The following is a 140,304-nucleotide window of genomic DNA, read 5'->3' on the forward strand; positions in this document are numbered from 1 at the left end:
TTTTCTTGGATTTGTTCCCTTTTTCCCTTGCAGCAGTTGTCTTGTTTTATCAAGAATGCTTGCCTTAGCCTCAGATCTACCCATTCTGCTGCAAGCCAGAGACTGAGCTAGTCTTTTCCCTCGTTTGCATGGCTGAGCAGAGGCAGACAAGACACAAGCACTCAGTGAACCCACGCTCAGGTGGATGAGTGAAAGGATGGATACCCTGGAGGGTTCTGCAGGCACCGAGTGTTGCTGGAGTTAGGAGAATGTTGGCAACGTGCACCCACCTCACTGCCCCACTCTTACCCATAGCTCTGTAAATCTTCAAGGGAGGTTCTGTATCAGGGTTCTCTCCTCTTCCCCAGCACTCAGCATACAGTAGGCACGTAATAAATAATTGTTTGTTGAATGGACTTTGAAGGGATTGGCTATTATTGTAGGGGATGTGGGGAAGAGAAAGGGGGAAAAGGTTGATTGACCAAAGGCAAAATATATTGGAAATGCCATACAGGTGCCCCTCTAGACAGTGAATTTGGCCCCTCTTGTGGCTGGGTCCCAGTGGCTGCTGCCTAGTGGGGAGCCCAGAGCTCACCCCATCCTCAGCCTGACACTTAGCTCAGTTTCCCGGGGATGTCAGGCAAATAGAGTGAGTGGTAAGTGTGAATTCGTGATAGGGGAGAGGAGGGATCAGATTACGTTCATGGGAAGAAAAGTTGTCTCTAGAACCATAGTTCTCCATCTTGGCTGCACACTGGAATCACCGAGAAAGTTTCAGAAACATCTGATGTCCTCGACGCATCCCCTCCTCTGAGCTTGCCCACCTCTGTCTCCTGTTCACATGACCTTCTTCATGGGGTGGTGGTAGGGTTCCTGAGAGCATGGCAATGCTCCGTGCACGTTGCCGGTTTTCACGGCTACTCACTTTGGGCTACAGTCAGTGCCCAAAGTGAGTTGGGGGAGGCAGGGGAGATGGCTCCTCAACCTGGCATCCAGGGCTTCCTGATCTTTGTCAGCCCCGCTCCTTCCACCTGGGCTGTATTTGCTCACGGGCCATCCCAACCTGCTTTGGCTGAGTACCTTGGTCCTGAAAGTGTGAGAAGTAGGGGAGGGAAGTATGGAGTGTGTAGATGGTGAGGGCAGGAGGAATGTGAAGGGGCTAGGCTGGACTGAAGTTGGTTATTCTGCAGGCTCTGACCAGAGAGAGGAGGGGTCTTCTTCCAAGGTGTTCTGATCCACCCTAAGGATGGCTTTGCCACAGGGACAGCTAAGGATGCAGCATAATGGAGGAGGACTTGTCTTGGAATCCCTGATCTTCCAAGGACGCCAGACCCCAGCCCTTCCACCTGGGATGGTGTGGTACTTTAGGTTCTGGGTAAAACAGCAAGCTGTGTAACACTCTGAAAGAAATGAGTAAGAGATGCATCCCTGGGAAATATGGGGATAGTCTTGGCAAATGGGAGGAGAAAAAGGTGAGGGAGCAGAACAGATAAAACCCAGCAGACCTAAGTTACATACAACAAGTGAACAAAGATCTGTCAGTGCCTGAGAAGATAAACATCAAAGAGATCTGTGTACAAGAGAAGAGGAGCCAGCAGCGGTGCCAATTTTCTCCTATCAGTCATCAAACTGATTCATTCAATCACCAACATGTATGTATTGGGCACTTACTATGTGCCAGATGTTTCACTGGGTACTTGAAATAAAATGATAAACAAGACAGACAAGGAGCTCACATTCTAACATTGTTCTGCCCCCCCCAAAAAAAAGACTTCTCCCAGTATTCCCAGGAGCCTGGGTCCAGAGCTCAGGCACTCCCCTGCCTGCCAGGTGACCCTGTTCCTGGGAAGATCACTTTTGTGTAAGCCCAGTAGACTGAAGACCCTTGGGTGAGAGTCAGGAAATGTGGGTTCCGGTTTCAATTCTGTGGTTCACCGTGTGACCTCAGATGAAACCCTGCTGCCCTTGGTGCCTCCGTTTGTCCCCTCTCAGTGAATCAGATGGTGTCACGGGGCTTTGGTGAGGATCCTGAGATCATGGCAATGCTCTGTGCTCTCCAGGGGGCAAATGATGGTACCTCTGCTCCAGCAGCATTTATGCCCCATCTCACTGCCTCTCTGCCCGCCTTTGTGCTCTGACCGTTTCTACGGCACCCAGTTGCACACAGGGGTAGCCTGTTGGCACCTCAGCTCTCTCATATCTCTCAGTTTTCTGCCCTAGGACGTCCCTGCAGCTGCCATGTGGGACACCCGGAGGGGTCTGCACAGCCATGCCAGCACAGGTGCACACACCTGGTTGGACCAGACAGTTGACACCTCTGAGGCAACATTTGACTGTCAGCGAAGGGGAATTTCCCCCCCTACCCATCTTGAGTTCTTGTGGCTAGACTAATAATAAAATTGATGCAAGACAGTTTAACAAGAGAAAAAGAAACAAATATGATCCGTGGGTGCATACAGAGGTCTCATAGAAATAGGGCCTGAGAAGTGGCCAAAGCAAGCCAAAGATTTTATGCTTTTTAGACAAAGAGACAGTGAATTTGAGAGGAATTGACAGGACAAAGAAACTTAGGTTTGGGTGCTCTATTAGCAAAGGATTTAAGCCAGGTTTGGGCTTGGGTAGCAAATCAGTAAAGAGGTGAACTCTCAGCCCTGAATTCCCTATCTCTGGGGAAAAGGGCATCCTTCTACCTCCTCGTACAGGGAGGGCAAGTTTCACATGGGAGATTTATTTCCCGCTCTCAGGGAGACAGAGAGGAGAGACAAAGTGTCCCCCTTACGTACGGACTGTTTCTTAAATAACTTCAATTCAAAATAATCAGTATGCCACTGAGGCATGTTCTGGGGTGGGCTGCCCTGGACCCCAACATGATCAATGAAGAAAAGGAGCTATTGGATAAACAAACACCCTCCCCTCCCATGCCCCAGGCAAGCATACTGTGGTGTAAAGAGTCCCTCAGCGGTCCAGTCCCGCAGGGCTGAGCCCTTTGCCCCCAGGGGTAACCAGCTCCGATTGGCTTTGCCTCCTCCCCTGGTCACTCTTCCCAGCCACCCACCACTCCTATTTTCTGGGGTGAGTCATCTGCTCTGCATTCTGGGGAGACCCAAGCTAAGACCTAGGGCTCTGCGCCTCCTGGTTATGTAACTGAGTGCGTGGGCAGGGCTGAGATGACACGGGTCAGAAGGCAGGGGGTAGGGCCTACATGTTAATTCTACATCCCTGGTGGCGCAGTGGTTAAGAATCCGCCTGCCGGAGAGTGGTGGGGGCGTTCGTAGCCCTCCCTCCTCCACCTCCGCCAACCCCCGCCCCACAGAGAGAGTCGAGCTCACGCCATCTTGTCCCCCCGGACGCGCCCAGCCACCCTTTCCCTTTAGACACGCTCAGCACCTCCCCCCGCCCCCCGCGCCCCTTTCCAAGCGTGTCCCCGGCCGCCGCCACCGCCGCCAAAACCGAACCATCTCTAACCCCACATTCTCCACGCGCGACGTGCAGCCGGGTCTACAAGCGTTCCTAGAACAGAGATGAGCTATCTGGAATAAGGCCAGCAAGTGACCTGTCCATTTAAGCCACAGACGAATAATACTGCAGCCAGCCCAATGTCTACTGCCACTTCAAGTAGTGGAAGAACAGGGAAGTCTATAAGCTTTGCAGCAGAATTGCAGAGTATGTTGTGAGACAGAGGCTGTCCATTGCCACTGCATTTGGATGCATCTAGCGGTGGTTGGAGAAAGTGCATCTTGCCAAAATATATGGGTTTTCTTTAGGTGATTCTAGGAGGCCTCTCCGTGAAACAGCAGTTTTGGTAGAAGATGTAGTACACACTCAGTTAATTAACCTGTTACAGCAAGCTGCTGGTTTATCAACTTCAGGGAGCAAGGGTAATCTCTGCTGAAGATCTTCTGTTTTTGATGCACAAAGATAAGAAAAAACTTAGAAGACTGCTAAAGTACGTGTTTTTCCGAGACTACAAATCAAAGATTGTCAAAGGCATCAACAAGGATGACCTTCTGGAAGACAAATTGAGTGGCAGTAATAATGTGAACAAAAGACAAAAAATCGCTCAAGACTTTCTCAACTCTATTGACCAAACAGGAGAATTCTTGGCAATGTTTGAAGATGATGAAATTGATGAAGTTAAACAAGAAAGAATGGAGAGAGCAGAAAGACAAACTCGAAGTATGGATTCAGCTCAATATGCAGAATTCTGCGAAAGTAGACAATTAAGTTTCTCCAGAAAATCCTCCAAATTTCGAGACTGGTTGGACTGCAGCAGGATGGAGATAAAGCCCAATGTTGTCGCTATGGAAATTTTAGCATATTTAGGTACGAAGCTGTGGCACAGTTAGTGGACCTGGCTCTTCTCATGAGGCAGGACGTGGTAACCAAGGCAGGAGACCCCTTCAGCCATGCCATTTCTGCCACCTTCATTCAGTATCACAGCTCTGCTGAGGGATCTTGCCTGAGGTCCTACCCAGACTCTCCTGAGAACACACCTCCTCCTACACCAAGCGCTCCATCATCTGGATCACAGCTCTCAGGGAGAACCACATCTGGATCCCTAGGGAATGGGAGTGCTAGACAAGACTCAGCTAAAACCAAATGAAGGAAAAGAAAAAAGAGCACCGCGGCCTGTGGTGTTGAGGCTCACAGCAATGCCATCCAGCCCTGTCACATCAGAGAGGCCGTTCGACACTACGGCCACAAGACTGGCCCCCTTTCCGCACTCACAAGTGCCTACCGCAGGAATGGGATGGCTTTTCTGGCCTGCTGATGTGACTGTGACTGCGACAACAGGAAAGGCAATGTTATATTAAGGTGATTTCTGTTCCCCTCCTTGGGCAAAATAAAATACAAGTTTACCTTCTCCGCAAAACAAACAAACAAAAGTAGAATCTGCCTGCCAATGCAGGAGACACGGGTTCAAGCCCTGGTCAGGGAAGATCCCACATGCCGTGGAGCAACTAAGCCCGTGCACCACAAGTACTGAGCCTGTGCTCTAGGGCCTGCGAGCCACAACTACTGAAGCCCGTGTGCCATAGCTACTGAGGCCCACGTGCCTAGAGCCCATGCTCCACAGCAAGAGAAGCCACTGCAAGGAGAAGCCCATGCACAGCAAGGAAGAGTAGCCCCTGCTCGCTGCAACTAGAGAAAGCCCACGCACAGCAACGGAGACCCAACACAGCCAATAAATAAATAAATAAATAATAAATGTATGTGCTACTCCCGTTTTATTGCCCTGATTAGATCAGTGGACCCTGAGTCAATGGTCAGCTCTACCAGCCTGGTCCTGGAGAGTCAGAAAAATTGGGAACCCTGTGTAAATACCTAGTTTCCCAGGTACCAAGAAAAGAGATATGAGTATTTCTCAATTGCTTTAGAACACATAGTGGGGAGGGGTGTGTTTGGCACATCAGAGAAAACTCCATCTGACATTCCAAAAAGACCAATTTACTTGTCTCTCACCCTCTCTCCTTCCTCTCTTCTTTCCTACTTTTCCCTTCCCTCTCCTACTAGGGATAAATGACTCAGCGCTTTCCCTCAGCTAGACCCAATGGCAGTGTGACCTCAGGTAAACAGGGCTTCTGTTCCCCTCTGGAGGAACCCAGGTAGGAGGGCATGTTTCCGCATGAGGGTGGACTCTTATAGCCCTCCCCTCAGACCCTGTCCAGCTCCACCCCTCTTGGCATTTTCCAGATGTAAGTTCCCAATACTTTCTGCCCTCAGGGGTCTGGCTGAGAAGGGCAAGCCCTCACCTGGTGTTCAAGCCACACACTGACCAAGCCTTGCCTGGCCCCCACTACCTCCTCATCAGACATACTAGCTGCCTGGGGCAGCCAAAAACTCCAATTAAGAGCATCATCTTGGGGCTTCCCTGGTGGCGCAGTGGTTGAGAGTCCGCCTGCTGATGCAGGGGACACGGGTTCGTGCCCCGGTCTGGGAAGATCCCACATGCCGCGGAGCGGCTAGGCCCGTGAGCCATGGCCAATGAGCCTGCGCGTCCGGAGCCTGTGCTCCGCAACAGGAGAGGCCACAACAGTGAGAGGCCCGCGTACCGCAAAAAAAAATCAGCATAGATGGATTGAAAAGTGAATCCCTCCACAAATAGTAAAGCAAATCAGAACTCATGTAATGCAAACATGTCTGTGAGTGGGAGAGGACAAGACAAGGGCAGAAAATGTGAATCAGGTTCTGCTAAAAAGCAGGCACCTGCTGGCTCTAGGTGCCTCTGAGGACCTTCCCTCAGGGAAGATGTCGGGGTTCCTGATATTAAATCATTCATCCCCTTCCCTGCAAAAAGTGCCAAAGAGGAGGAGTTACTTCTCCTTGCCCCTTCACCGAGAAGATGGAAGCCCTAGAACATCAAGGTATGACTCACCCTCTCCACCTCCACTCTCTCCTATCTCCAACCCCACCTGCTCCCTCACCCTCTCTCCTGACCATTGACAACAGAAGGTGAGTAAAGCCAGGAGGCAACAGGGGATGCCAGGAGCTGCACATTTTATAGACTCTTGGCAGACTTTCGGAGAGGGAAGTGGTTGGGAGAGAAGGAAGGAGGGAATGTGCCTCAAGGCTTATGCCAAGGCAGAACTCCAAGGCAGGATCTCCCTGTGGCCATGGTGGGATAAGGTGGGGGATGCTTACTCAATGTGGAAGGGTGTCCAGAGGAAGGGGGAGCCTGACCAGCAGGGACGTTGAAGCTCTTTCTTCATACAACTTTGCCCAGTTTCCCCATAACTTCAGAGGAGATTGCAGCAGCTGGAGCCTGAAGCCGCAGGCCTGAGCAGTAAAGCCATCATGCTTTCAACAGACACCCACTAAGCTACTACTATGTGCTGGGCCCCGTACTGAGTGCTGGGGACACAGAACTATCTCAGACATGGAGGAACTCACAGAGGAGTGGGAGAGAAAAACACAGAACGAATTAGGGCAGGGAAGTGCTTCCCATTACTGGAACCACAGGGAAGGGAGTGGAGGAGGAATTTGTTCCAGCTGGGGTGGAAAGAGAGGTCATGGAAGCATGCCCAGAAGAGAGTCACTAGAATTGAGTCTGGAACGATAAGCAAGCCTTCCCTAGCAGAGAAAATAATGTGGATGGCCAAGGCCACAGAGGTAGGGGACAGCCAGCCAGTTGTTGAGTAATGCCGGGGCACTGGGCATGAGGATGGGGCAGACTGAAGGAAGAGGCTGGAGAGGCAGGCCAGACCCAGATCACACCAAGCCTTGCAGGCCAGGCTGAGGAGCTGGGGCTTTACCCTAGAGGCCATGGGGAGGGCTGAAAGATTTGAAGGGAACTGAGGCATTAGCCACTCTGGCTAATGTGGGGATTAATGTGGAGAGGTGGAAAGGCCTAGAGGGTAGGAGAGCAGTGAGGAGGGCTGACAAGAAAGGGTGGAGGCTTATACTAGGGCAGTGGCCACTGAGGATCACCTGGGTGTAAGACTAGCAGCAGCAAGACCAGAGGTCAGAGGTCAGCAGTCCAGTCCAGTCCAGTGTCCCAGACTCTAGCCCCAAGCTCCTGTTTCCTGTCCCAGCTTTGGATGGAAAAGAAGCATTGGAGGCAGCTTCAGAAAGAAAGAAGAAAAAGACGTTATGGGAGACTTTGGGCAGTGACAGAATCAGGAGGTAGAAGGCAGGGAGCAGGGTGATTTCCTCCTCAAGCTGGAGATCTGCACTCAGCTCTGTGTGGTGTCAAGCCCAAGAAGTAGGATGGCTTGGAGGAGTAGTGTGTCTGGGAGGGAGGAGGACCCTGCCTTGACTCCATTCAACAAGTTTGTTCAACAGACATTTGTCCTGAACTTGCTAAGGGAGACACACCAATCCTTTGGAACCAGCAGACCTGGTTCACATCCCAGGTATACCATTTACCAGTTCCACGGCCACAGGAAAGTGACTTAATTTCTGAGCCAGTTTCCCCATCCGGAAAATGAAGACTGTCCTCCCTTCCACGTGCAGTTGTTTTAAAGATTAAAAATAATATATATGATAATAATTGTGGCACATAGTAGGCGTTCAGTAAACGGCAGTCATTATTACTTGCCTAGAACTCTGCCGAGGCTCTGACTGTGGAAAGGGAGGAAAGGGAGGGTGAACCCAAAGCAGTCCTGGACTTTAGAAAGTTCTGTGTTTCAGTGCTTCCCTCTGCTGGCCAAAAGGAACAGACACCACCGGGGAAAGAATCACAGGAGGCTGAAACCAGACAGAGCTCCCTATCTCCCCAACCACAGTAGGAGTCTCCCTACATTGAGCATTCCCCAGTGGGAGGACACCAGCCTCCCTCCAGATGTGGATCCCTCCAGAGGCAGCAGATGTGAAGCAGCATATAGACTGCCAGCCACTTACCAGCAGTGTGAAACTGGATGTATCGCTCACCTCTCTGCACCTCTGTTGCCTTGGCTATAAAATGGGTGATGATCCCTACCATGTTTCAAAGAATTGTCGTGACTTTTGGAAAAAGAGATTATGCCTGGATAATGTCTGTGGACAGACATGATCTGAGCTACCCCACAAATGTTAGTGATCAAGCATTTTCTGATGTCCCTTCCCCAACGTGCTGGGTGCTAGGGACCACAGGAAGATATAAGAAGTTGGCCCTGCCCTTGAGGAGCGCCACTCTGGTGGGAGAGGCAGCCATGCTTCAGGCAGGTATTGATGGGGTGGGATGAGGACTGTGCATGACTGGAGGAGTCAAGGAAAGACCTGCTGTTGTGCCAGCCTGTCCCAAGGACCCAGTTGTTCAGCCCTAAAACAACAGAGGATAGAGCCAAGCCCAGGATGACCTACAGGTCTCCAATCACAGCATCTCTTGGCATAATCCTTTCTGCTCCTCAATCCCCTCTCCCCCAAAGCAGTGAACAGGGAAAAGTGGTAGGAGGTCAACAGAGTCAACCAGCCAAAGCCACAGCTCTCTCTGAACATAAGCCCACCCTGTATTCAGGTAAGACTCTCAAGACCTTGCCACACATTGTAATACCTTCTCACTGGAATTCCTGGACCAACTCCTGAAGAAGTTGCCCTCACCTTCAAAGCTTTGTTTTAACTTCACCCCACTAATCTTGTTAGACTCCACAGGTGGGTTTCCACCAGAGAAATTTATCCTGGTTCCCACAACCTATAGAAATTTCTTAGGACATGGATATTGACAAAGACTCACAGGAACAGAAAGAAGTTAAGACAAAGACAGGGACCAACTGGCAGGGAAACACACATATTTGGTCCTTCCTTAGAATTTAAGTTCAGAAGAGAAAATTTTTTGCATGACAGGGAAGCACTGGGGCTGAGAGAGCACAAAGGAGAAACTTCAACCCTAATAAATGAAAAAGACATTCAGGCATAAATGACTGGAAAGGGAGAAATAAAGCTGTCATTAAACACAGATAATATGATTGTCCACATAAAATGAAACAAAACAAAAAAATCCACAAATTATTAGAATTATTAGGAGAGCAAGGCAATTGGACATAAAGGCAATATACAAAGGTCATTGCATTTCTATACACCAGCAACCAACAATTGCCATAGAAAACAATATTTAAAAGATTCTAACTATAATAGCAACAAAATTATAAAGTACTTAGGCATAATAGTAACTAAAAGTTGTGTAAGATCTACATGCAAATAATTATAATAAATTACTGAGAGATACTTCCTCAGCCAAATGATCAAATCTAACTTCACCAATAATTACACAGATGACACTGTACCCTCAAATGTGATACACTGAGATGGACATCTCAGTGTTATAGTATTCCTGCCACAAATGTTTGTTTAACCTGAATCTAACCTTGAGGAATTCCTATCATACAACACTTCCTGGTGGGAGTGTATATTTGACAACCATTTGGAATCTAAATTAAAGGACATTTTTGCAAAACAACTGGCCTGTACTTTCAAAAATATCACAAAAGACAAAAATTCACACAGGTTAATGACAGGTGGGGAACTGCTCTCGATTAAAGGAGAAAAAAGAAAAAGCAATTAAATATGGTGTGAGATCTTTGATTTGATCCTGATGCTTTTTAAATCAGCTATGAAGGACATTAAAGGAGCAATTGAAGACTTTTTATTAAGAACTTTATATTAGAAAATAATAATGCATCAGTGTCAAATTTCCTGAATATGATCATTACACTGTGCTCATGCAGAAGAACATCTATGTACTTGGGAGTTATATGCAGAAATATTTGGGAGTATAATTTCATAACTTGAGAGCAAGTTACCCTCAAATTGTTCAGAACAAAAGAATACATTAATACTTATATAAATATAGAGAGCTAAAGCAAACATTTCAAGGGTGCGCAGGTATTGATTTACTACTCTTGTGGATATATAGAGTCCTGATTATTGTTCCCAAATTAAAAGCTGGGGGGAAAACCTTACTGAAAGGTATGAAAGATTTAAATAAATAGAGACATATCTATCCCATGTCTCCAAATAGAAATATTTAATACAGTTAATTTTAGATTCAATTCAACCTCAATCAAAATCTCCATAGAGCTTTTTTAAAATTCAACCTAACAAACTGATTGTAAACTAATATGGAAGAGGAAAGGGCCAAGAATATCCTAGATATTTCTGAAGAAGAAAAGGGAGGAAAGACTTGCCCTACCAGTTATCAGAATATATTATGAAATCATGGTAATTAAGACAGTATGATGATAGAAACTGGCCAATATGAATTAGAATAGACAATCCCCAAGCAGACCTATCATTCAATATGACAGAAATGAAAAATGTGAAACTTGATCCATATTTTGCCCTATACACAAAAAATCCGTTCAAGATGAACTAAGGACCAAAATGGAAAATATAAGACTTTGAAGCATTTAGTACAAAATACAGGTTAATATCTTTATAACTTTGATGTGGGAAGTAATTTCTTAAACAATTTACAATAAAAGAGCTAATCATAAAACAAAAAGAATAATGAGCTATATTAAAATAATTACTTCTGTCCATTAAAAGACATTTTAAAGAAAGATAAGCAATAATTTACAAACTGGAAAAAATACAATTGTAACAGAAAACCAACAAAGGACATATAAAGAATGTATAAAATGCCTCAAGTCATTCATAGAAGGAAAAACAATAGAAAAATGAACTAAAGTCACAATTAGGCATTTCACAGAAAAGGAAACCAAATCTTTAATAAACATTTGCTGAACCTCATTAGTAATCAGGTAAAGGAAAACAAAGGCTACAATGAAATCCCAATGACCCCATTCAATTTACAAAGATTAAGAAGTCTGAGAGCATAGCACAGGGAACTATATTCAATATCCTGTAATAACCTATAATGGAAAAGAATCTGAAAAAGAATATATTTATGTATATATGGAGAGAAATATAGATATATATAGATATAACTGAATCACTTTGCTGTACACCTGAAACTAACACAACATTGTAAATTAACTATACTTCAATTAAAATGGTTAAAAATAAAAAATAAATAAAGAAGCCTGACAATAGCAAATGTTAGAAAGAATGTTGGTCAACTATTCTACTATACACTGTGCGTGGGAGTGTAAATTTACACAACCATTTTGATTAAAAATTTAGTATTATCTTATAAGTTTAAATTTTCAGATACTCTACAACCCAGAAATTCCACTTCAAGATATGTATGTGTGTGTATGTAAGTGTGGGTGTGTATGAGGAGAGATGCACCAGGATACATGTACAATAATATTTTTAGCAGTACTGTTTGTAATAGCAAAATAATAGAGACAACTCCATTACTATCCATTGACAGGAAATCGGTAAATTGTGATATATTTTCAGAAAAGGATATTTTATATGCAGCAGCAAAATTGAATGAACTATAGCCCATATTACAATTTGGTTGGAAATTGGTAATATTTATATTAAAAGAAAAAAGCAAGTCTCAGAAGATTGTATACAGCATGATATTCTTTTGTAAATTTCAAAAAAAGCTAGAACTACAAAAAGTGTGTATGTGTGTTTGTTTTGAAAATCAAAGAAATGACAAATAGAAATTTCAGGATGGTGTTTACATGGGACGGGGAAAGGGGATGGACACTTAAGTGTAATTATTGTTTTCGTTTTTGTTTTTTGCTATTCTTTTGTGAATTTTATTTTATTATTTTTTATACAGCATGTTCTTATCAGTTATCCATTTTATACATATTAGTGTATACATATCAATCCCAATCACCCAATTCATCCCACCACCACCACCACCACCCCCGCTTTCCCCACTTGGTGTCCGTACGTTTGTTATCTATGTCTGTGTCTCTATTTCTGCCTTGCAAACCGGTTCATCTGTACCATTTTCTAGATTCCACATATATGTGTTAAAATACGATATTTATTTTTCTCTTTCTGACTTACTTCATTCTGTATGACAGTCTCTAGGTCCATCCACATCTCTACAAATGACCCAATTTCATTCTTTTTTATGGCTGAGTAATATTCCATTTTATATATGTACCACATCTTCTTTATCCATTGGTCTATCAGTGGGCATTTAGGTTGATTCCATGACCTGGCTATTGTAAACAGCGCTGCAATGAACATTGGGGTGCATGTGTCTTTTTGAATTATGTTTTTCTCTGAGTATACACCCAATAGTGGGATTGCTGGGTCATATGGTAATTCCATTCTTAGTTTTTTAAGGAATCCCCATACTGTTCTCCATAGTGGCTGTATCAATTTACATTCCCACCAACAGTGCAAGAGGGTTCCCTTTTCTCCACACCCTCTCCAGCATTTGTTGTTTATCGATTTTCTGATGATGCCCATTCTAACCAGTGTGAGTTGTAGTTTTGATTTGCATTTCTCTAATAATTAGTGATGTTGAGCAGCTTTTCATGTGCTTCTTGTACATCTGTATATCTTCTTTGGAGAAATGTCTATTTAGGTCTTCTGCCCATTTTTGGATTGGGTTGTTTGTTTTTTTAATATTGAGCTACATGAGCTGTTTATATATTTTGGAGATTAATCCGTTGATTCGTTTGCAAATATTTTCTCCCATTCTGAGTGTTCTCTTTTATCTTTTTTATAGTTTGCTTGGCTGTGCAAAAGCTTTTAAGTTTCATTAGGTCCCATTTGTTTACTTTTGTTTTTATTTCTATTACTCTAGGAGGTGAGTCAAAAAATCTTGCTGTGATTTATGTCAAAGAGTGTTCTTCCTATGTTTTCCTCTAAGAGTTTTAGAGTGTCCAGTCTTACATTTAAGTCCTTAATCCATTTTGAGTTTATGTTCGTGTATGGTGTTAGGGAGTGTTCTAATTTCATTCTTTTGCATGGAGCTGTCCAGTTTTCCCAGCACAACTTATTGAAGAGGCTGTCTTTTCTCCATTTTATATCCTTGCCTCCTTTGTCATAGATTAGGTGACCATAGGTACATGGGTTTGTCTCTGGGCTTTTTATCCTGTTCCATTGATCTATATTTCTGTTTTTGCATCAGTACCATATTATCTTGATTACTGTAGCTTTGTAGTATAGTCTGAAGTCAGGGAGTCTGATTCCTCCAGCTCTGTTTTTTTCCCTCAAGATTGCTTTTGCTATTCAGGGTCTTTTGTGTCTCCATACAGATTTTAAATTTTGTTCTAGTTCTGTAAAAAATGCCATTGGTAATTTGATAGGGATTGCATTGAATCTGTAGATTGCTTTGGGTAGTATAGTCATTTTCACAATATTGATTCTTCCAATCCAAGAACATGGTATATCTCTCCATTTGTTTGTGTCATCTTTGATTTCTTTCTTCAGTGTCATGGTTTTCTTAGTACAGGTCTTTTGCCTCCTTAGGTCGGTTTATTCCTAGGTATTTTATTCTTTTTGTTGCAATGGTGAATGAGATTATTTCCTTAATTTCTCCTTCTGATCTTTCACTGTTAGTGTATACGAATGCAAGAGATTTCTGTTCATTAATTTTGTATCCTGCTACTTTACCAAATTCATTGATTAGCTCTAGTAGTTTTCTGCTGGCATCTTTAGGATTATCTATGTATAGTATCATGTCATCTGCAAACAGTGACAATTTTACTTCTTCTTTTCCAATTTGTATTCATTTTATTTCTTTTTCTTCTCTGATTGCTGTGGTTGAGACTTCCAGAATTATGTTGAAAAATAGTGACAAGAGTGGACATCCTTGTCTTGTTTCTGATCTTAGAGGAAATGCTTTCAGTTTTTCACCACTGAGAATGATGTTTGCTGTGGGTTTGTCATATATGGCCTTTATTATGTTGAGGTAGGCTTCCTCTATGCCCACTTTCTGGAGAATTTTTATCATAAATGGGTGTTGCATTTTGTCAAAGCTTTTTCTGCATCTATTAAGAGGCTCATATGGTTTTTACTCTTCAATTTGTTAATATGGTGTATCACATTGATTGATTTGTGTATACTGAAGAATCCTTGCATCCCTGATAAATCCCACTTGATCATGGTGTATGATCCTTTTAATGTGTTGTTGGCTTCTGTTTGCTAGTATTTTGTTGAGGATTTTTGCATCTACATTCATCAGTGATATTGATCTGTAATTTTCTTTTTTTGTAGTATCTTTATCTGGTTTTGGTATCAGGGTGATGGTGGCCTCGTAGAATGAATTTGGGAGTGTTCCTTCCTCTGCAATTTTTTGGGAGAGTTTGAGGAGGATGGGTGTTAGCTCTTTTCTAAATGTTTGATAGAATTCATCTGTGAAGCCATCTGGTCCTGGACTTTGGTTTGTTGGAAGATTTTTAATCACAGTTTCAATTTCATTACTTGTGATTGTTCCGTTCATATTTTCTATTTCTTCCTGGTTCAGTCTTGGAAGGTTATACCTTTCTAAGACTTTGTCCATTTCTTCCAGGTTGTCCATTTTATTGGCATAGAGTTGCTTCTAGTAGTCTCATATGATGCTTTGTATTTCTACAGTGTCCATTGTAACTTCTCCTTTTTCATTTCTGATTTTATTGATTTGAGTCCTCACCCTCTTTTTCTTGATGAGTCTGGCTAAAGGTTTATCAATTTTGTTTATCTTCTCAAAGAATCAGCTTTTAGTTTTATTGATCTTTGCTATTGTTTTCTTTGTTTCTATTTCATTTATTTCTGCTCTGATCTTTATGATTTCTTTCCTTCTACTAACTTTGGGTTTGTTTGTTCTTCTTTCTCTAGTTCCTTTAGGTGTAAGGTTAGATTGTTTATTTGAGATTTTTCTTGTTTCTTGAGGTAGGATTGTGCTGCTATAAACTTCCTTCTTAGAACTGCTTTTGCTGCATCCCACAGTTTTTGCTGCATCCCACATCCCAGGTTTTGCTGCATCCCACATCCCAGGTTTTGGATCATCGTGTTTTCATTGTCACTTGTCTCTAGGTATTTTTTTGATTTCTTCTTTGATTTCTTCAGTGATATCTTGGTTATTTAGTAATGTATTGTTTAGCCTCCATGTTTTTGTGTTTTTTATGTTTTTTTCCCTGTAATTTATTTCTAATCTCATAGCGTTGTGGTCAGAAAAGATACTTGATATGATTTCAATCTTCTGAAATTTACCGAGGCTCGATTTGTGATCCAAGATGTGATCTATCCTGGAGAATGTTCCATGTGCACTTGCAAGAAAGTGTAATCTGCTGTTTACAGATGGAATGTCCTATAAATATCAGTTAAGTCTGTCTGGTCTATTGTGTCATTTAAAGCTTGTGTTTCCTTATTAATTTTCTGTCTGGATGATCTGTCCATTGGTGTAAGTGAGGTGTTAAAGTCCCCCATTATTATTGTGTTACTGTCGATTTCCTCTTTTAGAGCTGTTGACATTTGCCTTACTTATTGAGGTGCTCCTATGTTGGGTGTATATACATTTATAATTGTTATATCTTCTTCTTGGATTGATCCCTTGATCATTATGTAGTGTCCTTCCTTGTTTCTTGTAACATTCCTTATTTTCAAGTCTATTTTATCTGATATAAGTATTGCTACTCCAGCTTTCTTTTGATTTCCATTTGCATGGAATATCTTTTTCCATACCTGCAGTTTCAGTCTGTATGTGTCCCTAGGTCTGAAGTGGGTCTCTTGTAGACAACATATATGTGGGTCTTGTTTTTCCATTCAGCGAGCCTGTGTCTTTTGGTTGGAGCATTTAATCCATTCACATTTAAGGTAATTATCGATATGTATGTTCCTATTACCATTTTCATAATTGTTTTGGGTTTGTTTTTGTAGGTCCTTTTCTCTTGTGTTTCCCACTTAGAGAAGTTCCTTTAACATTTGTTGTAGAGCTGGTTTGGTGGTGCTGAATTCTCTTAGCTTTTGATTGTCTGTAACACTTTTGATTTCTCTGCTGAATCTAAATGAGATCCTTGCCGGCTAGGGTAATTTTGGTTCTAGGTTCTTCCCTTTCATCACTTTAAATATATCGTGCCACTCCCTTCTGGCTTGTAGAGTTTCTGCTGAGAAATCGCCTGTTAACCTTATGGACGTTCAGTTGTATGTTATTGGTCGTTTTTCCCTCGTTGCTTTTAATAATTTTTCTTTGTCTTAAATTTTTGTCAGTTTGATTACTCTGTGTCTCGGTGTGTTTCTTCTTGGGTTTATCTTGCCTGGGACTCGCTGCACTTCCTTGACTTGGGTGGCTATTTCCTTTCCCATGTTAGGGAAGTTTTCGACTCTTATCTCTTCAAATATTTTCTCATGTCCTTTCTCTCTCTCTACTCCTTCTGGGACCCCTATAATGTGAATGTTGGTGTGTTTAATGTTGCCCCAGAGGTCTCTTAGGCTGTCTTCATTTCTTTTCATTCTTTTTTCTTTTTTCTGTTCCACAGCCGTGAATTCCACCATTCTGTCTTCCAGGTCACTTATCCGTTCTTCTGCCTCAGTTATTCTGCTATTGATTCCTTCTAGTGTATTTTTCATTTCAGTTATTGTATTGTTCATCTCTGTTTGTTTGCTCTTTAATTCTTCTAGGTGTTTGTTCTTTAATTCTTCTAGGTCTTTGTTAAACATTTCTTGCATCTTCTTGATCTTTGCCTCCATTCTTTTTCTGAGGTCCTGAAACATCTTCACTATCATCATTCTGAATTCTTTTTCTGGAAAGTTGCCCATCTCCACTTCATTTAGTTGTTTCTCTGGGGTTTTATCTTGTTCTTCATCTGGTACATAGTCCTCTGCCTTTTCGTTTTGCCTGTTTTTCTGTGAATGTATTTTTCGTTCCACAAGCTGCAAGACTGTAGTTCTTCTCACTTCTGCTGTCTGCCCTCTAGTGGATGAGGCTATCTAAGAGACTTGTGCAAGCTTCCTGTTGGGAGGGACTGGTGGTAGATAGAGCTGGGTGTTACTCTGGTGGGCAGGGCTCAGTAAAACTTTAATCCGCTTGTCTGCTGATGGGTGGGGCTGAATTCCCTCCCTGTTGGTTGTTTGGCTTGAGGTGACCCAACACTGGAGCCTAGAGGCTCTTTGGTGGAGCTAATGATGGACTCCAGGAGGGCTCTGACCAAGGAGTACTTCCCAGAACTCCTGCTGCCAGTGTCTTTGTCCCCTTGGTGAGCCATAGCCACTCTTCTGCTTCTGCAGGAGACCTTCCAACACTAGCAGTTAGGTCTAGTTCAGTCTCCTGTGGGGTCACTGCTCCTTCCCCCTGTGTCCTAATGCACACACTACTTTATATGTGCCCTCCAAGTGTGGAGTCTCTGTTTCCCCCAGTCCTGTCAAAGTCCTGCAATCAAATCCCACTAGCCTTAAAAGTCTGATTCTCTGGGAATTCCTCCTCCCATTGCCAGACCCCCAGGTTGGGAAGCCTGACGTTGGGCTCAGAACCTTCACTCCAATAGGTGGACTTCTGTGGTATAATTGTTCTCCAGTTTGTGTCACCCACCCTTCTACTCTGCCATCTTGAACCAATCTCTGTAATTATTGCTGATGTTACTTGCTGTGTTGGGTTGTGAGCTTCTGTATCTCTGTGTGTGTGTGTGTATGTGTGTGTGTGTGAGAGAGAGAGAGAGAGAGAGAGAGAGAGGGAGGAATGGAGGGAGGAGGGAGATGGAGAAAGAAAGGAAAAGGGAGAAAGGGAGAAAGGAAGGAAGGAGGGAAGAGGAGGGAAGGAGGGAGGAAAATAGGTCTATGCAAAGACTAATAATGGCAGTGTCATGAGCCAAGATTATAGACAAGCCAATTTTGTGCAACTGGTGTCACTTAAGAAGAAGAGGAGGAGTAGGAGAAGAAAGAGACACCTAAGCAACCTGGATATCAGAGAAGGCTTTCTGGAATAAGGTACCCCTAATCTGAGCATTGAAGAGCACCTAGGATTGATTCCGATGAAGAAGGCATAAAAAGGCTTTTCAGGAAAAGTCAACATGCAAATATAAAAGGCCAGAAAATTTGGGCTTGGATTGTTAAGGATAATTGCTGAGCAGAATGGGAAATAGGCTAAGGAACTGTCCGTATAAGAAAAAAGTCTAAAGAACTATGCAGGTCCAACAACCTCAAACACAGGAGTGGGGTGGGGTCTAGAAAAGTGACTGGGTCAGTGCCCTCCATTCCCTAGGTATGAGGCCTTTCTCAATCTGTCTGGCCAGCAAGACTCTATCAAAGCAACAATGCCCTGGGAGATCTGAAAAGAGGTGGAGCCAGGCACACAACGCAAAAACATCTTTTATCACATCCCAAGACTCTGAGCCTCTGGCTATATGCAGAGTGATGCTGGACTGGTTGATTCTGTGCCAGTCCTGAAAGCTGAGGTAGGAACACAGAAGTGCCTTCAAAAGGTGGCGAGAGGACCTTTCAAATCAGCACCACGGACAGAGGCCTCGATTATTCATTTCTTCTCAGGGTTCAGGTCAAGCCAGGAACACCCAGCTGGAATCTTTGGCAGACAAATCCCTGGGCTTCAGGAGCTCAAGGACAGGGAAATCCCAGATCAGGAGATCATCAGTCCTGATTTGGCCTGATTGGATGACCTCATGATTGCTTTTGCCTCTTCCCTGGTCTTCCTGCCTACAGCCTCACACCTTCCTAACCTCCATTCCAGCCCCACAGTGCTACCAGAACAATCTTTCTATGTCTTGAATCTGATCATGACTCTGTCTTTTTAGAAACCCTTCAATGATATCCCTATCCTGGCATTCAAGGCCCTTCATGACTTCCACAGCCCATATGTCTATTATCAGTCTCTTCTCTTCCTAACACCTTTGCTCCTAGCAAAGCTTTCCCTCCTACTTCTCTGATGAACTCCTCTAACCCCCCAAGTGCTAAATATTGGAGGATCCACAAGGCTTAGTCTTTGGAACTTTTCTTCTATTTCCACTCATCCCATTTGTCATCTTATCCAATCCCATGGCTTTAAATACATCTCTAACCTAGACTTCTACCCTAGACTTCAGATTCATATATCTATCTACTTGATAGCCCCACTTGGGTAACAAATAAATATCTCAGATTTACGTCTCTAACAAAATTGTTGGGAGGAGGGATATGGAATAATATCCTCTGAATTGAGAAGGAACTTTAAGATTGAAAAACACAGCAGGCAACTCCATAAAGTGCAATAATGAAGTTTACTGTGGGTAACTTACATACAGGCAGGACTGGGCAGACTATGATCCAGAGGCATTTGTAGCAGTGCTGCACACTGGACTGTGGAAGGGGTACAGGAGGATTTAAAGGGGCCAAAGCTAAATGTAGAACCCGACTACCAAGTGAGAAGCACATCAGCACCATATGGAACTGGGCGTTTTTCCTCTCCCCCAGGGGTCTCATGACCATTAACCATCTGCGTCAGCAAAAAGCATTCTTCCAGTTTTCATATGAAGTGAGGCAAGGTTAAAAGTTGATAGAGAATTTATCTGGCTTGGGCGCATTCCTTGTGAGTAGATTAAAGCTCAGTCATGCAGAAAGGGGAGGGGGTAGGACTTCAGGTGTAAGATGAGGCTGACAAGATGGAGTCAGTGTAGTTCAGCCACACAAAACCCTTGGTCTCATCCTCCTACCAGCTTCCCCATCTCAGTAATCAGCAGTTCTGTTGTCCAGTTGCCCAGGCCTTAACTTCTCTTTTTCTTTCTTTCATACCCTATATCCATTTCATCAGGAAATTCAGTCAGCTCTGCCTTCAAAAATGTGTCCATAAACCAACCACTTCTTACCACTTGGTCTAAATCACCATCACCTCTGTGTTATTGCCGTAGCCTCTAAACTGATTTTCTGCTTCTGCTCTTTTGCCTTTCATTCTGTTCTGAACATGGCAGCCAAAGTGATCCTATGAAAACTTTAAGTGGGATCATATAATCCCTCTTATCAAAATCCTCTAATAGCTCCCTAACTCACTTAGAATGAAATCCATTATCTCTTTGCATCAACCATTCTGCTACAGCCGTACCGGTATCCTCACTGTTCCTCAAACGTGCAAACATGCTCCCACCTTGGGGCTAGTCTTAGAATCAAATATTGTAAATCTTCCAACTTTGTTCTTCTTTCTCAAATTTTTTTTACTATTATAGGTTTTGGGCATTTTTATAGATATTTTAGTATCAGCGTGTCAATTTTTATCCAAAAAAAAAGGCTGCTGGTTTTTGCTTAAGGCTGCATTGAATCTATAGATCAATTTAGGAATAACTGACATCATAACAATATTGTCTTCCAATCCATGAACATTGTACATGTCTTCATTTATTTAGGTCTTACTTTAGTCTCTCAGCAATATTTTGTAGTTTTAGTGTACTGATTTTACACATAATTTGCTAAACGTATCCATAAACATTTCATGTTTTTAAGTCATTGTAAATGGTACTTTAAAATTTTTATTTTCCAGTTGTTCATTTCTAGTGTATAAAAACACAATTAACTTTTGTACATTGACCTTTTATCTTGTGACTTTGCTAAACTAATATATTAGTTCTAATAGCTCTTTTGTAGATTCCTTAGGATTTTTTATTTACATTATATGATCATATCATCTGTTCTGTAAATAAAGACAGTTTACTTCTTCATATCTAACTAGTTGTTTTTTGATTTTGGGGGGGTTTTTGGCTATGGCAATGAATAGGACCTCAGTACAATGTTGAACAGAAATAGTGAGAGCAGACATCCTTGTTTTGTTCCTAATCTAAGTGTAAAAGTATTCTCTTTCAGCATTACATATGATATTAGCTGTAGGATTTTCATAGATGCTTTTTATCACATTCTACTCTTAATTTTCTTAGAGCTTTTCTTATAAATAGTTGGTGAATGTTATCAATGCTCTTTTTTTGCATGTATTGTGATAAATTTTGTTTTTCTCCTTTATTTTATAACATGGTGATTTTCAAATGTTAAACTAATCCTGCATTTCTACGATGAACCCAACTTAGTCATGATATATGCTTTTTATTTGTAGTTGGTTACAGTTTGGTAACAATTGTTAAATGTTTTTGTACCTATTTTCATAAAAGAAAATTATTAATTTTCTTTGTAATATCTTTGTTTGGTTTTAATATCAGGATAATATTCATCTCAAAAAATAAATTGGAGAAATTTCCCTCTTCCCATGTTTTTTAATGAGTTTGTGTTGAATTAGTATTATTTCTTCCTCAACTGTTTAATAAAACTTACCAGAGAAGCTATTTAGTCCTGGATTTTCTTCTCCTTTATTATTTTTGGGGGGAAGTGGGGAGAGATTTTAATTACAAATTTAATTTCTTTAATAGATATAGGGCTATTCAATACAGAATTTTTTTTTTCTCTAGTAAGTTTTGGCAGTTTGTACTTTTCAAGGGATTTGTCCATTTCATCTAAGTTGTCAGATTTATTGGCATAAAGTTTTTCAAAATATTACCTTATCATCCTTTTCACATCTAAAGGATATGTAGTTATGTTCTCTTTTCTATTTCTGTTATTGATAATTCACAGCTTCTCTCTTTTCTCTTAAACAGTCTGACTAGAGATATACCAGTTTTATTGATATTTTCAAAGAACCCAGCTTTGGTTTAATTTTTTTCTATTGTTTGTTTTCTACTTAATTGATTTCCCCTCATATCTTCATTATTTCCTTCCTTCTGCAGTTGGCCCTTGAACAACGTTAGTTTGAAATGCATGGACCCACTTACAAGCGGATATTTTTTAATAGTAAATATCACAGATCTACGTGGTTGGTTGAATCTGTGGATGCAGAGAAACCATGGGTCCAGAGGGCCACTCTAAGTTATACACAGATTAACCCTCACATTGTTCAAGGGTCAACCATATTTGTTTTTAACTAAATTTGCTCATTTTTTTTCCTATTACGTTTTTAAAAATTATTTCTTATGCTTTTTTTTTTTTAAGGAAAGCCTTTTTTATTTATTTATTTTTGGCTGCGTTGGGTCTTCATTGCTATGCTCAAGCTTTCTCTAGTTGCAGAGAGCGGGGACTGCTCTTTGTTGTGGTGCGCGGGCTTCTCACTGTGGTGGCTTCTCTTGTTGCGGAGCACAGGCTCTAGGCACAGGGACTTCAGTAGTTGTGGCATGCGGGCTCAGTAGTTGTGGCTAGCGGGCTCCAGAGCGCAGGCTCAGTAGTTGTGGTGCAGGGGCTTAGTTGCTCCACAGTATGTGAGATCTTCCTGGACCAGGGCTCGAACCCATGTCCCCTGCATTGGCAGGCAGATTCTTAGTCACTGCGCCATCAGGGAAGTCCCTCTTAGCCACTGCGCCATCAGGGAAGTCCCTCTTACTATGTTAAGGTAAACTTTTATATAATTACTTTTCAACCTTTGTTTCTTTCTAATGCAAGAATTTAAAATTACAGATTTCATTTTAAGTAATTTTAGTCACTACCCTCAAATTTTGATGTCCTTTTTTATTTTCCTGCCTTCTTTTAGATAGAGGGGTTTATGTTTGTTTATTTGTTTGTTTTACTATTTTGTTTACACCATTGGCTTATCAGTCATGCATCTTTTATTTTCTCTAAGGTTTAAAATATGCATCTGTAACTTATCACACTCTACCTTCAAACAATATTATACCACTTCACACATATTGAAGGAAAGAATAATATGCTTCCATTTCTCCTTCCTATCCTTTTTTGTCATACATTTTACTTCTACACATGTGATAAACACCACAGTACCTTGTTATTATTTTGCATTAAATAGTTAACTTAATTTTTTTTAAACTGAGATGAAAGGACTCTGTATTTAACATTCCCTGTGCTTGTCATTTCTTTGTATAGATCCAAATTTTCATCTGGTATCACCTTACTTCAGCTTGTAGAATTTCCTTTAGCATTTCTTTTAGTGCAAAGTAGTTTCTGTAAATTCTCTCAGCTTTTGTTTGTCTAAAAATGTCTTTATTTTCATTTGATTTTGAAGAGCATTTTAACTGGTGTATAATTCTAGTTTGATCTCTCTCTTCTCTCTCCCTCTCTCTCTCTCCCCCTCTCTCTCTCTCTCATCTCTTTAAAGAGGTTATTCCATTGTGTTTTGCCTTGCATTGTTCCTAGTGAGAAATCAGTGATGCTTCTTTTTTTATTTCCCTGTATATAATACATATCTTCTTTTCAGTCTGCCTCTAATATTTCCTATTTATCACTAGTTTTTTAGTAAATTGGTTATGATGTGCTTTGTTTTTTGTTTTTTTTTTGGTACGCGGGCCTCTCACTGTTGTGGCCTCTCCCGTTGCGGAGCACAGGCTCCAGATGCGCAGGCTCAGCGGCCATGGCTCACAGGCCTAGCCGCTCCGTGGCATGTGGGATCTTCCCGGACCAGGGCACGAACCTGTGTCCCCTGCATCGGCAGGAGGGCTCTCAACTACTGCGCCACCAGGGAAGCCCGGTATGTTTTTTTTTATGTGTTTATCCTTTTAGGGTTTGTTGAGTTTCTTGGGTCTGTTGTTTATAGTCTTCAAGTTTGGGAAAATGGGGCTATTATTTCTTCAAATGTTTTTCACCCCTACCCTTCCTGGGACCCCAGTTACAAATATGTTAGATTACTTGTAGTGCTCATAGGTACTGAGGCTCTCTTCATTTTTTTAAGTCTTTTTTCTTTCTGTGCTACAGTTTGGATATTTTCTATTGCTGTGTTTTCAAATTCACTGATATTTTCTTCTTTAGTATCTAATCTGCTATAAAGACATACAATGTATTCTTTAGTTCAGATATCATACTTTTAAACTCTTGAGGTTCCATTTGGTAACTTCAACTTCTTTCCTCATTATGTTCATGTTTCCATTCAAATCTCTTAATGTATATTTAGAATTGTTGCTTCAAAGTCTATGTCTGCTAATTCCATCATCTGTCATTTCTGGATCTATTTCTATGAATTAAGATTTCTTCTGGTTATGGATCATATTTTCCTGCTTCTGTTCATGTCTAATCATTTATTGGATGTTGGACATTGTAAATGTTTCATTGTTGAGAGTCTGAATTTTGTTTCCTTTCTTTAAAGAATGTTGAAGTGTGTTTTGTTTGGACAGGCAATTAAGGTACTTGTGGATCAGTTCCATCCTTTTTCAAGCTTTATTAAGGTATCTCTAGAGTAGTTTTTTTTTTTTTTTTTTTTTTTTTAGAGTAGTTTTTAAGGCTACTTTAGCCCTACTATTATGATTCTTTTGAGGTCTCTACTGAATGTCCCTGGTTCAACAAGTTCTCTCCACTCTATACAGATGGAACGTGAATGTCTCCCAGCCCAGTCTGGATTCTGGAAAGTGTGCCCAGTCTCAATTCTGGAAAGTATAACTCCCCAGTAGTTTTTTACCCACACTCATGGAATCTCATCCTGTGCATGCACAACTTAGCATTTAGACAAAAACTCAAGTGAGACCCCCTATATATATATCTTGAGCTCATTTCTGAGTAGCTGCTTCCTCTCTGGTACTCTTACCCTGCAAATTCTAATGTGTCAGCCTTTCCAAACTCCAATATCCCTCTCATCAACACAAAAATACCCCTGTGGCCTACTTGGGTTTTCTCTCCTTGCTCTGCCAGAAAGTGCCTCAGGCATAACGCTAGGGTGATCATCAGAATCATCTTACTTGTTTTCCTTCTCTCAAGGATCATAGTTCTGTGCTAACAGGTGTCCAGTGACTGAAAAGTTGTTTCAAATATTTGTCCAGCTTTCTAGTTATTTACGCAGGACAGAAAGTCCAGTACAACTTAATCATGTTCAGAAGGTAAAATCCCTCTCCCTTGGGTCTTTTTATTCAAATTTCACTTCAAAAGTTGTAATCACTTCAACGATACTCTCTGTCCTCCTTTCTTGCTTCATTTTTCTCCTTAGTACACATCATACAACACTGTATATATTTACCATCTTATTTATGAATTCTTTCCCTTCATTAGAATGTAGGTTCCATGCAGGCAAGGATATCTGTATATTTTGTTCTCTGTTATAGCTCTAGCACAAAGATTAGGGCTTAGAATACATTAAGTGCTCAATAAATATATGATGGATAGATGGATGGATGGATGAAAGCTTACCTCCTTTCAAAATCTTTCCCTAATGCCATCTCTACCCATTCTGCATCTTGTATCATGGTGCTGATCACATCTTTATTGTTCATGTGTCTGTTTCTCTGTTTCTGTCTCTGTCCCTGTCTCTCTCTCTCTCACACACACACACACACACACACACACCCCAGAAGTTCTTACACAACAGGAGTGTGATCATGTCTATCTGTGTGTCCCCGTCTCCCTACACAGGGCTGGACACAGGAGAGTTATCATTTGTGTTAAATGGAAATTGTCCCCATCCAAGAGGTGCAGTTGTGCAGGAAACCAGCAGAGGGCAGCACGAGGTCATGCATGTTTATTGTCTTCTAGTGCCAGTCATCTCAGGTAAGTAGGGACTGGTCTCAGATGGAGCTGGACTGTAGTCTCAGGCTGACTTAGACACACACAGCCAGTGCTATTCCCTCAGTAAAGGACTCAGGAGGGCCCAGGTAGCCTCTCCTGGTTACCCCCACCCCTTGGCTGATTCAGCATCTCCTGCCATTTACTCCTTCATCCACACCCAGCATTGATGGAGGGAGCGCGCGCACACACACACACACACACACACACACAGCCCTTCCTCAATTAGAAGAGCCTTCCCTTCACAATCCCACCACCTTCTCTCCCAGCCTGTGCTGTTTAAGTTCCCTGCTCCGAATAGGATTTCTCAGAGGTCTGTTTCCTGGCCTCCCTGTCCACTCAATGCCCTTAGCAATTCCCTTGAAGTCCTTTAATGCCCACCATTTAAATCTAATCCTACCACAGGCACTGCCAGGAGGTGCACATTGTTAGTTCCAATTTGCAGATGAGAAAACAGACTCAGAGAGGAAAAGGAACTCACCTAAGATCACACAGTTTAGTGGGTGAAGAGGCTGAGACTCAACACCAGACTGTACTGGTCCAGGGCTCCTTCTGGTCCAGAGGCAACCCCCTCTCCAGCCCAAGCCCCCAGGGAAGAGGGCAGGAGCAGGTGGTCTGGAGGCCATAGTGTATGTACTTTCCTCCCAGGATTATTGTTCTCATCCTAAAATAAACCCAGTCACTCCAGACTTTCTTTTTTTTCCTCCCAGTATAAACCCTGGGGACCACTGCCTGCTTCCTGGGAACTCTTACAGAACAGAGCCTGGATATTACTGGTGTATTCCAGGGCCAAACACAGGGCTTCGCACATGGTAGGGGCTTCCTTAAGGCAGGATTGTCAGTTGGATGGATGGATGGATTCACCAAGATGAAGGACAATGCCTGGAAACTCTTTAGAGTCTCCTCTGCTCTTCCAATAATTTAATTCAGCAAACAGTCCCTGAGGTCCCTCCAACACTGGACCCTGTTCTGGGTGCTAAGACACAGTCAGTATATGGGGAAACTGAGGCTTGCAGCAACAAAAGCTTGCAGCAACTCGAAGGAGACTGTGCCTGGAATAGAAGAAGAAACCCGGCGGGGGCAACCCTCACCCCTGCCCACAATAATACTGGGAACCAGTGCTGCTTCCTGCTGCCTGGGACCCACCGGGAGAAAAACCATTGTTTAGCTTGGAGCTTGGCCCCTTTCCTACCACCCAATCCTTCCCCTTCCCATTGTCTTTAGCCCTCTCATCAGGGTACAGGAAGCAGCTGCCGACACAGCAGCAAAAAGAATGGGGAAGGGGCTGGGGGGAGCAGATAAGGCCATCCCAGGAGAGGTAGGACGCTTCAGCTGGTTGTCCCTTCCTAGATGAGCTGCAGACAAAGGCCCAGGCAGCGGACTCCGCCAGTATAGAGCTGGGCACCAGGTGCAGGACTCAGGCTTCAGAGGCTCAGATCCAGATTCAAGCCCCAGTATCTGCCACTGATGTGCTGTGTGTCCCTGGGCAAGCCTCTTACAATCTCTGAGCATCTACTTTCTTCTCAGTTAGAGCAAGGATAAGATGCTTGTCTAGTGAGGATTAGCTTATTGCAGTCACAATTAACACGAAAATGCCTAATGCCTGAGTATTTTTAAATCTTCATTTCTTTTCCTTCCCCCCACTTTAACCATAGAAAAACACCAAGAAAGATGATGGCAAAGAGGGTTCTTGTAGCAGATGGAAGCAGCGTTTTCTATTAGGTAAATGAAGATGTATTACCACAGCTGGGTCATCATCAAAATCACACTTAATAAATCTGTAGTAAATCACATTTAATAATTAATAATCACATTAATGGAAGAGGTACATTTATTGAGCATTTACTATGAGTCAGGCACATTACTTCTGCACAGCTATTCTGTGAGTTAGGTATTGTCAGGGCCAGCTTCACGGGTATGTGACCAGTGCAGTTGCACAGAACCCGTAACTCAGAAGTTTGCCCCACAATTGGGGTTTAATGCTCTGTGGTCGCCATCTTGAAATTCTTAATCATTTTATTTTTGAATTTGTTTTGAAAGTGAAGTCTGATGGAACATGAAGCATACACTGGGGACTTGGAAGCTTCACTCATACATAGTCCTGCCTCTCCTAACCTCCCTCTCCCCCTCCCCAGGATGGGTTCTAAGCTGCCTGTCCCCCTGCCCCGCCTCATCCTAGACAGGGGCCTGGGTGCAGGCACAAAGAGGGCTGGGTTGGCGGTGCATGCCAAGTCATAAGGAAGGGCCCCCACCCCGCCCCGTGAGGGTCCCCATACCCAAGGGAACATGACGTTAACTAGTGAGCAATAAACAGCATGATGTGCTGAGCAAGAAATCATGAGAGAACGGAAAAAAGCTTTTTTCCTGATTTTTGAACAAGGGGCCTTGCATTTTCCTTTGCACTGGGCCCCACAAATTATATGGCTGGTCCTGGCTACCCTTATTACCACCATTTCTCAAAAGTGGAGGCTCAGAGAGGCTCAGCCATTTGCCCAAGGTCACACAGCTGCCAAGTGGCAGAGTTCAGATGTGGACTTCAACCCCAGAGAAGAGAGGATTCTGAGATCTTAAAGAGCTTCAGCCCAGGAATCAGAAGTCCTGGATCCCATTTCTGATCATGGCCCTAGGCAAGTTTGCCCCCACTCTCTGCCTCAGTTTTCCCAAGTGAAAGTGTTCTGTGGAGTCTTCTAAGATAGCACAGCATCTCAAGAGGCTTTGCCACTCACACAGGATGGAATTTTGAGCACAGGGAAGTCATCCTTGCTCACTCTCCCCACAGAGCTGTTAGGAGGATTCAGCAGGCATCACCCACCCTACATGACACTTCACAGCATATAAACACTTTCATGCTGCTCCCTCCCCCAAAAAGCACAGAGCAGAAGGCTGGGCAGGGAATATTCTTATTCTCATTTTACAGACAGGAAAATTGGAGTACCAGAGCTGCAAAGCGACTTACCCAAGATCACATTGTGCTTCAGGCAAGTTTTGAATGGGTAACAAGCCTCCCTAGACACAAGATCATAACATGAACCTCCCCAAATGAAAAGATGGGTTACAAGCTTGAGGAGTCCTGGTGTAGGAGGGCAGTGCTGGAGCCCTCGCTCTGAGACGGTGGATTAATCTAATCGTTGGCCTTGAAGGTCCCAGGTGTGAGGGAGGAGGCTAGGGAGGTACCAAGAGCTCCTGAGATAAAAAAAAACATCTGGCCCTCAGTTTTCAAAGGATAACTCAGTATCTCATGGGATGTTTACCAAACACAGAAGGGTGTGTTATCTATAGACCAATAGACAAACAGTCAGACAGAGGGACTGAATGGTAGATCCAGCAGAAGCATCCCATTAGCTCTCAACTACCCTCCTCCAGCCTCCCCACCCATGACCAGTCCATCGCGTGAAACGGCAGGGCCTGGCTGACCAGATGTCACTGTAACTAGGTGACACATCCCTGGGCCTTACTCCCTTGGGTTCCTCAGCCCCTGGTTCCCTTGGTGAACATGCAAGATCTACAGCACAGGAAGGCCATGGGAAGGGCCATCCTGGGCCAGTCACCCCTTTTGCCTGTGTCTTCTTATGAACATAGGGTTTGTTTGTGAAATGGTTCTTGAAGTCAAGACCTTTTCTTGTCCATCCCCAGACCTTCAGGGAAGTGCTACTGCAGAGTTGTCCAATAAAACTTTCTATAATGATGGAAATGTGCTGCCCTGTGCTGCCCAATAGCCACTAGCCACATATGGTTGTGGAGCACAGCGGCCAGTGAGGCTGGGGAACTAATTTAAACTTTTAATTTAATTTTAATTAAGCTAAATGTAAACTTAAATTACCATATGTGGCTAATGACTACTTCCTGTATTGGGCAGTGCAGCTCTAGAAACAAAAGGAGACCAAAAAAAACCCCAAAGTAACTGCCCATGTTTGGGGGCTTCAAAAGCACTTTCAGAAGCATCTTCTCATTTGTCTGTCCTGTGAAATAGATATTAATCCTCATTTTGCAGAGAGGAAAACTGAAGCTCAGAATTTATATGGCTTCCATGCTGACAGAGTTAGCAAATATTCAAAGCATGATTTCACTGCAGATCTCTTGATTCCAAAACTCCGCTCATACCTCTGTATAACTCTGCCCACTCATGTAGGCATCACATATATATTGGATCATCTACCTCTGGTCTAGACGCATAAAAATAAATAAGAGACAGACCCAGACTTTGGGTGGGTATCCCTAGACAAAGACAGTGTGATTGCCACAATAAGAGTGTGGGTATAAAAATTACTTTAAGTGACTTTTTTCCAAGTAGTTCAAAGCACTTTGCTTTAAATACCATCTACATTTGATGACTTTCAGATTTACATTTCAGGCCCCAACCTCTACCCAGAGCTCCAAATAGATATACCAAACAGTCCATCTGAATACTGAATTGACTTCTCAAGTTTGCCCCAAATCTGTTCTTTCCCATCTCAGTAAACAGCAATTCCTTTCTTCCAGCTGTTCCACCCTAAGACCCTGGAGTCATCTATTACTCCTCTTTTTTTGCTCACCTTCTCTGTAAACCATCAGCAAATATTGTTAGCTCTGTGGTCAAGAAGCATTTAGAATGCTCACCATCTCCACAACTGCCATCATCTTTATTTGTCCCTCACTGGTCCCTGATTCTCTTTTCCACACAGTGGCTTAGATCTTTTAAAAATCTAAGCCAGGGCTTAAAGCACCAAGGGTTTTCCAAAGTCCTCACAGTGGTCCATAAGGCCCTACAAGATCTGCCCCTGGGGCTTCCCTGGTGGCGCAGTGGTTGAGAATCTGCCTACCAATGCAGGGGACACGGGTTCGAACCCTGGTCTGGGAAAATCCCACATGCCGTGGAGCAACTGGGCCCGTGAGCCACAGTTACTGAGCCTGCGCATCTGGAGCCTGTGCTCCGCAACAAGAGAGGCCGCAATAGTGAGAGGCCCGCGCACAGCGATGAAGAGTGGCCCCCACTTGCCACAACTAGAGAAAGCCCTCGCACAGAAACGAAGACCCAACACAACCATAAATAAATAAAATTTAAAAAAAAAAAAAATCTGCCCCTGATGCTTGTCTGACCTCATTTTCTACCACTCTCCTCTTGCTCTTCAGGTCCAGCCACAGCAGGTCTTCCAGGTCACTCCTTCCGCTTGGCCACTTGCACAGCTCACTCCCTCACTGCCTCCCAATCTCTAACCAAAGGTCCCCTTATCACAGAGGCACTCCCTGTCCCCTTATCATGTTTCAGTTTTCCTCATAATATTTATCATCTCCTGACATTTTATATGTTATTGCTGTCCTCCCGCTCGAGTATAAGCTGCAGGAAAACAGTTGGCAGATAAAACACAGGACACCCAGTTAAAAGTAATTTCAGGTAAAATAGAATTAACTTTTAAAAGTATGAAGATGTCCCAGACGTTGCATGGGATATACTTATACCAAAAAAATATTCGTTGTTTACCTGAAATTCAAACGTTACTGAGTGTCCTGTATTTTTATTTGCTAAATTGGGCAACCCTATGCAGGAAGGCAGGGATAGTGGTTATCTTGTTTATTGCTCAATCCTCAGTAGTAGAACTGCTCCTGACATATGGTAATTCCTCAGTAAATATTTACGGAATGAATGAATGAACGTGTTCAACCGGGTCATTAATCTGTAACAGGCCTAAACCTTTAATAAACAGCATGAGAGTCAGAGGGTTGGAGCCTCTAGGCTGGGTTAGTCACAACTGGGGGGGCCCGGGCGGCTGATGAACTTCCCAAGCAGGTCGAGCAGCTGGATGCTTTGCCTGGCCCATCCCTGCTCCTCAAGGAACGAAACTCGCCCTTGTCAGGTGAGCTACAGGTCCCAGACCCTCCTGGGGGAGGGGCCTCCTCGACTGGCAGGCGGGACCTGCCCTCGCTTGAGCCTGCATCCTTTAACACCCCGCCTCCCCATCGCCCCCTCGCATGACGTCACCAGATGGGAGGCCAATGGGAGCGCGCCTTACTGGCAGGCGGTGTCGGCGGTCGCTGCCAAAGGGAAGTGAGTTGGGGCTGGAGCGATGGCCCGGGTCTGGAGCCCGCGGCCGCCGCCGCCGCCGCCGCCGCCACCAGCGAGTCGGGAGCAGGGGCGGCCGCAGCCGGAGCGGGGGCCGGAGTCGCGGCTGGAGTGGAGGCGGCGCGTTTGAGTTGCCGAGGGTCGCCCGTGCCGGAACACCTCGAACTCTGGGTGGGAGCTCTTCAGGTGGGCTGAGCCGCCGTCGCTCCTCCTCACCGCGCCCCGAGGCCCAGACAGCGGGGCTGGGGTCTCCCCAGGCGCGGGACTGGCTCCTCTCAGGCCAAGCCCTCCAGGCCGGGCTCTGGGTCTTCCTCGGCCTCTGGCTTCCTTCAAACTCAGGCCGGAGGCCGGAGGCCGGTGATCATCTCAGACTCGGGCATTTTCTCTGTCGGGGTTGTAGCGGCTGGGAGCCCCCTCCAGCTGCCAGCTAGGGAGGGAACAGCGCCTTCCCATCGTCTCGCTCTGCATCTCCCCCTCTCCTTCCATTGAAGAACAAGTTTCTTTTTTTCTCTGCATTGGAAATTCTACCCCGGAAGTCCAAAACACCCATCTGTGTCCTTCCCCAGCTCCTGGAGCACCTTTAGAAATACTATATACTGACCAGGTCTGAGAGTCTCTTGACTTGACTTTTTATTCTCTTTGGGAGACAAAGGTTCCCCCCTCCTCCACGTCCAGCACCCGCTTCGGTAACTGACAGTGCTTGCCTAGGGCTTTATCCATTTGGATCACCAGCTCCCTGGCCTTTATGTGACTTCCCCTACCCATCTGAGTTACAGTTTCCTCTGGGCTCCAATCTCCAGCCCCCGCGGATCTGGTCAGTCCCACTCCTGGGTGGGACTGACCAGAGGGGCTCTGGCCCAGGATTCCTCACCCTGGAAGGCGGCTCCAAGGCCTCGAGAGAACTGGGCGTCGGGTACGAACCTGGCAGCTCAGGAGTGGGTGCTCCACTTACCCCACACAAGAAGATGAAAAAGCGCAAAGAGCTCAATGCACTGATCGGCTTGGCTGGGGACAGCCGGAGAAAAAAGCCCAAGAAAGGCTCAGGCCACCGCCTGCTTCGCACCGAGCCTCCTGACTCAGACTCTGAGTCCAGCTCAGAGGAGGAAGAGGAATTTGGTGTAGCTGGAAATCGCTCTCGCTTTGTCAAGTGAGTAATGCAGTACTCAGGGGTGGGATGGGGAAAAGGCATCTCCTTGCACTACCAAGGAGGCAAATTAAAGGGAAGGAGAAGGGAGTTCTTAGGAAGAAAAAAGTGTGTAGACCTTGGAAGGCACAGAGGGAGGAAGAATGTTAGGGAGAAGATGAGTTCAGTTTCTGAATGAAGGATAAATTAGAGATCTATCTCTGAGTATACAAAGAAGAGCTCTGAATCTAGGGTGGAAGGGTGGACTTGGGGAATGTGCTAAGAGCCCAGAGAGACCAAGGCGGGAGTAGCAAAGAAGCTAAAAATAGGGAACTAAGAACAGAGAAATTTGGGGGACTAGACCTTTTGTTAAGTATAGGAGAGACAGGGACCTTAGGACTGCAGGTTTTTTTGTTAGGTTGGTTGGATTTTTTTGGTTGTTGTTTTCGGAGGGGGTGTTGTTGTTGAGGGTTTTTTTGTTTCTGTTTTTTTTTTTGCACTCATGATGGGTCTGAATCTTGGTGATGGGGGAATATGGTGAGGGACATTCTGTAAAACGCAAGAGCCTTGAGAGAAATGACAGGTGGGAAACAAAAAGAAGAAGCAGGTTTTCTCAAACCACTTTTAGATGGTGCAGCCACTAGACAAATCCAGTAGTGAGCACAAAGACATTGCGAATTGGGGGTTACGGTAGGAAAGGGCTGAAGGGAACCTTGAAGGTGCCCTTGGACTCTCTTAAGAAGCACGTTAAAAGAAGAGTATGCTGCTGAGGTTGTGGAAGCAAGAGCTAGGCAAAAGGTTGGGATGCTAAAAGAAAAGAGATTGAATCCTTTGAGGTTTGTTTAGAATGTCTGTGTCCTTTTATGTTAAAGGAAGAGATCGGTTTCTTTGCCAGGTGAGGTAGTTCAGGGTAATCCTAGGTTTGGGCTGTGAAGATCTGATGAAGTGGAATAGTTAACTGGAATAGTTATCCTGTTGGGTTAGTTTAGACCTTGAGTGCTGGTTGAAGTTTGGTGTGAAATCTGACCCCTTTCTATGTTTCCCTTCTTTCTGAGCCAATAAGCTGGAGTGTACCAGGTGTCCACTTAAACCTACTGTCTACTTTTTTTCATTCCATTTGGAGTAAAACGCACTCAAAAGTTTATAAAGCTTCAGTAAACTGAAACGAGGTCCTCTGGAGTGAGTATGTATTTAAGAGAGAGAAGTAGATAAGTGAATTACAGGACAGTGACGGAATGGCAGAGAAGCTCTGGTCTTTACACTTCCCTAACCTGAGGCAGTTGCCAAAGAAACTGATGATGAACTGATGGCAGTGAACCGCAGTGCCCACAGGTGCTTCCTGTAGCTCACAGGAACTCCCTCTGTTTCATGTGAAGTTTGAAACCTTTGTCCCCTATAGATGAACTCTTTATAGGTCATATTATTTAGACATATTCAACCTGCTGTTCAGATTTAAGTGTGTTACCCCCGTGTTCCCTGGTGAATTAACTGGTATTCATTAGAGTTGATAATTGCCTGGCGAAAGGTGCTATTTTGAATAAAGCTGTATTCCAATCTCTTCTGTACTCCTGGTTGAATTTGTTCTTACGATCAGGGGAGACTATTTGCGATGCTGCAGGATCTGTTACCCCCTCTGTGCTTTCGTCATCCTTGCCGCCTGCGTCGTGGCCTGCGTTGGCTTGGTGTGGATGCAAGTTGCTCTGAAGGAGGATCTGGATGCCCTCAAGGAAAAATTTAGAACAAGTAAGTGGTCACCCTTTTCAGAGTATAATTTTGGACTCTTTTTCCAGGTTCTAGGACAAAGTGAACCACACTGAATTAAGATTTTTGCTCGCTCTGATGAAGCAATTATATGTTCCCGTCAGCATTTTTTTTTGCGGTACGCGGGCCTCTCACTGTTGTGGCCTCTCCCGTTGCAGAGCACAGGCTCCGGACGCGCAGGCTCAGCGGCCATGGCGCACGGGCCCAGCTGCTCCGCGGCATGTGGGATCCTCCCGGACCGGGGCACGAACCCGTGTCTCCTGCATCGGCAGGCGGACTCTCAACCACTGCGCCACCAGGGAAGACCCTGTCAGCATTTTTAAACTCTGTCTTAGCTGTCAGCTTGAAGGCAATAACAGTTACTCATTTTTAAATCCACAAACAAAAAACAGTGCTTATGCACCACTAGGACAAATAGCATCTGAAATAATGGTATTGAAGTCAACACTTACAGTGCAGAAGGCAAGGGCTAAGATCCAGAAGTCTAGAATCTTGGTTAATCTCCACCTGTTGCCACTTCATATTCCCCAACTATAAAGTGGCAATAGCAACACTAGGCTGTTTCCTTCCTCCTCACAGGGACATTTGAGAAAGCATGTGGGAGTGTCTGTCAGACAGTTTCCTCCTTAATAAAAACCTATAGAAACATAGGACTGAGCAGTAATAATGATAGCCAGCATGTATGGAGTGCTTACTGTATGACAACTCAGAAATAAATATTTGTCTCATGAGTGTTTTAAAGTTTAAGAAACTTGAAGAGTTTTATGTATTCAAAATTGTCAAGTTGTATTTTGCACATCCAAAGTACTTTTTCTGAAAGGTGTGTTTGCATGGTAGCTTCAACCTGTTTTAACCTAAAGATCTTCCTTTAGCAACACTGAGATGTTTAGTTCTAGGTTTCAAGGGTTAATTTTCTAAAGCTAGTAAAAATTTTTTAAAAACAATGTACAAAAAAAAAGAAAGTAAAGTTATACCCAAAAGATGCTTTACTCAGTCTTTGTTTTAACTAACAATTAGTGCATAGCTACAATTACAATCTGAATTTTATTATAAATAATAAAATTAATTTTTAAAAAAAGTTTCTAAGCTAAGGAAGCAGTTTCAGGTTAATCAAAAATACCCTAACTTTAGCAGCTTTAACACACCAGGAAACTGACCACCAGGCTTTCTCAAAGCCATAAAGAAATCTGGCCCCAGAACTAGAATTAGAGTTGTTTCCTTACTTCCTCTCTTAAGCCATAGGAGATCACAACATCCTAGCTTTCCTTCACCCCAGCTTCTCTTTGCTGCCTGCAGTTAGTTAAGTTCCAAACCTGACCTAGGGACAGCTAATCCTTAGTGAGTATGTTAATGACGTTCCTAGTGATGTTGCTTGAAAAAAATATATTGAAATACTAACTTTGGTTTTCTTCTGAGCTTCTGATTCAGGGAATGGGATTGGGTAGGCCACAGTTCTCTACCAGGATCATCCTGACCTATATGTTTTATCAATTGGTGGGATCAGAGTACAGTGTAAGAATGAGGTTTGTGTTTGTATTCTCCTGAATGTTGTCCTTAGCAGTATTTACAAGGTGTTTTTAAGGCCAGTGTTTTCTTGGTAAGTAGTAATCATAACTTGGAAATGAGGTTCTGAGAAGCAGTGTTTTAACTATAAATAACCACTGACGACACCTGTCTGTGCCATCATCTCTCCGTAACTAGTTGGGCCTCCTCCGTTTGTACAACAGCTTGTTTTGGTTACATATAGCAATTGTTTATTTATACATTTCAAAACATTGCTCAGTTCTGCCTTCCAGGGATTCATTTCTCTGATTGCTCTGTGCCTGTGTTTTTAGAACACCAGTGTAATTTGTACCTTAGCTGAGCTTTTCATTTTCAGGAAATTTCTTTGTTTAGAAATGCATATTTGGGCTTCCCTGGTGGCGCAGTGGTTGAGAGTCCGCCTGCCGATGCAGGGGACACGGGGTTTGTGCCGCGGAGCAGCTGGGCCCGTGGGCCATGGCCGCTGGGCCTGCGCGTCTGGAGCCTGTGCTCCACAACGGGAGAGGCCGCGGCGGTGAGAGACCCGCGTACCGAAAAAAAAAAAAAAAAGCATATTTGAAGTGTATACATGTAATAGACCTGACAATCGATCAGGCAACAGATATTTATTGAGCACATGTTAATACAAATATTTATTGAGCACATGTTAATACCTGGAAATACTCTATTCAGGAGATGCCAGGAGTTGTACCCTGGACTGTGAGACCTACTTTCTATCACTGAGCAGCCTTCCCCTGGGACCCTGACTGCATTTGTCAGCCAGTTGAATGAAGCAGATTTGGAATTGTCAGTCCAGCTGCTCTGTGGGCTTTGGTTTGCTGCAATAGATACACCAGCACCTATACAGTCTAAAGCAGGACTTCCTGAAGGAGGATGGGGTAGGGCCTGGGGCATAAATCAATCCGCAGGCTGAACCATTGTGGACTACTTGGCAAGAGTTTTTTTTGTGAAAACCATTTTCTTGGCTAAATGAGGTTAATCTTGTTAAACTTAAATAGTCTTCCTTTGAATTATGCTTCTACTTTCAATATATTTCAATAAGTTTATTTTTATTTCTTGTTTTTCAAGAGGACAATGGAAATAAGACCACCCGCTGACCTGGTTTAAATACCTTTTTGAAAAATTCAGAGCCCCTAGTCCTTTATCTCATTATCTTCCAAGACTCTTGTGAGGAAAAGAGGCAGGATTGCTGAAATATCTGGAACAGAAAGCAAAGCAGATAGGCTTGGTATTTTTCCCTTGAGGCCAAGGAGTAACTTGATCCTTAAGCTTGAAGTGCTGGCTGGCCTGAAACTCTCAGCTCAGTATTCTTCTTCTAGAAGCAGGTACTCCAGAAGACCTCCACAGTTATTAAAAAGATGAGTCTATTCCCAAGCAATCTTCCCTATCGCTCAAGGCTAAAGTGAGGGGAAAGAATTTGGAAGAAAAGGACAGTATTGATAAATCAGACATCTTCATTGCTGGTCATACAGGGAGAGTAGCAGTTTGGTCATTCAGTGCAGAACTTAAAAATGGTCTTGTTAGGCTATAAGCACCTGTGACAGCTAAAGTATACTAGGAAGAGTATTGGTCTTAGAAGCACAAGGTTTGACTGTCGAATCCTGACTTGCTCATTACTAGCTATGAAACATAGGCAAGTCACTTATTCTTTCTGAGCCTCATTTTCCCATCCATAATATGTAAAGATGTATTTGTGCTACGAAAGCACTTTGGGCATTCCTCTGTCATAACATCTGTCACACTGTATAGTAATTCTGGGGCGACGCCTTGCTCCGCACTAGACTGAGAGCTTCAGGGTCTTTTGTATGCACTAGTGCCAAGTACAGGGCCGGGCACATAGTAGGGGCTTGATCACAAGATGAGTAATTACATAAAAGTTTATTGCAGATTATAAAGATGTATAATTATAAAGTATTGTCGTTGGCATTATATGTTGTATCTAAAGGGTGTAGGCAAAAATCTCCATTTCCTGATCAGGAAAAGAGCTAAGTCAGTTCTTTTGAGTATTACTATACTAAATTTTAAATAAGTTGCTTTCCATGTTGAAAGAACATGAATTAGTAATCATAAGTTGTTTGTTTACTATACCTCATTCCATTTACGTAATCAGAGTGCCTTTACTTGTCTTATCTCTCCTAAAAAACCCCAAATCAGATCATGAATATAATCCCCTCTTAGCTCATACACTCCTCAGGATCCAGAGTGTTTTCAGGGCTTGTCAGACTCACATGTGTATTAGTTAATAATTTTAATCCAAGTTATTTATGTGTTTGTCCTACTTCCTCCTCTACTTAATTCATATAGACTGCAGGAAAAAAAGAGACTCTCCCCCAGCCTTAGGATGTTTTACCACCAGAGAATGGCAGACGTGTGTGGGATAAGTTTTTCTTTATAACCTAACTGGATATGTATACGAAATTCAGTTGGGTGCTATAAGTGCTACATTAATTTCGACTGGTAAAATATTCCTACCATATGAGATGAATGTATTCCTGCAAACTGTGTGTAAATCAAATGTTACATTAAAAGCACTTAGCCAAGTCTACTACTTTTAAAGAAATCCTTCACATATTTTTGAAAAGTGAATAAAAATATCTAATTTCTTTTAATAGTTCTGAATTTTCAGGTAGTGGGTTTGCTTACGGTGAGGATACCACCGCCACCCCCTGATTTTTGGGGGGATTTTTTTGTTGTCGAATTTATTTATTGAGTTTTCTTTGTTTAACTTAATAGGATAACATTAACTCCATTTCATACCATACAGTCATTTCACTGGATAGGCATTTGCATGCTTCTGTGTACCTGGGACTGTGCTGGGCCCTGGGAATACAGGACCCAATAAGACCTGTCCTCAGGCAGCTCTCTGTCAGTCTGATGGAGGGGACAGACAAGTAAATAAGTATAGCACAGTGTGTTCAGTGCTCAGCAGAGTTTGGAGTGGTAAAGAGGTAACGGTGGTCCAAGGTGGGGGCCAGCTCTTTGTGCTGAATCTCGAAAGGAATTAACTAGGCTAAGGTGGCAGGAATGAAGAAGGGGCAAGCCAAGGGCATCTAGGCAGAGAGAGCAGTGTGTGCAGCCACTGAGGCTTAAAGAGGTTGGTGTGTCAGGAAAATCAGCTTGGCTAGAGAGTAGATTGAAGTGGTAGCTAAAGTGATGAGAAATATGGTTGGGAGGTAAGCAAAGGCCAGATTTATTTAGTCTCTAATACTTACTGAGTGTCTGAAGTGTGCCAAGTATATTCTAAATGCCAACTATACAGAAATGAACAAAAGAAGCCTGGGAACTTACATTTTAGTAAATTATTCTTTATCTGTCCATTATGCCAATTTTTGGTTTTAAAGAAAGCATATGACAACTAATCAGGCAGTCTGTGGCTTTAAAAGAAGGACATAGGTTTTATTCTAGAGGACCAACCACTATCAATCAGTATTTTATTTTCCATGAAAAGGAAAGGATACTCTAAAGAAAGAAGAGAAAGCAGTCTTTCAGGCCACTACCTGCAGGCTGGCAAATCTCTAAACCATCCATGAGATGTTGTTTCCCAAAAGAAGGGCCAGATAATACCCTATACTTCACCTAACATTTTCCTTTATCTTCTGTTTCACTTTGAGCTTTTGGGTTGATTTAAGAAAACACTATTTGCTGTTTACGAAAAAGACTTAAAATCTTCGCTCTCATAACAGTACTTGAAAGGTGGTAAGAATCTATCTTGCGTTTGACCAATTTGAGATAGAAAAGAAATAGATTTAAACATTTAGAGATATAACTTAGGATGTCACCTTGAGCATTAATGGAGTAAGGTTTATAAATCTTCATTGACCAGTCAGAAAGCTTCTTAATTGAGAAGGTCAGTACTTAACATTTATTTATCACGTATTGTATGCCTGGCCAGCTGTGTGTAGTGCTTTACAGCCATTCTTTCACTTAAAATATACTTCACAGGATGGTTAGAATTATCACTGTATTACAGATGAAGAAACTAAGCTCAAAAAATTTGAGTAGTTTGCTCAAAATCCCAGTAAGTTACAGAGTTGAAATTCAAATCTAACTCTTTCTGCTGATGTTGTTTGTTACCATTTTTAGCCACCTGACTTTAAAAAGTTGTATTGACAGTAGTGAAATAGCCCCAGTTAAATGGAGCTTTAGTGTTAAAGATATACATTTACGTAAATAAAGGAATAGTAGAGTTGATAGATATGAATTGTCATTATCCTCCCAGAATTAACTTTCATTAATCTATCTTCTTTCCTGCTGTAGGATCATTTTTTCATCTTGGAGCCATGAGGGAACTTTATGGCTATTTATTATTGTTCTTATTTTTGCTTTCAGTGGAATCTAATCAGAAAAGCTCATTCCAGGAAATTCCCAAACTTAACGAAGAACTACTCAGCAAACAAAAACAACTTGAGAAGATTGAATCTGGAGAGCTGGGATTGAACAAAGTCTGGATAAACATCACAGAAATGAATAAGCAGGTAGCAAAAGTGTGATTCTATTTCTGTGTAAGCTATGAATATTTCATTTTGTCTGTTTAGTATGTATCTGTAAGTATAGGGAACTCACTTCAGATTGTTTTACTTTTTGAAATGGTGCTTTGCATACTGTGATCCCAACACATTAAAGTCAGGTAAGATAGGTAATAGTTATGCATTTACCCAATATTTAAAATGTTAACCCTTTCTGCAAAGGAACAGAGTTTTACCAAGTAGAACAGTTTAGAGGAAGTTAGAAATTCTTGAATCAACTTTTCCTAAGGAACAGTGCAGGTATTAAATTTAAGAACAGTGTCGTTGGGCTTCCCTGGTGGCGCAGTGGTTGAGAGTCCGCCTGCCGATGCAGGGGACACGGGTTCGTGCCCCGGTCCGGGAGGATCCCACATGCTGCGGAGCGGCTGGGCCCGTGAGCCATGGCTGCTGAGCCTGCATGTCCGGAGCCTGTGCTCCGCAACGGGAGAGGCCACAACAGTGAGAGGCCCGCGTACCGCAAAAAAAAAAAAAACAGTGTTGTCTAACGCCCAAGAAAATTGTTTTTATTAGATAATGAGAGCTTATTTTGTTTAATATAGTTTACAAACTTACAGCCTTGGGGTGTAGTGCTATATGCTGTACTAAAAGCTTATCAGCAGCTAATGGTAAGTATTATTCTAGAATAGCATTGGAGGAAATGGCAGAGTTGGTTAAATACCTTGACCAGGCAAGAAGGACAAGAGCCAAAACTTTTCCAGTCCCTAAATTGGCCAGATCTCACATTCATTCCGAAAGAGAGACTCTGCCAGAGGAAAAGAGCATATTCAGAAGATGTTGATGCAGCATTGTCAGGATTCAACAGTCAAACCTTGTGCTTATATGAATAAGGTGCTGCAGTTGCCACTTGGTAACTATAGCCCCTGTTCTCAGTTTCTGTGGCTTAGTTAAGAAAGACGTGTGGATCGAGAAGAAAACTCAAGTGCCAAGTGAATGGTACACCCACAAAGTGCTTAAAAATAGTTTTGTCATCCCTGTCGTGGCTAAGAGGATATTCTATTCTCAGAGTGGAGTCACAAAGTTCAGAATCAGCCAGGGCAGAGAGCACCGTGCTAGAATAAAGTGCTTGCCATTGTTTTTGAAGCTACCCCCTCCTTTCAGCAGTAGTTTGGGAGTGGGGCGGTTCAGCACTTGCGACCAGAGATCAGTGGCCTGGGGCAGAAGCTTTCAAACTTTTTCCTGGAACCCACAGTAAGAAATATTTTCCATCATTACCCGGTAAACACATGCATACATGTATGTAACTGAAATAAAAGTTTCTGAAAACAGTCACTTGTCCTTAATATTATGCTGCCTTATGATATTTTATTATTTTTTATTCAGTTCTCTTTCATTTTTCAAAAGTATTCGTGAAATAATTGATGGGTTGCAGCACCTAGTATTTACTAGTTATCATTTAGCCTTGGACTCTGAGTTATAAGGGCAAAGCAGGTATGCACTCCGTTTTTACAAGAAAAATAGGATAAACTGTGGTCTTGCTTGTATTCACAGAGCAAATGAGCAGTTTGTCCAGAGAGTACATCAGGTGAAAGTAAACCATCGTGAAGCACTGAGAGACAATTAGCATCTCTCTCTGGGGCAAACTGTGGGCTCTTTATAGTAGCCAGTCGTGGAGTTTACCGCGCTGAGGTGCCTGATCACACCAGAAGGTTGTATATTGTGTTCTGAGCTTTGCGCACAGTACTGATGATGATGGTAACTGCCACTCATTAAATGCCTTCTTTATGCAGGCCCCTATTAGATGTACTACATCTGAGATCTCCTTTCTCCTTTTTCGCTTCTACAACTCGGTGAAGTAGGAGGTGCTATCTCCATTTTATAGATTAAAAAACTGAGGCTCAATGAGGTTAAGTAGTTTGCCCAAGGTCAACAGCTGTGTAGCAGTTCTAACAAAATATTCAAGTTGTAGGAACCTGTTTTCTTTCCAGTTTTCTACTCTGCCTTCCATCTTTATAACCTCTAAAGGACACAGTAGGTGCTTAGTAGATAAAGCTGAAAGGATGTGAAGTCGAGTCCCTGTCAGGGCTCATAATCATTCATCATTGATGATTGTCTGTTTTAGTAACTTTTTTACTTACTATTTAAAGAGCACTGAATTTTAACCCCAAAGCAGCATTTCAGGCTTTATAGTGTAAAATGGTCTAATAAAATGGTCTACAGTAGCTATTTTTAATTTCACTAATGAAAAGTCATGTAATATGCATGAAAGTCATGACTCATCTTTTGGCTGGAATGTGGGGGATTTTTCCTTAATGGTTTGTACCTAATTCAACTTTTTAGACTCTTTGAATTGCAATGTGTGACTTCAGAGATAAGTTTTATAACACTTGAATCCATTCTGACATGCTATGCTAGAATGTGTCTATCAGAGACCAAAGCAGTCCCAGATATCAATAATGGGAGAGTGCCCCTTGTCTCTCTATTCTAGTTAAACATGTAGCTTTCCTGTAGTTTTCCACAGATGTGGGCATTATTCCACCCAAGAGAGGAATGCTGAAAAATGGAATCCAGCTTTGCAGTTTCTGGGACTGTAGCTGGGTCCTACTGACAGTGTGTGGTCCAGGTCTTATAAGTGAGTAAGAAGTCCCAAGTGTTGCCTGGTAATTGGAGCCTTAGTGGTCAGCTCTCCAGAGCATACTCTTTCTGTGAGGCAGCTGATACCCTAGGCCTAGAGCGTTTGGGGCATGGGGAGAAGTGGAACAGCATCTCACCTTACATTGCCTCGGCTTTCAGGCTGCTCCTCTGGTTTTGGGTGAAATGATAGCTGTCAACCAGCCACACTGGCCATTCGTGAAGCCATTACCATTCTTGAGATACCTGTGACTAGCATCAGGCTCTGCCACAGCCTCAGGATAGAGCCGTACCTGGGAGAGTGGTTTCTACCCAGATTGTTCCACCTAGAACACAGCTTGTTGTCCCTTTAAGATCTGGCCAGTTGTCAGTGGAAGGAGTTGTTCCCTCAGGTGAAAAAAAGGGAACCACACAATTGATAGGTCATTTGGAATAATCATATCCTTGCCCATCGAGTTGGTGTAGAGCCAGTTGTGTACGTGATTTGGGGCTGAGTAAAACACACATGGGGGAGACCCCCTTCCAAGTACTTTATGATTGAGCATGTTAAGATAGTCTTCGAAGGCCCAGTGGAGGGCATGGGGAAAGGGCCAGCCAAGGAAATCTGTCACACCCCTTCCAAAGCTTTGTGATGTGTTTTCCTATGTGTATATTTCTTTCCCACCTTTTGTCTTTAAAATTTCATGAGTAATATGTGAATGTATTCTTATATAAGATTTAATAGTAAAATACACATAGAACTCTTACGAAAACTCCCCTTCAACCCCATCTCTGTATGTGCCCCCATCACACACAGATACACACACATAACACACATTCCCTGTCCCCATAGTTCTTCGCTGTCAATAGCCTGGGCTACATTCTTACAGTCCCCTTTATATGCATTTACAGAATTGTAATAGCTTTTAATATGAATTAGCTTTTAGGTTAGCGTGTGCACATGCACACGCGTGTGTGTGACTAAATGGAGTCATTAGGTATATATTCTACAGCTTTCTCTGTTTACTCAATATATCTACACCCTTAGTGTTAGACATTTAGATGTTTCTAGAGTTTTGCAGTTACAAATAAGAAAGCAGTGAATAGTCTGGAGCGTACATCTCTATGCTGGTGAAAATAAAGTAATCTTTTTTTAATTTGTTTTCTTTCAGTTTTATTGAGATATAATTGATATACAGCACTGTATAAGTTTAAGGTGTACAGCATAATGATTTGACTTACATACATCATAAAATGATTATCACAGTACATTTACTGAACATCCATCATCTCATATAGATACAGAATTAAAGAAGTAGAAAAAATATATATATTTGTCCTTGTGATGAGAACTCTTAGGATTTACTCTCTTAACTTTCATATATAACGTACAGCAGTGTTAATTATGTTTATAATGTTGTACATCACATCCCTAGTACTTATTTATCTTATAACAAGAAGTTTGTACCTTTTGACCACCTTCCTCCCACTCCCCCTCCCCTCACAATTCCCCCCCCACCCCACCTCTGGTAACCAACCACAAATTTGGTCTCTTTTTATGAGTCTGTTTGTTTTTGAAGTATAATTGACCTATAATACTGTTAGTTTCTGTTATACAACATAGTCATTTGATATTTATATACATTTCAAAATGATCACCACAATAAGTCTAGTTACTTATGCCACCATATAAAGATAATACATAGTTATTAACTGCATTCCCAACACTGTGCATTTCATGCCTGTGACTCATTTATTTTTCACCTGGAAGTTTGTACCTCATAATCTCCCTCAATTAGTTCTTTCCTTCCCCTACGCCTCCTCCCCTCTGGCAAGCACCTGTTTGTTCTCTGTATCTGTAACTGTTTCCGTTTTGTTATGTTTGTTCATTTGTTTCTTAGATTCCACATATACGTGATATCATACAGTATTTGTCTTTCTCTGTCTGACTTATTTCACATAGCATAACATCTTTTGGGTCCATCCATGTTGTCACAGATGGCAAGATTTTATTCTTTTTTATGGCTGAGTAATATTCCATTTTGTGTGTGTGTGTGTGTGTGTGTGTGTGTATCATACACACCACAACTTCTTTATCCATTTATCTATTGATGGGCACTCAGGTTGCTTCCATATCTTTTCTATAGTAAATAATGCTACAATGAACATAAAGGTGTATATATCTTTTCTAATTAGTGTTCTCATTTTCTTTGGATAAATACCCAGGAATGGAACTGCTGAATCATATGGTAGTTCTGTTCTTTATTTTTTTGAGAAATGTCCCTACTGTTTTCCATAGCGGCTGCACCAATTTACATTCCCAGTGCAGGTGGGTTCCCTTTTCTCCACGTCCTTGCCAATACTTGTTATTTGTTGTCTTTTTGATAGTAGCTATTCTGACAGGTATGTGGCAATATCTCATTGTGGTTTTCATTTGCATTTCCCTGATTATTAGTGATGTTGAACATCTTTTTATGTGCCTGTCTTCTTTGGAAAAAAGTCTGTTCGGATCCTCTGCCCATTTTTTAATTGGGTTGTTTGTTTTTTAGATGTTGTTGTATGAACTCTTTGTATATTTTTGAGTATTAACCCCTCGTCAGATATATCATTTGCAAATATCTTCTCCCATTCAGTGGGATCCCTTTTTGTTTGGTTGACAGTTTCCTTCACTGTGTAAAAGCACTTTAGTTTGATGAAATCCCATTTGTTTATTTTTGCTTTTGTTTCTCTTGCCTAAGGAGACATATTCAAAAAAGTATTAATAAGACCAGTGTCAAAGAGCTTACTACCTGTGTTTTCTTGTAGAAGTCTTATGGTCTCAGGTCTTTACATTTGAGTCTTTAATCCATTTTGAATTTATTTTTGTTCATGGTATGAGAGAGTAGTCCAGTTCAATTCTTTTTCACGTAGCTGTCCAGTTTTCCCAGCACCAATTATCAAAGAGGCTGTCTTTTCCCCATTGTATAGTCTTGCCTTATTTGTTGTAGATTAATTGCCCAGATAAGTGTGGGTTCATTTCTGGGCTCTCTATTCTGTTCCATTGATCTATGTGTCTGTTTTTGTGCCAGTCCCATACTGTTTTGATTACTGTAGCTTTATAGTATAGTTTGAAATCAGGGAGCATGATACCTGTAGTTTTGTTCTTTCTCAAGATTGTTTTAGCCATTTAGAGTCTTCTGTGTTTCCATACAAATTTTAGAATTATTTGTTCTAGTTCTGTGAAAAATGCCATTGGTATTTTGATATGGATTGCATTGAATCTGTAGATTACCTTGGGCAGTATGGTCTCATTTTAAGAATAATTTTTCCAATCCATGAACACGATCTGTCTTTCCATCTGTTTGTGTCATCTTCAGTTTCTTTCATCAGGGCCTTACAGTTTTCCAAGTACAGGTCTTTTACCTCCTTAGTTAGATTTATTCCTAGGTATTTTATTCTTTTTGATTAAACAAGTAACCTTTAGGATAGATTTCTAGAAATTGCTGAATTAAAGGGTGTAAACGTTTCAAATTGTGACAGATAATCCTAGATAACCATCTAACAAGTCTTCTCCAATTTACATTTCCATTAACAGTGCATGAGAATACCTATTTCCGTATGTGCTTTTCAAACCTCAGTGTTATTCATATCTTTTTAAGGGCATGTGTTAAAACCTCCTTGATGTTACTGCTGCTCTTAAGAGGTTTATAGTTTGCTGAGAGTATCTCTCTGGAGCTGAAGTTTCTCACCCATTTTATTTTTAAATGGATAGAGTTGGAATGTTGAAGATTAGTCTGAGTATTTTGGAGCACTTATGGAGAATTGCATGTTTAAGTGCTTATTAAATTTCATTATTAAAGAGCTAACACCTACTTGGTATTTTGTTTGTATCAGGTACTCTGCTGAGAGCTCTAGATATGTATCTCATTTAAGCCTCATAGCCTGTATTAGTCATCTGTTGCTGTGTTACGTTTGTCCCAAAGCTTAATGACTTAAAACAACAAACATTTATTATCTCACAGGTTTTCTGGGTCAGAAATTTGGAAGCAGCTTAGTTGAGTTGTTCTGGCTAGGATCTCTCTAAGGTTGCAGCTAAGATATACAGCCAGGGCTGCATATCTGAAGGCTTGACTGGGACTGAAGCATCCTCACTCATGTGGCTGTTGGCAGGAGGTCTCAGTTTGTCCCACCATGGCTTCTCCATAGGGCTGCTTGAGTGTTATCACAACATGGCAGCCGGCTTATCCAGAGTGACTGATCCAAAAGAGAGCAAAAAGGAAGACAGTGCTTTTTTATGACCTAGTTTTCAAAGTTGCCCGTTGTCACTTGCACTTTATTCTGTGGGCCAAAAGTGAGACACTCAGTGCAGGCCACGCTCAAAGGAAAGGGAATTAGTGTCCACCTCTTGAAGGGAGGACTATCAAAGATTTTGTGGACATATTTTAAAACCATCACATGTCCCTATGAGATGGTTGTTGTTATACCATGCTACCAGTGAGGAAAATGAGTTCACACTTATGTAGCCTTATCTCCTACTTCCTAGACTCTACCCCCTACTCTGCTTGGTCTACCCTTCTCAGCGTCCATCCCAGACACAGAGTGTTCATTCTTAGCCATTCATTCATTTGGTAGATGCTTATTGAATGCCTGTCTTTGTGTCAGGCGTATTATGGAAAATAAAACAGACATGGTCTTTGATGACATGGAGCTTACAGTCTAGTAGTGGAGGAGAGAAACCTTAATTTAAAATCACACACATAAATAAATCATTGTCACTCTGAGAAATGCTATGAAGGAAAAGTATTCCTGGGTCTATTCTTGCTATTGCTCCCTACCTATTCCCTGATGCCACACTCACCCTTCTAACCTAGAAAGGATAGCTGATTTATTTCTATATATAAAACTCTTACTTCTCTGTCAGAGTCTGATTTGAGTCCTGCTTCAGTGAAGCCTGTCCCTTTCAACCTGCACTAATATTTTCTTAGACTGTATTCAGTATCACATTTAGTACTTGTTTCTTTAATGTTACCTATCTACTTCTACCTCTCCCTCCCCCTCCCTCCCTCTCCCTCTCCCTCCTCCTCTCTCTTCCCCTCCCCCTCTCCCTCCCTCCCTTTCCCTCTCCCTCCTCCTCTCTCTTCCCCTCCCCCTCTCCCTCTCCTTTTCTCACTCATATTTTGCTCCTGCCCCCCAGGCCTTCTTTCTATTCTTCAAATATGCCAAGCTCTTCTCCACACTGGGACCTTTGCCCTAGCAATTCCCTCTGCCCTGAAATGTACTTCTTTTTATCTCTCTCTCTGGTTAATTCCTATTATTTAGATCTCAGTTTAAATTTCATCTTCTAATAGAGGCCCTCTCTGGCAGTCCAATCTAAAGTAGCTACCCAGTCACTCATCATCACCTTATTTTTTTTTCACATCTTTATTGGAGTATAAATGCTTTACAATATTGTGTTAGTTTCTACTGTACAACAAAGTGAATCAGCTGTATGTAGACATATATCCCCATATCCCCTCCTTCTTGAGCCTCCCTCCCACCGTCCCTATCCCATCCCTCTGGGTCGTCACAGAGCGGCGAGCTGATCTCCCTGTGCTGTGCAGCAGCTTCCCACTAACCATCCATTTTACATCTGGTAGGGTATGTATGTCAATGCCACTCTCTCACTTCATACCAGTTTCCCCTTCCTCCCCATGCCCTCAAGTCCGTTTTCTACCTCTGCGTCTTTGTTCCTGCCCTGCCACTAGGTTCATCAGAACCGCTTTTTAAAATTCCTTATATATGCGTTAGCATACGGTATTTGGTTTTCTCTTTCTGACTTACTTCACTCTGTATGACAGACTCTAGGTCCATCCACCTCACTACAAATAACTCAATTTCGTTCCTTTTTATGGCTGAGTAATATTCCATTGTATATATGTGCCACATCTTCTTTATCCATTCATCTGTTGATGGACATTTAGGTTGCTTCCATGTCCTGGCTATTGTAAACAGAAGTCACCTTATTTTCATTTTCCTCTAATGTATCCCGCTATCTAATTTTTCTTATATCAAATTGTCTGTCTCTTTGTACTAAAATGTAAACACCAAAGATCACTGACATCTGTGGTGTTCACCACTGGAATAAAATAGGGCTTAATAGATATTTGTTGCAGGAATGAATGAATGAGTGGGTGAATGAAAGGAAAATGGTCTGACGCCCCTGAACACATCCCTCCTAAAAGGAAAGAGGGAGAAGAGTTCCAAGGCTCCTCATTGCACTCCCTTGTTCAGAACACGCTGGGGCTCACTCCAGGAGCTCTCCTTAAATACTGTACACAGTACTTATTACTATCTAATACTTTGCTTCTTTGTTCTTCTGTCACCTCCTACCAGGATGTAAGCTCCATGAAAGCAAAACCTCACGGTCTTATTTGCCACTTTCTCCACAGTTCTGGGTACAGAGAAGGTGCCAGACATTTGTTGAAGAAAAGAATAAGGGGTCAGGTTTACTTTGTCTTGTATCCATCTGATGCCTACCACAGGGTTAGGCATGTGACAAGTGCCCAGAAACTTTCATGGTTACTCTGTGAGGCCATTCTGAATATAATCGCTATTGGTAGATCTGTGTCCTCATCCTAGAACTTGGGACAGGAAAGCAGTGTGGAACCAAGTTTTGAGCCACATTGCAAGGTTTTTAGAATATGATCTCTGCAGCCTGAAACTGAGTATTACACAGGTTCCGCCAGTCCTCATTCTAGAGAGAAGTCCAGCTATTTAGAATTTTACCCATAAATAGCAGAAGGGAAGATACTTTTTATTTTGATTCAATTCCTATTTTAATACATTCAGTATATCAGTCAGCCAGCAGGTCAGTGGGTATTTATTGAGCCCCTTCAGGGTACAAAGTAGTGCTTTGGTTGAGCTATTGAGTTTGAAATATTAATCACATTGTTAAACCAAAACTAAATCCCCAAGTAGTTGAAAGTGCCATTCAAGTTGTCAGGGTTCAGTTGCTGTCAACTGTATATTGTGATGTTGGGCTTTTACTTTATAATATATGTTCCCACTTGGGCAGAAACAAAAGTTCAGCAAATAACTGAGGGGTATTTTTTACCAAAATAAAATCTTTCAGAGGTCCTTGATCATTAGCTTTCTTCCTGTCCAGTTGTTGAAGGATTGTGTTGTAATTACTGCATCTTTTGGGTAATTTAAGATTTTTGCATCTTGTAGCTGCCAGGAGTGGGGTAAAGAATAATGCCTGCCTTTCCCTCCTCGGCACTGGTATTTAAACTGGGCAGGGAGAGAAGGGGTGTTATCGCTTCCTCCTACATCTCAAGTCTATCCAAGGTACTCTGCAGAGTTCTTCTACTCCTGTGACCTGACTGGGCATAACGTCTGGATCACAGAATCGCATGATGCCCAAAGGTGCTTGACATCACCATCAGCTGTAGAGTGTGTGAAGGGAGCATTGTTCTACAAGTTCTGTTTTCATTGTTTATTACTCATTTCCTTTCAGATTTCTCTGCTGACTTCTGCAGTAAACCACCTCAAAGCCAATGTCAAGTCAGCTGCAGACTTAATTAGCCTGCCTGCCACTGTAGAGGGACTTCAGAAGGTAAGTGCTGTGTATGGGCACTGAAATTAACCTACTGTAATTCTGTCTTCTTACAAATTCTCTTTGAAAGGCTGGCATTTGAAATCAGCTACTCCAAGGGGACAGTAATAGAGTTCAAGACATCTCTGCTTTGGTCTGGTTGGTTGGGCCTTTAATTTGCAACAGGTGGTTTTAGCTATGGTTTATATAGATTCACACCTTTTTATTTGGCTTTCCAAGTCCCAGGATCGCTTTGCTGGGACTCTTGTGTTAACATGTGTGGGTTTGCTTTTCATTACTTGCCTGTTTCAGTTCATCATCCACAACGTCTTTATGAAAGCAGAGCAATTGTACATGAGAGTTGCTCTAAGTTGCTATTATTTTCCATGATTGAGAAAGAGAGGGGATTTTTTTGTTTGTTTTCGTTGGTTTTGTTTTTTAAAGATAATTTGGGGAAGTGCAAAATAAAAACTCAGGATGTGATAAATACTGGCAAGGATGTGGATAGAGGGAAACTTCCAAACACTCCTGCTGGGAGTATAAATTGGTAAGAAGCATTTTGGAAAACAATATATATTATTTTATAAAGGTAGAGAGACACACCCTCTAAGCAAATCACTCTTAGGTATATGCCCTAGACTCTAGGGCCTAGGCAAACATTACTTTAGAATTTCTATTTACTTGATCCCTAGGATTCAGCCTAGAGCAGGAGGCAGTAACCAACCAGATGAAGAATATGTTGGGATCTTTAGAGCTGGGTGGGGAGAGTGGGTAGGGAATGGACGGAAAAGAGTGTGCTTAATGGGCACACAAGCAACATGAGGCCCTGTAGCAGGAAGTGGAAGAAGGATTCTGGAGCAGGGAACCCCAAACAATGGGTATCAAATCTAGAATCTTTGGCTTTTAAAAGTCAGTGTGTGCTGAGTTTGATTTGATTATATACCAGGCTCTATAAACATACAAATTGTTTCCTCAAAGGAGTGAGAAATTCCTAAGCCAGAAACAAAACTTGTTATTTTATAGCCACACCACCTGTGTGTGCTCAGTCTCTATAGTCTGCTGTTTGTCCAATATGGTCATCTGCTTACAACTTATAAAAAAAAGTAGGGACAACTTTGATGAGACCAGACTGTTTTTGCCATTATTCCCAAGGGTCAAGTGGGGAAAAAGGTAGGCCTCTGTAGCCTTTAATACAGAAGCAACTCTGGCAGTCTTGCATTCAAAAAGGAAATTGGTTTATTCTTGCATTCGTTAATTCAACAAACATTTGTGGGGCTTCCTCCAGTATGTGCCAGGCACTTTGCAGTTGGTGAAAATACTAGTTTCAGGGTTTTGCTCTAGAGTTCACATGGCTCTGTCAGCTGCTTCCTTAAAAAAAAAAAACTTAAACAAGAGCTTACTATCTTCTTGCGTCCTGATGGGCTCATGCATCCAGCCAGTGAAGATTCTCTAACAGTGGATGTCTTTGAATGCTTGTAGCTGCTGTAACAACAGACCTTACATAGACAAAATCCCAGATTAGAGACTTCTACCCAGTATGTTGTCTCTTTGCAAATCTGTGCATTTATAATGTCAGGCACTACTTTTATTACAGGTGGCTCAGTTTTGAAGTGGTAGGTCATCTCAAAAAACCTAACTTCAATGTATCTCATGTAATTTTTTTTTTTAATGTTGAAAATGTCATTTCTTTTTCTCTTGGATTCTTGGCTATCAGTATAATAAAAACACCCTTGGTTAAAAATACTAATGGGACACTATAAAATTATCAGTATATCTTAATGAAAGACCAAAACCTATCAAATTAGTAACACTCCTTTAGATGTTCCTGTAGGACAAGGCTGTTTTAAAAGATCATTTCTGAATTATATTCCTAAGTCCGCAATCCACTTGGGCTCCTTGGACCTAATGAAAGCAAGTAAGCTACTAGCCATATCTAACTCTACTCAGTAGTTACTGATGGGATTCTAAAGCAGAAGAACACATGCTGCCAAATGGAATTTTCCCTTCATCTCTGCAATGCTGGGTTTTCCAAGGCCAAAAATGGTTCCACCCATTTTCACTCAAAAGTCATCATTTGCTCCTGAGAGTAGCAGTCTACAATGATAGCTCTGACCATCTGCCTGCAGGGCTTCATAGAGGCAGTTTGTGGGAGAACTTTACCTACAGATCCCAGATTTATAAGCTAGTTTTTTGGGGGGTTTTTTGTTTCGTTTGTTTTGTTTTGTTTTTAAGGAAAGATCTGGCTTTCCTCTATGAAAATTATGAGTGTGTGTATGTGTACTTTCTGGTTAATTGTGTCAGTATAAACTACATGGAGTTCATAGTTCGAAGATATTTGAAATAATCCTCCATTAGGTCAGTGTTTAAGTAAAATCACAATGCTATACCACTACACTCCCACTAGAATGGCTAACATGGAACAGATTGAGGATACCAGTATTGATGAGGAGATGGAGTACAAAAGTTAAGCCTACATCTACCATGTGATCAGCCACTCACCTCCTAGGAATTGTGATAACAAGAAAGCTTATGATGAAGGGAAATGAAAGCATATGCCCACATGAGGGCTTGTACGTTAATGTTCATAGCAGCTTTATTTGTAATAGTCAAATGTTGAAAACAACCTAAAATCTAAAACACCATCAACAGGTCAAGGTGATGTATCTGTAGAATGGAATGCTACTCCACAACATGCTGAGTAGCTACAACATGCATAAATCTCAGAATAATTATGCTGCATGAAAGAAGCCGTACCAAAAAAAAAAAAAAAGTACATGCTCACTCACTGTTCTATTCATGTAAAATTCTAGGAAATGCAAACTGATATATATAAGTGTATGGATAGATAGATAGATAGTGACACACATATATATAGTGATAGAAAGTGGATCAGTGGTTGCCTGGGAACAGGGAGGGAAGAATTACAAGGAGGCATGAGGGAACTTGGGGGTGATGGATGTTTATTATCTTGATTGTGGTAATGGTTTCACAGGTGTGTGTGTATATATATATATATATATATATATGTATGGATATATATGTAAAAACTTATCGAGTTATACATTTTAAATACGTGCAGTTTATTGTTTCTCAGTTATATCTTAATAAAGTTATTAAAAAATTGTAAAAAGGAAAAAACACTGACCCTACTACATGTTTCTGTTCAGAGTGTTGCTTCCATTGGCAATACTTTAAACAGCGTCCATCTTGCTGTGGAGGCAATACAGAAGACTGTGGACGAACACAAGAAAACCATGGAGTCACTGCAGAGTGATATGGTACGGAAATCTACAAATGCTACAGAAAGTTAGCATACTCCTGCCTACCCTTTTCTGTGTAATCTTGTGATACCAACTTTCCATTTACCTAAACAGGCCCCACAGGCACCTTTTTAAAAGATAAAATAAGCAGTGTTGATTGATTTTACTACAATCTATAAATTGAGGTAGATAGGATTAAAAGCTGAGTCTTTTGCAAACGTGGTAGAGGAGATACAGCACTAAGACACTGTCCTTAGAGTTGAATGGGTAGGAAGGAAAACCGAAAAGAAGGAAAGGGGAGTGGGGAAGTGTCTTATTTATTGCTACATAACAAATCGCCCTAAGACTTAGTGGCTTAAAACAACAGTTTATTATTTCTCACTGTTCTGTGGATCAGGAGTTTGGGCAGGGCTGTTAGACTGGGAATGATTAGAGGCAAAGCACAGAGGAGCTCCAGAGGATGAAAGGCCATCTTGGGTGTTCCAGCTTCAGCCTGTCTCGCAGTCGAATACAGCCACATGTGTGACCTCATCCTATACCAGGGGGAAGAGGAAGCCACCCCACCCCCACTGAGCCCAGTCAACCCACAGAATCATGAGAAATAATAAACTTGTTTTAAGCCACAAAGTTTGAGGATGATTCTTTTTTTTTTTTAAGATTTTTTTTTTTTGATGTGGACTGTTTTAAAAGTCTTTATTGAATTTGTTACAATATTGCTTCTGTTTTATGCCATGATTTTTGGGCGGCGAGGCATGTGGGATCCTAGCTCCCCAACCAGGGATCAAACCCTCACCCCCTGCACTGGAAGGCGAAGTCTTAACCACTGGACCGCCAGGGAAGTCCCTGGGGATGATTTATTATACAGCAACAGGTAACTGAGACATAAGCAAACCCCTGCAGTGCTCGGGAATTGTTTTCAAACATTGCTTAATGCTGTGCACATGTAAGCTGTCTGCAGTCATTCAGAGGCCTTAATTAATCTCCTGACGGATACTCAGCTCCATGAAAGATTTATGAAGGGTGAAAAAGGATGGCACAGCCCTCGCTGTCCTGCTGGAGAGATGAGTTATACATGTATGAAATCAGGACAGTTCAAGGCACACAAAAGTTCCCTAGCTTCTCCCCCAATTTCTAGATCTGCCCTACATGCTCTTTTCAAGCTTTGGAGCTTCAAGTTTAAACTGGGCAGTTTGTGCCAAGGAGACCTGGGCTGTATTAGAGCTCTAGAAAGGAGGGTTTTTCATTTTCTTCAGAACAAATACTCCTCACTTTTATTTAGTGGGGCTGACCCAGAGGAAAAAGCCTTGATCTAGGTATCCAGACACCCTGGATTCTAATTCCAACTCTGTCACTGAGTAACTATGTGATCCATGATAATAAAGACTTCTCTAACTCAACAGTTCTTTTACTATTATTATTATTTTAATAGCTTGAGCATTTTCTCAAAGTAATTATTTTCTAAAATACTTTTTACGAACTCAAAAATTCATGCTTTATAGAACCATGGGGTTTTTTCTTTTTTTCTCATCCTCTCCTCCTTTTCTCTTTGTTGTTACCATTTGTTTCCTATAAAAGCAGAGTTGACAAATGTCTAGGATTTCAGATTTCAAGGAAAACAGTTTATTTTGACCAGTTGCATCCTGTTATCATTAAATGTGCATCTTTTAAACTTCCATGGTTTCCAGTGGTAATCCTCCTACTGAATAAGCCATACAAAGTTTTTCCATTAGAGGGAAAAGTGTATATAAGCATGTTATACTTCAGTCGCCGCCAGGAGAGACTTGAGCAGTGGGAAGGGGATGAGAAAGGAAGGGTAACCCTCATAACTCTTGGCATGTGCTGTACAAACTGAGAAACTAATAATGTGCACGGTTGGTTACTGTGCTCAGTGCCCAAAGCCAGTGGTTCCTTGACTGGCTGTTCTTTGAATGTATAAAGCTCTTTAGTCCTGGGGAAACAATGACACTAACCAGGTTCAGACTGAGTTGGTCCTGGGAGATACAGTGGTTGTATAGTTTCTCTGGGAGTACAGGTGACAGGGAGAGGAGGCCTGGTTTCTAGGGAGTTCATTCCATTCAGAGACTGAGAAACAGAGGACCTCAGTTCCCTGACGCAGTCTGGGTGCTGCTGATCCAGTCCAGGCTTTAGGCCTGGGATCCCCAGAAGTACCTGGTGCCCTCAGGCCTAGCACAGGATTGGTCATACCAAGGCTCCTGGGAAATAGTTGTTGATTAATCTGTGGATGCCACCTGTGAGAAGCTGGAATGTTCCAGGACCGTTGCTGATGGATAAGCAAACTTAGTTATTACTTATTGCCTGTACCAACCTTCATTCCTGTTCACAGAATCAGCACGCCTTAAAGGAAACCAGTGGAAGCAACCAGATCATTCCATCACCGTCAGCTACATCTGAACTTGACAGTAAAACCCACAGTGAGAATTTGAAACAGGTACTTTTGTCTCTGGCTTAACTCCCTATGACCATTGAACTCTGGAGGCGGCCTGTAGTGTAGGCTCCATGTTGCGATCCCTGAGCAGGCATCTCGTGCACACGTTTGCCTGCCTGAGAGCTGAGCAGAGTGTGGGGGGGTGTGGCTCTGTCAGGGAGCCAGCATGCTGCCTGTGTCTTCCTTGGCAGTTTGCTTTTTCTCCCTGCATGTCGATCAGTGGAGTAAATTCCTTTTCACATCTTGAAAGTCATAAAGTGACCAGATTATCCTGAAACTGTTTTTGAACAGTTTTTGAATAGCAATCTGGACAAATTAAAGATGGATGGATAGCAGATTAATTCAAAGTGATGGCTGTTTGGGGTCACAGTAAATACTAAGAACATTAGAAAGCATATCCTGGAAAATCAAGATTTTCTAAAGACCAGAGGAGGGAAAAGGATGAGTTCAGAATCACATTAAAAAGAATAAAAGAAATCTTCACTGCGAAGAATTCCTGTCCTGAATTTAATGCCCTTTAAAGCCTATAATCATCATTCCTTTCTAAATAACAATCAGTACTGGAGAATGTCAAAAATAATTGAATCTTGTACTAAATAATGCGCTACCTGTTACGGTTTTGCTACATGAGCCAACTCAGTAATTGGTATTGTTTCTACGGTAGTTTTGTTCTGACAGATTAGGTTACTGAGCGTTTCAGTCAATAACCCAGCAGGCTTTCTCGCCAGCAGGTGAGGTAAACATTGGGAAATCAATTCTCAAGCTCTCAGCTTTCTGGGACCAGAGAGTGAATCATGTTGGTAGTCTCGTCCCTCTTTCCCCCTCCTGTCTAACTGAGGTCAGACAATTCCAGAGGGAGTAAACTGGGAGCAGTTCAGAGTGGAGGGACAAAACAGAGACTGACAATCAATGGTCAAGAGCAGGAAAAGGAGTTTACTTCAATAAGTTGACATAATAATGGTTGTTCAGTGCTGCTGGCCTGCTTGTCTAGTACATGTCTTTAGCTGGATTCCACAACTTGATTTATTTCCACTCCAGGATATCCTGTACCTCCACAACTTTTTAGAGGAGGTAAACAGTGCCCTAGTGGGGTACCAGAGAGAGAATGATCTTAAACTCAAGGGGATGAATGAGACAGTCAGTAATCTTACCCAGAGAGTCAACTTGATAGAAAGAGATCTGATTGCTATGAGCAAGGTAGAAAAGCGAGCGAACCTGTCCTTCAGCATGGTAAGCCTCTTCACGTCTTTTGTGACATGTTCTGTGTTGCAGTGTGTTTTGTCTGTACATGGATGACATTCCACAACCTTTTCAGACCACGACTTCTAGGATACTTGAGAGGCTCCACGTTTGTGTTATGCTTAATCCTTGTCTCCTCTAATTCTTACACTAGCTGTGTGATGTGAATGGCACAGACGATGTCAGTCCTGATTTGGAAGGGAGATGTAGAGAGGTTCAGTTGCTTGCCAAGGCCTCACCACAAGTAGTTGGCAGGGACGACAAGCTTCCTTTTATGTTACCAGTGACTCATCTGGTAGGGAAGCTCTGGCACATATTTCCAAGGGAGGTCTTCTTGATCTTTACTTTTTTAATTTATTAAGGGTGGGAACAATGACAGTGACAATAACTAGAGAATCTTTTGTCATTTCCTTAAGCCCAGACTCGGCTTTCAGACTTGTCCTGTTTCATGGGCATATGAGGGGGATCCCCTTGCAGGTAATGTCAGGAAAGCTATTTAAGACAAATCAGTCAGACCAGCTCCTCCCCTTAAGAGATCATTGAGTCTGTCCTCTCATTTTACATAAGAGGAACCTGAATGACGTACTAAGTCACTGATGCTGACAGACCGTATGGTTTACTGGTTTTCATGTTATTGCAAATAAGATGTGGTGGTTGTTTCTTTTAATCACCTTTCACATATACATTGTTCTAGAATCCACGTGGGTTATTTTTTAATAGCTGCAAGCCCCACTCTTAAAGATTTCCTACAGCAAAGACAGAGGCATATAGAAATGGAAACCAAATACAGGAGATTGTATAAATTGTATAAGTCAAGTAACTATATAAATTGTATAAATCAAGTAGCTACCAAAGCTGGAAGCAAGCCTACAAGTAAAGTCAAGCCCTGGCACATAGGAAGCAGCCTTTGAACTGGCTCTGCTACAGTGGAGCCCTGGCAAGTGGCCCAGCCTTGGCTTTGAGGGTAGAGTAAGAGGACCTGCTCCTCTTCCTCCTTTACAGGGGTGTGTGATTTACTACAAAGCTATGAAGATCAAAGGAGCCTCATTTTTAAAAGCCTTTTTGAACTTAGCTAAACTGAGTACAGTAGAGGCTAGGAATTTTGGATGATTTGATGAGTATTAGGTCTTGAAGGTTGGTTTTCAAGGCTTATAGTGAAAACTCACCAGCCCCAAAACTCTCCATACTGTCCCTCCCCTCCTCACCCTATTTTTTTCCAGAAGAGAAAATTGCTAATAGTGCCATCTGTCCTACTGTTTCTTCCAGCAGCATCATACCCAGCATGGTTTTGGGTAGAAGTCCTCTCGCCTTTTATACTTCAAAGTTTTAAAGTTTGTGACAGAAACTAGAAGCACCAGTTTCAGCTTTGTCTCTCTGAGGCCTTTCTCCCTCTCTCCTCTCATTCTCCTGCTGGTTTTCTGTTGAAAGTGTTCTGAGACCCTTCATTTATTTATTGTTTTAAAATTTTTATTGGAATATAGTTGATTTACAACATTGTGTTAGTTTCAGGTGTACAGCATAGTGAATCAGTTGTATATCGAGACCCTTTAAATAATTTTGGCCAGTTTGTTTTTAAAATGCTGGATGTTGTTTAAGTTTTAATGTTTTCCTTTAATCTTCTCTTGTTTTGTTCCTTTTACCCTTTAAGATGAATGATAGAGCTGCCACTCTGAAGAGAGAGTCTTTGCATCAAGTGACCAACAGAACAGAGTCAGTAAAATCCCAGAGCATAAAGGTAAGTAATAGGAGACTTTCTCTGAAGTAAGAATAAATGCATGAGCACCTGCTTCTTTCTCAAAGGGAGCACTTTGGTCTTTTTTTGAAACTTCAAGACAAAGTAATTAGTAAATTAGTATATTGGTAGATAAGCAAGTACTTTATCAGGAGCCTGCCCCTTGCCCAGCTCTTTGCTAAGAGCTGGTGTGACCACAGTGAGCAGGGTAAACATGTGACACCTGTTCTGGTGGAGCTCGAAGTCCATCAGCCAGAAGATCATTAACACATAATTGAGCAGATAATCACGAGTATGATAAGTGCTACGAAGGAAAGGTATAGGGTATAACAGTGCTAACAGAGAACAGGAAGTCTTCCCTAAGGAAGTGACTTTTAAGCTAAGACAGTAAGTTATCTGTACTAATGATGAGAGGCATAGATAATCTAAAAATGGTGTCTAAACTAAAAATTATTTCTTATTTTTAAAATTACAGACTCTTGGGGGGTGGAAGGGGGAAAAGAAAGATTGCAGTCTCAGTACATACATAGTCCCTTTAAGCTTCAGCCCGTTCCCTTCACCTTGTACCTTCCCTTTTTTTGTTCTTCCCAGACATATTGTCAAGATAAGACAAGTAGTCTGTGATGTTGCTTTGTTATCCCAGGAAAGAAAGTTTGTTTTCAGCATTCTCTGTGATTAGAGTACTGTTTAATATTATAAGATCTTGGCTAAAATAAAGGAAAAGCCAGAAAGACTGTGACTGAGTGACTAAAATATCATTTCAGATGCACATTGCATTCGATGAGCTCAAGGATGGGGTTCACAGGAAATGAACTTGGAAATGAACCACATATGTCAGGCAGTTTTCAGAGTAATGCTTTGCATCTAGACTTGTTCTTCCTTAACAGTTTTGTATTGTCTGGATAAAAATCACATATATTAAGATTTTAGTGCTTTATAAGCTAGGCTTTTGTTGAGTTTTCTAACTGCTGCTACCCAAAAAAATTTTATCTTCACCTAGAGAATGACAAGAAAAATTTAAGATCCAGATAAAAATGTTCAAGCACAAAAAAAGTAATGGGTGGTTACTATTGGAAAATAATAGTGATTTCAGCAACAGTTCAGATTTTGACAGTAAATATCAGAATAAAATAGAGCTAGTACACATTTTTGCCTGAATTTTTTGGCTTTACTTTCTGACACTTTGTGTTTTTAACTCTTACCCCAATGTATTAGTCCCTTTGTCCTACCTCATCTAAGTGTCCAAAAGAAATGTAATTTCTCCTTGCCATAAATTATTCAAGCATTTAGTACCTAGTTTTAGCTATATACATCCATATTTTAGCTCCCTAAATAAACTAAGTGTGATCTACTGTACAGTAACTGTTAGGGTAGAATAAGGATAGGAGAGAAATAAGTAAATAAATATTGAATAAAAGAAATGTGTAATGGTCGATATTCTAACTAAACATGGGCTCAGGACCTTTCACACTAGCCTACGCAGTTAGAAACTGACCTCACAGAAACCAGACTTCTCTCTTTTTATAATTAATTGTATTTTTTATATGCTACTATATCATCTGGGAATGAGGCAGGGTAGGGGAAAAAAATTTTTTTAAAGATACACGTAAGGCCTCAAATTAGAAATATTATAGCTCCCTGATCAGCTTGGTGCTTTGTGACCACCTAGAGGGGTGGGATAGGGAGGGGGGGAGGGAGGGAGACACAAGAGGGAAAAGATATGGGGATATATGTATATGTATAACGGATTCACTTTGTTATAAAGCAGAAACTAACACACCATTGTAAAGCAATTATACTCCAATAAAGATGTTAAAAAATAAACAAATAAATGAATGAAGAACAGGAAAAAAAATATTGTAGCTCCCTTATGTTCCTAACAGTTCCTGCCACCAGTTGAATCATTACCGTGGTGGCAGAGAAGGAAGATCAGGGGGAATACTTGTGGTTTGGTTGCTTTTTTTTTTTTAAGATGATAAGAGCATAAAACTGCCTAAAGTGACCTAGTCACAAGGTGAAGTAAGCTATTCAGGAAAATTATTTAGTTAGTGTGAAATAGTACCTAGAAAACAATATCCTACCCATTTAGGAAATGGGTATCACAACAGCACCTGAGCAAGTATATGTTTCCTTTACTGCTGACACATGCTTGCCTTCCCCGTCCGCCAAATGCACACAGTGAATCAGATCATCTGTAGCATAATGTTCCCTTGATGGTCTAGGCTCAAATCCAGCCAGACCCTAATCAACACTGAGTACTGAAGGTATCTCTAGTAATTGTTGATTCATTCCTTCATTGCCTTCAGAGGAAGCCTACTTGGGGTCAAGCACTACAGGCTAAATAGGCTTTGGGTATATCATGAAGAATCAGATGAGGTCTTCCTTCCGCCTTAAACCTTCTGTGATCTTTGTTTTGGACAGAAAGAAGATAGTTCAGATTCTCAGGTATCCAAGCTCAGAGAGAAACTGCAGCTGATCAGTGCTCTCACAAACAAACCTGAGAGCAGCAGGCCTCCAGAGACTGCCGACGAAGGTGAGATATTCAGGGTTGGCTTCTGAATATTTCACGCAGGCTTGGGCAGCTCGCCTCCCACACAGAGTGGGGAAAGGTGTTCCAGCAGGACTGATGGCACTGAGTGAATGATGCCTGAGCGCACTGAGATGAAGCTGCTACACTTTGCTTTCATTTAGAAAAAGCCCATTTTGCACATGATTTGTACTCGAGTCTATTAAGGGAAAAATGGGTAGTGTTTAGCTGGAAATAGACTTCTCCATGCTGTCTGCATCCAATTATAGGCAAAAACATTACTGCCGTAGCATGTATTAAACCAGCCCTAAATGTTGTTTACGGGAGTCTTCATTTCTGTAAATGCATAAAAATTTACTTAAAAATAAATATTAGTCCTTCTAAAAAACCATTAACAAATAACAATGAGATCATTGGGTTGGAAGGGCCTTTGGCTTTAGTCAGGGACATAACCTAATCAGTATTAGCAGGTGCGTCAACCTCTGCTGGTGCTGCTCTATGAAGATGTAACCACGGCATTATATTATGTTGGTTTTGACCCCTACCCTCCCACAAGTATTTTTCATTTTGGGGAAAGCAATACAACTTCTCTTATTCTCTTTTAAGTGAGAGACAAAGTACAGTGGGAGGCCTTGCCCCAACACTGTGCTACATAATCGTATGTTAGCACTCTTTCAGCACCAGCTGGTCTGGTGGCAGATACCCCCAGATCGGGCTCATAGCACAGCTCCTAGGATGTCAAATACCCAATGCTTTTCTCACTTGCAGCTTGAACTCTCAACCTCTAAACATGTGGAATGCTAACTTGTACTATAAGAGCACCCAGTGGGACCACGGCTTCAAACCTTAATGTTACATAATATTGATTGATCTTCACTTATCCACAAAACATCTCAATTTTTATCTTTAACTTCATGTAGTCACTATGCTACTTAATTCTCAGCTGTTTCTCTTAAATTAAGTAATTTGCCCTAAAAGGTTTGGACCTTCAATACTGGTTTAATTTGGTGTCACATTAGTAATCTAAAACTGTATTGTTTGTTACAGAGCAAGTTCAGAGTTTCACATCAAAGCCATCAGCATTGCCAAAATTCCCACGGTCTCTTGGAGGCCAGACTGAGAAAGCCGCCCAGCTAAGGCCTGTCTCCCTACCAGGAATTTCTAGCATCGAAGGTAAATTTTTATATTATGAAGTGATAGAGAAAATGCTCAAAGTTATAACTTTCTGACTTTTTAAACTTGTAAGATAAAGAATGATATCTAACATTGATTGAGCACTTCCTATAGGCCAGATACTTGATATGCATTATATCATATAATCCTGATAACAATCCTGGGACCATCAATATTCATGTATTATACCCATTTTACTGATAGGGAAACTACCTAAGTCCACATAGCAAATAATTGATTGAGGCAAAATTCACACCAAGGCAGTTTGACGCTGAAGCTTGCACTCTTAACCACATTGCACTATATTATCTCTCTATGAATGTTTTTTTAGAGTCTTCTTCATTCGTTCAATGAGTGCCTGGTTAGACCCAGTGTAAGCAGTAAGAATACAGTATAAGAATCATTCTCACTCTCTTCATGGATATAACAGTCTAGTGGAGAAGACAAGCAAGCAAACAATACTGTGAGATTAGCAAAATAAAGTAAAAGTTGACCCTGTTTGTCAGAGCCCTCCGAAAATGAGGGGTCCTTTGGCTGAAAATCAGCAAGAAAAACTTTAGTAGGAAGGATATGATTCACAGAGAAATGTGCTTGCCTTGCTTCCAACGGTGTGTGTTCCATCCCTCTTCGTGGTGTTTGGTCTCCTGTTTTTGCACTTGCTAACTGCCTGAAAAATCACCCATTCCTGTCACCCTATCTCTGCCTGGCTCTACACCTCAGTTTAGATACCTTTCCACCAGGAAACATTTTCTTACCTCCCAGGACTGGATTAGGCTCCTCCTGTGTATGCACTCATAATACCTTACATTTGCACGTGTCACTCCATTGTAATTTCCTGGGGACCTATAACATTTAACTTCAGTCCCAGCCCCTAGCCTAGTGCCTGGTACATGTGAATATTTATTAAGTGAATGAGTTGTCTGCAGGCTACAATTAATGCTTTTAAAGCAAAGAAGGCTTAAATTTATATTGTCATTTAAATGCAATTACTTTTTTCCCTGTCCCCAATTTTTTTTTCTGTTTTCTGGAGAGACAAGAGAGTGTTAAGTTGTGTTTATTGGCAACACAAGTTGCCTCCTCCTACTCTTCATTATTACATCAAGAATTGATGAGAATAAAAGGAGCAAAGACTGTTAGAGCAGATTAAGAAATAGCCAATTTAACATTTATACTTTAATCCCTAACGGAGACCTTACACACTTTTGAATGACTACATTTTATAAATGACCTGAGGCACCAATCAGATTTTTATTTGAATACTGCTATAGAGTACATAGCATGCTCTAAAACTCATGCCCCATGTACACACACACAAACATTTTCCAGCTAGCCACTTGGTGGCAGGCATTGGGAACAAGTGTCTCACTGCTTTTCTGGCTTTTCGGAGAGCTTTTGAGACTTTATTTAGCTGCTTTGTTGGAGCTGTCTTAGGACTAAAAGTAGGGACTTACCCAAAAGCTTGTCTACAAAATTGCTTGACAGTACTGTCCTGTGGTATTAGAGACTGAATCCACTAAGTCATTCAGTGGGGACACATCCAAGCCCTTTTTAGACGTGTAAACAATCAGCCCTCCTAGGTATTTATTATAGGGCCCTCTCTTGGGTCGGGGAGGGGGTCAGTCTCCAAGGAGAACAGTTATACCCTGTTATCCCCCTGCCCCCATCCCTGGCAACCACTAATCTCTCAACCACTGTCTCTTTGGATATGCCTGTTCTGGGTGTTTCATATAAGTGGAATCATAATACGTGGTCTTATGTATGCTTCTTTCTTTCAATATGCTCCTTTCACTTCGCATAATGTTTTCAAGGTTGGCATGCATGTTGTGGCATGCAGCAATATTTCATTCCTTTTTATGACTGAATAATATTCTATCCTATGGATATACTGCATTTTGTTAAGCCTTTCATTAGTTGATGGACATTTATTTGGGTTGTTTCCACTTTTTGACTATTAGGAACAATGAAGCTATGAACATACGTATACAACTTTTTGTGTAGACAACATGTTTTCATTTCTCTTGAGTATATACCCTAGGAATGGAATTGCTGGGTTATATAGCAACTGTTGAACTGACAATATGCCATACGCAGTCTGTTTTATAGGCTATCAGAGCTCCTATCAGTTAGCTCTTAAGGCTTCTACAGTCCTTTCCACCCCTTCAACGTAAGAATAAAATCTGGAAAATCTAAAAGAAAGGCCCTGAACAGAGAGAAAGCCAGTCCATTCACTTCTCCTGTGATTATCTGTCACTGATTCTATTTTGGGATGATAGTGCCCTACAGTGTTCCTCTCATTCTTAAAGGATCAAGAATTAGTCTTTCAGATTTAGTGAGATCTTAAACTTTACCTTTTGGGAACAAAGTCTGCAAAGTAGCTTTTCTTTCAGTGCTTAAAATTCTGTTGAGACTACTTTTTAAACTGTTACCTAAATTTAGTTATATGTATAGACATATACATTTTTTTGTAATTCCTTTTTAACAGATCTTCAGGATTTATTCCATAAGACCGGGCAGGATGTGGATGGGAAGCTGACCTACCAGGAAATCTGGGACTCCTTACATTCTGCTGTGCCAGAACCAGAGCGTTTGAGGGAGTTTGATTCTGATGGAGACGGAAGATACTCATTCCTGGAGCTAAGAGTAGCTTTAGGTGTCTAGCCTCATCAGGCTTATTTTAAAAATGGATGTATGCCCTGGACTACCTAATATCTACTCAGCTAACAAAAACAACCCTTCTACCTACCCATCAATCCTCCAGTCCTCCAAACTACAGTAGCAGACACATTGCCACCTTTTAACTTGTTTGAAAAAGCTATGTAAAAGTTATTTTTTTAAAAAGACCATTTTACTTATAATATGATATTCAGAAATCTATGATTTCCTTAAACCAGTAGGATCTTAATTTTAAAATTGCCAGAAAAAAAGTCAAGCCCTCTTTTTTTCTCTTTCCTTTTTTTTTGAGGGGAGGAGACCTTATCTTTTAAAACTGGAAAATGTGTATATAGAGAGAATAAGCCACCTTTTATATTTCACATAAATTTGCCTTAAATTAGCTGCACTTTATACAGACTCAGAAAATGTCTTTCCTTTAACAGATAGACCTTTTCTGTTTGTAAATATTTAAAATGAAAGAAAGAGTTGTGCGTATTTTGTGGGAAGTAGGAAGAATGGTTTGAAACAGGACGTGAACAAATGACTTGCTGTTAAAAATTGCTAATCTGATCTGGTAGCAGCTTGAAGCTGTGTCCCCATCTCCTTAAGACATCCTCTTTGGGTGCTGCCATGGGGTTTGGCCTGGTGCTGGGGGAGTAGATTTAGGGAGTGGACACTGGGGACGGTGCTGCCTCCAGGCTCAGGATTCTGGCTCTTTGGTCTATCCTCTCAGCTCCTCCCAACCTGTGAACCAGAGAAGTCTTGTTGGGGGTTTTCTCTCTTTTAATCCTGTTTCAGGATTTATGAGCATAAAAAGTTATCCAGTGGGAGCTACATTTCCTCCCTGAGTGAACTAGATTATCTTCCCCCACGCACCCACTCAAGTCTACCTTTAAGCCGTAACTGACTTTCACTTCTGATACTGTCTCCATTCTGAATGGCAGGGCTGCAGTCCTTCGGCCACTGTCTCAGCCTGGCTACTCAGGAACTAGAGAGGAAAGCTCTGCCTCTAACTTTGATCCAGGAAACTTCTTGAGATTTTACCTGGGGCCTAACCAAGAACCTACTATGTTCTTCTGTGGGCTAAGGCCAAAAAGGTTGTGAAATGAAACACCTGAAATCATATTAGGTTTCCTTACAATTACAGCTCAGAAATAGCTAGAGGCTTTCTGTCCAGAGGATGCCAAACATGGCAGGCAGGCCTAGGGTGGGGGGCTTCACGTTATGGCAGCAAATCTAATACAAGCAAGTGCAGTACTTCTCCCATTAAATGCTTCTGTAGCCCTGCTACTAAAGGTCCCTGAACTGGAAGGAATTATTCCTCCATGTCACCTCTGTGTGTGCTGTGTTGATCTTAGAAGCAATCTTCAGGCAACACAAAAGGAAACCTGCAAAACTTAACTGTGCTGTAGGCCAAGTCAGGGAGAAACTAGAGAAGCTTTCAGACTTCTTTAGTAAAGCTTGTTTCCATTTTAACTTTGTCCAAGTTGCCCTGTTAGCCATGGATGCAGTGGAGCACCCTTAAATATTTAAGGGCTGGTTTTTTTCTTTATATGATGTTCAGGTCGGTGTTGGCTAACCTTGGGTTTTTTTTCTAGAAATATTAAAATTTAGTTAAAGTAGGATGAAGTCTTTTCCCATGAATGTGTCTGCTTACCTCATTATGGCTTACGCTTCTCGCTCTATTTCTCTCAAACAATTCCTTTGCCTACCTATGCTATTTTACTTTCTTGGAAAGGTTTAAATATAGTATAAAATTAGCCTGGCACTTTAGGTAACTTGAAGATAACTTACTCTTCTGGCTGCCTTTCATGCCCCCCCCTTTTTAATATATATACCCTTGCAGATTTTGTAACAACCAAATAAAATTCTAGCAATAAATTGAATTATACTGCTATATTTATATGTACTGTACCATAAATAGTATGTCTGTACCTGGAAGGTATTTTTTTGAGAACTGATTTATATGACGTATACTTGAGGGTAATGTAGCTTGTCCTTTTTAGTTTCAAATTCTTATTCATAGGCAAATACTTGGAGGACACCTTAACTCTTCGTATATACTTTTCTTTTGCATCAGCTGTGCTTTTTAGTTTAGCCTCCATTCTTCCCACCTGAAGCTTGTCCGCCACCTACCATCATCCCTGAGCCAGCTGGATGGTTCCATACTCTCCCCACCAGATTTGGCAGAGGTGTTCCTGCTGCACGCTCAGACCTGTGAGTACCCTTGCCACACCGCCTGGGAGAGTGCCATATCTCCCAGGCAGAACTAGGACATCTTGAACTCCTTTGTTCTAAGTTGAGCATATTCATTGGCTTAAAAAAAGGATTCTCATAAGCCTTTATCATTATTAATTTGGGATTTTTATTTGAAAGTTGTCTTAACTTATCCAACCTATGATTTGTGTCGATCTCTAATCAAGCCTCACCTACCACACCTCAGCCCTGAGAGGAAGGCTAGGTAGTAGTAGTGAGTTTGGTTTTGGTTTTCGTTTCAAATGCTTTTACCTTTGCACTCCGGCAGCTCCTCCTGCTGCTTTCCTGAGTTACCCAAAGCATGTCTCCTTGGTCCTGTTTTTCTTTCGCCTTCTATCTGGTATAATGTTTACCTAGAGAGCCTCCCCCATAAATCAGAGAGGCAATGTATTATAGGAAGAGAAGAACCAAAAGAAGAGAGAACCTGGCTTAGGGATGACTGTAGTGTCATCTTAAAGGCCGAGAAGGGCCTGGCTCTTAGGATTGTGTCTGATACAGCACAGCTGAAGAGTGGACACCCTTCACCTGCTGCTGGTTTCTTTCCCTTCCTTTGGCATTCCCCCTCACGTTATATCTCTGGCCGTAACCACATCTGCACGCCCCCACGCCCCCCATGTTGGTCTTGCCGGTCACAGTTGAAGATTTTGACTGTGATGGGCTCATACTCATATGGCCTGCTGTTGAGTTGTTTTTAGTAACAGCTTTTGTTTGCTACACCTCATTGGCTTGCTTACCAATGCCAGTTTGATATGGTCCCCTCTTTCATATCCAAACCAGAAAACATTTGGGTATTCCTGAGACTTTATAGAGCGTGTACTGTTTGTTATACGAACCTAACCTACCTTGTTGTTTTCTCATATTAAGAAATGTAAATCTACTTTGCTTAAGTGGAGCTATTTTGGTAATGTTTAAGCAATTTTGGTTCTGTTTAGGGAGGGAATTCAAGATTTCCATCACTTGTTTTGGGCTTTGCTAATTTAATATCAGTAATAAAACAATTTTAATTTAAATAAAACATTTCTTTTTTCTCTCACTGTGTCTGTGATTAAAGGCTTGCCCCTCCATCCTCCCAATTACTAAGAAAAAAATCTGCTTTGATCCCTATTTTTATGGACTCCTTCCTCCTTTTGAATGCAAAGCCTAACAGATGGTGGACAGAAAGTAGCGTTGAAGAATCTGCCTGAAGATCCGCCCAATTTGGCCTGAAGAAATGAAGGCTGTTTTGGCATGTGCAGGGTGGGAAGGGAGCAGGATGAGGGAAGAGTGAGCCCCTGCCTCTGTATCAACCAGAGAAGTTCCACTTACGCCTGTTTTCTATTTTGAGATTCAATATAAGAGCATGTTTACAAGACATATTCCAATGTCTTTGGAAAAAAAGAAGGAAAAAGGCTTGAAATCCATTTCAAGATAAGGGGTCATATAGGGAGGAGCTGGGCTTTTTTCATACACAGGAAAAAAAAATTTTTAATAGCTGTACATGACCGCTAGATTCTGGGATTGCACACACACACACAATCTGGGTGGCCTTTCCTCTCAGGAGGAAAAAAGCTTAGCTCATTTACAAATATGGTAAGATGATTTTCTCATTTCCAAAGTGAAAGGGAAAATTTTATATCCTGGAGCAGAGCTGGGTTTTCTTATCTTTGAACTGGGACCAAAGAGCCAGTGTTATCTTTGTCTCTCCTTTTAGAATAGTTTCCAGAAGGTGCAAAAGCTAATATTTGTACACAGTGAATCTTAACTTCGGGAGAGGCCATGAATCCCCTTGAGAAAGATTTTAAAAAAATACATTTTTTAGGAGGTTCATTGACCAGCCCTTACCCCAAGCCAACCCTTGAACCAAGTTAATTACACACACAATAAATCATTTTCCAAGTGTCTTCAAACAAGACTTCATTAGGAAATGGACACCACGGTATATGGTGGGAAGATCAGGAAATTTGATGCTAGACAGACATAAATTTGAGACCTTGCTCTGCAACATAAAAATGATACGGCAGGGCTTCCCTGGTGGCGCAGTGGTTGAGAGTCCGCCTGCCAATGCAGGGGACACGGGTTCGTGGCCCGGTCCGGGAGGATCCCACATGCCGCAGAGCGGCTGGGCCCGTGCGCCATGGCCGCTGAGCCTGCGCGTCTGGAGCCTGTGCTCTGCAACGGGAGAGGCCACAACAGTGAGAGGCCCGCGTACCGCAAAAAAAAAAAAAAAAAAAATGATACGGCAAATGCCCTTGGAAACTTCATCTGTAAGAAGAGGATCGTGATATCTGTTTGGCAGTGTTCTTGTATTAGAAATAATGTAGACAACCACACAAGAACGCAATACATCTTAGATGTTAACAAAGAATGCAATTCCAGCAGCAGTGCAGTGTGGCTCATGGGTTTCATACTGACCTGTTTTGGCCACTACCAGTCACCATCGTTCATGCATCCTTAGTGGCTGTCACTCTTGTTGCAACTGTGCTTAATGTCCCACAGAGTGGCAGTGCCTTTGGGTACCTAGACCAGGGTCTGGCATACGGTTTTGTTCTTAAATACTGTTTAGAGGGATGTTGAGCCCATCACAACTACTGGTTCAGCGTGTCTCCCCGCAGCCAACCCTCAGTTCCCATTGGTATTGGTGAGACTCGGACCTTCAGCTTGGTTTGTGAAGTGCCCCCCTCAGACATTTTCCCTCCTAACAGCAAATGAGACACAAGGGAGCCTTGGACTTTTTTAAATCTTTCATTATGTGACATCTAGATGGGCCCTGGCCTCTGTGTCAGTACCACCTCCCTGAGGTCAGCTCCATTTCCTGCACTGCCCCGATACCTCCAGCTCCCATCCTCAGTGAGAGGAGGCTACACTTCTGAAGCAGACAGCTTGACATTTAAGCAGTGGTCCCCCTGGGCCAGTGTGGGGAGGGAATGGAAGTGGATGTTCCTTTCAGGACAGGTGGCCAAAGGGTAGGAGACTGAGTGGTTCAGCATCGGGGGTAGGTTACACAGCGAGAGGGCAAAGGGCACCTCCTGAAAAATGGGAATCGGGAGTCGGGAGCTGGCCTGGGGCTGCAGCACCGGCGAAGGTAGGGGCTGCTGTGGGATCAGCTGCACTGCAGGTTGCAGGGGGCTGGGGGCCTCCACCTTGGGGCTGCTGTCTTGAGCAGCATAGCTCCTGCTCTCGGGGACGTCCAACTCCCACGGGTGATCTGAATTCTGGGTGTCAGTCTCGGTCTTAGTGGCATCAGGGGGAGGGCCCGTGTTGATGGCTGCGTTCATGCCATAGCGCTGTCGCTTGTTAATCCAGTACAACAGCGGGCTGTAGGTAAATGTGGCTGCTCGCATCACCTCCATCCACTCCTGGGCACGCCTTTCCCGCCGCAGGTTCTTCCTCCAGTGCAGAAAGAGAATGCAGCCGCCGGTTATCACAGAACACAGCCCCAGGAATCCAAAGTACAGTGACACCCACACTAAGGAAGGCAATAAGAAAAAAAGCAAGCTGGCTGATAGCTGTAGCTTGGGGTCTCAGCTGTTTCTCCTTCCTCTGCTTAGCCCTTTCACCAATCGTTCCCTCCACTTAACCACTCTCTCCATTCCTTCCTTTTCTCATTGACTGGCCTCATCATTCTTTTATTCAGTCAAAGCAGGATTTCCAGGGAGTTTAAGAGGCCACCTTTCACTCTTCACAGATAAGAAAAGCTAGGTCTAGAGGGGCATGACCTGCCCAGGCTTACTCAAGCCTCTGGTTCCCAACCCTGGCCCCGTCTGATCCATCAGAATGAGAAGCCTCACTAAAGGCAAAGCCCATCAAGAAAGTAAAAGTTTACCAGTCGACGGGACACCAATGTCCCATCCCATTCCACCACACCCCTAACCATTCAGCTGTGATGTCCTGGGGTATTTGTGGTACCCACTCTGGGCCGTCAGAGAGACATGGTCTATGTCCTCAAGAAATCCATAGTTTTCTAGAGGAAACCCTGTCCTAACTCTTAGCATGCATCCACGCAGGCAGCCATCACCCCCATCCATGCAAAAGGTCTTCCCTGAGTGCCCCCAAGCCTAGGGCATGAAGCAAGGGGCAGGGATTTGGGGAGGGAGCACATTTACCACCAGGGAGGCTGAGGTCCTCCCTTTGGGAATCCATAAGGTCAAACCTTGGTACCTAGCTGGCCGATGGCTCTGGGGAGAGGGAGTTCACCTACCCATCTGTCTAGCCAATAGGAGTCCCCAGAATTCCCAGACCCCATTGTTCCCTAAAGGTGGTTCACAGAGTTCTGAACACTGAGCATCCAAGGGCAATGCTTGTGAAGTCTAATGGAAGGAACAGACTCCACCAGTGGTGTTTCCTAGGCATAGTGCGTCTCTACTGCTTCTACCAGGGACTGACCCACCCTCTGAATTGTCGGCCCCCTACCTCTGACCCACAGAGCAGCCCCCAGGAAAGGGCCCTAGATTCCTCGGGGGCTTATTTTGTCCCTAGGCTTTAAGGAACAGTTGATGGATCCCTGGGCAGGGAGCACCCAGAGCAGTGGGCAGCCCTGCTGTCAAGTCTGCTATGACTGACTTGTCAGGAGACAACCCACTCAAGGGAGCTATGTGGTCAACACCTCCTTCCTTGGCTCTTACAATTTCTCTTTTGTTTCATTACCTTCCTTCAACGAGTATTGGCAAGTGCTTCCGGGGCATCAGGCCGTATGGGAGCTCCCCACCATCTGGCCCTACATCTCTTTTCGGCTTCACCTTCCTCCCCATCCTTCACACACCTTTCCCTTCTGACCAGACCCTGCTTAACAGACCTTGCTTATTCACATCTCTGGAGCTTTGCTCACACTGCTCCTCCACCTAGGAGTGCCCCTCCCCACTCTCCCCACCACTGAACACCTGCTTATCCTTCAAGGCTCAGCTCAACACCCCCTACTCTGTGACAAAGTTCTTTCAGTTGGCTCCCCAGAATCACACCGTCTCCAGTTTGAAGGCACTTTGAGAGTTGTGTAGTCCAACTCCCAGCACATGATTGAGCCCTAGAGGCAGATCTCCCCTACCCAGCACTAATACGTGTGGAATTGCTTGGGTCAGGGACCTGCCCACACCTCCTGAAGCAGCTTGATCCATTTATGGGCAGCTCAGTTAGAAAGCCCTCCCCTAACTAAACCCACGTCAGCCTGCCTGAAGGTTGCACCACTAGGCCTAGCTCAGCTTCTGGGCACCCTCTTTAAACCCCCAGCGTGGGACTTGGGACAGTAATGAGCACAGATTTCTCTCCAGGTTCCACTTACTCTGGGCTCTACCTCACTGGCTTCTGCTTTTCAGTCTCCTTTGCTAGTTTCTCCTCTTTTCCCTGATCTCTAAATGTCAGGTGCCCGAGGGCTCAGTCCTCAGCCCTCTGTCCACATTCATTCCCTCAGTGATCTCACCCAGACTCATGGCTTTAAATAGCATATCTACCATATATACACTGTCAACTCTCAACGTTGTACCTCCAGCCCAGACCATTCCTCAGGACTTTAGACTCATACTCCCAAAAGCCTGGCTGACATCCCTCCTTGCCAGTCTGTTAAGTTATCTCAAACTACCATGTCCAAAACCAAACTCCTGATGATCCATCTCCAAAACCTACTCCAGCCTCCTCCTCTCTGTAAGTGGCAACTCTCTCCCTCCAGTTCTTCAGGCCAAAAACCTGACAGTCACCCTTGACGCCCTTCATTCTCTCACACCCACGTTCACTCCAGTAGCAAAATCTTTAGGCTTTGCCTTCAAAACATACCCAGAATCTGACCATTTTTCCATCATCATCACTTTAATACAAGTACCACCCTCTCTCACCTGGTCTCCCTTTAGGGTGATCAACCATCCCTGTTTGCCTGGGACTGAGGGAGTTTCCAGGACATAGGACTTTTGATGCTAAAATCAGGAAAATCCCAGGTAAACTAGGACAAATTAATTACCCTTGGGAGAGCTTGCATCCTTGTCCCCCACGCCCTATATTCCACCAGCAGTCAGAATGAGCCTTTTTAATTTTTTTGATTATAAATTATTTTTATTTATTTATTTATTTTTGGCTGTGTTGGGTCTTCGTTGCTATGTGCAGGCTTTCTCTAGTTGCTGCAAGTGGGGGCTACTCTTCGTTGCAGTGCATGAGCTTCTCATTGAAGTGGCTTCTCGTTGCGGAGCACGGGCTTTAGGTGCGGGCTTCGGTAGCTGTGGCTCATGGGCTCTAGACACAGGCTCAGTAGTTGTGGCACACAGGCTTAGTCGCTCCACGACATGTGGGATCTTCCCAGACCAGGGATCGAGCCCGTGTCCCCTGCATTGGCAGGCAGATTCTTAACCACTGCACCACCAAGGAGGACCCTCACTCAGATTTAAAACCAAAGTCCTTAACCAAAGCCTACAAAGCCCTGAGCGATCAAACTACCCCTCCCTATGCCTCCTTCGCACAATAACCTTCTTGCTGTTCCACAAGCAGGGCAAGCATGCTCCTGCATCAAGGCCTTTGCACTTGCTATTCCATCTGGAAGGCTCTTCCCCCAGATATCCACACAGACCATGCCTCATTTCCTTCAGGTCTCTGCTCAACTGGCCCCTTATCTCTGTCTCTCCTAGCCTGCTTTGTTTTTTCATAACATGTATTATCACCTAACATTATTTATGTATGTATGTAGGTATGTATACATATTGTGTCTCACCCCACTAGAATGTAAGCTCCATGAATTAATGCAAACAAGGAAATAAATATGTAAGAATTTCAGGTAGCCTTAACTGCTCTGAAGAAAATAAGGTAGTGGGATAAAGAATATAAAGTGATGGGGGTGCATCAAGAAAAGTCCCTTTGAGGTGCTGACTTGTGAACTGAGCCCTAGATGATGATGAGATAGCCACGTGCAAAGGGAGCAGCCAGTGCAAGGATGCTAAGGCAGGTACAGGCTGGCACACTTAAAGGACTTGCTAATCTCAGGGTTTACCACACTACTCCCAGCACAGGCCAGGGCCCAAGGCCCATCTCCAAAAGTGCAGGCTGGACTGAGCAGAGTTGAAGGCACTGTCCCTTACCCTAAGAGGTCCATCATTCAAGAGGGGTTTCTATCAGGTAAGACCCGACAGGAGAACTTTCATGAGGGCAGACTGATCAATGCCATCACAGGGGGCCTGCTGCAGGCCTGGCCCTGTGCTGGGCACAGGTGAGACCAGGTGTTGATGTCACCGTTCTTGACCCCAGGAGTTCACTCACACCTGGTTCAGGGGGTGAAGAAGATGGTGGCATTGGGTGGAGAGACAGCATTCCAGGTATGAAGACTTGTCAAGGACAAATCCAGGTGTCTCTTTGGGGAGAAGCGTAGTTCAGTTTGGCTGGAGTTCAAGGTGGGTGTCAGGAAGCAGAGGAAGAAAAGGCTTCGGAGGCAGCTGGCATCTTTAAAAGAATTCAGCCCTTGGACAAGTCTTGGACAAGTCTCTTAATGATTCTCAGCTTCAGTTTCCTCGTCTGTAAAATAGGGATAAAACCTGCCTCACACAGTATGAAGCAAATAGTGTCCTGCACATAGAAACGCTCAATAAAGAGAAGCTGCTACTGTGATTACAGCTGATGAAAGGGCCTTCGATGCTGAAGGATGACTACTCCAGCACGTGCCTAAAGAATTTAAAAGGGAGCAAGCTCGGTGAGGACCAGTAGGTCCAAGCAGCTTTCAAGAGGAGACTTAACCCGCAAGGGCTGCTGGTCGCAGGCTCGGCGAGAAGGCTGGGCGGGGGCGCTAAAGCTGCAGAGCACGCGGGGCGCGGGCGGGGCCCGGGGCAGGAGCGGCGAACCCCCTGCCTCCCACCGCGCCCTTCACCGGCTCCCGGAACCTTGAGTGCGCGGAACCTCGCTGCTGGAGCGCGGGCGCGGCGGACCCGGAGGGCAATGGAGCGGGCGCGCGGGCCGCGGGCCGAGGCCGACGTGCCCGGGGAGGAGGAGGAGGAGGAGGCGGGGGCGGCCATGGCTGCCGTGGTGGCGGCAGCGGGTGGCGCGGGCCCGGCCGTCCTGCAGGTGGCCGGCCTCTACCGCGGCCTGTGCGCGGTGCGCAGCCGCGCCCTGGGCCTGGGGCTCGTGTCACCCGCGCAGCTGCGCGTGTTCCCGGTGCGCCGCGGCTCGGGCCGGCCCGCGGGGGGCGTCGAAGGCAGCGGGGTCGGGAAAGAGATCGAGGCTAACCCCTTCTACGACCGCTACCGCGACAAGATCCAGCAGCTGTGCAGGTGCGGGCCCGGCCGGCGGCGGGCGGCGGGCAGGGAGGAGGGGCGGCGCTCGGCCCGCGCTCCTGGTGTATCTGTATCTGGCGCTCTCAGCCCTTCCAGCAGCCCTGCTAGAGGATCACTGGCACTGTCCTCACTCTACAGATGGTTATCTAGGCTCAGAGAGGCTTGGTCACTTGCCTAAGATCACACAGCTAGTGTGAGAGCCGGGAGTCTCTGCGAAGCCCCAGTTGTCTTTCTGTCTGCTTTAGTTCCCAAAACGCTGAGGTCGACTCTTACGACAGCCCTTAAGAGGCAGGCAACTCCGAGAGACCTGTACTCATTATCGAAATGGGAAAATGGAGCCTTCCAGAGAAGGGACTTGACTTGCCCAAGGTCACCTATTGAGGCAGCTGAGCCTTGTCCTAGGACTCGGGTTCCCAGGCTTCTAGCTGAGGACCCTGACTGTAAGGAAAGGAGATTGGGTGGGGGCAGGGCATCAAAGATTAATAGTGTTACAGTTGGCTCTCAGTTGAACTCTCTCATTAAGATGAGAAAACTGAGGATCAGAGAGAGTAAGAGGCCTGCCAAAGGTCACACAGCTGGTTGGGATTTCTCTGACTTGGAATCCGGGGTTCCTAACACTACCCTTCACCTTCCAGAGAGAAGGACCTGGAGATTAGAGGAGGTTGAGGTGGGTATAAGGGGGCCTTGGAGGGTCCAAAGAGTTGAACTGGGAAGAGCTGAAAGAGATCAAAAGTGAAAATTGAAGGGACTTGGGAGAGAATCTGGCAGGATGGGCAGACAGTTGTCTTAGGAAAGGAAACCTAAGACTGATGCTGTAACTTCTTTGAGTTCTAGCTCATCTCTACTTCCACAGCCTTAATTTACTCTATCATCTTCACCCAGAATATTGCAGTCATCCTCTAACTCAGCGGCCCCCAACCATTTTGGCACCAGGGGCTGGTTTTGTGGAAGACAGTTTTTCCACACGCTGCTGTGGTGGGGGGCGGGTTATGGTTTCGGGATGATTCAAGTACATTACATTTAATGTGCACTTTATTTCTATTATTGTTACATTGTAATATATAGTGAAATAATTATACAACTCACCATAATGCAGAACCAGTGGGAGCCCTGAGCTTGTTTTCACTTGCCACTCAATGATAGGGTTTTTTTGTTTTGGTTTGTTTTGGTTTGGTTTTTTTTGCGGTACGCAGGCCTCTCACTGTTGTGGCCTCTCCCGTTGCGGAGCACAGGCTCCGGACGCGCAGGCTCAGCGGCCATGGCTCACGGGCCCAGCCGCTCCGCGGCATGTGGGATCTTCCCGGACCAGGGCACGAACCCGTGCCCCCTGCATCGGCAGGCGGACTCTCAACCACTGCGCCACCAGGGAAGCCCCAAGACATTTATTTATTTATTTGTTTGGTCACACTGTGCAGCATGTAGGACCTTAGTTCCCCAACCAGGGATTGAACCTGTGCCCCCTGCATTGGGAGCGTGGAATCTTAACCACTGGACCGCCAGGAAAGTCCCTACTGATAGGGTTTTGACAGGAGTCTGCAAGCAATTGATTTATTATGGTCTCTGTGCAGTCAAACCTCTCTGCTAATGATGCTCTGTATTTGCAGCCACTCCCCAGCGCTGGCATCAGCGCCTCACCTCCACCTCAGATTATCAGGCATTAGATTCTCATAAGGAGCGCACAACCTAGATCCCTCACATGCGCAGTTCACAGTAGGGTTTGCGCTCCTATGAGACTGATGCTGCCGCTGATCTGACAGGAGGCGGAGCTCAGGCAGTAATGCGAGGGATGGAGAGTGGCTGTAAATACAGATGAAACTTCGCTCGCTTGCCCGCTGCTTGCCTCCTGCTGTGTGGCCCAGTTCCTAACAGGCCACGGAATGGTATCGGTCCGTGGCCCGGGGCTTGGGGACCCCTGCTCTAACTAGTCTTCCTCACTTCTGGTCTTAGACCCATCTACCCCCAGTCCATGTCACTGCTGCTATAATGATCTTTCTTTGAAAGAATGACAGAATAAATGAATGAGGATTTTTGCTCTCCTTCAACAGCATTCAGATATACTCAAGTATTTGTCATCTTAAAAACCTTTTCTTGACCTACATTCCCCTTCAGCCTTTTCTCACTGATCCCTTTCACAGACAAACATCTCAGAAGAGTGGTCTACTAATATTCTGAATACTTCATAGCTCCTGTTCATTCCTATTCATGAACAAATGAATGACTGGTTTTACTTTGCTTCCCCACTAGATCATTCCTGTGTCAGTGTTTACACACACTACTGCTATCTCCTAAAGAGTGGCTTTCCAAGGCCACTCCATATCCTTAGTGTTCCATGCAAGGCCCTTGTGCTCTAGTACCTGCCAGTCTCCCTAGCTTTATCTAATACCAAAACTTCCTTTTAGCTCTATGGCCCAGCGCAAAGGAATAAAGGACTGACGTTGGGGGCAGGTGTTCCAGGTATGGGGAGTAACAGAGCCTGAAACGACCTTAGCCATTTGGAAATATCTGAGCAAATTTTCATCGTAATACCTGTAGCACTCTCATGTACTTATTTACATGTCTTTCTGTCCTACTAGATAGTAAGCTCCTTGAGGTAGGGACTCTTTCTTATTTATTTCTGTATCTCTGAAGCCCAGCAAGTCAACCAACAGGCGAGAGACAGCAAGTCAAGTTTGTTGAATGAGTGAAAGGGAGAGAGGAAGGAATAAGTCCTAGAAGAAGTTGAGTGAGATGGGAGGGAAAACTGCGGCTACAAAAGGGAAAAGAACATGAGGTAGAGGAAAAGGGAGGTATGCAGTGAAAGCAGGGCCAAGAAAGGATCAGTAGAACCTGGGCCAAGTCATCAAGGAAAGAGGCAAGACAGAGCTTCGCCGTGAGGCCCAAGACCAACAGGTAGGCTATCGTGAGATATTTTTAAAGGAATTATAGTCCTGATTGGTTAGTGCTGTAGCGTACTCACTAAAACCTGGGCTCTTGGAGCACTTATAACCCCAGTTCAGTGTGAGCCAACGGCAAGACAAGGCTGTGTGCCCTGCTGACCCCACTCCAGTCCAGTACCTGGGTTTTTGCATCACACTCTACACTGGTGAGAGCTTTAGGCCCACTGTATCTAGAGTGTGCATAAACGAACATGCCCAGAGAGCAGGTCCACAATAAGGAATGATTTACAAATCATGTATATGAAGAGAGGCTGAAAAAACTGAAGAAATTCAACCTAGAGAAGAGAAACTTAGGAGGTGACATAAGAGCAATTTTCAGGTACTCATAAAAAGAACTAGACATTTTCTCTTGTTCCTGGGGGAGTGAAAGATACAGAGAGGTAGACTTAGACTCAAAATGTTTTAGTAATGAAAGATGTCCAGGGTGAGAGTACACAGGGCTCCACTGCCTGGGCCACCCCTCACCATCTCCATCTGCTCACTGGCAACACTAACCTAGGCCCTGGTACTTGCAGCCCTGGCCAGGCAGGTGCCACACCCTACCAGGTGAGGCCCTTGGTGCAGCTCTTCATCGAGGAGGAGCTGGCCTTCTCCGGAAGGGAGGACGATCTATCCAAGTACATGGCAGTGAAGGGAGTGGTGTTCGACATCACCTCCAGAAAGGAGTTACATGGAGGACAAGCGCCCTCCATTGCCTTGACCAAGAAGGACCAGAGGGGTAACCAGGATGCCCTTGGAGCCTGCAGACGTCACCCATGACACTACAAGTCTCATGGCCCGGGAGCTGGAGCCCCTGGATGACATCTTCACCAAAGTGTACACAGCCAAATATTGTCAGCTACACAGCCTGAAGCATTCTTAACAGATGGCAGCCCCAACCTGGACTTCACGCCTGAAGACCAGCCCCATTTTGACATAAGGACAAATTCTGATGATCCATCAACTGGAGCAGGTTCTTTGGAGAGAGGGTCAGGGAGAACTCAGGTGCTGAATCTGCAAAATAGGCTGCCTGAAGCCTCTGAGTTGCTGGGATCTGAATAAATAGAGATTTGCCCTAGTCGGGGAGGGGAAGGGACATGTCCAAGAATTAGATGTGTTCCAGCAAGAGCTGGACACCTGGGATTCCTGCCTGAGGATTCTTGCATCTAACCCAGCAAGATGACCACAAAGTACCTTCCCCATCTTAAGGATTTAAATTCCAAATACCCAGAGTGTAAGTACCTGAGGGAGCAAGCCCTGTGTCACCCTAGGGAATATCCTGCAGGAGAAAAATGTTACACAGGCCCCTTGAGGAGTAATAACAGTTGAATAAGTGGATTTCTCTTTCCACTTTCTTGATTTGTAGGCCTGTGCTCAGGCCTAACTAAATTAAGACAAATCCTTCAGCCTCTGACTGTGTCCTCTCTCTGTGAAAGTGGAACATGGTGCTTTGTTATTTCAAAATCCAGAAAGGTGGGCTTCCCTGGTGGCGCAGTGGTTAAGAATCCGCCTGCCAGTGCAGGGGACACGGGTTCAAGCCCTGGTCCAGGAAGATCCCACATGCTGCGAAGCAGCTAAGCCCGTGCACCACAACTACTGAGCCTGCACTCTAGAGCCCGTGAGCCGCAACTACTGAGCCCGCGTGCCAAAGCTACTGAAGCCCGCGCGCCTAGAGCCCGTGCTCTGCAGCAAGAGAAGCCACCGCAATGAGAAGCCCGCGCACCACAACGAAGAGTAGCCCCTGCTCTCCACAACTAGAGACAAGCCCGCGTGCAGCAACGAAGACCCAACGCAGCCAAAAATAAATAAATAAATTTATTTAAAAAAGAAAGGCCCAGGTGGTTTATCCTTTGGTTTACCTTTGATCAGGTCTGACCCAACTGCTTTTGAGTCCCGACTGGAGAAGTGCAGTGAGTTTCGGAAGCAGCCAGTGGGGCACTCCAAGCAAGGTGACTTTATCAAATGTGTGGAACAGAAGGTAAGACCTACCCCTTTGGGTGTTGTTGGCTCACCAGTGCTCTACATCCCCACCCCGACACTTATCCTGGGAGTGGGCTCATTGAGGGGATCAGCTCCATCCATAAATGGTATTCTGCTCTTTCTGGCAAGGTACTGTAGTCATGGTGGAGATTATAAGGGGATGAAAAGGGTAATCTCTGCTCCCAGGGGGTATAGTCGAGTGGTCAAGGCAAGGCACACATGTAGGGATCAGGGAGGAAAAAAGTGCTTAATACATGTTAGCTCTTATTACCCTTAAACAAGAATCAGAGCTGGGGAAAAGCATGTTGAAAGCTGTGTATAGTCAGCCCTCCCTACCTGCAGGTTCTGCATCCACAGGTTTTGCATCTGTGGATCCAGCCAACAGCTGATAGAAAGTATTCAGGGGAAAAAAAAACTGTAGAAAGTTCCAAAAAGCAGCACTTGAGTTTGCCACTTACAGGTAGCTATTTACATAGCATTTATTGTATTTACAACTATTTACATAGAATTTACATTGTATTAGGTATTATACGTAGTCTAGAGATGATTTAAAGTGTATGGGAAGATGTGCGTAGGTTATATGCAAATACTACACCATTTTATATAAGAGACTTGAGCACCTACAGATTCTGGTGTCTTCAGGTGTCCTGGAACCAATCCCTGACTGATACCATGGGACAATTGTATAGGAAGATTAATCTAATGCAGTGCTTCTCAAACTTTTTGACCATAACCCACGGTAAGAGATATATTTTACATTGCAATTCATTACACATATATGTATATTATTATAACTGAAACAAATGCTTACTTTTACTATTGATACATGCAATGCACTCTTATTATTATTTTCATCTTTTAAAAAACTTTGGCCACAGTCCACTAAATTGATTTCACAACCTATGATTTGAAAAATACTAATCTAAGGTGGTGCACAGAACAAATTGGAGGGTGAGAGGCAAAGCCAGGGAGAATATATCCAGGTGTGGGCTGCATGGGCCTGAAATAAGGTAGTTACAGTGGAAAATTGGGGTTCTACATTGTAAAAGGAGAGATGTTTATTTTACTTGGAAAATAACTTTTTTTGCCTTGGGTATCCTAAATTTTAAGAGAATCCACACGGTCTTTTAATAACTGGTTGAGTTAATTAGAATAAGAATAGTTAATGGGTTAATCATTACAAGGTTGGGGAGAAATTCAACCTGTGATAAACGTGGTTTACAATTTTATATGAACAAATAACTTTCTACTACAAATATTTTATCAAATGTAATTTCCTTTAGCAAACATAGTGTCAAGATTACAAATAAATAGCTATGGGAAATATTACTGTATTATAAACTTTCAATATTATCTGGGAAGGCTTTTTGAAACAAGACTTAGAAATTCAGCTTTATGATGACAAGAGCAGAATAAGTAAAGATTTAATTTAAATTATGGCAACTCTTAGGTAAATATTCACTTACTGTCTTTCTTATCTAGCTAGAGGAAGGCTAATAGCTAATGGCTACATTTCTAAAGCCTTTACTTTGAGTCATTGGTTCCCTACCACATGATACCCAACATCCCCTTTTTATAATTAATTGTATTTAATTCTCTCTAATTCTACCCTGAAATGAAATGTAGACAATATAACCCACCTACACACATAATTTCAGGGGGAAAAATAAATATAATGACTTAACTGTAATAAAGGGAAATATTTTTTAAATAAAATACAGATTTCAGCATGTAAGTTCTTGGGCACAACTATGCTGTGAGACCTAGTACAGTCATCAGGTTCTTTCACCTCTGTATGGAATCACCATGAATACGTAAGCAACAAATGCAAACTGGTACGGGTTGTTGGTAATTATAAAAACTCCCAAACCATAAGCAGTGTTGTTATCAGTGACCCTCATGAGATTCCACAATGTACAGTCTTAAGTTACATAGTAGTTGCATTTCTGAAAAATTCAGCATTGAATAAAACTGTTTTAAAAAGGAGAAAGAAAGAGAAAGGAAAGGAGGGAGGAAGGAGGGAAGGTCTGGCTAGAATTGGAGAGTTGTGTGGGATGAGGGAAAATTCATTATGGAGAACTCATCTGCAAAATTGCAGCTCATTTAGCACCGCTGCCTCTCCCATAAATGCAGGTGAAACCATCCAGTCAATTATTGTGATAACAAAAAAACAGGTCCCCATAGGTTTCCAAAGCATCTGTAGTAGACATGCTTTAAATGTTTCATTAATTGCTCTTGAGACTTTGGGCACATAGGGTGTATCCAGTAGGTTTTTCTACAGCACGCTTTTGTCTAATTTGTGGGTACTGGTTATACGGATATCATTTATGAAAGGTTTGGATTCATTAAAGCACAGAGTAATGAAAAAACAGGGTTTAATGCAGAAAGTATGTTTCAGCTTCAGAATCCCAGGTGTGGATTGCACTCCTCTCTGAAAGGCACAGAAATTGAATGGAAAACTCAGAACAACACATCCCTACTGTCAGAAACAACTCAAAATTGTATTTCCTGGCCATGACCTTTATCTGAGAGTGGGCTAGGAGAGAAAATAATCACTTTCAGTTGTTCCTGGCCTTTTTTGAGGGGGAGTCTAATTTGAGGGAGGGAATACTAAGATGGAGCACTAGAAAAGACTCAATAGTCTGCTGAGGTTGCCTGACTTCAGAAGTGCTGTCACAGATAAGAAGCAGCTTGGAAAATACATCATTCCATTCTTACCTCCTCTGTGGCTCACTGGGAAGGAGAGCACAGGAAACCCAAGTAGGCTTGTTCTGGGAAGGATTCCCTCATCCATGGTGGCAGGGATAGAATGGACTCTCAGTACCAGTAGATGGTGTTTACTAACAAAGAACTCCTTTCTCATCTCTGTATCTCAGAGTCAGTCAAAGAAAAGTTGTCTCACAAACAGTAACTCTTAGAACAGTGTGTACAGTTACTGTATAGAGTGGAGAGAAGTGAGTTCTGAGGTGCAACATTACTAAGTGAGTTATTGGGCACCTCACCTAGGGAGGGTGGTCTTCTTCCTAAGAGTAAAGTATAGATTAATATCCTGTCCCATTATATATTTCAGACAGACACATTGGGGAAACAGCGTATGAGCAGAGGATTCACCAAGGACAAGGTAGGTTTCTAATTAAATATCCAAGCGTGAATTCATATGGAACATCTATAACAAGAGGCTGCAAGTTTGAACATATTTACTGTGGTTCAGTGATTTTGTGATTTTCTAACTGTGGAGATGAGAGATATTTCTACGAATTTTTGTTATGACCTTGATATGACTCCTAGTATAGTGTGGGTCCTGGGGGTGCTAGAGGAAATGTGAAGGAAATGTAGTGTACTACTTCCTACTTTCTACAGGAAGTAGATTATTTTTTTGGCCACGCCGCGCCGCATGCGGGATCTTGGTTCTCCAACCAGGGATTGAACCCGTGCCCCCTGCGGCGGAAATGTGGAGTCATAACTACTGGACTGCCAGGGAAGTCCCAGGAAGTAGTTTTAAAAAATCAAATAAAAACATGTTTACTCTGTCATTTAACTTGCAAATAAGGAGCCACTTCTGGCAGAATAGCAGTTAAAGGTAACAACCGAACTTTCTCCTCTTAGGAGCTGCAAAGTGCTGCAACACTTATTAGTGAGCGTGAAACATTTGGGAAGTACCAGTAGATAGTCCCTGAAAATAGAACTGTGAAACCTGCCCTGGGGGCTCCCTTTTCTGAGCATGTGGGTTTTCTTATACTCATTCTCCACTTATTGAAAATCTGCTTTACTGTCCTCCCATGTTGCTTCCCACAAGGCTTACAGATAGAGTTAAACTGTTTTATTTTTTTAATTGTGGGTGTTAATTGCCTTCTATTTTCTCTTTCAGACCCTCAGTTCAATCTTTAACATTGAGATGGTGAAAGACAAAACTGCAGAAGAAATAAAACAGGTAATGAATGAAAATGAATTGTCATACTTCATGAAAATGTGTGCTCTGTGAACCAAATCTGAAAGTAGAAAGGAGCATACATTTCCTGACACCTCTTTCTAGCCAAAATGAAAGGCAATCATTGAAAGCAAAAGTGATGAATTACATGAAAAATAGTGCATACAAAAACTTGGTCTCACTCCTATATATCTAGTCAACTGACATTTCCCCTTTGTCTTTCGTTCCTGTTGTCCACATCTTATTTAAAATCATCAGTACTCTATGCCTGGATGACTACCTTTCTAAATAGGTCTCCCTGCTCTTACTTCTCCCACCCCCTCCCCCATCATATCCTCACCAGTTCAATCCTCCTAAAGTTCTGCTTCGCATAGTGTATTGCTTAAGAACACAGACTCTAGGACCAAGCTGCCAGTTTTAAGTCCTTGCTCTGCCACTTACTAGTGGAATGACTTTGATAAGTTAGTTAACTTTTGGGGGCCTCAGATTCCCTGCCTGTAAAGTAGGCATAATAATAGTACTTACCTCATGGAGTTATTTGGGGAATTAAATGAGTTAATATTTATAAAGTACTTGGAACAGTGCCTGGCACAGAATAAGTGCTATATTTGTGTTTTTAAATAAATAAATAAAAATAAATATTATGTTAGTAACCTGCTCTCAAATATTCAGTGACTTCCCATATTCCTTTGCTTGACATTCAGAGTCCTCCATTATTTTAGGACCTTCTGCAGGAAGCTTCCTGGACACCTTCCTTCAAACCACGTGTGATCTCTTCCGCTTGTTTGGTCATTCCATATACCAAGCATTCCATATTGCTTGAATTAGCATTTGTAAATGCTATTTACATTTTCACATCTGATTCTTTTCTCTTTAATTAGAATATAATAAGCTATTTATTGGCATTCCTTATAGTTCCATGAATTATATTTTAGGTATATTGAGAGAATCAAAATAATAATAAAAGCAGTATACTACGTGTCAGGTACTGTACTTAGTGCTTTATATACACTATTTCATTGTATTCTCATAACCCCCTTATAAAGTAGGTGCTATTATTCCCAATTTACAGCTGAGGAAACTGTAACTTAAAGACATGAAGCAACTTAGTGGCAGAGCTAGGACTCAAACCCTTGTCTGTTTGACTCTACATTATATTCCCTTACGGGAAGCTGTGCCAATTGCTGTGGGTGTCCTTGAGCGCTGTGTCATTGATTTCAGCAGTTATTAAATGTCAGCCTCTGTGCCAGGCATAGAAATAAATGAGAGAATCCCCAGCTCTCAAGGGGTTTCAGCCTAGTGGAAAGACAAACACAAAAACGAAAAGAGAACGGCGCAGAGTTCTAACTTCTGTTAATAGAGGCTTAATGCAAAGTCTCCAGGAGACCTCAAACTGCCTTTGGGAAGAAGTGCCAATAGAAAGTGGACACCAGGCATGTCCTTTAGTGGGGAGAGAAGCCAGGCCCAGGAGGCCTGATCATCATATGACAAATAGCATTTAGACCTATATTTTTAGATACAAATTTGTGTTCATTAATATAATTTTGAGTAACCAAGGTCAACTATGTTAGGGAACGTCTGTCAGTCTCATAAATTCAGTGTGGATTCATAAACTATCTTCCAATACAAATTAAATAAAAATAAGCAGGATATGCTGTCCTTAAAATGAGGAGACAGAGCTTCCCTGGTGGCGCAGTGGTTGAGAGTCTGCCTGCCGATGCAGCGGACACGGGTTTGTGCCCTGGTCCGGGAAGATCCCACATGCCGTGGAGCGGCTAGGCCCGTGAACCATGGCCGCTGAGCCTGCGTGTCCGGAGCCTGTGCTCCACAATGGGAGAGGCCACAACAGTGAGAGGCCCGTGTACCGCAAAAAAAAAAAAAAAAAAATGGGACAGTGTTTTGACATGCAAAAAAAAAAAAAGGAAAAAAAGAAAAGCAACCTTACTACATTGATAGAGTGAGGTCCTAGGAGGCAATAGTCCTTCTGTGCTTTGTGTTGGTGAGATCACACTTTGATTAGTATCTTCAGTTGCCCCCCTCCCCCCCATTTTCCTGGGAATGTTGACAAAGCAGAGCAGCTCTAAAGGAAGGTGACCCAGTCTTCAACACCCTCAGGTGTCACCTTGGCTATGATGCCTTCCCCAACCTCTGCTTTTGCTACTGCTTGTCATTCTCTGCTTAGAATGTGTCTCTTATCTTCTCTCCTACCTGTTTTTCTTCCCAGACTCCCTGTTCACCTGGCTAACTCCTGATCATTCTTCAGGATACAGCTCAAGTGTCCCTTCCTCTGCCACTTGTTCCCTAACTTGGATTAAGTGCCTCTTTTTTGCCCTCGGAGCACCTTGGCTTTGGTTTGCATTGTAATTCTGTTGTGCTAAGCACAAACATTATTTCAGTAGTCTTCACAGTAATCCTCTAAGGTTAATATTACTATTTTATTGATGAGTATATTGATATAATTTAGTGATTTCCAGTAGTTTTCCCAAAGTAGCAGAGCCAGCAAATGATTAAGAGCTGGGATTTGCGTCCAGATCTGCCTGACTTCAGACCCTGGGTTCCGAATGACTGATCCTGGCTCTCTGAGAGGGCCCACAGTTGGCCGGACAGTGTGGGTTTTGGGAGAGAAGAGAGAACATATGATTAAAAAAAAAGCTTGTCTATTACACACAAGGCACACCTTGGGAGAAGTGATTAACAAGGTCTCAGAATCCATTTCTCTGATAGGAATTTGTTATTAAGAGTTACAGTTTAATCATCTAGAAGAGTAGGTGGTATTAAATCTTTTTTGTAATCATGTACTAGTAATAAAAGTATTACGTTGGGTTTTCCTCCCTGTTATCAAATAGCATATTACTCTGAGCAATGAAAGCTGTCACCACTTCTTGGTACAGGTGGAAAAGGTTACTGATGGTCACAGACACTCTCTCTTTTTTGTACAGATTTGGCAGCAGTATTTTGCAGCAAAAGATACAGTCTACGCAGTTATTCCTGTAAGTAGTTTGGAAGGGAAAATGAGAGTGTTATAACATGAAGGTCAGGGCTCTAACCTTAGCAGGCAGTTGCTTTTACTTTTCCTATGTTTATTGCCTCTTGAGAACTTACATTTATAGCTCTGAGGGTTTTTATTATACCCTGAGCACCAAAGATTGGGAGCTCCATATGGTATATTTATGGCTTTTGTTTTTCATCTTTCTGGTTTAGAAATGTCTCTTTGAGTCAAGTCTCTGACAGGGGAGCATGGTGTAAGTTTATGTTGCTGAGCAATTTCCAAGTGTCTTTTATTTCTTTTTGGTGTTTTCCAGCCAAGCTGTTGGAATTTAGGACAGGGCCTCTGGCCTAGCTTTCTTCCCTTCCTGTCTATGAGTGACCTGTACCTGAGCTGACTTGGAGCTTCCTCCTAGTCTTTTTCTGGCATTTCCCCTTAGCAAGTGGCTTTTTTTTTTTTTTGCTTTCTTGGAGATGGTAACGGGCCACTGCTTGACCATTAAGATCTGTGACTGGGAAGGAAGGCTGCCGACTTCTTCTGGTTTATGTCCTGCTGCCTTCTACCAGAAGAAAGCATTTAATGTACTGGGTTATCAGCTAGTTCTTTAATTGTTCTTCTCTGAAGAGGAAGTAGCTTTAGGTTAAGTTTATATCAAGCACCCAAATATATACTGAGCTTACAGGTGTAAGTTTAAGGAGGAAAACTTACAGATGGAAAAATAAAGCCAGGCCTTTTGGTTGTTGTGAGAGTATTGCTATCTTTTATTTTCTTTCAAGAAAATAAAAAGATCTTTTACATATATACCCTTTCCTTTCATGAGTGCAACATTCAGAAGGCTCGGCACTTTTCATGATATTTTAGGTCTCCAATGCTGACTCATTTTTTGAACAGGCCTTCTTAGCTCTCCCTGGACAAACTCAGTGACCTGTTGTCTCTGACACTGGGCAGAGTCCCCTGAAGAGTTAGAGCATTTGCAGTATCCAGTCTTCACACATAATTCTGACATTGAACAGGAAAGCGTACCTCTGCTTTTTCCTCTTTGTTGTAAGAGGGATTTGTAGATGATGGAACTTGGGGTTGTTTTAGTTGTATTTTAGTTCTAGAGTTCAGTCTTGGTGAATTTAAATGTGATTGTGGCCTTTTATGTTTTCTTGTTTTTGAATTTTATTCTTTTCTAACCTACAGAAAGAGAAGTTTGATTTGATCTGGAACCGAGCTCAGTCCTGTCCAACAGTAAGTGTCCAGTGACCATATGAGGATTGCTTATCAGTGCTGCCAGACAAGGATGTTTCCTAACCAATCTCTCCATGCTCCATACCATCTCACATGTTATAGTTATTTAACAAAGATGCTCACATATTGATTGTACTGATAAGTAAGATTTTTAGCCTTATGAAATCATGTGGGTTTGGCCCAATAAGCCTGTGGCTGTTTAGCTCTCTGAAACATCTCAGCCCTTTCTGATGTGGATCTTTATTTATTAATATAAGTGAATGTTGGAAGCAATACCTGAGACCTTAATCTTTTCAGCCTCCTTTAAGTTTCTCTTTTATTGGCGGTTTCTTTTCAGTTTTGGCCATGCTATTTTGATTATATATACCTAAAAGGAATTATGAAATTGTTGCTGGGGTATTGAGCTGCCAGAAGACCTAAGAGAAAGGGAATAGGTGAGATGGATCAGCTGACTTGGTGTCTATACTAATTTCTAAGATTCTCAAAAAATGCTTCTAAACATTGCTGAGAGAAAATAAAAAACATCTAAGTAAATGGGGAGATATACTGTGTTGGATGACTCAATATTGTTGTCATTTCTTTCCAAAGTGATCTCTAGATAAAATATAATACCAATCAAAATCCTAATAGGCTTTTTTTTTTAATTGACAAGCCAATTTAAAAAACTTATTTGGATATCCAAAGGACCTAGAATAACAAAACAATTTTGAAAAAGAAGAACAAATTTAGAGAACTTACATTACCTGATTTCAAGACTATGTTTTCATAAAGCTACAGTAGTGAAGGCAGTGTGGTACCAGCATAAAGACAGACAAATAGATCAATGGAACAAAATAGAGAATTCAGAAGTAAACCAGCGTATGCATGGTCAGTTGTTTTTCAGCAAAGGTGCCAAGGTAATTAAATAGAGAAAGGATAATCTTTTCAACACATGTCCAACAAATTGTGCAAAACAATTTGAGTATCCATACGCAAAAAAATGAACCTCTACTCTTACCTCACACAGTATCCAAAAATTAACTCAAGATCTAGAAAAAGGGCTTCCCTGGTGGCGCAGTGGTTGAGAGTCCGCCTGCCGATGTAGGGGACACGGGTTCATGCCCCAGTCCGGGAAGATCTCACATGCCGCGGAGAGGCTGGGCCCGTGAGCCATGGCCGCTGAGCCTGCGCGTCCGGAGCCTGTGCTCCGCAACGGGAGAGGCCACAACAGTGAGAGGCCCGCGTACTGCCAAAAAAAAAAAAATGATCTAGAAAAAAAAAATCTTAGATTGAATCTTAGTGACCTGGGCTTAGCAGAGATTTAAGTATCGATACCTCACAAAAAGCACAAAACCATAAAAGAAAAAATCAATAAATGAGATTTCATCAAAATTAAAATCTTCTGTTTGTATACCCATGTTCATAACAGCATTAGTCACAGTAGCCAAAGGGTAGAAGCAACACAAGTGTCCACTGATAGATGAATGGTTAAATAAAATGTGATACATACATGCAGTAGAACATTATCCAGCCTTATAAAGGAAGGAAATTCTGACACATGCTGCAACATTCATGAACCTTAAAGACATTATGCTAAGTGAAATAAGCCAGTTACAAAAGGACAAATACTGTATGATTCCACTTATATGAGGTACCTAGAATAGATTCATATACAGAAAGAAGGACAGTGGTTGCCAGGGGATGAGCGGAAAGCAGGGTGGGGAGTTACTGTTTAACGGGTATGGAGTTTCAGTTTGGGAAGATGAAAAAAGTTCTGGAGATGGATGGTGGTGAAGGTTTCACAGCATTGTGAATGTACTTAATGCCACTGAATTGTGCACTTTAAATGGTTAAAATGGTAACTGTTATGTCTATTTTACCACAATAAAAAAAATTAAAAATTTCTACTTTTCAAAAGACATTGTTATGAAAATGAAAAGGTAAGCCATGGACTGGGAGAAAATAGTTGCAAACATATATTGACAAGTGACTTGTATGTAGAATATACTAAAAACTCTTATGACTTTATAAGAGGACAAGCAACCCAATTTAAAAATGAGCAAAAGAGTCAGACAATTCACCAATGAAGTGCAATGGAAGTTATAAGATGTTCAACATCATTTGTCATAATGGGAATGCAAATTAAAACCACAGTGAGATACCACTAAGATGACTAAAATTAAAAAGATTGACCATCCCAAGTGTTGGTGAGGACATGGGACAGCTGGAACTCTAATACATTGCTGGTAATAATGTAAAATGGTACAACCACTTTAGAAAAGAGTCTGGCAGTTTCTTTAAAAGTTAAGCATATACCTGCCATAAGACCCAGCCATTCTACTCCTAGATATTTTCCCAAGGGAACTGAAAGCATATGTCCGTTCAATGACTTGTATACAAGTGTTCATAGCAACTTTATTTGTAATAACCAAATACTGAAGATACCCAACTCTATCAGAGGTGAAAGAATAAAGAAATTGTGTGTGTGTGTACATATACATCATATACAATACATATATAATGGAGTAAGATTCAGCAATAAGAAGGAATGAACTATTGATATATGCACCAACATGGATAGATCACAAAACAATTGTGCTGAGTGAAAGAAGCCAGACCAAAAAGAAGTATAGATTCTGTGGTTTCATTTATACGAAATTCTAGAAAATGAAGACTGACCCGTAGTGACAGAAACCAAGTCAGTAGCTGCTTAAGAGCAGTGGGAGAGAGGGAGATATGAATTACAAAGGAATTTTTAGAGATGATAGATATGTTCATTGCGTTGGTTGTGGTAATGGTTTCACTGTATACGTATGTCACAACGATTCTAATTGTACACTTTAAATATATGCAACTTATACTTCAAGTATACCTCAGTAAAGCTTTAAAAAAAATGTTTACCCATTAGGCACTGAGGTTATCTCATGTAATAATAATAAACAGAGCCTTGGTGGTTAGCAGTAAGGAGACAATTCCATGACTAATGCATATTGGACTGATTATACTTTGTTTGTTCTGGCACCAAACATTCTCTTCACCACTCCTCCCCAATTCATCTTGAGCATAAAACTAATTATTTCTTGGTGTTTAGAGACATGCTTCAGTATCAGCCTCAGATAGTAGAATATGAAGTGATTACAATAATTGTGACAAAAATTAATGCAGCAGCATTAGAAAGTTTAGAAATTGAAAAAGACCCAAAAGTCCATCAAAAGAAGGATAGATAAAATTGTGGTAAATTTCTGTAGTCAAATTCCATATAACAGTGAAAATAATGAATTAGAAGTTATACTTATCAACATGAGTAAATCTCAGAAGTATGATGTGAAGTAAAAAAAGCGAGTTGCAAAAGTATACATATAACCATTGTAAAGCAATTATACTCCAATAAAGATGTTAAAAAAAAGTATACATATAGTTTGATACGATTTAAGTTTTTAAACATGCAAACAGTACTATTTCTTGTTTATGGATGTATACCTATACATCAAAAGTATAAAAACCTGAAAGGGAATGACAGACACCAAATGCAGTTTATCTGTTATACTGGAATGGAATTAGAATGGGTTTACAGAGAGAGCTTCAATTGGATCTCTAATGCTTTCTTTCTTAGGTGGGTTGGGTAGTGTATGAGTGTTTGTTACATTATCACATACATATGAATTTCATAATTTAAAAAAAGTTTTAAAACCCAAACTTTGAAGAAATGGAGTGAATGACACAGGTGGTTGGACATAGAGCAAATGATTTTATTTATTCATCTGTCTCCTCATGTATTTGTTTCCCACAGTTTCTGTGTGCACTGCCAAGAAGGGAAGGTTATGAGTTTTTTGTCGGGCAGTGGACAGGCACTGAACTCCATTTCACTGCACTTATAAATATTCAGGTAGGTGGCCTGTGCTCAGCCCCTAGATGAAGGAGGCCTACCCCTTTGTGTTACTATGAGCCCTTGCTGAGGCTTGAGGACACATGATATGTACTAACTACCAGCAGGCTTTGCTGTAGCACTGATGAATTGTCATACTTTGTTGGGCTAGCTTTTTAGGCCCCGCTCACTACCTAGAAATTGAAAAGATCCCAAAACACGTTCTCTGACTATTTCTGGCTCTCTGCTCTCTTCCCCATACATCTATAACATTTACTGCATGTACCTCACTTAACAAACATGGGTGAGTGGTGATGGTTATCTTTATAACCTTAAGGTAGGCTCTTTGTCTTACATGTGTTTTATTAACCAGGTCAGCACTTTCTAAGGTGCTAGATGCATAGTTTTCATTTCACAGATGTCGTTTTGTTTGCTTCCCTCCTTCCTTTTTCTTTGTTTTACTCCCAAGTATTAGATTAAGAAGTTTGATCCAAAGCATTTGAAGCTTTTAAAATAAAAGTATTTTAAATGAGATCATCACTAGGATTGACATTCTATATTTGGAGGCTGAATCTGGCAAAAACAAGAATGTATTATAATGGCTTTGAAGTTGGGGTAAAGGGAGCACAAAACAGAAGGAGAATTTGCTCATGACTATAGCCCTTGTGATTGTATCCAAAAATTATATTGTGTTTGTTTTTTTAAAAAAAAATAGTAGAAAGAAAAGAAAAAAAAATAGTGGGCTCAGAGAAGTTAGTTCACAGTGCTAGTAATTGGTAGAGCTGGGTTTGCTTGACTCCAGGTTATTGACTCCAAAGTCTATGAACTTAACCATTATGCTGTTGTGTTGGAAACTACGCTAGGACTGCCTTCGTGAAGCTCATATACAAGTATAGGAAAAAGATCCAGAAACATAATTATGACCAAAATGATGTGTATTTGAAGTACGTTCGAGAGAACTGAGGCTGAACTATTATTAAGAGTACCCTAGCAATAATTAGGTATTGATAATTAAAAGGACTTTTGCTGAAATTTTAAAGATGAAACCCAGAGATCTTTTGAATGTATAGTTGTTTCCTTCTATACTATATGAGTGCTTAGGCTTTGAACCTAGCCTCTCTTCCTAGTCTGGAGTGAGGTCTAGTCACCACTGCCCTGTCCCTTCTTCATGAAATTACGATGTTCCCATTCTTCTTTCCCCCCTTCCTCCCACCCAGATTATATTTTAAAACTGCACATTACAAATCTGGCCCATGTGCAAACTCTCCAGCTGTTTGCTACAGCTTAAAAGAGCTCAGTCCTCAGAGCCAGCCAAGGGGAGTAGATTTCAACTGTGAAATGCACTAGTCCATAAAGGCGGCAATTACACAGGCATATTGCTTTATTTAGGACTTGATCTGGTAGCTGCTTGTGCCGTTTTGTTTTTAAATATATGGCTGTGATGAAGGATTCACTGCCTACTGTAAACATTTTCCGGGAGAAAAGCCAAACATTTTTCAATTGAAGACACAAATAACACCGTACAAACTGTCAGTTTCGATGTGCCTTGGCAGACCTGGCCACCGCCACGTGCCACTCCTCCGACTCACCAGCCACCCAAGGGGCTGTTAAGAGCCAGAATTCCCTCCAGACTCTCTATTGCTGTGAAGTCGCAGTTTTGTTTTGGTGGCACCTTACTGAGCCTTGATTAAGTGTTCCTCCTTACAGACCCGAGGGGAAGCTGCAGCCAGCCAGCTGATTTTATATCACTACCCTGAACTTAAGGAAGAAAAGGGCATAGTGCTGATGACAGCAGAAATGGATTCCACGTTTCTGGTAAGAATCAACTTTTACCTTTTTGGATTTACCTGGTGACCCTGAAGGTATTCAGATACAGTTATATGGTATCTGCACTTGTTACCTTTCTAAAATCCAGTAATTCTGCCTCCAAGACACATCTGGCCCTAGGCGTTTCAGGCAAGAGACTATGGACAAGTAAATGGCTTCTTAAATATAGGGAAGGGTTCAAAGTCTAGAATAGTTCTTAATCTTTTATCTTCCTCCACACTGTTCACATGTACAGTGTTCATCCTACATAGTGAATTTCCTTCCTCCTTTTCCCATTTCCTGGGATAGAGCATTGACCATATGCCCATAGGTAATGATGTCTGTTGTGTTTGTTCTTTACATATCCAGGGCCAGGAGCAGTTTTATGATTACTGTTCAGCCTGTTCGTCTAGTCCTTGCTCACTCATTTCAGTCTCATTTATCTGGCAGGGTTTAAGTTCAGGATGTCCTCAAGATAGTGGGCACGTTAGTGCCTCTTCCCCCTGAGGTTCTTTATTACAACACCCACTTATTTTTCCTCTGTCTCTTAATCGGCTGCATACAAGAAAGGGAAAAGTTATGCTACTCAGCTAGTATCTCATAGTAGCAGTAAGCCCCAAGTCTAGGACATAATTGAGACTCTCCTTCCTTGTCTGTTATTCCTGTAACTGTTCAGTCCCATTTCTCCCATTCTTCCTTCTACCCATCACACTCAACTGGAAGTCACCCCAAATCCTACCCAGAAGAATGGAGTTGCCATTAACTGAGACAGACAAGACTGCAGGGGGAAGAGGTTTGGGAGGAAGATCAGGAGCTCAGTTTTCAACACGTTAAATCTGAGACGCCTATTAGATATCCAAGTAGTAGGCAGTTAGATACATGAGCTTGGAGTTCAGGGGAGAGGTCCAAGCTAGAGAGAGAAAAATGAGAGTAGTCAGCATACAGGTTGTTATTTAAAGCCATGAGACTGGATGAAATCACCAAGGAAGTTAATTAAGGTAGAAAAGAGAAGAGGTCTAAGAACTGAGCCCTGGAGTGATGAGGAAGCATCAGCAAAGAAGATTAAAAAGGAAGAGTCAGTGAGACAGGAAAACTAAGATGGTAGAAGCCCCTGGAAGCTAAGATAAAATGTTTCAAGGAACAAGGGTACTCAACTAGCCAAATCTCACTTGCTGGTAGGGCAAATGAGATGAGGACTGAGAATTTACTAGATTTCACAACATGGAAGTCATTGGGGACCTTTATAAGGGCAGTTTCAAAGGAGTGGTAGGACAGAAGCATGATTGGAGTACATTTAAGAAAGAATGGGAAGAGAAAGAGTAAGCATAAACACGTCTTTCAAGGGATGTTTTTGAGAAGGGAAGGAGAGAATGGGGTGTAAGAAGTGGGGATGAGAGTGTTTTTTTGGTTTTGTTTTAAATGAGAGAAATAACATTATATGTATAGGCTGATGGAAAGATCCAGTAGAGAGGGAAATATTGCTAATGGACAAGAAGGAGGCTGGAGAGTTGTTGAAGTGGTGTTTTTGAGTGGGGTGAGTCTTGGGAGTGAGGGGTTGATCTTTGCCAGAAACGTAGCAACAGGAGAGAAGCCAGGATATAATGACACAAATACAGTTAAACGAATAGAGGTGGTGGCAGCTTGTAAGAAGTTCTCTTCAGGTTGCTTAGTGAAAAGAAAGGTCGTCCGCTGAGAGTGAGGGTGGAAGGATAGGTGTTGGACTTCCGGGTGGAAAAGAGAAAGTGTGAAATTGTTGTCTAGGACAGGCCCATGAGTTGAGAATGTGTTCTACATCTTTAAGTAGTTGAGGAAACAAACAAACAAACAAAAAACTAAAAAAGAATAATATTTCATGGCCTGTGAAAAGTACATGAAATTCAAATTTCAGTGTCTGTAGATAAAATTTTATTGGAACACAGCCATGTTTATCATTTACATGTTACCTATGGCTGCTTTACCTCTACAACAGAGTTGAGTAGCTGCAACAGAGACTGTAGGGCCGTAGAGCCTAAAATATTAACAGTGTCTCCCTTTCCAGAAAGTGTTTGTTGACATGTGATCTAGGACAATGGAAGAGAGAATGGGTGTGCGGGTACAAGCACAGAGAGGGAGGACCGAGAGGTGGATTTAACTAGGGTTATGGTTTAGCCAAGTGATGTAATGAAGCAAGATAGGGACCGGGAATTTAAAAGTGAATGCAAAGGAATGATTGTAATTATTGACAATGGAGTGCAAGTTGGATAAAGAGGGAAGTGGAAACATGAGAAAGGTTAGAGACAGAACTGCGAGTCCTACTTGAGTTAAAGGATTTTTTAATTTGGGAGTGAGTGTTAAATATAGGAAATAGTAGACAAAGTACGGATGTTTCAAATTGAGATTTGGAGGGGATATAGTTATCAATAATGATAAGGTTTAAAATTTGACCACAGGAGTGAGTGACATAGAGATTATACTGCATTTTCTGATCTTCAGCAAAGCATAATATCTAACTGTATTAGAAGTGGACTCCAGAGGTCAGAGGAGACCCTTTCTGTTTTAGCATTTATACCACCTCACCCTAGTGGTCTCAGACCCATAATTATTAAAATTTGCTTCCTAGCCTTATAACATTTAACATCATACCAGACAACATACATTTGCCTTGTATAAGTCAACTTGACTGTGAGTTTCTAATGTAGTACAGAATTAGACATGTTAGAATTTAGTGTAGAGATACACGACTCAGAGATGGGAAACCTAGAAATGTAATATAAATATATGATCCCCTGCACACTCATGCGTGAGTTTGCAGTTTAGGCATGGTGTTTCCAAATACAGTAAAGCAAATGAATAGAAATACCTGGAAACTAGAGGTTTCTTCTGAACTGATTAACTTTAATGATGAAAATTTAATGTAGTATTAGAAAGCCTTATTTGTGTCCACATGTGTGTCAACAGATGATTTCATTGGAATGTAGTAAGTGCTAGGATAGAGACATGCACAGCGTTGGGGGAGGGGGCGGGGGAGCGTTCCTGGCCCAGAAGGAGGAAGAAGCCTTCCTAGAGATGACACCTGAGCTGAACCTCAAAGATTAGCAGGAGTTTAGCAGGGTAAAGTGGGGAGGGGGAGGGGAATGTTCCAGGTGGTGGAAATAGAATACATAAATGCTAGGAGGCATAAAATGGCTTGGGGTATTACAAACAGTTTGCTATCACTGGTATATTAAAAAAGGAGGTTTGGTGGGTTGTGTTTAAAGGATCAGCTTTATCCTGCGGGCACAAAAAGATCATTAAAGGGTTTTGAATGGGGGTTGACCCATAAAGAGTTGGATTTTAAGACCATTAACCTTAAGTATTTGCTTCCTAAATATTTTTTTAGTTCTAGCCTGGTCAGTGTGATCACTTAAAATGCAGTTGCAATAGTCTGGGCAAGAAGTAGTAAAGACCTAAACTAGAGCAGTGGTAGTAGGGATGGAGGAGAGAGAATGTCTCCAGAAATATATAGGGAATAAAATGGGCAAGACTTGGTAATTTGATTGTAGCTATTAAGATTGAAAGAGAGGGAGGAATCAGGTTTGTTAATAAACCTCCTTGTTGAGCAACATAAGGAATTAATATGTTATCTTCTTGGGTCTTGGAAAGGGAAGAGACTACTGTTTCATGTTGAGAGAATAAAAGGCGGGGGTGAATAAGTGGGCAGGGGTTGGGGTGCAGGGGAGCTTTCCATAATCCTCCATGAGAGACATTTGCACATATCTCCATATCTTAACTCTCTACCCACCATTCTAATGGTCTTCAAACTAGTGGTCAGAGCCCTTTATCCACACAGAATCTTATTATGTAAAACCCCAGGATATAACAGCTGAAAGAGAGGTGAAGGGACCAGAGGCACCTCCACCTAGGACTCTGCAGTTTGAGCAGCACTGTTCTAGAATGTACACAGCTGAAATTACCCTTACCTCCACCATCCTAAGCCTCAAATAAAAGTTGACTCACAGGCCCTACAGTTCAGGGCCTCAGAGAGCGGTGGTATCTGCCTCAGATTATGCACTTGCTTTAGAGATGGTTTGTTCTTGAGGCATGTTTGAATATAAGAAAGGTAAAAATGATGAAGTAGAGTTATCGACCTTGATCAGTCTTAATTATTTGCCCCACCAGAAATACTATCAGGGTGAAGTGGAGGGAGTACCAGCCTGGGAGTCCAGAGGTCTGGTCCTTGCTCTGCCACTTGTTAGCCATATGACCTTGGGTCTATCCCTGACCCTCTTCTGCTTTGGTTTCCTGGTCCATTAAATGAGGACTGGGTGATCTCTAAGGCCCCTTCCAGCTCTAAAATTCTATTAATTTGAAATAGCCAGCATTTTGGAAAATGGCTTTTGATTGAAGATCCAGTCTCAGAGATCAGTGCCTGCTTATGAGAAATGACCTGCAAGGCCCATAGGAGGGAATGGAGGTGAAGCAGGCTGTGGTATTTATAAACCTCTTTTCATCACCGTAGCTACGCATAGCACACTTTTGACAGTTTTAGTAGTAATTTTCCATTATCGCTTGGGGTTGGGTTTTGGCTGTGTGAACATTGTAATCGTGAATAAGTGCCTCTGACCAGCTGGCACTAGAGAATGTATAAACAAAAGTAAGAGTTTTTGAAGTAACTCTCTTGTAAGGTTTCAAGAGTGTAGCCTGTGTCCTGATTCCACTTCTGTTACACAGAGTGGTCTGGTCACCATTTCCCTGCTACTGAGCTTTAGAGAAGGTGGCCCCTTCTTTTCCCTGGGGCTTTGCGGGTGGATTAGTTAGAAATGACTGCATAACAAATTACTACTCCAAAACTTAGTGGCTTAAAACAATATCTATCGCCTCACAGTTTCTGTGTGTCAGGAGTTCAGGAGCAGCATGTCAGGGTGGCTCTGGCTCAGAGTCTCTCATGAAGTTGCTGTCGAGATGTTGGCAAGGACGACAGTCATTTGAAGGCTGATTGGGCTTGATGATCCACCTCTGACCCCACTTGCATGGCTGTTGGTAGGAGGCCTCATTTCCTTGCCACACTGGCTTCTCCCTAGGCTACTTGAATGTCCCCATGATATGGCAACTGACTTTCCCCAAAGCAAGTGATTCAAGAGAGATAGCAAGACAGAAGCTGCAATGTCTTCTGTGACTGAATAGCAGAAGTCATTTTTCATCATTCCACTTTAGTCCATTTGTTAGAAGCAAGTCACTACGTATAGCCAACACTCAAGGAAAGAGAAACAAGGCTCCATCACAGGGAAGAAAGAGTGTCATAGGGAATCCCCTGGCGGTCCAGTTGTTAGGACTCCACACTTTCACTGCCGAGGGCCTGGGTTCAGTCCCTGGTCAGGGAACTAAGATCCCACAAGCCACGCAGCACAGCCAAAAAGAAAAAAGAAAAAAACATTGTGTCATAGACTTTATGGACGAATTGTAAAACTACAGCTGGCTTTGGCACTACTTTTTTGACTGAGGTGGTATGAGGAACAGGTTTTATTCAAAGTATGTCTGGTTAGTCAAGAACTTAGTAGTAACTCAAACTGGTTCTTGGAGCTGGGTAACTATTGCTATTTTTTTCCCCCTTGAGATAAACTTAACAGTTACTAAAGAACTGAATGAAGAGGGAAATTTTTAACATATGCATTAATTTATTAGCAAACATTCACCATATTTCACTGGGTACAGGATGTAAAAGAAGCACATACTTTGAGAAATTCACACAAAGGAAGACAGACAAAAAAGAAAAAGAGGAAAAAAAGGACAGATACAATACAGTATGATACATACTATGTTAGAGGGACGTGTAGGGTAATTTGAATACACAGAAAAGGGGCACCTCACCAAGACTTGGGATGTCAGGGAAGCTTTCTGCAAGCAGTGACTCCTGGGTGAGGGCCCCCAACTGCCATAGGACTTAGACACAGAGCTTCATGGCGCTGTGCTGGAAAGGACCTGACTGTTCTTTTTACCTTTCAGGATGTTGCTGAGGCACAGTGCATTGCCAGCCAAGTTCAGCTCTTCTACGCCACTGATCGAAAAGAGACCTACGGGTTAGTGGAGACCTTTAACTTCAGACCAGATGAGTTCAAATATATGTCTGTCATCGCTGAATTGGAACAAAGCGGACTTGGAGCAGAACTGAAATGTTCTCAGAACCAGGATAAGACTTAGAGCTGTAAGGCTGGTTTACAGAGTTTGCTCAGCCCTGGATAGTCCTGAGCCTGCCCACCCCCTGACCTCTCGGGAGCTCAGCATCGATAATGAGCAGTCTCTAAGGAGTTGCCCTGTATGCTTATTGCAAGAAGTAACATGGCGGTGAGCCCTGTTACTTGATAGTCAGGAACCAAGGTACCCAAGCATTCTGATCATTATCTCCCAGCATACTTGAGGTTTCCTTTTTAAGTGTTTGAGGTCATAACCAGAGACAGCCAAGGATCCACAAGATGGTTGACTTGATTTTACACACTGTAATAGTGTATTTGTTTTCTGGACATTTTGACTGCACAGCTCCCAAATGATTAGTTCCTCATCTTTATAAACTGTGACAGGATAATAAGCTTGAAGACCTGCTGTAGTTAGATGTGGGCCACTTCGCTGGCCAAAGGCATAACCCAGGTATCCTGTTAGACTCTAGAACAACCAGATACTGCCATCAGGATTAAGACTCCGTCTAGATGCCCCCAGAGATGGCTTTAGTGTAGCTGGTTCGAAGTATCAGCAGATTTCAGTTATAGTTAAACGGATACAGTGCCTGCTGCCTGCATATTTTTAAACTATGGTCTGTGGTGCCTGCTTCTCTAACTCTGCCTGTTGGAAGCTGTGTATTTGGAGGGGCTGAATCAAGTGCAGTATAAATAAATCAACACTTTTGTAAAGAGAGGATGAATCCAGACTGGCTTTTTTTTTTTTTTTTAACAACTCTAAACCATGCCAGTATTATAGAAAAGGTAGGTGGAAGCAAATGTACCCATATTGGGTGTGGGGAAAATGTAGCAATAAAATAAAGTCTGGCTTATAATCTTTGTTACACTAAACAGTGAAATCTAAGCTGTGTGCTGTCCATAGCATCAGTACTGTGGGCTGATTTCATCAAAACTCATCTTTGGACTCAGCAGTTGCCTGGAATGCCAGAAATAAGAAGGAAGCTCTCCAGCACGGGAAACTCGGGTTTGGTTAGTAGTGCCACTGCTGTGGCTCCAAGCTCAGCGGTAGAAGCCGGTGGCGGTTACACACCTGCCTTCTGAACTCGAGGCCCGGGAGCGTGTCCCCGCCCCCAGTATTGTTGTCAGCCGCCTCTATTATAATACCTTTCCTTTTCTTCATCTAACACGGTCCACTTTGCTGCTCCTGCCTATGGTCTGGCGAATGACACAATATAGTGAGTGGGAATGTAACCAGGATTTGCCGTTTGTGTGTGTGTTTTCTTTATTACGGGAGACTTTTTATAAGTTGGGCTTGTCCCCAAGTCCTTTAAATGGGGTTGGACTTCCCATTATTTTCTGAGCTGTGTTTATTTTGCTGTACTTCTGAGTCTGTGTGTAGAAAGAGATAGTGTTTGTTTAACCTGGAAAAGTTGCTGGTCTTTCACAGTTTCTCTTAAGGTTGAGCTGTTTCCTAATGCAAATTCAGGCCTCTGTTCCTGACAGTTAATTTTTTTGAGAAACTTGAGTCTGGATGTTTGGAGTCCCAGGAATCTTTGATATCAGGTGGAGTTACTTTCATGGATATGTTTCCTTTTCCCTCCAGACGGACCCAGGCTTTAGCCATAGTACCTTTCATGACACCTCCACCAGAAGGTGAGGAAATGATGGGGAAAGAAGCCAGAACTGGCTGCTCATTTTATTGTTCCTCCCAGCTTTGCCCTGAGTCCCCCACTCGCCAGAGCAGTATGTTTCCATGGCCAGTTACTTCGGACATGATCAGAGTACCATCTGGCTGTTCTTTATATTTACCTAGCAAGCTCTGGCAAAGAACTAAAAGAAAATTGTTACATTAATCAGTCCCCTGGTACATGGTGTTACAGAAAGTGGACAGGCTTTACAGTTAAGTGAATCTAGGTTCAGTGTTGGGATTCATTAGCTCCAAATGTTGAACAAATTATTTAAGCTCTCTAATTCTGTTTCTTTATCTGTAAAATGAGAGTAATAATATCTACCTCACAGGATTATTGTGAGAATTAAATTAACTTATATGGAGACTATATAGAGCTTAATAAATGTCATCTCCCCTCTTCCTCCCTTCTTGCCCTGCCTCTCCAAAGGCCAACACAAATGAGCATTTCAGATGTGCAGATCATTCTTCATTCCAGTTTTATAAGCAAACGGATTCTCAAACTTTAATTTGCAGTGGAATTACCTAGAGCACTTTAGAATGCAGACTCCCAGGTCCCAAAGCCCAACCTGCTGAAGTACTGGGAATCTGCATTTTAATATGTGCTCCAGATGATTCTGATGTAGATAATTAGCCAGCCACACTCTGAGGACCACTACCTTCATCTGTTCTTCACAAAAAATACCCGTTAGCCAGGTCTCTCGTTCCTGTGGACATGAACCGTAGAATCTGGTCCCTCTGCTCTTTGTCTCCTGTAGGGGTCCCCTCGGCATACACTACATTATATTTACTCATGTACGTATCTTTCCCCCAGATGTGAGCTCCTTGAGGGCCAGGGTTTATCTCCATTCTCAGCACCAAGGACATGGTCCGGAACAGAGAAGATACTCAGGTTTTTGTTAAATAAATAAATGACATGGACTTTAGCCAAAACATTATCTTGTTCTGTATATGCTTATATTTAAATAGTTTGAAATTAAGAGGCTCTCTTGACACACACAGGTCGAAAACTTAACTGAGTAGGAAGATAGCAAGTTAAACACAGATTCTCTGTATCTCGGCTAACCTCCTGCACTTCTTTGGTGGGCTGTCTGCTCAGTGCAATTCAATAGTCGCTCACAGAGCACTTCCTCTACAACCTCTGAGTTAGGTGCTGACATAGTGGAGTGAGTACGATGGTCCCTGCACTCAAGCTGTGTTCCAGCCACCACCTGTGTCTCTTGCCTCTGATTCCGTGCCTCACATCTAGCGCCTGGTAAGAGTTTGCCTTGTCTTGTTCTGATGCTGTTTATACTGCTGTTTCTTTCTTCCCCAAGCAGTTGGGAAGCAGGAGACACATGCTCTGTTTTTTGCAATCTCTGCAATACTGACCTGTTGTTCAGTCTTGGAGAAGAGGTACAAAGGCCCACTCCCCCAGCCATTTAATTTAGAATCAATTCAGCATTCATTAATATTTATGGAGCACCTATTATATGCCAAGCACAATTATAGGAAACTGGGGAATACAGCAATGAAGGGACAACTAAGGCCCCTGTTCTCATGGAGCTTATATTCTTGTGGAGAAGACAAATGAATAAACCAACAAGATTATTTCAAATACTGAAAATTTTAAAATATGATAGAATGTGGAGTGAAGGCAATAACTTAATGGTCAGGAACACCATCTCTGCAGAGGTGACAGTTGATGCTGGAGCTGGGGAAAGTACCAGGTAGGGAGATCAGCAAGTGCTGAGGCCTTGAAGCAGGGCCAAGCTAAGCATGCTTGTTTCTGGGCACAGATTTAAAGGTTCAGTCCAGCGTTGATGAGCTCAGAGTTCAGTGAGGCAAGACACTGACATGAATACTAACTACAATACAAGGCAAACTGAGCAGTGCCATCTCAGAAGAGGGGCAAGGAGGGTTAGAGAACGCTGCTGGGTGCTGTGGGGAATGCATGTCTTGCTAGACCATGGTACCTGCCCTGAAGCACCCATGGCTTAACAGGGAATAAAGGGTAGATGATATTAAAATCTCAAAGAATATATATTCCATCCAAGAGACAGGAGGCGCTGAGTTCAGAGTTGGCCTCAAAATATATACACGTTAACAATACCACTAACATCTATTATTGGGGGCTTACCATGAGCCAGGCATGGTGCTGAGCCCTTTACTCGGATTGTCTCAGTCCTTCTAACAACCCAATGAGATCAGCAGAAACCTGCCGGTTGGTGGGATGTGCTGCTGCTCTCCTTGCACCCCCTGCCTTCCCCCACCTCCAGCTCAGAAAAGAGGGCAGCTTCCCAATCACCCCAAACCCGTTCCAATAGCCAGCTCAGGCCTTAAGAAGTCATGGGTGTCTCTTGAACAAGCCCTTGCTCTGAGAAACAGGTGTGCCAGTTATCCTGCCAACAACTTAAGAACAGAATGCACTCATTATACATTTCTGATTCATCCAAACTTTCTTTCAAGAGCCATCATGTTCTACCTAAAGGAGGACCTTTCTGTGCTCTGTTTCATACCACGTGGAACATTTTGGTCTTGGCAATTCTCTTAATGTGGCAGGGTGGTAGCAGCATTTTTATCCCTATCCTGCTAAAGGAGGGACTTGGTGCACGAAAAGGCAAGAGATGACTTGAAGGTCGCTGCATCAGGAACCAAGCCAGGAATAGAAGGCCGTGCTCCAGACTTAATGGTATCATTGGTAACGCCCACTGAGCAGGCTCATCCCTCAAATTCACAGGGCTACTTCTGAGCCCTCTGGGCCTCAGGAACTGGAAGAGCCACAACAAAAATCAGTTCATACGACTTACGAATCCTCCCAAGCTGCCTAGAGCTTTCAGAACAAAGTCCCTTTGGATCAGCTCACAAGAGCTTTAAGAACTGGTCTCTGGTGACTGCTCCAGGCGCATCTATTGCTAGGCCCCTCTGACTCCCTTAGCTCCAGTCAGTCCGGATGACCGGCAGTTCCCCAAATACACTGTGCTGTTCTTCCCTCTGCTCTGATCTTAGCATAGACTTTGCCAGCTTTTCCCCCTTCATCAAGTTAATTCTTATTTGTCTTTCAAAGCTCCACTGAAACATCTCTACCAGAGCCTTCCCTGGCACTTAACCCCCTCTACGCTGTCCCCACCTGGTGGGTACTCCCCTGAGCTTCCCCAGCATTTTGTGCTCTGCCTTTACAAGGCTGTCTCTCCCATAGACTGGACACTCCTCAGAGACACAGATCATATCTTACTGGACATTGTATTCCCAGGGTCCAGCATGAAGCCCAGCACAGAGAGAGAGGATACCAGTGACTGTTGAATAAATTCCTCTTGGATGACTGCTCAGCTCAGACCACCTGTGTCCGCAAACATCCCTCGTACAATGAGACCCAGCCTTGGCAAACCCATCGCGATTATGCCCCCAGGCCAGCCCCAGGCAGTGGCCATTTCGCTTGTTCTTACTGCAGAGGCTGCATGTGAAAACAAAGCCAAGGAGCCATCAGAGGAGGCAGCTGGTCCAGGGTTTGTAAGCAAAAGGAACTGAGACAGCGAACAAACTTGGGGAGCAAAACAATTATTTTTACCAGCCTGGCACGTTCAAGCTCCTGTCTTGGCTTACCAGGGCTTAGCATTAAAAGGATCTCATACGCTATCTAGTAACTAGTTTTCAACTGTACTTCAAGAACATCCCAACAGTTCCTAGAGGTGGGGATCCTGGTAGCCTGGTCCTTATCCCCAACTCAACCAGAGAGAAGCAAGCTTTTTGTTTTTGTTTTTTTACTGGGCTTCCCATAAGCTGTCATTTGAAGAAACCGTTTCCAAGAAAGACCGAAGAAAACCTGGTCAAGTTTAACCTCCCACCCACCACAGCAGCCCTGCCTACAGCATCTCCAAGCCATTGGGCAACTGTTCGAAAACGTCCAGGGACTGCAAGCTCTCTACCCTGCTAGCTGACCTGGGCCCTGCAGAGACAGCTCTGAGTGATTGCGAGTTTCTCCCCACCATGCACTGAAATCTAACCATCTCTCCCTCCCCTCACTGGGTTTTGTCCTGCCCCACATAACTGGAGCCTCCCAGAAAAGTCTGTTGCTTTTCTACCCCACAGCATCTCCTGCTGATGTGTGAAGATAGCTCTCAAGTTGCCTTGGAGTCTTTTCAGCAAATGGAGCAACCTTCTGTCTTTCCTTATATGACCCAAAACCCCAGCCATGCTTCTGGACAAACTCACCAGAGTCTGCTTCTCCGTTGGGGCCTGGAGTTAAGCCAAAGATAATCTTGTGGGGTGACCAGAGTGGATTTAGGATGGAAGTCCTTTGGAAGTTGGCCTGGCCCACTCTGAAGTCACCTCTCCACTTTGCCTTTCCACCGTGCCCTCCCCTCAACCTCGTCCCCACTTCCACCCTCAGCTGTCTTCCCAGGATCTGCTGTCAAACATGGCTTTTCCTACCTGGAACTCTTGACTTTTGGGTCTCTACACTTATCCCTATATCATTTCATCTGACTGGTTTCAGCCCAGCATTCCCATCACATCTTGACTTGAACCTTGCCTGTTGCCGGGAACCCGTGTCCCTCCCTACAGATGTGGTACTCGCTTTTCCTTGGTGCTCTTCTACACCTGCCATGGCAGTAATCAGAGGTAATCAGAGGTGTCCCCTCAAGTGTTTCACTTACTCCACCCCCTCCCACACACACACACACACACACACAAATCCTTGCCTTGGTTTGAAGCATCACTACTGGGTCATGTTTGACTTTTGGTCCATTGTGATCCCCAGATCACTTTTTTTTTTGCGGTACACGGGCCTCTCACTGTTGTGGCCTCTCCCGTTGCGGAGCACAGGCTCCGGACGCGCAGGCTCAGCGGCCATGGCTCACGGGCCCAGCCGCTCCATGGCATGTGGGATCTTCCCGGACCTGGGCACGAACCCGTGTCCCCTGCACCGGAAGGCGGACTCTCAACCACTGCGCCACCAGGGAAGCCCCCCAGATCACTTTTGTTGTTATTGTTCCGACATTCATGATTTGGCATGAATCCTCACCTTGCATTCTTATTTCTTCAATCTACATTTATTTTCGCATTTTGGCTCTGCCTCTGGTCAGGTGGGAAGAAGCTGACAGATCTTATATTTTGACACTGATTTCGCAGGGGAAAAGAGGAAGCACAGAGGTGTTTTCCTGAGTCTCACTTGGTGTATGATTTCCAACAGACTGAGATATTTGCTTCCACTACCTAAGTTTCTTCCATTTGATGTTTTTCAACAATACTATGAGGATAACATTACTCCCATCTTACAAATGAGGACACTGGGGAGACAGCATCGTAGATGTTAAGAGTAAGGACTAAATTAGAATCTCAGCTCTGCCTTTGGACAAATTACTCAATCTCTCTGAGCCTTTTTTAAAAAAATTAATTAATTTATTTATTTATTGGCTGTGTTTGGTCTTCATTGCTGCGTGCGGGCTTTCTCTAGTTGTGGAGAGCGGGGACTACTCTTTGTTGCAATGCAGGGGCTTCTCATTGCGGTGGCTTCTCTTGTTGCAGAGCATGGGCTCTAGGCGCATGGGCTTCAGTAGTTGTGGCACACGGGCTCTAGAGTGCAGGCTCAGTAGTTGTGGCGCGCGGGCTTAGTTGCTCTGAGGCATGTGGGATCTTCCCGGACCAGGGCTCAAACCCGTGTCCCCTGCATTGGCAGGCGGATTCTCAACCACTGCGCCACCAGGGAAGTCTTCTCTGAGCCTTTGTATTCTCACCTGTAAATTTAAAAATTAATGTTCCTATCTCAAAAGTTAAGAAAATAATTAAATGATACATGTAGGATACTTAGCTCTATACTTCACACATAATAAAAGTACAGAGTAGTAGCTGTTAGATTAAGTTCTTTACCTTTTCAAGGCACACGTCTCCTATATAGACGAGGTGGGAACTTCTGCTTCTAGAACATAGATCTTCTACTTCTAGAACACAAGTTTCTGTTGTGCTATTTTTCCTGCACTGTATTTGCCATTTTCAGAAATTCTCTTCCAAGAATTTAAAGAGGCTTGAGCAATAGTAATCATGCCAGAGAGCATGACATTAGGAATTGGGGAATCTCAAGGCTGGATTCACAAGCTGGCGGGCGGGAGCAAGGAGGGGAAGGCTGGGTTAAGCCCAGACCAGAGCATACAGGTTGGAGTGACCACTATTTCTCTCTCCTTAACCACCAGCTGGCTGGACCCAGTGCCCATACCTGGACAAAGAAAGGGAGGCGTGAATGCAGGACTCAGAGCCCGGGAGCTGACATCTGGGTCAGGAGCCAGGTGGCACTTGAAGTTCCAGGCCAAGGTGCAGGGCCTGCCAGATTATTTGGCTTATCAGACCAAGTTACTCCTGATTACAGCCCGCTACTTACTTAATTCCTTGTCGACTCACTGCACATAACAGTTTACAGCTTAAAGAGACCAAAGCCTGTAATTTACCCACCTGGTTGGGCATCAGAAACACCTGAAGAACTTGCCAAAGATGTTGATTCTTGGGCCCCACCACTGAAATATGGATTCTTTTGGTCTGGAAAACAATTTTTTTTTAAATCTCTAGGTAATTCCGAGGCTCAGCCTGGTTTGGGAACCCCTGCAAAAATTAGTGATTTTATAGCTGAGGAAAAAGACCCCAAACCAGGTGAAATGACTTCCCCTACATCACACAGGGTATTGGTAGCAACATTCCTTCCATCCTTTTGTTGCAAATTTTCTCTGCACTTTCGTCCCAGGCAACACAAGTGGAAGATATCTGAAAAATAAGGATTTGATTATTGTCTGCTTCTAGGGACAATTTCTGGGGAGACGCTAGCTGTTCCTAGCACGTCTTGGGTGAGGACCTTGAGGGACGACAGAGGAAAGCAGAGGTCTTCTGACCCTTGAAGTCCAGATAGCTTCCTCGTTCAGTTGTGAGAGCTGAGAATTCCACAGGCCCATGACCCCTGGAGCCCAATGCTGGATTATCTGTTGCACTGGGTTATTGTGCCTGGCCCCTGTAGCTGCATGGAGAATTGTGTGTTGCCTGTGTAGGCTGAAGATCTCCATCCATCGTACATGCATTTGCTCTCGCCTGTGGTGAGGGAGCAGAGGCGGATGGTGTATGGAGAGCTGGGCAGGCAGCAATGATGGAGAATGGATGGAAACTCAGCTACAAAGCTCAGCCGGGAGACTCACACCCCACTGGAGCTGGGATTGATTGGCTGGAACTTTCTCGCCCTTCTCACTTTTTCTCAGAGACAGCAGCCTGCACTGTGTCCTCTGGGTGCCCCGGTGGAGAAGGAATTGCTCTCACGGTCAGGGAAGCTCTGGGTATCTCAGAGGTGATCTACCACGTGCCTTATTCCCAGAGGCAGGCGACCCTCCACCCTAGAAGCCAAGTGACCCTCCAGTAGCCTTCTGTTTCCTGAACCCCTTCTCTCTGTACTTGGTCTCCTTCCTATCTCCTTCTCCTTTTCTACCCTCGGCTCACACTAAGTGACGTACTTTCTTGGGTGCCATCTGTATGGAGTATGACCTGTCCCAGCAGATTTTGCCAGGGTATCAAAGAGTAAGCAAGAAATCCAGGGTGGTGTCAAGGTTACTGAGGATGGTTGATGATCTTAATGCTGTTAATTGCATTAACACGGATCCAGGTACAAATGTCTGCATTCATCTACTTGCCCAGAACACTTTTAGAAAAGTGCCTACCCCCTTTCAAATTTGTTCTCCTTTCCCTAACCTACAGGGTGGGTCATGTGACTACATCTGCTAAGCGCTCAGGCAATGTTGGGCAAGGGGGTGGACCATGAATGGAGTTGGGAGGCATGGGTTTGAGTCCCAACTCTGCCACTTTCAGGCTGTACCCCTTGGCCAAGTCATGTCACCTTTTGCTGCCAATACTCACCTCCCATGGTTGTTGCAGGACTCAAAAACGTCTGGAGTGATGAAAGTACTTTGTGAACCAGAAACTTCCATACGACAGTCAGTTATTGCTACAGTGTTCCAGGGGAGAAGGCAAAAGAAATAAGAACCCACTTTTAAGGATTTACAATCCAAAGGGAAGACAATCATCTCATGGGCTTAAGCAAGGAGCATTTCTGCAAAGCACTAAGAACTTTCTGTGCCAAGGGCTCCCCCCTGAGGAGGGTTGGTTCCAGGCAGCTGGCATAAGGCAGGAAGACTTCCTGGAAGAGAAAAGCACACGCCCTTAGTTCTCTTAGCCTTGGGCAATGCTGTGCTCCTACAGATGCTTCTTGAAAAAGGCCCAAATGCAGCCCATGACCAGCTGGATAACAACTTCAGGAAGTCACAGGCTGTACTTGCCGTGGAATCCAAACTCCACGGAGTGCAGTGTGGGTCTCCACCAAGAAGTAGTTCCTGCCTACTGCCTGAATTGCTGCTTCCTGGATGTGGGGGACACAGTTTTCCCATTTCCAGGAAATGAAGCCACAATGGCACCTAGGGGTTCTCCCAAAGAGAACTGCAGGGCAGAGTTTGGGGTGTCATCCTAACATGTCCAAGGCGTTCTTCCCCCTTAAGGGGATTGTCTTTCTCTCTTTCATGCCCCTCCATCCCTCCCTCTGGAGGGAAGGACAACTTAACAGCTACAGAAAGACAAATCTCCCTCCTTCCCAGGGTTGATGAGAGGAAGAAAAGACAAAATGCATCTCCAGCACATGTGTAGAGACGGTTCAGAGAATGTCTGTCATCATCACTATTTATCTGTGGGCTGATCCCTTTTGCTCCCTGCTCCTCAGTTTTCTCATGTACTCTGTTGAGATTAGACTGAGTGATAGCCAAGGACCCTTCCCCTTTAAGAACCACCCCCTCTCTGACCTGCTGCTTACTTAGCATCTTCTGCAGCCTCAGTCTTTCGAGCTATGAAGTGGGACACCTGGGCCTAGTGGAAGTTCCTCAGAAGACTGAGGCTTTGTCATCACCTACAAAGCAAGGGCCGTATCTGCACCTGGCCCCAGAACAGTGCCTGCCGTCTAATGAGCCCTCAGTAAATACTTATGGAATAAATGAATGAATGAACAAATGAATGAAATAGATATACTGTTTCCACCCCACCATGCTGCCTCTGTAAGATGGTAAAACTATACTAATTTACCACTTTTATTATTAGAAGACATCACCCTAGCCCTCTTGGAAGTCTCCCATTTTTACCCCACCCCACAAGCACCAATAGTATATGGGGAACGGGAAGAGGTTATCTTAGTCCATCAGGCTGCTATAACAGAATACCATAGATGTGGTGGCTTATAAACAACAGAAATTTATTTTTCATAGTTCTGGAGGCTGGGGAGTCCAAGATGAAGGCATCCACAGATTCAGTGTCTGGTGAGGACCTCCTTCCTGGTTCATAAACAGCTGTCATCTCACTGTGTCCTCACATGGTGGAAGGGGGAAGGGAATTCCCAGTCTCTTTTATATGGGCACTAATCCCATTCCCGAGGGCCCTACCCTCATGGCCTGATCACCTCCCAAAGGCTTCATCTCCAAATACCATCACAGTGGGGGTTAGGTTTCAACATATGAATCTGGGGGGACACAAGCATTCAGTCCATAATAGAGGTTCTCAAACCTTAGTCTTCTATATAAACACCACTGGGGAGCTTGCTAAATGGCAGATTCATGGCTCACCCCAGAGACACTGAAACAAAATCTTTATGAGAAGAGGCCCAGAAATCTGCCCTTAGTGTAGTTCCTTTTTTAAACATTTTATTGTTGAAATGTTCAAACATTGCGCCAATAATAGCATGAAACCAGGTCCCTATGATCCAACATTTAAAAATTTCAACACATGACAATCTGGTTTCATTTATATCCCCACCCACTTTTCCTCCAAATCCTGGATATCATATTGTTTCATCCATATATACTTCCATTTATATTTCTAAAAGACAAGTACTTTTTTAAAATTCCTAAAATAAATAACAATAATTCCTTAATACTATCAAAAGTGCAGTCATATTCAAATTTCCCCAATTGTCTCATAACTTTTTTTAACATTATAGGAATTTTTATTGAAATCAGATTAAATTTATTCATTAATTTAGGGGAAAATCAACATCTTTTTTTTTAATTAATTAATTTTTTTGGCCGCGTTGGGTCTTCGTTGCTGTGAGTGGGCTTTCTCTAGTTGCGAGCAGGAGCTACTCTTCCTTGCAGTGCGCGGGCTTCTCATTGCGGTGGCTCCTCTTGTTGCAGAGCACGGGCTCTAGGCGCGTGGACTTCAGTAGTTGTGGAGCCTGGGCTCTAGAGTGCAGGCTCAGTAGTTGTGGCGCACAGGCTGAGTTGCTCGCAGCATGTGGGATCTTCCTGGACCAGGGCTTGAACCAGTGTCCCCTGAATTGGCAGGCGGCCTCTTTACTGCGCCACAAGGGCAGTCCCAACATCTTTAATAATGACAGTGTTTCTATCTGAGAATGCGTATCTTTCCATTTGCTCATCTTATTTTGTACCCATCAGTGTTAAAGTTTTTTCATATAGGTTTGCATCTCTTGTTAGATTTATTATTCGTTATTTTATCATTTTTTGTTGCCATTGTAAGTGGGACTTTCTTTTTCCATTATATTTTCTAGCTAGCTGTAGTTTGAATATATGAAAGCTATTAATTTATGTATATTTTTGTGCTCTGCTACCTTACTGAGTTCTCTTATTGTTTATAATAAATTTTTAGTTGACTTCTTGCGTTTTCTAGGGAGACAACCGTATTGTCTGCAAATAATAGCATTTTCCTTCTTTTCCATTTTTACACTTCTGATGTCTTTCTCTTACCTAATTGCATTGGCTATTACCTCCAATACAATGTTAAATAATAGACGTGGACATCCTCATCTTGTTTGTGACTTTAGTAGAAATGATTCTTGAATTACCGCTAAACAATTAGCAGTTCTTAAAAAAATAAATATTAGTACCATAACTACTCCTTTGGCTCTGAAAAACATATATTTTATCACATTAGGAAAAATGCCCTTGATTTCTATCTTACAGAGTTACTTTTAAAAATCAAGTGTTGATTTTGTCAAATGTTTTTCCAGTACATATGGAGATGATAATTTGATTTTCACCCTAGATCTATTCATGATGAATTTTATTAATAGTGTTCCTAATTTTTTGGTGGTTTTTTTAAAAAATTTAAGTATAGTTGATTTACCATGCTGTGCTAGTTTCTGATGTACAGCAAAATGATTGAGATATATATATATATGTATTTTTTTCAGTTTCTTTTCCATTAGAGGTTATTAGAAGATATTGAATATAGTTCCCTGTGCTATACAGTAGGTCCTTGCTGTTTATCTATTTTACATATAGTAGTGTGTATCTGTTAGTCCTATAACTTTTCTTTTTACAGTTGGTTTGTTCAAATCAGGATCCAAATAAGATCCATACCTTGCAACTGGATAGTCTTTTAAGTCAGTTTTTTAAACTCATTTTTTAACAATTTTAGACTCACATAAAAGTTGCAAAAATGATACAGAATTCCTGTGTACCCTTTACCCAGCCTCCTCCAATGATAGCTTTACATAACCGTAGTAGAATTATCAAAACCAGGAAATTGGCATCAGTACAATACTATATATTTTTTTTGAATTTATCGCCTCACTAGTGAGTGACCTCTGCTCAATTTCCTTAGGCTTCTCTGACTTGCCTTATTCACGAGGCACTCTTTTTATTTCTTTATTTCTTTATTTTTGGCGGTGTTGGGTCTTCGTTTCTGTGCAAGGGCTTTCTCTAGTTGAGGCGAGGGGGGGCCACTCTTCATCGCGGTGCGCGGGCCTCTCACTGTCGCGGCCTCTCTTGTTGGGGAGCACAGGCTCTGGACGCGCAGGCTCAGCGGCCATGGCTCACGGGCCCAGCCGCTCCGCGGCATGTGGGATCCTCCCGGACCAGGGCTCGAACCCGTGTCCCCTGCATTGGCAGGCAGATTCTCAACCACTGCGCCACCAGGGAAACCCAGTACAATACTATTACAACTACAGACTTTATTTGCATTTTACCAGTTTTTGTATGTACTCATTTTTCATTTTTTTCCTTTTGTATATAAGTCTATGAAATTTTATCACATGCATAGGTTTGTCAGGATACAGAACTGTCAGGATACAGAACTGTCACCCACAAAGTCCTCTGTGCTATCTTCTTTTTAAATTTATTTTATTGAAGTATAGTTGATTTACAATGTTAATTTCTACTGTACAGCAAAGTGATCCACATATATATATACACATATATATATATGTATATATGTTCTTTTTCATAGTCTTTTCCATTATGGTTTATGTGCTATGTCTTTATAGTTGCATGCACCTTGCCAACTCTAACTTCTGGCAACCACTGATCTGCTCTCCATCACTATCATTTTGTTATTTTGAGAATTTATATAAATGAAATCATATAGTATATTACCTTTTGAGGCTGAATGTTTTCACTCAGCATAATGCCCTTGAAACCATCCAAGTTGTTACAAATATCAATAGTTGATTTGTTTTTATTGCTGAGTAATAGTCCATATTGTCACTTTTGACTAATAGGTGTTCCCTCATCTCTTTTGTTTTCTTGCTATTTATTTACTGAGAATCTAACCTATAGAATTTTCCTCATTCTGGATTTTGCTGATTTCATCCCCAGTGTCATTTCACTTGTTCCTCTATTCCCAGTCCTTCATATAACTGGTAGTTAGATTTCCAGGCCTAGTCAGAATCAGATGGTTCTCTGTAAGGAACCTCCATCCCCACTGGCAACTCTGAGGCACATGTTACTGAACACACTTGGAGAAAGGATACTGCGGAGGAAGGAAGAAAATGCCATGGGGGCTGGGGCAGTCTGAAGAGGCTTGCCTGTAGGAGAAGGGCTTTGAACTGGGGTGGTGCTCCAGGCAGGCAGCTTCAGAGGCTGAATGTGAGGCACCACTGTGGCAGAGGAGGGGTTAGGGTTGGACAGAACGTCCTGTGCAGGCTTCGTGGTGGGTTCTCTGGAAGTCTGAGCCTGGGACACTGGTGAACCTCCCCCCACCCGACTATCACCTCCACTCCTGGGACCCTTCTGAGCTGAGAACAAACCCAAGTGATTGGAGGGCGTGCACCTGGGGGAGGGGGCAGTGCCTACCTAGCAGGGTCATGTTGGGGGTCAGGTCGGGGGGCTGTGAAATTGTCCTAAGGCCCTTATGCACCCCAGGCTTCCACCACAGCCTCTAGAGGTCTCCTTGCCTCCAACTCGAGAGGTGGATGGGGAGCTGAGAGGGAGGAGGACCTTGGAGCATGGGCAAGGTTCTCAAGGTCAGGAGGGCACTCCTGCTCTTCAAAGGGACTGAAACCCTCTGAAGCCCATGTCACAGGGGGGCTGTGCCATTTTCGCTTGCACACTTCCCTCCGGAGAAGTGAGTGTAGCCATCCAGGCTGCATGGTTGGAGAGCTCTGATGTGCCAAGTGTCTCCTCGTGTTATCCTGGTCTCTGACCCGTGCCCTCCAGGACCAGAGAAATAAGTGCAATCCCTCTTCTACACAAAAGCCTGCAGGGAGCTTGAAGGCAGCACCCCCAGAAAAACTGGCTGCAGCCTTCTGCTGTTAATGAGGACTAGCACATCTGATCCTCACAGCTCTTCCATGGGAGACTTATTATTACTATTGTTGTTGTTGTTTCTTTGTTTTGTTTTGTTTCGTTTTGCCATGCTACTCGGCATGTGGGATCTTAGTTCCCCGACCAGAGATCAAACCCATGCCCCCTGCAGTGGACACGTGGAGTCTTAACCACTAGACCCCCAGGGAAGTCCCAGTTGTTGTTGTTTCTGTATTACAGAAGTGAAAATAGGCTCAGGGAGGTCCCACAAAATTTTGATGTACATACTTCTCAACCTTGTCTTCCCCTGTCACATTCCCTTGAAACTTGTCTTCTTCAAGCTAAGGGAAGTCCAACCTTAATTCTTCTTACTGCCATGAGGGTGTCCTTTGCTTTTCCTCAGTGTGCCAGGATGGAAGACCCAGGATGGGAGATCCTGCCTTCTGGGCAGGGAGGGGCAGAAACTGAAATAGAAACCTTTTCTTGGGAGAGTGAGGAGAAGGTGGGCCCCATCAGACTACAGGAGCAGCCAGATGCCTGGTGGGGTGAGCTGGGACTCATTGCTCATTCTGGGAGAAGTTTGGGATTGGGGGGCCTTTCCTGGCATAGGAGGGGCTGGGGAGCTCCCAGGGAGAGGTCACTCTGTATCAGTGGAGTCACTGGGTACAGGCCCACAGAGGCAGGAGCAGGAAGCTGGTCTTGATAAGGCACTTGGAATGGTATGGCTGGAAGATGCTTTTGTGGTACAGATGGGGAAAAGTGAGGCCCAGAGAGGGGCAGAGGCTTTCCCAGAGACACAGAGCAGGGCAGGAGCCCAGGTCTGGACACCACTCCACTGCCACTTGGCTCTCCCATCAAGGAGCCTGGGCTGTGCAGTGGGAGAGGGTACATCTTCAACTAGGTCCTTGACGACTCCTGCCAAGCTTCAGAGATGGCCTTATTTGAGCACTTATCATACTCAGGACACAGTGTCAGGGAACAGTGCCTGTCCTGTGTAGGTAGGCAGTGCTGTGGTATTACAGCATGCCATCAGAGAGGGCAGGAGTAACCCAAGGACACACAGCTAATACATGGTAAAGCCTGGACCTTGTTCTCCAAGGTCTGGGTCTTCTCAGCCCCAACAGAGCCTCCTGGAAGAACACAGTCTCTCTAGCCCAGACTGAGAGTCACAGGAAGGGGGTACAGGATGTTTGTGGGATCTGGGCTATCTCTGGCTTCTCCCAACCCTTCCACCTGCCTCCCATCCCACATGCCAGCCTGTCAGCTTGTATTGAGGCAGACACCCAGGGGCTCTGTTGATAAGCTGGGAACTTCTGAAGTTTCTTCAAAATGGATCATCTAAATTTCCCATGGTGTAAGATTCCATGCTTTTCACTCTTCAGCAAGCAAACTCCTGCCTATCTTATAAAACCCAGCTCAGAGGCACAGCAAATGACCATGTACAAAGCCACAGAGGGAGTCACATCACATTCCAAAGAATCTTACAGTCCATAGTCTCTGACCACAATGAAATACAATTAGAAGTCAACAAGAGATATAAACCTCCCATAGGTTGAGAAACTAGAAAACACACTTCTAGATCATCCATGGGTTAAAGAGGAAATGACAATGAAATTATGAAACATTTAGAACTGAATGATAAGGAAAGCACAAGCAGTTTCTACTTCCTTTGTGAAGTCAAAGTCCCTGGGCCCACGTGCTGAGTCCGCTGCCCCTCCAGATGCACTCCAACCTCCGCCTCCAAGCTCCAGGTCCCAGGAGACTGACCTCTGTGGGCTGCATCAACTGGTTCCCTTGCCCTTGGCTTCTGGTAGGATTTGGCCAATGGGGAACTCTTGCCAGAAATCAGAGGGAGGGAAGTGGGGCCCCTTATACCCCCAGTCCTTTGCAGTATGATTGCTGTGGGCTGGGTATGTCCCTCGAGCTCGGGCCACAGCTCTGGTCAGTAATGCCATCCTCATGGCTCCCACTTTTACCCCTCCCTCCAGCTCAGGATAGACAGCAAAGGGCTACTAGTCCTTTGGTGATATGCTATCCCTGCGGTTTCCTTACACCCTGACTATACTTCTAAACACTGCTTTCTTTAAACTCTCCTCAAAGCACCCACTTTGGGTATTCCATGTGTTTCACGCCGATAACTCCACACTTACCAAGTGCTCGCTGTCAGTCCATAACCGTGTTCTCAAAACTGGATGACTAAGCTCTGACCTTGTGTTATCTCTGTGTGTTGACCCCCCAGCTGACCTGTCAGCACCTGAGGTCAGCAACTGGGTCAGCTCCGTCACCTGATCCCCTGCTCTCAGTGCACAGCCATGCTCAATAAAGCGTATTAATTACAAAATCAAATAAATGAAGGACTAGGTTTGAATTCCTTCTGCATACACTAGAGCATGCAAATGTTGGCCTATAGAGGACCTGGGGCTGAGTTAAGACTCAGACACCAAAAAAAAAAAAGAGAGCTTTAGACTGGGATAAAAATAGGTATTCAACAAAAGAAAGAATCTTCAGTTCTAGGAGCTAAGATTTTTAAGGATCCAGTGTGTTCTCATGCCATCCAGCAAGCAGAAGATCCAGACACAAGGGGAGCCCAGTGGGGCTTCTGTGCCATGTAAATGCCCATCTCCTGCCTCGCGCTCTCCCTTATCCCTGCCTGCTCACCTCTCATACCCCTCCAAGGTGACTTCTGTAGCCCATCTGTCTGCCTTGGCTCTCCCACCCTAGAAGGCCTCGAACCTTCCCTGCCACCCTAGGGCAGAGCCAGCCAACTGGTACCTGGGCCTGGGGCGCACCCTGTGCATTTTGCACTGCTGCAGAATATTTGTCTGCCCTCAGGGGAAGAACCCAAGTAGAAAAGTAGCAAAAGCAAATCAGGTCTTGAAGTCTTTGGATTTGGCTGGAAGAAAGGAAGGAAAGAAGATATCCCAAAGTGGGAACTGCTGGAACAAAAATGTGGTGGGGGGAAACGGGGTGACTTCCGCCCAGGAGTGAGGAGAATCTGCCCAGCCTAAGCCAAGACCCTAGCCCTGGTGGGGGAGGTGAAAGTCTGTGATTTGAGCACTCTTGAGGGCCAGTCCTTTCAGTGCTGGGGTAAGGGACTCAGCTCCTTGTACCCAAGGCATTCATTCATTAAGTGCCTGCTATGTGCCAGGCACTATGCCAGGAGCTGAGGGTATGGGAGTGCATAGTGATCTCCAGCTCAGGGACACGCGAGACACAGAAGATTCTAGGAGGGCAAGGAAACCACCATTATCCAGCTCCAGACAGAAGCTGGGCTTGTCCCCATTTTACAGTCGAAGAAGTTGAGGCTGCCTCATTGGCCCTCCTGAGAGGGCCAGCTCTTAGTCCTTTGCCCCTGGGAAGCTGGGGGAGCGATACAGACTCTCCGGAAAGGCGGGGGTATTGGGGTTGGGGGGGTCCCCTCTCCCCGCCCCTTCCCCGCCCCCTGGCCGCAGCGTGGCCGGGCAGGGAGGGCCGGGGCGGAGTTGGCGTCGCCTTGGGGCGGGAGGGCGACGCGGGCTCGGCAGGCAGACGGGCGAGAGGACCGGCGCGGCCGGCGACGAGCAAAAGGAGGGGACCGCCTGCTGGGGATGTGACCTCGCGGCCAGAGTGGACTCGCGCTAGCCCACCCGGCGGACCCCGTGAGTGAGTGCCCCTCGCGCCCCGCCGCGCACACGGCCCAGCCTCATTTCCACTTTCATTTCTCCGGCCGTCCCGGCGTGGCACCGTCCCGAGGCGACCTGTGCCCGAGCAGGCTGGCCACAGCCCTCGATCCGTGTCCGAAGTTCTGAGCTGGAAAGTCGGGGCTGGGGTTGAGGCGAGTCGGTTGAGGAGGGCGTGTCTTCGGAGGCGGAAATTTCAGGCCTGCTCCTCTGGGTCCTACGACCCGTCTGTCCTGGCGGCTGCGCTGGGGAGGCAGGGGCGTCAGGGGTCCTGGGAGAGGCCGAGGAGTGGTCGTAGGTGGCCAAGCGCCGCGGGGAAGAGCTGGGAGTCCTCGCCTCTACTTTTCTCTTGGATCTCTGCCCTCAGCCCTCCCGCCTGCCCCCACCCCCAACACACCAACACACACCACACACACACACACACACACACACACACACCACACACACACACCAACACACACACACCACACACCAACACACAACACACACACTCACACACCGACACACGCACACAACACACACGCACACACACCAACACACACATACCACACATACACCCCACACACACACCACACACACACCAACACACACAACACACACACCAACACACACAACACACACACACAAAACACACACACACACACACCCGCACTACTCTGGGCTGGATTCTGGTTTCAGACTGGGGCCAAGATCCTGGGTCAGGCCTGGGGGAGTGGCAGGTGTGGCTGAGCATCAGAAGCAGGCAGGGCCCCTCTGTAGTCTTCATTTGGGAAACCCAGATGCTCACCCAGGGAGCGAGCCATCACTAGCCACTTTAGGAGTGAAAGGACATCCAGAGTTAGGAAACGGGGGCGAAGAGGGGGAATGGCCATGGTTCGGAAGTTCAGGGAGGGGACAGAGATTCTGTGAGAGTTAGAAACTCAGTAAAGGGATGGGAGTGGGAAGTGAAGACAGACAAGTGGCACGGATACAAGGGCATCTATCCACCCCCCCACCCCCAAGCTTTCATTTTCCTGGGGAAAGACCCGGGCCTTGAAATTCTGCAGCAGGAAGGTGGGACTCTAGCTCACTGGTTAGGACACCAAGGTTGCTGTGAGGTGTGGGGAAGGCTCGGTGTGCTGGGGGAACAGGAATTAGGTTGGTCTAGTTGATGGGAAGATGCTTCCCCTTTCCCTCCACTCCCCTCCTTTCCCCTTATCTCCACCAGACCAGCGACCAGGCAGTGCAGGAAAATGGCCCTTTACTAGTTGTCATGCCCCACCTTATCCCAGTGTCCAGTTCTGCCATTGGAGATCCCCTGCCTATAACTTGCTGTGTGAATGCAGTCTCCTCAAGTCCCCTTACTGGGCCTCAGTTTCCCCATCCATACAAGAAGTGGGTTGGGCCAGTTGATTTCTCAGGGCTATTTCAATCCTATGATTCTTGATTTTGAGCTTTCCTTAAAGCCTGAGCATCCGCTATGTGCCAGGTCCTGACTGAGGCTGGGGGGTGGGGCTGGTGGGGGACCAAATGGCCAAAGAGTAATCTCCACCTAAGGACAAAGAGATCTGGGTTCAGTAGAGGGGCTGTGGGAGGAGGTAGCATTCAACCTGACAGTGTGAGTCAAGCCAAGGGACCAGTGTAAGAAAACACACAGAAGCAGGAGTTGGGGGCATGTTCAGGGATCAGGAAGAAGCCCAGGGTAGTTTCTGTAGGGAAGTGAGGCAGAAAAGCTAGGGTGAGGTGTTGAATGCCAGGGTGAGGGTCTGTTAGTAGCTGTCACTGAGGGGGGCTGTGCAAAGGTGGAGAGCCCAGGGACCCAACCTAATTGCAGTGCGAATGATTTTGGAAGCTCCTGCCCCAAGCAGAGTTTAGAATGCAGGCTGCAATTCAAGCATGGAAATCTCCTCTTGGATCAGGAAGTCCCACACTGGGAACTTCTTTGGGTGAGAAGTTGAGGGGTAGGGGATGGATGACCTGCCACATCTTTGAGGCTTTTTCAAGAGGACAAGATCCTGCTGGGAGACCTGCCCGTACTCTCCAAACTCCTCTCATTTTACTTGACTTCCCCTTCATGGCCTGTGTGTTGCGTGTTTTAGACTTCTCCACTAGCTTGACTTGTCTGACATGATGACCCACATGTACCTTTGGTTACACCCAATTGTCACCTTGTTCCCACCCTCCCTTCCCCAAACCTGTCCCAGTATTTCTAGAGATGTGAGAAAGGAAAATACTCCAGTGTCAGCTCTGAGGTCAAGGCCAGGCTTTGTGGCTGTATTCAAGCCTCAGTCTAGGGTTAGAGTCCAGGACTCAAATTGACCAGGGTCAGGGCCAGGTCATAGTTCAGCCTGCAGCCAAAAAGCTCAGTGTTTAGCCTACACTTAGCCTTAGTGCTCAGTCTGGGGTCAGGATCAGTGCTCATGTGGCTAAATTCCAGTGGGTACTTGGCTCTGCATTTCCCAAGAGCTCACACACTCACAGGGGAGATGAGGTGACTACTTTGGAAGTCCCAGGAACTTGGCCTGTGACTGACAGAGGAAGTTGCATGGCCCAATCCATGCCTGCTGTAGGGGTCACCCAGCAGTGGTGGATGAGACTAGAACCCAGGTCTCCAGCCTCAAAGCCTGGGGCTCTTATCACCGTCCCCAAAGTCTGTTCGGAGACTGAGATCCTTCAATTCTAAGATCCTTCAATTCAATTCTAAGGCAAAGCAAATCCTTCTGAATTCTGGATGGGCCCAGCTGGGTGATTTGACTGCATTTTCCTACCTTCCAGTGCCGGGCACATAGTATGTGCTGTAGGAATGTCTACTGAATGTCAGGTGCAGTGGGAGGGGCCGCCGGCTGTTCTGGTTTGTGTTTCAGGCTGGAGGAGGCTAGCTTGGGAGGAAGGATCTCCAGCCCGTGCTGGAGGAAGTGGTGCCCTTCTAGACCTGCCACCTCCCCCTCCCTCCAGTGCCTGCAGCCACACTCAGAGGCCACCCAGCTGGCCATACAAGAGCTCTTTCCTTTCAGGGTAATAAAAGGAAAGTACATTTTTGGTAGAAAAGTCCCTTGTGCTCCCTGGGAATCCCCGGTGGCCGGATGGACTGTGGGATATCTCAGAGGAAGCCGAGGGCGGGGGCTCTCCCCCTAGCCCCAGGACAATGCAGGCCGGCTCTCCCACGCTTTACCAACTAGCCCATGGGATCCCCAGAGGTCATCTTGTCCAGGCCTCTGCCTCCTGCAGGGGCCTCTGCCTGCAGGAAGCCTCTGCCAGCTCTCTAATGGTTCATAGCAAGTCTGAGGAGCACCTGTCTGGAGCCCAGGCCCAGCCCTCTCTGAGACACAATGAAAGTGGAGAGGAAACTAAACAAGATGGGAGGGCTGTGGACGCTTGGCAGGGGGAGCTAGGGTATCTGGAAATAGGGCAGGATGCTGGACTGTGGGGATGAGGAGAATTTAGATTCCAGGCAGAGAATTCCAGGCCAAAAGCTGAGAGGTGGGAGGGAAATGATGTGTTGGGAAGTCAAGCCCATTTGGTAAGGACCTGACTACCATGCTCCCCCATGCCCTTGGCCCTGGCAGGGCATCCGCAGGGCCTGCCCCTGGACCCCTGGCCCTTGGCCTGTCCTGGCCATGGCGCTGTGCCTGAAGCAGGTGTTCGCCAAAGACAAGACGTTCAGGCCGCGGAAGCGCTTCGAGCCGGGCACACAGCGCTTTGAGCTGTATAAGAAGGCGCAGGCGTCACTCAAGTCGGGTCTGGACCTGCGCAGTGTGGTGAGGCTGCCACCGGGCGAGAACATCGACGACTGGATCGCCGTGCATGTGGTGGACTTCTTCAACCGCATCAACCTCATCTACGGTACCATGGCCGAGCGCTGCAGCGAGACCAGCTGCCCGGTCATGGCCGGCGGGCCCCGCTACGAGTACCGCTGGCAGGACGAGCGCCAGTACCGGCGGCCGGCCAAGCTCTCGGCGCCTCGCTACATGGCATTGCTCATGGACTGGATTGAGGGCCTCATCAACGACGAGGATGTCTTTCCCACGCGCGTGGGTGAGTGCCGCCTGGCAGGCAGGTCAGGCCTGGCTAGGGAGGAAGGGAGCCAGCGGGGCCCATCGCGCAAATGAGGCATTTAGCTTGATACAGCCATGTTGTAGAAGAGGAAACGGAGGCTCAGGGAGATCGTGTCTGCTCAAGATTGAGCATCTTGAGCTAGGGCTGCCTGGCTCCCAGTTTGGGGCCTCTTTTTGTCTGAAGCTTGAGTGTCCCTCCAGGGAACACCCTGTCAAGACCACTGTGATTCTCAAAACCTTCCAGAACAAGTGCCTCAAGGTGCTCCTAGCAGGTCGCCCGCCCTGCTTGGGCTGATCTGACTTGCTGCCTCCTGGGAGTCCCCTCTGACTCCTGGCCCCAGGAAAGGGAAAGGGGTGGGGCCCCATGGGGGCCAGACGGTATGTCCTCCTCAGTGGGCTCTGAAGGCAGAATTTTCCCTGTCAAGCCCAATCCATGGCGCCTTTTCTTTTCTCAGCTGGGCAGCCTGGGCAGGTGAGGGTGGGGAGAGGAGATGAATGATGTCATCCTGGCCCGGCTTCCCCACCCAAGGGCAGCAAGACACGGTATTGGCTCAGGAGCTGAGCAGGCATGACCCTGTGTTCATCACAGTAGCCGCGCCCCACCTGGCCTCCTGTTCATCTGTGTTAAGGCTATGGGAATCAGAGATGGGCGGGGCAGGGTGGTCAGGCCCGGAGGGGAGAAGTCTGAATGCTGAGGGCCTTGAGTCACAAATCAGTGCCCACGCCCCTCCCCAGTCAGTGGCCTTCCATTTCCTGCACTACCATGTCCAACATGGGTATCTTCATTTCACATGAGAGGAAATAGGCCGAGAGAGGGAGAGTGCACCGAATCAGGAGGGACTCAGAACCAGCTCAGGTCTCTTGAGGCCCAGGGCCCCACATCTAGATGGACAGGACAAGTCTGAGGGACCTGGGCTGGGCCTGGAACGGCTCACAGGGAGACAGGGCTCAGCCCCACCCGAGAGCAGTGAGGAAGGGGAAGGGCCTCATGGAGTGGGGTGAGTCAGTGTGGGCCTGCGTCTGACCTCTTGTTCCCTTCTAGTCTTCACCCCCAGGCCTGTGAGATCCCAGGTGCCTGTGCCTTAATCCTGGGATGGCTCTGCCACAGCAGAGAAGAGAGAGTAGCCACCAAGATCTCCACCATGAGCATGGGGGACTGTACAGAAATTGTGCCTTTTTCACAGGTCCTGGACCTTGTCTCTGGCAGGGTCTGTGGCATTTATCCGAGGGGTGCTGCAGTGCAGTGCAAAGAGGGCTTGAATCCTGCCTCCAGTCTGTACTAATTAATAGTTGTGTGGCCTCGGGCAAGTGGTTCCACATTTATGCACCTCTGTTTTATCATATCTAGAATGGCTGCCATACCCATTATCATACCAGGCTAAAGGTGCAAAGGACCCAGCACAGGGCCTGGCTCACAGATGGAAGGTTCTTGTGAGTCTTATTGACTATTTGAAGGACTGAGAGATACATGAACTTGTTCATGAAGATTTAGTAATTCTCAGGATTAGCGTCTGGGGCCTGCCTTGTGAATGTTGCGAAGGGGAAGGAGTCGGTAGGGCTGGAGAGGCAAGTCAGGATCAGATCATGAAAGGCCTTGAGCAGGCGCCATGCTGGGAAGTTAGGACTCAATCCTGAAGGCCCCTATTCTTAAAAATGGACCCCAGATATTGATGAACTCCCCTTGGAATTGCATCCAAGGGTGTTGTGTGCGAGCACCTACAGAGGCACATGTTTCTGGGGAGAGTTTTGGCATAACTTCTATTATAGTCTAAGAAGGGTTGGTCAGTGACCCAACAAAGTAGCAGAGTCCTGTTCAGGGTGATGGGAAAATCAGAAGATGATTTGTATTTCAGCAGAGGAGAGGCACAGTGTTTCATTAAAAAGGGAAGTATGGGAGAAAGCAAACCTTGATCTCTGTTTCCCACAGGGAAGTGTGCTAGGGAAGAGGCCATCTTGGGCAGAGGCTGCCTGTGTCGGGGAGGGCGGGGTTGGGCAGAGTTTCATCATCAGATTGCTGACGCCCCATGTCTGCCCATCCCGCCCCCTAGGAGTTCCCTTCCCCAAGAACTTCCAGCAGGTCTGCACCAAGATCCTGACCCGCCTCTTCCGTGTCTTTGTGCATGTCTACATCCACCACTTCGACAGCATTCTCAGCATGGGGGCTGAGGCGCACGTCAACACCTGTTACAAGCACTTCTATTACTTCATCCGTGAGTTCAGCCTGGTGGACCAGCGGGAGCTGGAGCCACTGGTGAGGCCAAGCCCCTACTGCCCTCCCCCACCGGGGCTAGCCTCTGAGTTTTCAGATCCGAAGGCTACCTGCTTTAAGAAAATCCAATATCCAAGTGGATATGTTAGGGGACCGCAATTCATTTAACAATGGATTTTGTACTTTAATAGCGACTTCATTCAAGTATCAGGTTACAAACACAGATCTGCAGCCTGGAGTTGGGAGGCGGTGGTGGCGGGAAGGGGCCAGGCTCAGGCAGAAGAGTAGCCGGGCCCTGTGGTTTGGAAACGGGCTGCCTGGCAGGTTGAGCTCTGACTGACCCCTCCCCACCTTGTGTCTCTGCAGAGGGAGATGACAGAGCGGATCTGTCACTGAGCCCAGACCTGGACCTTGTTGCCCATCAGATGGACCATCTGAACACAGAGTGGCCAGGGAGGGGACCCTCAGAAGTCTGGTAGCAGAGGGACCTGAAGGCCCTGTGGCCCCTCCACACACCCAAAGCCCCTGGACTTCTGGTTCTCAGGAGTCTGCCCACATGTCCCCCTGACTGTTTGTGAGTGGAGTAGGGAAGAGCTTAAAGGCGGGCAGACAGGTAAAAAGGAGCAGCTAAACCCTTAGCATGAATTCTAGTCTGCTCTGACACTTGACCCTTCCACGGTGGTTGCCAAGCCTGTTTGGGGAACGTGGATGTGGCCGAAGTGACGGCAAGAAAGATGCAAGAGCATGAGCAGCCTATGAGTGAGTGGACACGGATGACATGTTTATATCGGTGTGTACGTGTATGATTTTGACTGTGGGGTGTGTCTGTGAGAGCTACGTGCCTTAGACTGTTCCTGGCACATAGTAGGCCCTCCATAAATGTTAGGTAAATTGATGGATGGATGGAAGGGAAGGAAGGAAGGAAGTAGGGATTAGGGCCATTGGACCATGACCACTTAGGAATGATGACGAGTCAGTCTCCCCATTTGGTGTGTCTGACTATGTGTGTAAGTGCACGAACTGTGGTGGTAGATGTAGCTCCATGTTTGAATCTTCCAGGCTACCATCTTCCATCAGCATGAGTTCTGGGGAGCTACTGATGGGGGGAGGTAGGAAGGGGGGCCCTGCCCTGACTAAAATCCTGGCCCACCATAAGTTCTGATTTGCTCAGCTAGAGATGCCCAGGAGCTGTCATTTCCCTCATCCCTCTGCCTCCAGAAGGCCTGATTATAGATAGCCTCATGGGCGTCAGGGGTGATTCTTCATGTCCACAAAGATCCCCAGTCCTTAAATCAGGAATCATACACTCCAATCTAGCTTCCTGAATCTCCAGATGTGGTTGTGAGGATCTGAAGCCCAGCACAAGATAATCCTCCAACCCACAAAGCTAGTGAGCTTGAATTGGGAAGCTCCGGAGCCTTATCTCCCGCCTGGGACATTGAGGACCACATAGCTGTGAATGGACTCTTCCAGGCTTAGAGAGCCCCCATCCTGCAAGTACCTGCCTCCTTCCCAGCCATCCCTGAAATATTCCAGCTGGTTGGATCTCAGAGCATAGCTGTCCACAGAGAAACTGGCCATGCCCAGCCCTGCGCCCAGACCCACAGGTGGGGAAACTGAGGCAGGGACAAGGCCCTCCTCTCCTGGAGACTCCAGGCTGGGGGGCCAGGATGGAGAGCCAGAAGGAATCTGAGGATCATACAGTCTCACTCAGAATCATCCACGTACATGGGAGGAAACTGAAGCCAGAGGAGAGGCGGGAGAAGTTGTCCATGGCCTCCCAGCAAAGCTTTTGTGGAGCTGGAGTGGAAACCAGGGGTTCTGACTCCCACCCCTGGCCTGTGGATTGCTACACAGGGAGATGAGATGCACTCCAAAGGAGGGTTTGACAGCTCCTCTCCAGGATACAACTGTTCCTGCTTTGAGCAAGGATTTCTAGCCTGATGCCAGAGTACCCCACCACCCCTGTGGTCTGCTGGGGTTGTCTGCTGAGCCAGAACTCCAAAATCATGCCCCTCTCCATGGCCCCGCAGCTGCCAGATCTCTGGGGAAGCAGATGGGGCTCCTGGGTCCAGCCAGCTGGACCTGGGACAGCTGCCTCCAGAGAAGTTCCCGAGGGAAGCACTGGCCCAGCAGCTTTGCCAGAAGCTCTGGTGTGAGGGGGGCGGTGGGGGGTGGTGTCAAAGGTTCTGCCAAGGAGGACTGTGGGTTGGAAGATGGAGTCTAGGCTATGGCCAGTACTGATCATGCGGCAGGGGGCGGGGGATGTATTTTTTTGTGAAACAGAGGGAAATTTTATTGTTGTTATTTTTGGTAAAATAAAGGAGGCAAACTAAAGGCCCTGGTGGGAAGCTGTGGTCTGGGTGCCACATGGCTCCTGGGAAGGCTGTGGAAGGAACTGGGCCAGAATGGGGCAGGGAGGGCTTTTTGTCCTGAGATCCTGGGCCATGTGGAGGGCTGGCTGATGTGGTCATGTCTGGCCCAGCTCTCCAGGGTGGGGTCACCAAGGTTTTCCCAGGGCTCTGAGAATCCTAGACCCAGAATTCCTGGGCTAGGCTAGGAACCTCAGAGTGGGGAGGGCTTCGGGGAACTCAGTCTCTTGGGAAAGTCTTTCCTTGTTTCAGCTCAGGTCACCTGGCACTGGCTACTCTCACTCCACCCCCTTAATCTGGGTGGTTTATTGGAGCTAATGGGTTAAGGTACAGGGCAGAAATACAGCCCTAACTGTAATCACAGCAGAGGAAACACTTCTCCAAAGAAGGCTGTCTGTCGGGTGCTGGCTAGAGCTCCAAGTGGTGGCAAGACCTGGGGCTGACTCCTGAGCTTCTTCCCCAGGAGACACCTGACACTCTTAGCTCAGGTCTTGCCATCAGTCCACTGCCCCTTACCCTCAACTGCCCAGCCAAGAGTTGAAAACCAGCTTGGTTCTTAAGAGTCAGCAGAGGCCCACCTAGAGCTCTTCCTTCTACCCGAGGAGACAGCCTGGCTTTGTGCAGTGCCTCTCCTGGGAGACAGAGACCTGGGTTCCAGTCCCAGCCCAGCCCCCAAGGTACTCTGGCATGTACTTCATGATCAGGTGTGGGAGTGAGGGACTTAGATCTCTAAGCTCCTTCATTACAGTCTGTGGATCATTCACAATAATAACTAATACTGTGTGTTAGGTACAGCTCTAGATGCTTGACATATAATAGCTTGTTGAATCGTTTGTCTTTGGCTAGTTGCCTAGCTCCCTTCCTGGTGCCCGGTATCCCTCCTTTCATTGCTGTAGGATCTGTAAGGCCCTGCACTCTGCAGCCCCTTCTTCTGGCTTACCAGAGGAGGCCCCAGTCCAGCATTCTAAAAGGTGGCTCTGCTTGCATACCTCCTATGGCAGGTCACGCACTACTTCCTCAATTACTGGACAGCTTAGACTCTTAGAAACTTCAGGCTCTGGGATCACAGTTGTTCTGGAATACACCATATGAGCGTAGACTTATCTCAGAACTGTGTGGCCAAGGCCTGCACCTTACATGAGAATGTCTGAATACATCAGGAAGCCCTCACAAAACTACTTTGAGAAATTCAGAGAGGGATGCTTGGAGAAGACTAGACAGAGAAAGGAGAAGATAAAAGAGAGAGCTGAGGCCTCAGCTACACAGAGAAAAGAGCCCCCCATAGGGCAAAACTTGGCAGGAGAGGATCCTTGGAGAGGCAATGTATTGAAGGTAGAGGGATAGTTTGGCTTGCTTCCTCATTCCCTGCTCCAAATATTTTTATGGATCTTGAGCCAACAGGAAAACAAAGCCGTCTGCAGCCTAGCTGCCCAGCCATTCTCCCCACCTTGGAGCAGAGCATTCACCTGCTGAGTACAAGATGCCCCACCACCCTTAGTCCCCAGGAACACTGTAGCCTCTTGGAAGTTTCCTGCTGCCACTCCCACTGCCCCACCATCAGGAGCTGTGTGGAGTGTGTGGTGAAGGGAGCCACAGGCATGGCTGGAGCTCCATCTGATTTGGGGAGCCCTTCTTTAAGCCATTCCTCCTCTGAGCCCCCCAGAGCCCTCATCTCTGCTGTTAACTGAACTTGGTTGCCATGCAGGGAACACAGCAATTTTGAGAACCTGGGCTGGAACACAGACCTGAGTGACTGAGGATCATCTAGCTATTGAGACATTCAGGGAACAGAGATGGGAACAGGCTAGTGCAGCCTCTGAGTATTTGAGGCTTGTATGGGCCTGGAAGGCAATGGTGGGAGAGGTCAACTTACACAGGGGCTTTCAGGTTGAACTGAGAGATTCTGGAAGTGACTTACTTAATACAGAAGCTTGGGAGAACCCGCCCTGCCTCCAGCCGTCACCCAGACTGGGAAATCTAGCAAAGCCTTGAATGTTCCCTATTGTTCCAGACCTCCAGACCTCCTTCCATCATACAGATGAGAAGACTGAGCCCAGAAGGGGAAAGGGAACGAACATTTGTCGGGTGGATGATGGGAAGGAAGTCCAAGAGGCTCTTTCACGAGCATTGCTCGCCAGACCCTCACAGCAATCCTGACACAGGCAGGGAGGGATGTTTACTTCCATTTCACAACGGAGGAAACACACTCAGGGCCTGCCTTAACCTCAAGTCAGCACTCTCACTCCCTCATCACACTTGCAGCCTGGGGGAGGGTCGGGGGTTGGTTGAAATATTAATTTATTTGCAGGTAGTTTTCTGCAAGAAATGAACTTTTTACGTTTTTTATTTTAAACCACCATTACCTACTGGGGGTAATACTTTACTCAAGGAGAAACTCTCATGGTGAAATTACAGGCACGCAAACCTTTTAAGAAATTTTACAGAATTCGTTCTCGTCTTTAAAAAGATTGGCAGCATTTCCCCATATGTAAAAGGGATTTTAAAAATTCCTTCCCGGCATGCAGAAGCGCTCGGTAAATATAATTATACCTGCTGCTGCCGTGCCTCCTCCCTCTTTGCGCTTCCCGGGTTTCCCGACCTCCACTCAGGAAAGGGACGGCCAGAAGGAGCTAAGCCCCGCCCCCCTATCCCAGCAACCTCCCCGCCCTTCACCCGTCACGCCCGCGCAGTTTGCTTAGCCCCCCCCACTCGCTGGGCGTGGCCATCAGGGCGCAGGCGCAGCTCCTCCCTACACGCTGTCGGGCCCACCCCTCGGAGCTAGTATATCTTCTTCCGTGTTCTTGGCTGAGCGAGCAGGTGGTTGGTGTGCGCGACAGGCCTTACCGGGAGTCAGCTGAGGTAAAGCCCAGACAGCGAGGTTTCCCTGCCAGTGAAATGGTGCGGGGAGGGGGGGTGGGTTTGTGAATGAGTCGTGTGCCTGGGACGGAGCAGTCGGGGCTTTCAGAACGGCCCGAGGTCACGACCAGATTCTGCTGCGGGGGGCGGGGACGGCCGAAGGGGACGCTTCTTTAGGGCTCTTCTTTGGCAGGGCTCCGTCTGGGACGAGCTCTGGGTGCAGCGTGTGTTTCCGGTCCGGGCTCAGCCTGTGCCTAGGGTCGGGGCTTGGGTTGTGACAGGTGTCTGAGGTCGGAGCTCATCCTGGGGCCAGCTTGAGACTCAGTCCCTATCAGGCTATATGGCTGGGCTCAGGGCTCAGACAGTCCAACGTCATGAATAGTTTTTTATGTGAGGAATTTATCATATCTGTGTACTCCATTATTTTAAAGTTAGATGTTTTCATTTAAAAGCTCCTGACATAGGTGGGTCGCTGTACAGTGAGGAGAGAGAATAGTGTCAGGTACCATCTCTCTCCATAGGGAGTTTCCAGGCTACCTGTCAGATGGTCAGTAGCAGATCAGAGGCCATCGCTGGTGACAGGATTGAAGTGTTGGAAGTGCTTGAGTTTGGGTCAGGCAGTCGTGGGTTCAGATCTCACCTCTGCCGCTTCCTAGCTGTGTGTTCTCAAGAAAGTCATTTCCCCTCTCATAGCTTTAGTTTCTCCTGTATTAAAAGACTTAGGAGGGTCATTGTGAAGGTTGAATGGGATTACATGAGTCACCTTGTATGGCACCTGTCATGAATTGGGTGCTGAATATTTGGCACATGAAATGGGTGTGATATCTAGGAATTAGGTCATTTTGGACTGGGGTACTTTAGAGAGGCCTTTGAGGGAAGATTTAAGGTGACTTAGGTCTTGAAGCCTCAGTGGGATTTATAGGTGGAACTGACCTTGCAGGTTGGGTCAGTGCTTACTGACCAGTGCCCATGTGCCCAGCACTGTGCTGGGCATTTCATATATATTGTTTCACTAGATCCTCAGCCTCTGACCAAGTGCTTTCGGCCCCACTGTACTTAGCTTCAGCCCCTGTAAAGAAGGCTTGGCTGGAAGTGATATAAAGAGGAGATCCAGGGTTGGTTTTTTATGTGGAGCTGGGCCAGGTGGAGACTTTGGTGCTCCCTCCCCAACTTCTCCCGCATCAGCTCTTCCTGTTCTGTGATCCATAGGGTTAATTGGGTTTTTTACTTTGTCTGGAAGTCCTGTTATGCTAGCAGATTTTGACGGTTAACGGGCCTGGCAAGGGAACACCTCTTAAACTCAGATTACATGAAGCTGAACCTGGGCAGTGAGAAGCTCTGTGAACAGGAGCTGTTGGATTCCAACACATACTTATGAAGCTTCCCATAGTAATCTAGTAATCTGGTTCCTTTTGCATCCTTTTCATGGGTGCCCATGTGATCTTCCTGAGACAGTGTTCTTATCATGTTATATCTCTGCTCGGAAACCTTGGTGGGCCTCATTGCCTGCCATATAGACTTTGTACTCTTCAGCCTCGTGGATGAGTCCCTCCATAATCTGTTCCCAAATCTCTCTCCTGCCCTGTTTCCCCTTGTTCTCCCAAACCTGCACCCTGTGGCCCAGGCAAAATAAACTAGTTTTTGTGTTGTTTTTTTTTCTCTAGTACTCCCTGCATGTTCCTTTGCCTATATTCCGTCTTCCTGAGGTTCCCACCTCCCCATCTTTCAAGGCCTGTGTCTCATGTAGCTTGTCATTGAAGCTTCTCTGGTCCCCCCTACTGGATTTGTTGCCCCCTTCCCATCTTCCATAGCAGAGGCTACACCTCAAATATAGCTCTTATTACAGTCTGCTTTGGGATGTGTCACCCCATATGTACTCTGACTACATTGGTGGAAAGGGATCATGTCTGTTTCATACCTCCTCTGCCTAGCACATAGTAGGCCTCTGCAGTGTGTTCAGTCGAATGAGTCAGTGACATTTTTTATTTACTCGCTTTGGTCTTTGTTTTATGAGCTTTCATGTTCAGAGTGGGCCTTTGTGTTCTTCCTTCTCTTTGTGCCTAAGGGGGGCCCTAGTTTAGATTGATGGTGCCCTAATTACAGGCATGAAAGGTAAGAAAGTGCAGGAATTCTGCACAAGGCAGGATTCTTCATTGCTGCTGTTGTTTTCAGGCTCTTGTCTTGCCTTTGCTGTGAGTTTTCTTGGCAGAGAGGTGGTGCTCTGTTCAGGAACCTGCACTGAATGTGTTATAGTTCACACAGGGGAAGGTGCACAGGTGGTTTACTAATCAATTGTCCTGGCCTTGCCTTGGTCTTGGCCCCTCTCCTCTGGGAACCAGCAGCTACAATTTTTCCTTGCCAACAGCTTCAGCATCTGGAACAGAAGGCTCTTTGTTGATCATAGAAAAATATACCTCGTTGAAGGTAGAAGGAGCTTGGGAACCGTCTGGTTCTACTTCAGTTTTACAGATGGGGAGAGGCCCAGAGAGGGGAAAGGACTTGATCAAGATTGGACAAGACATCAGTCAGTGGTGGAGATAGTACTAGAAGTGAAAAGTCCTGACTCTGTTTTTTCCAGTCTACTACATTATAATAAAATTCTAACATTTATTGAGTACTTGCTATGGGGCAGATCCTGTTTTAAGCGCTTTTTATGTAACATCTCAAAACTCTATATTTTACAGACTTAGAAACTGAGACAGAAATCATTCAGATCTATTTTCGGGTTCCCTGACTCTGCTTTTTAATATGGTTTTAATGACTGTCGTCTCCTAACCAGTGGGGTGGAACAGTTTAGGAATATTAGTACACTTTAAAAATTGCATGTTGATCAAGTCAGGCAGTGAGAGCAGAATTTTAGAGTAAACTCAGTCCAGGATCTTTCTGTAAAGATGCCCAGTCAGTGGTGGCAAGATTCAGTTTAATAAGCGCATATTGAGCTCTTGCTATGTACAAGACCCAGGTATTGAGAAATATACACAGAGGAGAACAACGCATTTCCCACCCTCCTATAAGTAGTTCTCTTTTGTTTCCAGTGCATGTTCATTTTTTGTATTAGTTATCTGTTTTATACTTACTAGAGTATATATGTCAATCCCAATCTCCCAATTCATCCCACCACCACCACCCCCAGTAATTCTCTTCCTAGAGCCTTCTCCCTCCAGTGTTGTTGGCAAGATAGGTAAGTACATAAATAACTGAAATCAGACTGACTATAGTAAATGTAGTAAAGAATGTAAACAAAGTGGGAGTTTGGGAAAAGGAGAAATCAATCCCAACACGACCGAAGAGGGTCTAGAAAGGATTCCTGAAGGTGGAAAATTTATGTTGGACCTTAGAGGAGGTTCATTCCTGTGAGAAAGAACAGCTTGAGCAGGGGTCTAGAGGTGGCGTGTGTGTGTGTGTGTGTGTGTGTGTGTGTGTGTGTGTGTGTGTGTGTGTGTGTGTGTGTTGGGGAAGAGGGATGGAGTTGGTGAGGAAGGGAAATAGCTGAAATGATTGATTGTGGCCAAAATGTAGAAAGGGGTGTGGGAAGAAGAACACTAACATTTATCCGGTCTATTCTGCTTTGTGGCCAAGAGTATATTAGATGCACTATAATTTATTTAATCCTCAGAATCCTGTAACAAGGAGATATTTAGCCCCAATTTAAAGATGAGGAAACTGGACCTCAGAAAGATTAAAGTGATTTGCCCAAGGTCATGTAGCTAGTAAGTGACAGAGCTTGGTCCAAACCTATGAGTGTTGGGTTCAAAGATCCATGTTCTTTTCATTATGCTACAAGGCTTAAATGCCATGACTGGGGCTCTGTTTATTCTGGCTGCAGAATGGAGGCTAGTCTGGGGCAAAGGAAGTCTGAGAATGGGGACATCAACAAGGAAGCTGTTGAAATAGTTCAGTCCAGGCTTAAACTGTGAGCCACTGACTTAGTATGGTAGCTGCCTGGTCTAGGTCTGCTTGATTGGTTTACTATGTGAGCATTTTGGCAGCTCCTGTGGTACCATTAATCAGTTCATTGCCATCTCAACTACTAGAACCTTATAATCAGTCTACAGAGGCTGCTGGTGCCTTGGTATTTCAGGCACAGGTTCTAATGTGGGTTTAACAGTTCATTACAACAGTGCCTGGGGAGGGAGCCCATTTGGCACATACTGTTCCTTCATTTTCTCACCCTCAAGTTCAACAAGAATCTATAATGGAGGAAAGAGGACTCCACTTGCAGTCAAGAGGCTGGCATTCAAATCCTGGTTGTGCTCATTAGCATCTGTGAATCCTTACACCTTAGCTTCTTTCTCTGGAATATGGGGGGTATTTTTGGTTTACATCTGAGATCTCTTCTCTTGCTGATGTCATATGTTGCTTTGTTCTTCCTGGCTTGGGGCAGTATAAGGAAGTAGCTGAGAGTATGAACTTGGATTCAGAGGGGCTAAGGTTTAAATTCCAGCCTGTCACCCTTCTTACAGGGAGACAGTAGTTAGTAGACTCTGCGTTGAACTGCCTGGGTTTGAGTCCTGGCTCTGACACTTGCTAGCTGTGTGACTTGGGCAAGTTATATAACCTTCCTGGGTCTCAGTTTCTTCACCTGTAAAATGGGGCTACATATATAACCTACCTTATGGGGTTGTTATGAGGATTGAGATAGCTTATGTTAAACACTTAGCACAGTGCCTGGCACATAGTAGGTGCTCAGTGGATGTTAGCTTTAATAGTAATACTATTAAAAATTATTATTAATATCCAGTTAGGTATTGTTTTTATAGAAAATATATTTTTTAGGGCCATCTTCCCTACTGTCTTACTCTGACATTGTTGCCTTCTTTTTCTTTCCATTGTCTCTTCAGGAAAATTTGAAATACAGCCATACCCCATTTTATTGCACTTCACAATTATCGCGTCTTTTACAAATTGAAGGTTTGTGGCAACCCTGCATTGTCAGATGATGGTTAACATTTTTTAGCAATATTTTTAAATTAAGGTATGTACATTGTTTTTTTAGACATAATGCTATTGCGTACTTAATCGACTACTGTATAGGGTAGATATAACTCTTATATGTACCAAGAAACCAAAAAATTTGTGTGACTTGCTTTTTTGCTATAATTGTTTTATTACAGTGGTCTGGAACTGAACCTGCAGTATCTCTGAGGTATGCCTATACTAGGTTGTTCCATCACAGGACTGCAAAACATGACATGACAGAAAGTGCCTATAGAAAAAAGGGTCAATTAAAAGTCAGTGGCGGGGCTTCCCTGGTGGCGCAGTGGTTGAGAGTCCGCCTGCCGATGCAGGGGACGTGGGTTCATGCCCCGGTCTGGGAGGATCCCGCATGCCGCGTAGCGGCTGGGCCCGTGAGCCATGGCCGCTGAGCCTGCGCGTCCGGAGCCTGTGCTCCGCAACGGGAGAGGCCACAGCGGTGAGAGGCCCTCATACCGCAAAAAAATAATAATAATAATAAATAAATAAAAAGGGAAAAAGTCAGTGGCTTATTAGAAAATCTTACCCAACTTGTGTTTTCACCCACCTGGTCTCCACAGCAAACAGGAACAGAGCAGCATATTCATTTCCTTTTGCACAGCCTTCAACAAAAGTGCTCAGCGGGAATTCCCTGGCGGTCCAGTGGTTAGGACTCTGTGTTCTCACTGCCGAGAGCCCAGGTTCAATCCCTGGTCCGGGAACTAAGATCCCACAAGCCACACAGTGCGGCCAAAAAAAAAAAGTTTTCAGCAAAACCCCTCCAATTCACTCGTCAAAAAGTACAATAACAGTATCTTTGGAAAAGTGGTGCCTAATTTGGTTCTTCTTTCTCTTTAGCTTCAGCCCCTCTGGCCTTAAGTTAAGCTATTTCTTCTGTTCCATTTTCCATGAATATGGAAAAGTTCCCTCTGATTATAAAGGGAGGATGAAATCAAGATTTTCTCATGAGGACCTTTTGTAGACTTAAAGCCAGAATCGAGTTGGGCCTCATCTTCTCTTCAGCAGGCTAAACAGCCTTGCTTTCTTTTACTTCACTCTTAAAACCTATTTTCCGTCGCTTGGATCACATTGGTCATGCTTCTTTTCTTTTTCTTAGGTCTTTCTACTTCCTGGCAGTGACCCAGACTGTGCTTAGCTGCTAATAAGAGTCCAACTAAAACAGTTTAAGGGAGGAATAATTTCAGGTGTTTTCATTCATTCATTAACATTTATTGGATGTTTTCCCCATGTCAGGCACTGTGCTAGGTGTAGGGGACCCAGAGATGAATCAGACACAGCCTCTGCCCTGTTGCTAGCTCACAGTCTAGGGGGAGATGTGCAGTAAAATGTTACAGGTGCTATGATTGAGTTATGCACAAGTGTGGGAAGCTGGAAATTGTTTAGGGTAGTTAGGTAGATACTGTCTGTTTTGCCTGGCCTATAGGTGAGGACTTCTATAGAGGAGTAGTAAGATATAATGCAGGAGGGGTGGGTTAGGGCAAGACTGTGGAGGCCCTGAGTGACAGCACAGGAGCTTGGTGATTCCAGAGGCAGTAGACCCCCATTAGACGTGTTGGAGCAAGGAAGTACCAGGCTCAAATCTGGCTTTTTGTACCAAGGACAGAGATACCACAAGCTTATCTGTCCTATCTGCCCACTGCTGATGGTTTATGGGGGAACCCTTGTTTGTATACTTGGTGGGTTTTTTTGCTCTAAAACTTCTATAGAGAGACTAGTTCTTGACCTCTGAAAAAAGTTCATTCTCTGTACAGCAGGAAATTCATGAATAATTGAGAGAGAGTTGGGTGCCTGGCCTATTTAAGACCTAGTGGCAGACCAGTCTGTGAGGTTTGGTCTGGCTGCATTCACCCTTTCCCAGCCCTATACGAGAAAGAGTTGCAGGAATGAGGAGAGGGTTCCAGGGCTCATATGGGTATTTGGTAAGGAATGCTAAGGAGATTCAGGTAGTGTGAGAGTCAGAAGTTCTTTCTGAGGAGGAAAGGAGGCCCAGTGGAATTTGGAATGGTGTCAGAAGGAATCGGGGCAAACCAGGCACTTAGAATCCTGGGTCATGTGTCTGAAAACCTCCAAATTCTATCCCTGCCTTTGTACTTTGCTCTCAGTTCATTCTCTCCTGCTGCCCAGTTGTGGTTTACAGAGTGTCTGGATTGCTTTCCAGGGTCACAGCTGATCTGGGGAAGCCATATCCCAAGCTAGAGTAATAATTACTATTTATCGAGTGCCTATTATAAACCAGGCACTATGCCATGAACTTGATACACATTAGCTCGTTTAATTCTCACAAAATCCCTGTCATGTGGGTGTTACTGCCCCCATTTTATAGATGATGACAGTGAAGTACGAAGAGGTTAAATATTATGTCCAAGGCTACCACATTAGTATATGGTAAGGCCAGACTCTGAATCTAGGCCTCAAAAGCCCATGCATTTTCTACCTCCCCTGCCCTAGAGTGGCTCCAAACAGCAAAATAACAAAGTCCACAGAGGAATTGTGAAGGTTGTTTTTACTGTAGGCCTACTAGAGGTGTGTGTGTGTGTAGCGGAGTGGAGTTGGCGAGGAAAGGAAATAAGCTGGGTTGGCGCACTATGGCCTACAGGCCATATCTGGCTCACTGCCTGTTTTTGTCTGGACTGCAAGCCATTTGCATTTTTAAATGGCTGGGAAAAATTCAAGAGAAATTAATATTTTGTGACACAAAAATCATATGAAATTAAAATTTCAGCATCCATAAATAAAGTTTTATTGAAATATAGCCACAATCACTCATTTTCGTATCATCTCTGGCTGCTTTTGCTCTGCAAAGGCAAAATTGAGTAATTGTGACAGAGACCATGTGACACACAAAGTACAAGATATTGACCGTCTGGCCCTTAACAGAAAACAAATTGCCGACCTTTACTATAGGCAACAAGAAGGGACCGAGGAGTTTAAACCTGTGGCAAAACTGAAGGCAAAGGGTTAAAGTCAAGGTGTTCAAGTTTGTCCCTGGAAGCATTGTGGCCATAGGGAGAGGGAACGCAACCTGAGCTTCTTTGGGCCCTGGAAATAGTTTCGTTGGGCCACAGAGATTTGTTTGGGAATAAAAGGCACAATATGAAGGATAATTCTACGTGCTGACATTCTCTTTTGAACAATAAAGAAATATTTTGTGGATGAAGTAATTCATTCAGATATTTACTGGAGCCCTTTTTTGTGCCAGATACTACATTAGGTGCTGGAAATACAAAGATGAAAAAGACATGTCCTTGCCTTTGAGGAGGTTATGGCCTCATGGGAGAGCTACATGTGCATGAGTATAGCCTACTCTAAGCATTACAGTAGTATTTAGATGTGGTTTCAATTAAATGCAGAATGAAGTAGAAAAAAGAGGGACTATTCCTGTAATTTGTGGGACTACTTTCAGTAATTTATGATAGGCCTGGAAGGATGAATAGGTGTTGTTTGCAAGGAACTATATACCAGGCTGAGGGAGAGCCTGCCAATGGGAATATGTAGAGTTTATGAGGTTGGAGGAGAAAGCAACATTAGAAATGATTTAAAGGTTCTGTGGCTGGGTGACTGGCAGAATGATATAATCTGATAGAGAAGAAGAGGAAGGAGGAAGGAGGTGGTAGATGGGGGTTGGGGATAAGTACAGTTTGGGACATGTGATTTGAGGTAATGGTGAAACACATCTGGCTTCCAGGGCCTAGAATTCGGATTTAAGCTACATTTTTAGAGCTTTTCCATTGGGAAAAGGGGAAGTACATATTCATTGAGTAGAGAAATTGACAAATCAACTTTGACACATGGTAACTAGAGCCATGAGATTAAAAATAGCAGTGGACATACAGAAAATGAAGTCATCAGATGGAAAACTAGCAATAGTTATGCATTTGGCATAAAACCTGATTCT

General features: G+C 44.1%; 4 protein-coding genes and 1 pseudogene across 8 annotated transcripts; 4 read left to right on the forward strand and 1 right to left on the reverse strand.

Annotated features, from left to right (window-relative positions):
• Positions 1-3,703: 3,703 nt before the first annotated feature.
• Positions 3,704-4,755, forward strand: LOC111175419 (transcription initiation protein SPT3 homolog pseudogene; annotated as a pseudogene).
• Positions 4,756-31,721: 26,966 nt separating this feature from the next.
• EFCAB14 (EF-hand calcium binding domain 14) lies at positions 31,722-69,107 on the forward strand. 4 transcript variants are annotated; one of them, XM_089923185.1, is made up of 12 exons: positions 31,724-32,885; positions 34,456-34,604; positions 40,494-40,639; positions 50,712-50,810; positions 53,957-54,067; positions 56,394-56,498; positions 57,534-57,725; positions 57,889-58,029; positions 59,383-59,469; positions 61,888-61,999; positions 63,041-63,166; positions 65,649-69,107. In XM_089923185.1, the coding sequence occupies exons 1-12, from the start codon at positions 32,704-32,706 to the stop codon at positions 65,822-65,824; spliced, it is 1,626 nt and encodes a 541-aa protein (XP_089779311.1). In that variant the 5' UTR covers positions 31,724-32,703; the 3' UTR covers positions 65,825-69,107. The 4 variants fall into 4 exon arrangements, with proteins under 4 accessions (XP_089779307.1, XP_089779311.1, XP_022431328.1 ...); XM_022575620.3 differs by lacking the exon at positions 57,889-58,029 and having other exon boundaries at positions 31,726-32,885; XM_089923181.1 differs by lacking the exons at positions 53,957-54,067; positions 57,889-58,029 and having other exon boundaries at positions 31,722-32,885.
• A 1,311-nt stretch (positions 69,108-70,418) lies between these two features.
• TEX38 (testis expressed 38) lies at positions 70,419-71,463 on the reverse strand. The gene has a single exon (XM_022575623.2). It carries the CDS (start codon positions 71,401-71,403, stop codon positions 70,912-70,914), a length of 492 nt encoding a protein of 163 aa, XP_022431331.2. The 5' UTR covers positions 71,404-71,463; the 3' UTR covers positions 70,419-70,911.
• Positions 71,464-75,931: 4,468 nt separating this feature from the next.
• On the forward strand, positions 75,932-101,876 carry ATPAF1 (ATP synthase mitochondrial F1 complex assembly factor 1). Of its 2 annotated transcripts, none has more exons than XM_022575622.2 (9): positions 75,932-76,278; positions 81,066-81,174; positions 84,247-84,297; positions 85,045-85,107; positions 88,044-88,094; positions 89,276-89,323; positions 93,093-93,188; positions 94,875-94,982; positions 100,935-101,876. In XM_022575622.2, exons 1-9 carry the CDS (start codon positions 75,947-75,949, stop codon positions 101,127-101,129), a joined length of 1,053 nt encoding a protein of 350 aa, XP_022431330.2. In that variant the 5' UTR covers positions 75,932-75,946; the 3' UTR covers positions 101,130-101,876. The 2 variants fall into 2 exon arrangements, with proteins under 2 accessions (XP_022431330.2, XP_089779348.1); XM_089923222.1 differs by lacking the exon at positions 75,932-76,278 and adding an exon at positions 76,333-79,170.
• Positions 101,877-119,770: 17,894 nt separating this feature from the next.
• Positions 119,771-131,230, forward strand: MOB3C (MOB kinase activator 3C). The gene is made up of 3 exons (XM_030760011.2): positions 119,771-123,978; positions 126,047-126,249; positions 126,574-131,230. The coding sequence occupies exons 1-3, from the start codon at positions 123,561-123,563 to the stop codon at positions 126,601-126,603; spliced, it is 651 nt and encodes a 216-aa protein (XP_030615871.1). The 5' UTR covers positions 119,771-123,560; the 3' UTR covers positions 126,604-131,230.
• The last annotated feature ends 9,074 nt before the right edge of the window (positions 131,231-140,304 follow it).

The sequence above is a fragment of the Delphinapterus leucas genome, chromosome 1 (genome assembly GCF_059928025.1).
Source record: "Delphinapterus leucas isolate spDelLeu-1000000601 "Yukka" chromosome 1, BTC_Dleu_Yukka2, whole genome shotgun sequence".
Taxonomy (NCBI): Eukaryota; Metazoa; Chordata; class Mammalia; order Artiodactyla; family Monodontidae; genus Delphinapterus; species Delphinapterus leucas.

Bases quoted from the DNA above. Each gene is read 5' to 3' on its own strand.
- EFCAB14 (XM_089923185.1), top strand. From the start codon at position 32,704: ATGAAAAAGCGCAAAGAGCTCAATGCACTGATCGGCTTGGCTGGGGAC. The intron at 40,640-50,711 runs GTAGCAAAAGTG...ATTTCCTTTCAG, and splicing joins TCACAGAAATGAATAAGCAG to ATTTCTCTGCTGACTTCTGC. The intron at 56,499-57,533 runs GTACTTTTGTCT...TTTCCACTCCAG, and splicing joins ACAGTGAGAATTTGAAACAG to GATATCCTGTACCTCCACAA.
- TEX38 (XM_022575623.2), bottom strand. From the start codon at position 71,403: ATGGAGGTGATGCGAGCAGCCACATTTACCTACAGCCCGCTGTTGTAC.
- ATPAF1 (XM_022575622.2), top strand. From the start codon at position 75,947: ATGGAGCGGGCGCGCGGGCCGCGGGCCGAGGCCGACGTGCCCGGGGAG. The intron at 89,324-93,092 runs GTAAGTGTCCAG...TGTTTCCCACAG, and splicing joins GAGCTCAGTCCTGTCCAACA to TTTCTGTGTGCACTGCCAAG. The intron at 94,983-100,934 runs GTAAGAATCAAC...TTTACCTTTCAG, and splicing joins AAATGGATTCCACGTTTCTG to GATGTTGCTGAGGCACAGTG.
- MOB3C (XM_030760011.2), top strand. From the start codon at position 123,561: ATGGCGCTGTGCCTGAAGCAGGTGTTCGCCAAAGACAAGACGTTCAGG. The intron at 123,979-126,046 runs GTGAGTGCCGCC...CCCGCCCCCTAG, and splicing joins TGTCTTTCCCACGCGCGTGG to GAGTTCCCTTCCCCAAGAAC. The intron at 126,250-126,573 runs GTGAGGCCAAGC...GTGTCTCTGCAG, and splicing joins AGCGGGAGCTGGAGCCACTG to AGGGAGATGACAGAGCGGAT.